Source organism: Calliphora vicina, unplaced genomic scaffold (assembly GCF_958450345.1).
Source record: "Calliphora vicina unplaced genomic scaffold, idCalVici1.1 scaffold_48, whole genome shotgun sequence".
NCBI lineage: Eukaryota > Metazoa > Arthropoda > Insecta > Diptera > Calliphoridae > Calliphora > Calliphora vicina.
Window position 1 is genome coordinate 64349 of NW_027052634.1, and position 144179 is coordinate 208527.

Here is a 144179-nt window from a genome sequence, read left to right on the forward strand (position 1 = left end):
ATTCATGCTGGTGGTAATAGGAGTCCAGAAAAATTAGTAAGAAAAAAAATAATTTTGTATGTAAAGCGGTTAAAAAAGGATATATAATGCAACAACAAAATGTGACAACAACAGCCAAATACCATAAATAACAGGATCATTCATTTTATGAATAAAATCTATCATAATAAAGTGTTGTACATTCAAATGTTTCCTTTCGTAAAATTTGTAACAGGAGAACAAACAAAAAAATAAGCAGCATAGAAAATAATTGTGGAAGAACAATTTTATGTGTAAGATATAATGCAAAAAAGGCACAGGTATAATTACAACAGTAGCAAAAGGAAATTAACTGCAACAACATCAACTTATACACACAAGTAGGTAATTATGATATAAAATTGCTGTATGTGTGTACATACAACAACAATTTATGCAAAAATCATACACAGAAAGAAAAAAGCACTTCTAAATTTAAGTTTATTTTACTCAAATTTAGCCAGAATTGTACTTAAAAATTTAAGTACGATTCATACTCATTTGTACTTAGAATAAGTATAAACGGGATTGATTACAAAAATCAAACGGAAATTTTCTTAAAACAAGAACGAAATTCTTGAATTATGCAAGAAAATCTTGTTTTAAGTACAAGTGAGAAGTTAGATCAAGTAGTTAATTCTTAAACTTCAAATTAAGAGTAAGATAACTTGAAATAAGAAAAAAATTCTTATATTGATCCATAATAGAAAAAGAGCGGTATAAACTTTACTCTCTGAGCTATTCTCAAAGTAATTTTCTACTCGCGCTGTCGGTTAGTTACATGAATAAAGAAGCAATTTCATCAGTCTGTGTTGTGCGTTCCGTGTTCCATGTTGTTCTGTATTGTTTTCGGTCTTTTGTGTTTTTTTGTTTTGTGTGAAAAAAATATGAGTGAGGCAGAAGGAAGACACCCTCCTGCTCCAGCTTCTCCAGGAGTTTCATCAGCCCAGTGTTTATGGGTATTTAAAAGGTAAGTCTATAATTTATTTATTATTGTGATTTATTTTTAAATAATACAGTTATTCTATTTATAAAACATAATACAGCAAGTCAATCGAAAACTTTGGATATGATTCTTTTTACATGTTTTCTTTTGGCTTACTATATTATGTTTTATAAATAGACTGTTGAATTTGCAACAAATTCTTTAAAAACAAAATAACGGTACAACGTGGTATGTACGTACAAATTTTTTCAATAAGAAATATTTTTTCATTTGTACTAACACACACATACATACATATGTAGTTGCGCATATCGTTTAGAAACAGGTTTTTAAAGACGCAAACAACAAAATTTGCACTTGTAAACAAATAATACAAGTATTTTGTTCTTAGTTTAAGAATTCTCGTGCTTGATGTTTGTGTGTCTATAATATAGACTCTATATTATAGACACACAAACACCTATATATGTATTGACATGTGCACAATTTGTTGTTTGCGTCGTTGTGTGTATTAGTATAAATAACTGCGTTTTGTCCATGAACTGATGGTATTTTTGTACCACAAATGAAAAATATGTTTCTTATTGCAAAAATACAAGTACAGTCACTTAGAAAAAATATAAAAATAACTGTACGATATTAATGATTTATCCTCATATTAATAAATAATTTTTAAATTTATCAAAGTTTTATAAAACGAATTTTGTGTGGAATTATTGTTTTATAAACATTTGAAAATTGTTTATGAATATGGGGGTAAATCTTTAATATCGTATAGGTAGTTAATATTATAAATGAATTTATAAATAATTTTCTTATTATAGCATTTGTTTGTACATTTTTAGCTTCTCAGGTAACATACAACAGCTTGCAATGGTGAAAACATTAAGGAAGCAGTACCTCCTCTTGGTCTTCGAATCGAATTTAGGAAGAAGCTTTTAAGTGGACAAAATTAAGGTAAGAATTTAACAATACAGATTTTTCCAAATATAATTTAACAAATCTTAATCTTATTCTATAGTTTGGCGTTGATGACGACACAATTTCTGTTGAATCCAAAGTTGACAACTGGCTAATTGAAGAAGATGACTTCCGTGGCAAACGAGTTTTAAGCAAGGTAATAATTGTTAAATTGTATTAAATTTAAATTAAAAAAAAACAAAATAAAATTTATTAAAAATAAAAAATAATGTTTTTCTTAAATCAATCTTAGTTTGGCTTACATCAAGTACGAATTCGGGCTTAAAACAATCCTATTTTTGGATTATATCAAGTACGAATTCGTGCTTAAATCTAGTTCAGAATTCTTGAAACAAGCTTATTTTGCGATTAATTCAATCTCGGACATTCTTAAATCAATCCGATTTTTGGATTATATCAAGTACGAATTCGTGCTTAAATCTAGTTTAGAATTCTTGAAACAAGCTCATTTTGGGATTAATTCAATCTCGGACATTCTTAAATCAATCCGATTTTTGGATTATATCAAGTATGAATTCGTGCTTAAAACAAGTTTAGAATTCTTGAATCAAGCTCATTTTAAGATTAATTCAATCTCGGTCGTACTTAGGGAGAGCTAAAATTAAGATTTTTGGGATTGATGAATCCGTACTTGAATCAAGTATTATGTACTCGGTTTAAGAAAATCCGTACTTACCCTACTATTGACACCGCTCCGGATTGATTTAAGTACGGATTACTCAATTTTTTTTATGAGTGTAAACAAATACATAAATAGGTTCAGTCGTGATCGTGAGTGATTTTGTAGCAGGAGAAAAAAAGGATAAAGAGGAATGATAGAAAATGTAAGTATCAACAAAAGAAAGGCAAAGAGTTAAAAAGGGATAGAAAATGCAACAACCAGATTATGGAAGGACACATGCATGAAAGCAAGAATAATTTATCACTACAAATGAATACAAAGAGGTTATAAATAACAGGAGATACGAAATTTAAGAAAGTTCCTGAAAATATAATTCTGCAATCAATATTACAACTATTCGCGAAAAAAAATAACGGACACAACGACAAGTGTACAAATAATAAAAAACAAATACGCACAAAAATCCTTTACAAAAAACAACAACTCAGTGCACATGACAAAAATTCCTCGATCTAAAAATAAACCAAAATGTGTAATAAAAAATGATCTGTAACGGTATTGAGCAAAAAACCGGGACAACCTCTATTTTTGACCTATTTTTGTTCTATATCTGGATTACTAAGTCATTAATATAGACAATATGGATATATAATGATAGATATTTCAAAGTCCATTGCAACGATTTAGATAAGGCTATAGTAAGTTGGACCTACAATGGGTCAAAATCGGGAAAAATATTTTTTAACCCGAATTTTTTTTGTCATATTTTTTTTCCAACAGAAACAAAATTTTTAAAAAAAATTTCGAAAAAACTGTTTCTAAAAAAAAATAAAAAACAATTTCAAAAAAAAAAAAAATTTTAAAAACAATTAAAAAAAAGTAAAATTTTGTTTACCTATAAATATTTAAAAAAATTTATTTTAAAGTATAATTTGGTGAAGGTTATATAAGATTCGGCACAGCCGAATATAGCTCTCTTACTTGTTTTATATGTAGTTTGACATTGTGCCTGCACTTGACAAATAAATCAAAGCGAATTTTTGTTAAACAAAAATTGTTTATAGATTTGGATTCGTTTTGTAATTTAATTTGATGTTTTTAAAAATAAAACTAATTTCGTGTAGTATTATTATTGGTTTTAAAACATAAACGAATTTAACAGCAAAACAATGTTTGACACAAGGCGTATTTAACAAGGTGACAGCAGTGGCGAATTGAAATAAATACAGGCGAATTCACTTATTTTTTATATATAGAGTTTGACATACGGACGTACGGGCGAATATTTTTTATATATGTAGTTTGACATTTGTGCGTGCTATTTCTATAATCAGCTGTGCTGCCGATGGCACCTTATTAAATGCACCTTGGTTTGACATTTACAAAATGTAAACAAAGTTTGACATTTATTTTACACCCCGGCGAAAAATAATTAAAGTAGCAAAAAAGTATCAGCTGTTCTGATAACACTGCCTTATAATTAATATACCTTGGTAAAGCGAAGGTTAATAGCAATGTAAATTAATAAAGCTGACTATTTTTTTTATTCAGTTTGAACCAAGATGCATTTAATAAGGTGCCACCGGGAGCACAGCTGATTACAGAACTAGCACGCGATAATGTCAAACTACATATATAAAAAATATTCTCCGGAACGCCATTATGTCAAATTCTATATATAAAAAATAAGTGAATTCGCCTGTATTTATTTCAATTCGCTACCACAGAATATACAAAAGTGTCAAATTTGACGTTTAAAAAACGCCAAATCAGATGTTAGGGCAGTTCTCATAAAAAGAGATAGCAATATATTTTGTACTACAATATCAGTAATGTGTTAAAGCAAAACGCTATATACAACACGAATTTGGTAGACAAAGAAATGTGAACAAAACCAAAGTAAATTAATAAAGTAGCGACAGTACTACAACAAATACAACATTTACAAAAACCACAAGCAATTTTGTTTTTGGTTTAAGGTCTGAGCTGTCAAAGTTGCCTGTTGTTGTTTTTGCTTTTGGGCTTGTTGTATTTTTCGCCACAACAACCATAAGTGAATTGACAGATCAGACCAAAGTAAAAAAAATAGTCAGCTGTTCTACTGAGTCTACTTTATTAATTTACTTTGAAGAAAACAAACAAATAAATTTGTAAGACAATTATTTCGTAGTCTGTGACACAAAATTTTTTAAAATGGAAAATTATAAAAATGTGTGTATTGTTTACGTGTGAATTTAAATGAAACAAAATTCTTGGTTGTTTTTTACATTTGCAAAATAAAACTCCACATGTACAATGTCAATTAAGTAAAAAAAGTAAAATATTACAAAAATAAATGATTGAATTATTGCGGCAGAAAATTAAGACTAAAGCAAAATGAAAAGGGCAGTTACTAAAAATGAAACAAATATAGAACTATATTATTTTCTGTCTCGTGATGCCTCTGTATACTTTGTGTCGCTACTGCTGTCACCTTGTTAAATACGTCTTGGTTTGAACCAGGGCGAATTTATAGAAGGTGACGAACAAGGTATATTAATTATAAGGTAGTGTCAAAGTAAATTAATAAAGTAGACTCAGTAGAACAGCTGACTATTTTTTTTACTTTGGTCTGAACTGTCAATTCACTTGTGGTTGTTGTGGCGAAAAATACAACAAGCCCAAAAGCAAAAACAACAACAGGCAACTTTGACAGCTCAGACCTTAAACCAAAAACAAAATTGCTTGTGGTTTTTGTAAATGTTGTATTTGTTGTAGTACTGTCGCTACTTTATTAATTTACTTTGGGTAGTGTTATCAGACCAGCTGATCGTTTTTTGCTACTATGTTCATTTTTCGCCGTAGTGCATTATAAATGTCAAACTTTGTTTACATTTTGTAAATGTCAAACTTTGTTTTGCTGTTAAATTCGTTTATGTTTTAAAACCAATAATAATACTACACGAAATTAGTTTTATTTTTAAAAACATCAAATTAAATTACAAACAGATTCAAATTTATAAACATTTTTTGTTTAACAAAAATTCGCTTTGATTTATTTGTGAGCTGTTTTTGACATTTTTCCCTGCCAGCCAATTCGCCTTCAAATGCAGACACAATGTCAAACTAAATATAAAAAAAATATAGCCAATTCGCTAGGTATTCTGAATTCGCCGATGACACTACCTTATAATTAATATACCTTGGTGACGAAGAACTACAACATATACAATAACAACAGGTACTTTGGTTTTTCTAAAAATATAAGTGAACTGTCAAAGTTGCCTGTGGTTGTTTTTGCTTTTTTGGGTTTGTTGTATTTATCACCACAACAAACACAAGTGAATTGACAGTTGACTTGTCTAAACAACTGAATAAAAAAATAATCAGCTGTTCTTCTGTCGTCACCTTCTATAGATTCGCATTGGTTTGAACTGTCAATTTACTTGTGATGGTTGTGGCCAAAGTAAATTAATAAAGTAGCGACAGTACTACAACAAATACAACATTTACAAAAACCACAAGCAATTTTGTTTTTGGTTTAAGGTCTGAGCTGTCAAAGTTGCCTGTTGTTGTTTTTGCTTTTGGGCTTGTTGTATTTTTCGTCACAACAACCACAAGTGAATTGACAGTTCAGACTGAATAAAAAAAATAGTCAGCTGTTCTACTGAGTCTACTTTATTAATTTACTTTGGTTGTGGCGAAAAATACAACAAACCCAAAAGCAAAAACAACAACAGGTAACTTTGACAGTTCACTTACCTTTTAACAAAAACAAAGTACCCAAAGTAAATTAATAAAGTAGACTTAGTAGAACAGCTGACTATTTTTTTTATTCAGTCTGAACTGTCAATTCACTTGTGGTGTATGGTGTTTTCTCATCAATCACGGCGTGAGGTTGATGAGTGCAGCGTTGCCGCTTTGGTCCAATTGGACCAAAATTGGTAGTTTCAAGTTAACAAATTGACTTTTGGTAGTTTGGTTGGTTTGTTCCGATATTTGTCGTATTTTGGTAGGCTACGATATTTCTGAATACATAAGTATTTTTAAGAACAAAATAATTAAAATAATAACGAAAAAACTACTTATGTTATGCCAAAATAATAAAACTATATATTTGCAAAATATGAAGATAGCATTTTCTTAAATATTTAGTTTAGACAGGTAAATGCATAGTAGAAAAATAGAAGGTAGTTTCATTCTCTCTTTATTTTTTAAAATTCTACGTCTGACATGCTTAAGGATTTTGACGTTTTCGTTAAAATAGTAATACCATATTAATTAAAAATGTTCCCATATATTCTTTGAAGTTTGTGAAAAAATTAATACATAATTTTCATTAATTTGAAGAATATTAAAAAAAATATTTACTATCAAATTGGGATCAAAGGTAAGATTTTCATTTTCAAATATTTCAAAGCTAATTTGTGAACATTATTTTAAGATTTAACAAACATGAGTTGCATTTTCTCCAACTGCGAAAATACCAATTATTTTTGCAAAAATTCAAATGTAAATTTTTATAAAGTCCCTACATTACCTAACAAACGACAACAGTGGCTGGATGTATGTAAAACTTGTCAGAGGGTGGATTATACAAACCGAACACCAGTTTTTTAAGCTTTTTGGAACGTTTAAATTAAATTTTTTAAAATTTAATGAAAATTCTTTGTCAGGTAGCCCAAATTATATAGCGAATGTTAGGAATTGAATCATTAACTTCCAACACAACATACTTAATACATTTTTATTTAAATACTAAATAATAAATTACACATTTTTTGTAAAAAATTTCTCTAAAATAAAAATCATTTTTAGGAATGTGGCAACGCTTTTTATAATGCTCACAAAATAAGGAAACTTCAAAAAACCTTATTTGAAAAAAATTTTTTGATTGAAACTACCTTCTATATTTTTATCATGGGTAAATGTGTATTTATTTAGTAGTGTTGAGTTCAAAAAATGACAAAGGGCTCTCAAAACTTTTATCTATATATATAAAAATGGATGTTTGTATGTGGGTATGTATGTATGTTCCGAATGAACTCAAAAACGGCTGGACCGATTTTGATGAAATTTTCAGGGAATCTTCAGAATAGTCTAGCGGGTAACACTGTATGGTCAGATTTTTGATTTTCGGTCTGTGGGCGGAGGGGCGTGGCATTATAAAATTTTTACATTATACCGCTAATGCCATCTATATATATAAAAAACGGCTCTACCGATTTTGAGGAAATTTTCAGGGAATCTTCAGAATAGCCCAGCGGATAACACTGTATAGTCAGATTTTTGATATTCGGTCTGTGGGCGGAGGGGCGTGTACAAATCTTTTTTTTACATTATACCGATAATGCCCTATATATATAAAAATGGATGTTTGTATGTATGTTCCGAATGAACTCAAAAACGGCTGGTCCGATTTTGATGAAAATTTCAGCGAATCTTCAGCATAGCCTAGCGGGTAACTCTGTAAAGTCAGATTTTTCATTTTCGGTCTGTGGGCGGAGAGGCGTGGCAAAATCAAATTTTTTACATTTTACCGCTAATGCCCTATCTATCTATCTATCTATCTATCTATCTATCTATCTATCTTCTATATATATAAAAATGGATGTTTGTATGTGGGTATGTATGTGTGTATGTATGTTCCGAATGAAGTCAAAAACGGCACCATCGATTTTGATGAAATTTTCAGGGAATCTTCAGAATAGCCTGTCGGATAACACTGTAAAGTCAGATTTTTGATTTTCGGTTTGTGGGCGGAGGGGCGTGGCATTATCAAATGTTTACATTATACCGCTAATACCATCTATATATATAAAAAACTTCTGGACCGATTTTGATGAAATTTTCAGGGAATCTTCAGAATAACCCAGCGGGTAACACTGTAAAGTCAGATTTTAGATATTCGGTCTGTGGGCGGAGAGGTGTATACAAATCTAATTTTTACATTATACCGTTAATGCCATCTATATATATAAAAATGGATGTTTGTATGTGGGTATGTATGTGTGTATGTATGTTCCGAATGAAGTCAAAAACGGCACCATCGATTTTGATGAAATTTTCAGGGAATCTTCAGAATAGCCTGTCGGATAACACTGTAAAGTCAGATTTTTGATTTTCGGTTTGTGGGCGGAGGGGCGTGGCATTATCAAATGTTTACATTATACCGCTAATACCATCTATATATATAAAAAACTTCTGGACCGATTTTGATGAAATTTTCAGGGAATCTTCAGAATAACCCAGCGGGTAACACTGTAAAGTCAGATTTTAGATATTCGGTCTGTGGGCGGAGAGGTGTATACAAATCTAATTTTTACATTATACCGTTAATGCCATTATATATAAAAACAGATGTGTGTATGTATGTTCCATATGGACTCAACGGCTGGACCGATTTTGATAAAATTTTCACGGAGTCTTCAGAAAAGCATAGCGGGTAACACTGTAACAGATATACATACATAAATACTTTTTTTTATTTCCAACGTTCAAACAATGAAAATTTTCATTTTGTTGCTTAACATCATTCTAAAAATTAATGATTTGGTGTAAAAGAAAAAAAGGAAAACATTCCAACACATGTCCGGTACTATAGAAGTTCTTTTATATTATCAATCGATGATAAACAATTTTGTTTACTCTTGCAAATTAGGTGCATGATTAAAAAATTTCCATATGAAATCTATTAAAAAAATAATATTTTGAATAACTCTCCGCATATCACTTTTAATAAAAAATAACGGTTTTATTCAAATAAAATTTGTTTTCGAAAGGGCATATACGTCTAGAGTCGCAGAAACGGGAAGAGAACGAGATTGACGGCTTCAGCAAATGCGTCGCAGTGCATCTTCATCGAGTGCTGCAGAAACACCTCAACAGCATATAGTTGTTTGCTCCCGAATGACTCGATCAAGAGAAAGAATCGATTTAAAGTTGCCCGGATTTTATTACAATAAGTATGATGACTACAGGAATCACAAGGATGTACTAATTAGCGCAATGAACAAACATTACTTACATTGCAGCATTTTGAAGTTCCCTAAGGAATCCCCGGGAATGTGCTGTTCGAACGGTAAAGTTATTCTGCCACCAGTTATGGAGCCGTCTGAGTTGCTACTAAGTTACATTTCTGGCGCCAATCCTATTTCCAAACACTTCCTTCAAATTATCCAAAAGTACAACACATGCATTCAAATGATGTCGGCTTCATGCCCACCTTTAAAGTTCAAGGCCAAATGTACCACAGATTTGGATCATTGCTCACGCTTCCCAATGACTATACGAAAAATTCCAATTGATCCCTCCACAAATGAGATTTCATTTCCGGACTTCTGCCAAATGCAAATGAATATTCAAGACGTTGTCAACAAAGTATTCCCAAGTCTTACAACGAACTACAACAATTCGGATTGTCTGTGGGAACATGCAATTTTGGCACCAACAAATAATGATGTTAACAAGATCAATAAGCAAATACTATTGAAACTGCCTAGCAAAACAATAAAATACAAATAGATTGACACAGTAATGAACGAAGAACAAGCCGTCGATTATCCTACTGAATTTTTGAATTCATTGAATCACCGACTTTGTCCGAAACTGTATATTAAATTCGAGATGCAATATAAAAGAGATGTTTTCTAAGGGCCAGCAACGCGGACCGGGTTCAGCTAGTTTTCTAATAATATGTGTTAAACTCTGCTTCAATATTTCAGTTTCATCTAACACTTGGGGGTTACACGATCAAGTTTTGCCTTTCAAGTTTTAATACACTCACACTTTTTTACTAATACACTCACACTTTTAAGAATTGAAACGAACTTGCATTCAATTTCACATTCAAGTTGGTGTTCAATTTTTCATTCAAGAAAACAGCTGATTACATTTTTATGTCCAATTTGAACTAAAATTGTTTTCAAGTTGCGTGCTGCCTACGTCACCGCTTTCAATTTTTATAAATTTTGACAAACAGTATATGTAAAAGACTATCAAGAAAAACTTGATCGTGTGGCTGCAGTGTTAAGTATCCAATTATGGAAATTAGGACGCTTAATTTATTTCTATATGAAACTTATTTGTGTTGAATTTTTTCGGGATACCAACAATTTTAGGATTATTATGCTCGTTTAAGTAATTTTCGGAAGAGGGCCTTATATGGGAGCTATGGTCAATTATGGACTGAATTTTTAGGCGTAATTTATTTGTAAAAATGTTATTTAATATCTATATAAATTAAGCATTTATTACGGATAATGTCTTATTTCTGGAGGACATTTATATGGGGGCTATGTGAAATACATGGACAGCCAGCCAGACAGACGTACGGAAGGACATCGTTAAATCGACTCGAAAATAAAATCTCGAAAACTGAACGATTTTAACATATTTATGATTGTAGTGTTATTAAATAACTTTCTTCCTCTGGGTAATTTTATAGCAGCAATAATATAATTTTAAGTTAACTATTAATTTTGAAACGAATTCATATAGCATTTCTAAAATATTTTAAATTTGGTAGGTTTTGGTAGTTTTTAATTAGAAATTTGGTAGGAAAAATATTTTATGAGTGGCAACGCTGGATGAGTGTGTCGGATGAAGAGAATAATTTTTTATATTACATATTTCACTTATTATTTTAGTTTTTTCTTTATTCTCAACATGTTGTCGTTATAGTTGCAATTATAGTTTCATCCGATATTGACATTTTTAAATACATTTTAGTGCAAATAAAAATTAAATATAATGCCCGCTATTTGTGTTAACACCACAAAATCAAAAATAAAATGCAGATTGACGAGTCATCAATCAAGTGTACATCAAATTACACATACACGAAAGTGACATCAAGCATTTTGATAGTGTATGGTGCCCTTAATTTCTAAACAAAATTTGGTACGGAAATCCGAAACCGGCAAGACTGGCTGGGTTATTTTTGTTTATAAATAGTTGGCATCACTTTCACGAATGTCACAAAGTTGCGAATTGAAAACGTGAAAAGTTTGACGAGATTTGACAATTTTAATAAAAGTAAGTTTTTGCGAAAAAAATTGATATATAATATATACAAAAGTTTCAAAACTTAAATAAGGAGGTTATTATAGTTCTATACATTTGCATAAAGCATTTTCTGATTATAAAAGTAAAGTAGTAAACTGCGTGGCATACATATCTAATATTAATTTATGTCATGTTTAACTTTCTAGTTGCCAACATGAAGACTGCTGCTGAAGTTCGTCAATGCTACCTTGACTTTTTTAAGGAAAAAGGTCACATATATGTCCACTCATCTAGCACCATTCCTCTGGATGATCCCACATTACTTTTTGCGAATGCCGGAATGAACCAGTTCAAACCTATATTTTTGGGAACTGCAGACCCCAATAGCGACATGTCTAAGTGGAAACGTGTGGCCAATACACAGAAATGTATTCGAGCTGGTGGAAAACATAACGATTTGGATGATGTTGGTAAAGATGTATACCATCACACTTTTTTTGAAATGTTAGGAAACTGGTCCTTTGGGGATTATTTCAAGAAGGAAATTTGTACCTGGGCTTGGGAGTTTTTAACCGAACGGTTAGGACTTCCCAAAGATCGTCTATATGTTACTTATTTCGGCGGTGACCAAGTTAGTGGATTAGAGCCTGATTTGGAATGTAAGCAGTTATGGTTAGATCTAGGCCTTAAGCCAGAAAATGTCCTTCCAGGAAGTATGAAAGATAATTTTTGGGAAATGGGAGAGACTGGACCTTGTGGTCCATGTTCTGAGTTACATTTCGATCGCATTGGAGGGAGAAGTGTTCCTGAACTGGTAAATATGGATGATCCGGACGTTCTTGAAATTTGGAACTTAGTTTTTATACAATTTAATCGTGAGCAAGATGGAAGTTTAAAACCTTTACCTAAGAAACACATTGACTGTGGCATGGGATTTGAGCGACTAGTTTCGGTTATACAAGATAAACGTTCAAACTATGACACTGACATTTTTATGCCGTTATTTGAAGCAATAGAAGCTGGTACAGGCTGTCCTCCATATAAAGGTAAAATAGGTGAGCAGGATATTGGTGGAATCGACATGGCCTATCGTGTTTTGGCTGATCATGCTAGAACATTAACCATTGCGTTAGCTGATGGTGGAACTCCTGATAACACTGGACGTGGTTATGTGCTGCGTCGTATATTAAGACGCGCCGTCAGGTAATTTAAAACATTTAAATCTTTTTTAGATTATTTAATATTTATAAAATAAACTATCCAGAGATGCAAGTTGTAATGTCGAGATTGTCTACTATCGATTAGCCAAGAACATGTCACCACTGACTGTTGTTTGGCTTAATTTTAACCCATTCCCAGCCATTGTACCTGCTTGAGTACAGAAAAAAGGCAATATTCAAATACTCATAAATTTTTTAACAAGATAAATTTGACAACTTTTTTTGTGATTTTGCATTCAACACACTGTGCTTTTAAACATCACACATAAAAAATTTAAAAAAATAATACCCTTAAGGTATATTTTGTCCTGTTTTTATAATGCTATATCATTTTTTGGAATATTAGCGAGGTTTGTAACAATTGAGCTGCGGGGAGCAAACACAGTTTTACGAAAGCAAGAGTTTTTTATAATTTTGTGAAGTGGAGTGATTATGTGTACATTTTATAAAAATGTATAAGAAAAATAATTATTTGGGACAAAGTTGTGTGATTAGGAAAATCGGTGTACCCAATTGGGTACAATGGCTTGATATGTATTATTTTTTTTAAGATTTTTCTTACGCTAAAATAGAATTTCAGACCATCAAAACGTGAAGTTTTTAATGCAAAAGTTTTAAAAACTAGATTTATGGAAAAAATATGAGCACCACAATTTTGATAGCTAATATTTTATCAGATTCGGATTGTAATATGGATGAAGATGAAGGTGTTGCTGACGATATTGTTAGAGATCGGATGTACCAGGTGAAATATAAGTATTTTGTGATAACAGTGATAGCGACGATGATGTTCCACTTGAGAAGTTCTGACAGAAAATAATGCCCTCAAGATCAAGCAAAACAAATTATATTTGGATAATAAGACCATGCTATGCTCAAATGTCTCAAACTATTTTTTTGGACAATGAGTTCGATATTATTTCATACTTGAATGGGAAAAGGTTTTTAGTTTAACCATTTAGCAGACTTGCATTTATGCATCGCAAGCTAATAAGCACAATGTATCCTTCAGCGCAGAAGATTTGAATATATTTTGAGTATTTTGCTTTACAGTGAATATCGCTCTATGCCAAAAGAAGATATGTATTGGATGCTCTGCGAGGATACTCGCACTCCAAAATTTCCGAAATTATATCACGGAACAGATTCGTTTTGTTAATTTGTCTGATAACACTAACTTAGATGCTACTGACAAAGTGAGACCCATATACAAATTACACTGGTTTCTGGTGTCGCAACTACTCCTGGAAACCAATTTCCTTAAAGGATAAAAAATCCCCTACGATGGGGTGAATGTCATAACAGAATAAGATGGTTGTCTGAACAATACGATATTGCTTTGTGTTGAAAAAGTAGGAACAAATCAAGATCCGCGTAACAGTTTGTATTTTCATAATTTTTTTTCTGTTAATATTCACATTTTCTGTATTGCCGGCCTTCGGCCGGGTGAAGGGACTTTTAACACTGGGGTGTATTGAACACCGGCTTCGCTAAAATCACTTTTTCTGTATATCAAAATTTTCTGAAGTACTGTCATATAAAATCAAAAAGGAATTTTTGGTTCACAATATTAATAAACTGTACCATATTATATATCATATTAAAGGTATTGTGAAGCACTGTTCAATGATACCCATAACGCTCAGTTTGTTTTCCAAATATATGAGAAATGTACTATTATATGTATTGACTTTAAATTCATATAACTCTTAAACTAAGAGAGAGCAGGGAAAAATATTAACGTTTTTGTGCTTCTAATTATGAGAGCTATCAACACCAAAGAAATTATAAAAATACAAGCTGTTTCGCTGATCTTGATTTATACCAAAAAGTAATGTTTTAAAAATTTTCACAGATTATAAAAATAGCATACACTTTACGCCATTGTACCCATTCAGGTACAGCCCCAAAAACATGTTTCCTAAAATTTTTTTTTAATTTTTTTTAATTTTCTATGTTCTTTTACCGTATTTTAGTTTAAATAAATAAATGAATTTAAAAATTTTTCATTTTAAATGGTCTTGGTTTTTAATGGGTTAAGATGCTTAAATAGACTTATCCGAAATATTTTGACAGACATTAGAGTTGGGTTTATTAGCTCAGTGAAGTGACCGCTCTTTTCAGCTCAGCTCACTGAAATGAACTAGGTCAAATGAATGACCATTTCATTTTGAGAATTGCTTGTAGTGAATTAAATCAATTATTTCTGTTGTTAGTTGTAAAAACACACAGTCTTTTGACAATTAGAGATTTATGCGTGAAATAATTGATTAAATTTTTAAAAAATAAAATTGTATTTTATTTAAACTAATAGATATTTTTGCGGAAAAAAATGTTAATTTTTTATTATTTCTAAAAAAAGCAGAACATTCACTAACTATAAGGTATTCTTTTACCAAAAAATAATAAAATTACCAAAAAACTCAAGATATTAACTGGAATTTGAAAAAGGAAAAATATTTTGATGATCTGATAATTGTGATCCAAAATAAAAATGTGACAACAACTAAACCAAAATTTTTTGGGTGTTTTCCCATTTACATAATGTTAGTTATCAATTGGCAAAATATATATTTTTTACCTGACTTTTACAACTTATATATACACATCTGCTCAAAATAATAGATACACCTAATTGGAAAAAATTTAAATGGCGGTAACATTGAAAATTTCCTCGCAAGCGTTAAGAATACATCATATTATTAAAATTTCTATCTGGCAATGTCATGTCAGTCAAAAATCTGGCAACTATTTGTTTTCATGTTGATTTTTAAAAACGAATTTATTTGAATTACAAAAAATTATTTGCTCATAAAAATAGATACACATCAGTAATTTGTAATTTGTTTATATACAATTTTTTTTTTGTGCAATTTTTTGTTCCTATTTACGTGAAACAGTAAGTATAATTTAAATTTTAGCAACAATTTTATAAAAAATAGGACTCTTTTGAAGTAAATGGGACGAAATCATCATTGTACCGAAGATGAGAAAAAAATTGTTCAAACGATGAGAAATCAAGGAAAATCATTACGGGAAATAGCAAAGAGCATAGGAAGATCTTTACATTTTGTCCAAAATGCTTTATCTAAAAAACAAAAAAGAGAAACTCGCGGTAGACCAAAGAAAACCAGTCCAGAAACAGATAGGCGGATCGTCCTTATGGTTAAAAAAGACCCTTTCATATCATCGAAAGCTATTTCTGCGGAGCTATGTAACGAAATCAGTCCACAAACAGTTCGTCGTCGTCTTTTACAAGCTAAATTGCCGGGAAGAATTGCCAGAAAAGTGCCACTAATGCGCCAAAAAAATATCAAGACAAGATTAGAATTTGCTAAAGAGCACTTACAAAGGTCCGGGTGTGAAGGCGAAAAAAAATGGAGAAATATTTTATGGAGCGACGAAACAAAAATAAATTTGTTTGGAAACGACTGCCAAAGAAATGTACGCCGACCAAAGGAAAAGAATTCCACGTTAAATTTACAAAAAAGACGGTAAAACATGGCGGGGGAAACATAATGGTTTGGGGTTGCTTTTCATGGAATGGTGTTGGTCCGATATTCCGAATAGAAGATACCATGAATGCTAGTGGGTATAGAGACATATTGGAAAACGTAATGCTTCCATATGCATCGGAAAATATGCCATTAATATGGACATTCCAGCAGGACAACGACCCAAAACATAGTTCAAGATTAGTTAAAAACTGGTTCTTGGAGAATAACGTACCTGTTTTAAGCTGGCCCAGCCAATCCCCTGATAAAAGATAAAGATAAGGCTTTCGAAGGAAGTTTTCAAAAATAAAGACGATTTATGGGAGAAAACGCAAAAAATATGGTACGAGATTCCATTGGAGAAGTGTCAGAACTTGATATCCAGTATGCCCAGAAGAGTGGAGAAAGTTTTACAAAACAAAGGTGGATATACTGGATACTAGCTTTACTTTAATAATAAACTCATTTTTTTAAGATAAAATTTATTAGCTTTTGTTTAATAAGAATTTTTAAAAAAGTATCTATTATTATGAGCACCAAATTTTTCGAAATTTAAGAAGATTATATTCACTTGATCTGTACCTTCCATTTCGTATTAGGAGGAATGTTGCAAATGCTCTCCTAATGTCACAATTGATGTATGCCTTGGAGATATATTCAGGCACCAACAGTACATTCTTGAGGAGAATCCAACTTACATTTAATCGTATTATCAGATTTATTTACCGATTGAGAATTAGAACTCATGTCTCTCCCTATGTTATGGATTTTATTGGGTTTACATTTGAAGATTTCATTAAATTAAGAATACTGTTACTATTCCGTAAAACTATTATGATGACTTGTCCGAGGTATATTGTAGATAGTTTCCAATTTTCGCGATCTAGTAGAAACCCACAGATAGTGTGTCACCGTATAGCCTCTTCCATTTATGAAAGATCACTTCACGTGAGAGTCTTACGGGTGTGGAATCCTCTTCCCATAAAATTAAAATTTTTTTCTTTTTCGAATCAAACATTTAAGCGTAGACTGAAACAATATTTTGAACAAAGTTTGTAAATTTGCTTCTTTGCTTCTATTTTTTTTTTATTTTTCTCCCCTTTGCATATTACCTAATACTGCTATGGTATAATGTATATAATTATTATACTTTATATTACAATTTTTTTTTTTATTGATTATTATATTTTTTTAAAAAAATTTTTGTATTTAATTTCTATTCTTACTATGTATAAATTTTTTAATTTTATGTAATTAATTTTTTCTGAGTGGAATATGAATCATATTTGGCCCTAAGGGCTTGATTCTAAATAAATGAAAATAAATAAATAAAAAAAAAAAAAAAAAAAAAAAAAATTTAATTTACTTTATAATATTTATTATTAATTATGAAATATTTTGTTTTTGTTTTTTACTCTCCTTTTAACTATAAATAAAAATCGACTGAATTTTTTTTATAATTTTACAATATACCATTATTTTTTTTCGTTTTTAAAAAATAAATTTTGGTGTATCTATTATTTTGAGCAGATGTGTATATGATCAACAAAATTTCCACTAAAAATACAAAAGATAAATAGTTTTGTGATACAATTTGTATATTTTCAACATTAACTTAATTATTTTATGATATAACAATATATAAATAGAATTTCTGAATTTAAGGAATAATATGTTATAAATCTTATTCCTTAAATTCAGAAATTCTAAACTGTCATTCCAAAAAACAGCGAAAACCCCACGATAGGTCGCTCATGGCAGCAGACAAATGTTCTGTTGATGTAACAGTATAGTAAAAAAGTGCATAATATATATATTTGCTAAAAAAAGTGATTGAAATAATATTGCTAATTTAATTAAGAATATCAGTACTTTGTATTTTTCTAATTATGTGTTTTGTTAGATATAATCCCACTAATGTATTTTTGAAATAGTATTTTTTACTAATTACATACTTTCAATTACAATTATTATTTTAACAATAACAATTATGTATTTCCCTTTTTCATTATTTTTTTATGAAATTTACTTACAAACTGTAGCAATACTCTTTCTTTATTTCATTCTACATCACCATACCATAAATAAATTCACATTCAATGGCACACATATAAACATTCCTTCATGAAAACAAAAACAATTTGAATAACTCTAATAATTCTTGAAACAAAAATATATACGCGGCAGCATACGATCATATACATACATAACAAACCTACATTCGAATGATCGTTTTATTTTTGTAGGACACAATACTCACACACTTTTCAATGTCAGTGAGCGAAAGAATGTTACAGAATTGACGAGTAAAGTGAAACATGTGAAACATTGAAGATGACAAATGAATGTGCTTGTGCAGCTCTTTCATGAGTACTGAAAGAAACATGAGCATAAAACAAAACCGCTCAGTTGAATACGCTCAGTGCTGAGCTGAAAACGCTCAGTATGATGAATGATTCACTTCGCTCAGTTGAGTGAATAGCTCAATTGAACTAGGTCATTCATGAGCTACACAACTCTAACAGACATATCCACGATTTTTATCAAATTAATATTAATTAATTTAAAAATAATTCACCCTTAATTGAATGCATTAAAATGATGGTATAAATCAAGATAATCAAAACAGCTTGCATTTGAATAATTTTTATGAGCTATCAATCTCAATTTTAGAACGTTAAAATGTTTGCCCGCTCTCTCTTAGTTTAAGAATTATAGCCAGGGTTCAGAAGAATGCATTTGCGAAAATAAATTTTTTTTAAATTTTATTCATGATAAATTGTCATGAATGAAATTTAAATTTTTTTTTATGTTCACATTCGAAAATGAGAAGCTAAGAATTTTTGGAATTTTAAGCAGACATAAATGAATACACTGATTTTTTTCTTTAAAGTACATATACGTATGTGAATAGTGAGAAATAAAAAATGTCCAATGCTCATTGCGCTCATTAATGTTCATACACATTAATGTTGTTGGTTTTTTTTTATCATATAAAGAAGTGGTCACTTAAAATCCGTACGCACTATAGTAATCATAACCCCCTGTTATCAAAATGGAAAAAGATTTACATACTTTTTTAACAACAAATCTACCATTATTATACAATGAATTGCAAGTCATTGTAGCGGTTTTCACTCATAATTGTATATTTAACACACTTTTATATTTACTACTTATTTTGACGGCAAAGTGTGAGCAGCTTTTTTATGCCTATTGTAAATTAATTTAAACAGCTGTTTTTTGTTATTCCGCCAAATTGAAATAAAAAAATTAAATTTAAAAAATGCCTAAAAAATCTGAAAATGATAAATTATAAACTTTTTGGTGAAAAATGCTATTGATAAAATGGATTTTACAGACATATTTATGTGACGATGGTGGGTTTATAGCGACAGATTCATCAATTATGGTAACATCTGTGTTTACAGCTAATGGTTGAGGACATGAAGATGATGGTTGTATGTTAGGTTAGGTTCCATGGGCAGCTGCTCCTCAAAGCAGCTCACTTGGGTCTATTCAAATCTGATCCCATTGTAATACCCAAGGGGTAGACAGCAGGGTATTACAATACTTCCGTTGACTCCAAATGAAACCAACCAGATTCCCGGATGAAGGAGTACATTCGTCTGAGATTCATCCTTGATAGCTCGTCCAAGAATGATAGGAATGGAAGTCCGAGGATGCGTTCCCTCATGTTTGTCAGAGCCGGGCATTGGCAGAAAAGGTGATACACCGTCTCTTCCTCTTATTCATTATGACAGCTTCTACAATAAGTATTGTAGAAGCGATTAAACAGTGTCCTGTAATAAAGGAGACAATTATTATTTGCTCACGACGGTAATCTATAAGTAGATTCGTCCTGCAGGCATTGAATAACTGGAGTAGAGCAGTAATCTTCAATGCCTCCAAGCCCACAAAAATTTATTTGCTCATCCAGTGTACTTTCACCAACTGGAGTGCTATTAAGACCAATATTGGTTCAAACCGCACAAAAAATTTCAAATGGGAATTCGGATGTTTTTGCCCTTTCACACTAGGCAATTTAGTTGCGCAAGTATCTTGCCCAACAACAAAACAGCATGCAACATTTTCTTCTCTAACCCTTAACCTATATTGTCTAGTGTGAAAGGGGTCATATTGTGTAACTCGTCGTAGAACCGACACATCTTTCTTAATTTATCTGAAATGGAATAATATTCTAATTAACGATATACAGTGGTGGTCAAAACATATGCAACTAGCATCAGAATTTTACAAAAGTTGTTTAAACTAGTTTTAAAGGTAAACAAAAATATTCATTTGCTTATAATATTTTTTTATTAATGCTTTAAAAATGAGAATATGAAATTTAATTCAGAATTTTTTTGCATTGAAAAGAAAAAAAAATTAAAAAATCTACGTATGGGTTGATATTTCAATGGCCAAAACATATGCAACTAATTGCTTCTAAAACATTTATGTCTATAAAACTTAATATTTGGTGGCTAATCCTATATTTTCAATGACGGCCTTACATCGGCAAGGCAGTGAAGCTATCATATTGGCAATAAATTTTGCAGGAATAGCGTTCCAAGCATCTACCAATCCTTGAAACATAATATCTGAATTAGTGCAATTTTCGGGGTCGATTCTTTGATTAACGATTTCCCAAAAGTTCTCAATGGGATTTATATCCGGTAATTGTGGTGGCCATTCCATTACTGAAACTCTAACCTCGATTTAACAACATGTGAAGAGTGCTTGGGGTTGTTATCGTACTGAATAACTCATGGAAGAGGCATATTATCCTCAAATTTGGAAGCATTACTCTTTCCAAGATGTCTCTATAGATAAATCCATCCATTATTTCATTAATTCTGAGCGATGGGCCAACTCCAGCAGCTGAAAAACAACTCCCATACCATTACGTTGCATCCTGCATGCTTCATTGACGTTTTCCCTACGCGCAAAAAACCGTTTATATCAAAACGTAATCAAAAGAAACGTTTGAAGTTTGGTATGGAGCATTTAAATTGGTCAGAAAACAAATGGACGACTGTCCTATTTAGCGACGAATCCGAATTTAATATCATCGGAAGTGATTTCATGTGTTACGTAAGACGACCAGTTAACACGACTAACTACATTAAACGTATTATACTATTTTTTAACAACGTTAGAATATATTGTTGCTTCCTTTTTTATGCAACTTTGCTGGAAGTATTTCACTAGATTCTAGCGAGTAAACCGATAACGGGTCCTTTAATATTGTTTGCCACCAAATTATGCTTGTTATTTTAGCGGTGCCGTGAAATAAGGCCATATGGCCTTATTGCACATTGCGTTGAGAAATAAGACCATATGGCTTTATTACCACCGAGGTAGTGAAATAAAGCCATTATGGCATTATTGCATCATAGAAAATTTTTTGTTTGCATAAATTATTTATTTTATTTGACAAAAAAAAAGAAAGTTCAATTAACAAACGGAAATGTTTCAAAGTTTTTTAAAAAAAAATAAGTTCAATTCAGTTAACAAATCGAAATGTTTATACAACTTTCCAACAAAAAATTAAGTTTAGTTAAGAAATGTTTAATTAACAATATATAAATGTGCCATCCTTGATAATGGCACGACAAATTGGGCACAATTTTTGTGATCCTTTTTCCTCAGCCTTTTCTTCTATTCGTTGGTAACATGGTTGACATATTTTGAAATGTTTGCATGGATTTTATATTTTCGAAATTAAAGTTATATTTTATTAATTCAATAAATTCATTTTTATTAGGTTATAAGCGTGTATAAAAAGAAGTAATTCAAAGTAAAGTTAAAATAAAAAAAAAGTATTGACAGCAAATGTCGATAAGGAGTTGCCATATGTTTAGTAATAGTATAATACTGACGGGTTATATCATACGCATACACAACATTTCTTCCCCTGCCTAAGGAGAGAACAATACCCTTGGTTTTCTTTGTCTGGCCGAACGTCTTGGTGCTGCTATTGGGTCATTGGTTGTGTCGTTTGATTCACTGCTGCTTGTAGTTGAGAAGTTTGCTGCTGGAGGTACCATGTGTTTGGGTTCCTGTGGTTCAATATCCTCCGCCTCCACGACTTCAGCCTCTATCACAGTCGCACCCTCAGATGACCTTGTTCGCAGCATAGTTGACGGTTCTCTACTGTTTGGGGTACTTGTAGCAAATTCGATGTTCATGAAAGCGTCATTATCACCATTCGTTGATTGAGGGTTTGATAGCGCAGAGTCACCGTGCGTTGCCAACATAGTGGTTGGTTTATTTCCACATTCATCACCCCTCTTTCGCTTTTTGTCACCACTTGAGCCTCGAATTTGATCAACGTGTCTTTTAAAGAGTTTGTTCCTGAATTCTATTTGGTAGTGGAGATCGCCTATGCGGGTTCTAATAACACCCGGCAGCCATTTTTCCATTCTGGGTTACCGGACAAAAAATATACTGGTTGGTTAGGTTCGAATGTTCGAAAGTTTGGGTTGAAATCGATATATTGTTTTTCATTCATTTTGCTGGTAGTGCTATCTGGTCGAACCAAGTTTAACCGTGAGCGCAGTAGTCGTCCCAAAAACAGTATTGATGGTGGTTGGCCAGTTGCAGCATGCGGTGCATTTCTGTACTGCCGTAAAAACTTATTAATGTTGCTTTGGATAGAAGACTTCGTCGAGCCCATAGCTTTAAGGGCATTTTTTATGGTTTGGACGCTTCTTTCTGCCTTCCGTTAGTCGCCGGGTGGTACGGTGCCGTTTGCTTATGATATACCACCCCACTTACTTTCAAAAAGTTACAAAATTCAGCGGATGAAAAGTTGGTCCCATTGTCGGACACTACAGGACAGACCCTTCATTTTCACAATGCCAAGGTGTGCCGCATGCAAGTCATTTAAGATTTTCTCACGCAGTTTACTCGGTATTACGATTCTATGTTCGAAGACTAAACATCCAGCAGAGAGTGTGTAGTTTTCTTCAGGTGACTTATATCCAGCGTTTTTAAGACTTCGACCTGCTTCTAAGGTTTGAACGATCTTGCCCAAAGTAATATCTTTTCTAGTTTCCCGGGCAATAGCTTCCGCTCTAATTGGTAGTTGGTTCACCTGGCCAATAATAAAATTGTCAAATGCGTCGAATTCTTCTTCGTTAGGATTTATACTAGATATGTTATGTACTCTTTGAGGTATTCTTGAACAAAAATCAGCATTGGTATTTGCCTTGGTTGGCTTATACATGACGTCATAGTTAAAGTTGCTTAAGAAATCTGAGTAGTTTGCCATTCGACTTACGCACAACGCAGACAAACCTTTTTCGGGGTGCAAAATTTGTGATAACGGTTTATGATCCGTTATTAATGTAAAGTGTCTAGCATTAAACACATTCAAGACAGCAGGCTACCAACTTCAATCTGTCAAAAATAAAATGCACACGTTTATATGGAGACGATTATTTTAACGACAGCACAGCTACACGGCCACACGACTACTCATGCCGATGTAGCCGAATTAGGCTAATTTCTATTTTTGTCAGCTACAAAACAGAAATAGTGTTGCTAATATAATAAACAAATGTAAATCAAATTAGTGCTTAAAAAAAATATATTTTTTTACTTAATTAAGAGAAGTTTCTGATAACCTTATTGAAATAAATTAATAACAGGTACATAATTAATTATAACCATATATATATTTTTACTCAAAATAATTGTTTCAATCTTAATTACTTTGGAATTTTGTACGATTATTTTTTATTAAAGTGGCACCACTGAATTATAAATCAGCTGTTTACTTTGTAGCTGTCGTCTTTAAAATAATTCAGTAGCTGCCACACGACTACAACTGTAACCAGCAGAATTTGTGTTCGTGTAGTCGTGTAGCCTGCTGTCTTGAATGTGTTTAATGCATCTGGCATATACATACTTGAAAAACTTTTTTACAGCCCACACGATCGCCAACGCCTCTTTATCAATTTGTGGGTATCTTGTCTCTGTTTCAGTCATAGTGCGGCTTGCGTAGGCAATTGGTCTCTCCAGGCCATTTTCAAGTTTATGCGACAATACCGCCCCAAGTCCGTATTTGCTTGCGTCGGTGGCCAATATTAGAGGAAGGGTAGGGTCGTATGGGATTAAAACCTGTGGTGATATAAGTATGTCTTTAATTTTAGTATACGCCTCATCCGCATTTATATTCCATATGAATTCTTTTTGAAGTAACATATCTCTTAGTGGCCTTGATGTTGTAGCTAAGTTAGGTATAAACGCATTATAATAGGTAGCTTTGCCTAAGAACAGTTGAAGCTCTTCAGGTGTTGTAGGCTTTGGCGAATTTTGAATGGCTTCAATATGTTTGTTGGATTTATGGATGCCATACCGGTCAATTTTATGGCCCAAAAATTCTACCGTTGGGGTAGCAAACACACACTTTTCTCGATTTAAACGAAGCCCCTCTTCCTTCATTTTGTCCAGTATTGATCGAAGACTTAAAATCATATGTTGGAAGTTATCCGCATACACGAGAATATCATCAAAAAACATAGGACGTTTGGTATGTCCTTTAACAAATTTTCCATGCGCCTCTGCAAGATTGCAGGAATGTTAGCAGCGCCGTAAACTGCCCTAGTTGGCCGGATTAGTCCATGAGTTGGTGTATTTAGCGTGAGTACATGTGCGAATTCGTCGTCTATTGTCAAGTGTGAGTACGCGTCCGGCACATCAAGATGGCAAAAAATCGTTGAACCTCGTATTCTGTTCAGTAGATCCTCTATTTTTGGAATTGGGTGTTCATCAATGATTATACGTGGATTCACTGTCGGCTTATAATTACCTGTTATGCGAATGCCTCCACCTTTTTTTGTCACAACATGCGTTGTTGAAGCCCATTCGGAGTACTCAACTCTTTTGTATAGGCCAGCTGTTATTTTCTTATCAATTTCTTTTATATAAGCTTCTCTGAGTGCCAACGGAACCTCACGTGCCCTTGCAAAAATCGGGGTGGCATCTGGCTTAAGGTGTATGTTTGATGGTGGTCCTCTTAGTTTACCTGCAACTTTGCTAAATATATTTTTAAATTCATCAAGTAACCGATTCAGTTGCTCTTGCTGTTGTGAGGTCATTTCCGGAGATGTTGTTGTAATGCTGTTCACCTGGTTGGATGTTGTAAATATTTTAACAAAGTCGATTTCTTTTGCAAAATTTGTTATCCACTCTCTGCCCATTAGGGTGTCGAACTTGCCGTCTACGATGTATAAGTTAAGCCTGCAGAGGGTGTTTCCAATACATACATTGACAGGAAGGCGACCCATACAATTTACTTTGTGGCCAGAATAGCTTGTAAATTGTCTGTCTGTTGCTTGCAGTTTACAAAAAGGCTTAATTTTTCGTATCGAATTTATACTCATTATAGAACAGGGAGAGCCAGTGTCCAGTTCCATCTTCACAGCATAACCATCTACAAGTGGCTCGAGTTATCCCAATTCTAAAACCGGAAAAATCAGCTACCCTAGGAGAATCATACCGCCCCATCTCCTTATTGTCACCAATAGCAAAGATTTTAGAATCCCTACTATTACCCACCCTGAAAGAGCATTTCCCGCTCGCCACACATCAACATGGATTCAGGGAAGCGCATAGCACAACAACGGATCTAACTCAGATAACCTCCCAGATCGCCAATGGCCTCAATCAGCAACGACCGTGTCAACGTACCATCGTCGCCGCACTGGATTTATCCAAGGCATTCGATACGGTCGATCACTCGATACTGATTAATGACATCATGAACTCCACACTCCCAAATGATGTCAAACGCTGGATAGCCAACTATCTATGTGGAAGACATGCGTTTGTCGAGTTCAGAGGCCAGAAATCAAAATACCGTAAGATAAAGATGGGCGTGCCACAATGTCTCTATGGTGTCGTATGCAGATGATTGCACTATAATTTCATCAGGTGTCAACATCGACGACATAAGTGCCAAAATCACCCGATACCTGGCCACCATAACAGACTTTTTTCAGGAACGCAAACTCAGGTTATCTGCTCCGAAATCCTCGGTGTCCCTTTTCACCTCTTGGACTAAAGAAGTAAGGACGGCGCTCAACATTTCAGTCGAAGGTCGAACTATCCCCACGGTTCAAAACCCGAAAATTTTAGGGGTAGTCTTCGACAGCCTCCTTCACTTTTCAAGGCACGCAACCTACATCAACCAAAAGGTTAAAAATAGGAACAAGGTCCTTAAAGCTCTAGCTGGCACCTCTTGGGGCATGAACAAAGAGACGATTGTAGCGACATACAAGGCAATTGGTCGCTCTCTTCTCAACTATGCTGCCCCAGTATGGACCTCTTTCCTCAGTGACACCCAATGGCGAGGTTTACAAACGGCCCAAAATAATGCTCTCCGGATCGCAACCGGTTGTGTCAAGATGACGAATGTGGATCATCTACATGAGGAGACCAGGTTACTGTCGGTCAGACAACATAATGTGTTGTTGACTAGACAGTTCCTGTTGGCATGCCATCTGCCGAGTCACCCCAACCATCAGATTCTGATGCAGGATCCTATTCCCCGACACATCCGGATGGACTTTCGACACTTTCGCAGCGACATCCAAGACGTCATACCATCGGACGTCGACAGATTGTCTATTGCAAGTGCTCGGAAATTGTTGCATCAAACGGCGGTTACTGAAGCCATTAATGGCTACGCATGCAACAGAGTCCTAAATGAACACCCCCCTGCGATATCGGATTGTGAGAGACAATTACCAAGGCATACAAGAACTATATTAGCACAATTAAGAGCCGGTTGGTGCAGTTTCCTCAACTGCTACTGAGAACGTATCGTTCCTGGCACTTTAAACCGTTGCCCCGCCTGTCATCAAAGTCCTCACGATACAATACATTTATTTAATTGTCCCACCAGGTCTACAAATTTGCGCCCCATAGACCTGTGGTTAAGACCAACTGAGGTGGCGCAGTTTCTCCAGCTCCCACTTCCACCTACTGACATCAACACAAATAATTAAAATATTCACTCTTATAATTTCAGGAAAGAACAATCAGGTACAGTCGAACTGTTACAACAACAACAACAAGTGTGGTTATTAACTTTCTTTCATTTAATCCTATCAAGTTAACAATCTCAATTTTATTGAGTTTTTGCACCCTGTCGGTTGGATATTCTCCCTCTGATTCTGATATGCGATGTGTTTTACTTCGACACATTTTTGAAATATGTCCTACCTTTCCACACCGATAACACTTGGCTTGTCTAAATTTACAATCATTCCTTGGATGTCTACCACCACATCCCGAGCACTGTGCAAAGTGCGAAGTGGTCTTACCTTTAGCAGAATTTCGTTTATAATCCACCAGTGAGGGATGCAGTCTATGTATCTCCTCTTCATGAGACTGTTCTGATGTAGATGGGTTGATTTCTGTCGTCGTGGTGTGTGTAAGTTCAATATTGTGCGCAATTTCGTACGCTGCTGCAAACGTTTCAGGTTTCTTACTGATGATTTCATCACATACGTCGCGTGATCTCATACCACACAGGAGCTGCTCTGTTAACATTCGGTCGAGGAAATTATCATACTCGCAGTGAGCAGCATTTTGTTTTAGGCGCAAAGCAAAGTTTGCAATAGGTTCATCTTTGTCCTGTATTACTTTGCGAAATTTAATACTCTCCGCATATTTATTTTTCTTGTTATCAAAATGATTAGTTAGTGTATTTTTAATTTCGTCGAATGTTAATGATTCTGGGCTCTTCGGGCTAATTAGTATTTTCAATGCGTTGTTAAGTTCTGTCCCCATGTGTACACGTGTGTAATTGTAGTATTCAGCCACAGATATTTTGGACAGTTGCAATGCCCATTCAAAACGTTGAAAATAGTCGGCTACCGATGCACCATCATCTCTTTTAAATTCCGGCATAGAAAAAGCAGGTGACTTTACAGAAGTCGGCATCGAAGGATTCATGTCCGCAACAGCCGCTTGTGTTGCATCTATAACTGCTCTGCGTATAGCTTCAGCTAAAGAGTCCGTTAAATTCTTCAGCTCCATATTCTCCATTGATTAGCTTCCTTTAATCCCACTTCTGACACCAATTTTATATTTTCGAAATTAAAGTTATATTTTATTAATTCAATAAATTCATTTTTATTAGGTTATAAGCGCGTGTATAAAAAGAAGTAATTCAAAGTAAAGTTAAAATAAAAAAAAAGTATTGACAGCAAATGTCGATAAGGAGTTGCCATATGTTTAGTAATAGTATAATACTGACGGGTTATATCATACGCATACACAACAATGGATCAAACAGTATTTGTCTTTCTCTTTCACAACAAATAACACATTGCAGATAATGACGTTCTTGCATTTCATTGTCAGTGTTTTCTTCTCCACTACTATTTGCATCTGAGTCATCGTCATTACTGTCTATTGTATTAATAAAGCTTTCCTCAATCATACAGTTCTTCATTTTAGAGAACTGTGCGAGTAAAGTGTTCAGTGATATTTTCTTCTCCTTTAGTAGCTGGTACCGCTTTTGTATAAATCTATTTACCATTTCAAAATAGCACTTTTTCTCAGTGTATAAAGATGTACATCCGGAAATAGATTTAAGAAAATCACTTGACTTAACTGCATCAATATCGCATATGTAATCCACAAATCTATAAAAGTTGCCGTGTTTTGGAAGCTGTATTTTAAGCTGAGCATGGAAGCCTTCTGCGGTGTTGCTTGTCCGTATCGGCTCTTTATACACAGAGAAATTTGTTACTTTTTCCTAAAAAGAAAAGTATTATTATTTAAAAGAAATTAAAGTGGACAATTTGTCATATACTTTATCCAACCAGTAAGATTCAAAATATTTGATGAAAGGTTTGAAAAAGCTTTCTGAAGTATTTTTCTTGACATATTTTGTACCCATTGCATCTGCTTTCAAAATTTTGTATGCTGCTGTTATGTCGTTTGGTTTTAACAATGGCAAATATAAGAATTTGTTGAAGAAAACTTTAGCAGGATAATTCCTATTCAATTGATTTATGAATTCAGGAATTTTCAAAGCCTTTCGCCGTAATGCGTTTGTGTAATGGAACCAACAACCAACCATTTTTACTGTTGGGTATACCTTTTTTATTGCATTACGCAAAGCATGTTCATAATCTGTTATCACTTTTTTTGGTTGCAAGTCAAATATATTAGATTTTATATATTGCAACATATGTGTATATGCGTCCTCAGTTTTTTTTGATAATAACGCATAAATAAATGGAAACGCCTGAAACCAAAAATAAAAAAAAATTATTTTAATAATCATTTTTTTATACATATTGATATAATTAACATCAGTTTTCACTTACATGTGTGTCGTAAACAAAATGAATAATGACCAGTTGCTTAAATTCTTTCGATATTGGAACTACATTAAAATTCCATCCATTACGTAATTACGTGTCTCAGAGATGCTCATTGATTGTATTGTTTTTGTAATTGTTGGCGAAACGAACAGAGTGTATGAGAAATTGTCAGTTATTATTGTGTCAGAATAAAATTTTTCTTCACATTCATATCTGGACATTCCAAATTGTTTTACAACTTCTTCATTTCTAAAAATGTCAATGATGTCACTGAAAGTCGTAGGAGATTTAGGAAATGTTTGTTGTTTTAAATTGAACAGTTGTCTACGCATGGTACCATACTCTAGCGTTTTGGAAGCTTCTTTAAATTTTTTGCATTCTTGGTCAAAAATGTCACGAACATTTGTTCTTTTTAGTGGCACTTTTTTAACTTGATATTTGATTTCATTAATAACATTAAATTTTTGGAAAAAGTTCACTTTGTGATCCGTGGTTATGAACTTGAATTTTTCCACTTCTTCGGCAATATATTGTGTTGTCAAAGTCCACCGCAACACCAACCTTACAATTTTTTTCATAGCAATAATAATATTTTATATTTTTTGCACTATATTTATATTTAAATATTTGTTCTTCCTCTTTTATCTACAATAGTTTGCTGGATGCCCTAAATCCAGATATTAATTCATATTGAAATATTCGTTCCTGTTCCATTATTGTTTTTTTTTCTAATATTTGATTTTAACACGCGGATAATATATTGAATTGACAATGAAATGTAATACAAGAGGGGCTTTATTTAGCGAAGCCGCCTGCCGCGTTCTATGGAGGAGAAAGCCCCTATGAGCGGCCGCAGGCCGCCAAGAAGAAAAACCTTTTTTTGCGAAGACATGTAGCGTGATGAGCAACTATTCGGTATCGCAGAAAAAGGTTTTTCTTCTTGGAGGCCTGCGGCCGCTCTTAGGGGTTTTCTCCTCCATAGAACGCGGCAGGCGGCTTCGCTAAATGAAGCCTTTCTTGCAAATGATTATAAAATATTTTTTTTATTGCTGCACTGCCTGTCACGCTGAAATAACTATACATATTTATGTAATTGTAACAGGCAATTTTACACTGATATGGCTTTATTTCCACTTCGACCAATAATTGAATATGGCTTTATTTCACTACCTCGGTGGTAATAAAGCCATATGGTCTTATTTCTCAACGCAATGTGTAATAAGGCCATATGGTCTTATTGCCTATGGCATTATTTCACTGCACCTATTTTAGCATTAAATAAAAAACACTTGTCAAATTGTCTTCGACATAAGCACTACGTGCATTTTACTAAGAAAACGCAATATATTCCTTCTACGAGGTAATATTTATTAACAATAAAAAGAGATCTTCGTCTCTAATTTAAACTTGAAATTTGTTTGTTTTATTTTTATAACAATTTTGGAAAACTTGGATTGATGCCAAACACCCACCTTGTATTGATGTGACGCCTTCGTCGGCATCAAGCAAGCCAGCACTTGTAGACTTTCTCCAATTCTCAGCTTTGTTATATTTGCTTTAAGATTTTTTAATTTCCAACGGACAATATCCCTAGATGCATCTAATGCTGTTGTTTCCAAAAACTTTCTGTAAAAAATTTGAGCTGTAGGTTTCTAAAATATTTTCAGATATTTAAAATTCCAATAAAAATACAAATTATTTACAACTTACTTCAAAATCTTGTTGATCCTGTTGGTATTCCAATATCTGCTTAATTTCGGCATCAGTCCATCTTTTGTTTTGCTACGTTTTCTTTTGATTTTAGTATTTTTATTTTCACTCATTTTCATTTTTTTTAATATTTAGCACACAATTTAAAAAAAATTAAATATAAATTATTTTGGCGGTAAGGCAGTGCAGGTACAGTAAATAACCAGATTTTGATGAGAACAAAGTGGAATAAATATGCTGGAATAACGGTAGAAGTGGGAAGAAAAGTTGTGCAACTATTAACCCATTTTCGACCAGCAACTTTGTAAATGAATATCTAAGAAAGGAAGTTTTATATCTTTTTAACATCACTACCATATTTATTTTTTTTTTCTTTAAGTAAAACCAAAATTTTAGCTTGAAGGAATAAAAAATGCAATTTTCATTCACTTTTCCAAAATGTTAAAAATGTCTGGTTGATACAGGCAAACATTTTTTATTGTAAATTTTTTGAAACACCCTAAATTTTAAGCTATTTTTTGATAAAATAATATTTTTACTGCAATTTTTTTGTATTACTCTTTTAAATACATTGGCCCATAATCATAGTCAAACACTAAAGTCGGTTCTTTTTAGAAACAACTTTAAAATAAAAACCTGCTTTTAATTATTTTGCAACTATAGTCAAAATTAAAGTATGTTTTAAATTGAACCGACTTTAACTGGGTGCCACCGCAATTGTAGAAAATGTTTTCATACAATATACAACAAAATACAGGCAAGTGGCAACGCTGAACAGCTGACATACAAAATTAAAAAAAAACAAAAAAGGTAAACAATAAAAGTAACCGGGACAACTAAAGAAAAAAAGTTGTTTGTTGTGGAAAAATGAAATATATAAGATGAATATCATAATTAGAATATTTTGGTACTAATTTTATTGATAACTGTTTAATAATTGCAAAATCTCTACCAATATCTTGTAACTTAAACATTTTTTACTTTCTGCAGAACTTTTTTACTTGGTGAAGAACAGCTGATGCTGTTGTTAAACGAGTTAATAACAGCTTCAGCTAGTTTTATATTTAAAGTCGACTTCAACGTCAGAAGTATATTTTAACTTGTCTATGATAGACCTAAAGTCCACTCTTGAGTAAAGTCGAGTTTAATTCTCTTAAAGTATTCTTTATTTCTGACTATGATTATGGGCCATTGCATTTAATATTGTTTTTATGTTTTCGAAATAAAAAGTGAATAGATTATTTTATTGATATCAATTTGATACATTGCGACTAGTCTCGATTGAAAATGATTGCGACTAACGGATGGTTAATTATTTTCTTTTCTTATTATATTAAAATGCTTCAAAATCGTAACATATGTTCTATTTTTACCCTTGGGTAATTTTTGTGAGATAAATGCATATCATTTTGTATTGTGGGACCTAAATCGCATTTGGATATTCCTGCACCATTGAAATGTATATACATCTTGCCGATAATACTAATTTGGATATATCAGATCGTTTTGCTGCCCTTAATAAAAAATTTATTCAGTTTGAAGTTTTCAGTAATCTTCTTTCTATAGATGAATGAGCGGCACTCATGTAAGATGTTTATAAAATCGATTTGGCTTTAAGCCATGGTGCTTGTTTTCAGAAAAGAGCTACTTATTTTATAGTAATTTACAGAGTTGAGTTGGAGTTTTATAGTAATTTACAGTAGTGCACTATATTTACAGTTTCCACTAAAACTTAGTGATAGTGCAAATTTTTTTACTATCACTAATAGCTACTTAGTGGTGAGTTGAAAAATAACAGCCTCACTAAGAAATAGTGGTAGTGGTACAAGAAAGTTTTTCACTAAAATTAATTTAGTGATAGTGAAAAACTTTTTTTTTACAGCTTAGTGCAAATTTTTTTTCTCCACTAACAGGATAGTGGAAAAATATAATCATTCACTAATGTTAATGGAACTCAAATAAATATTATATTGAATTATTATTATTTATTAAATTAATTAATACTAATATTAAAGTAGTAACAAAATTAAAAAAACAAAAGGAAATAGTAATACAAAAATATAAGGAAGTTTCATCAATATATTAATATAAGAAATCAAATTAAATTAAATACATATTGGTACCTTAGCAATTATTTGCCTTCAACAAAACTAAGTTTTCAAAATTAGAGTCACTTAATTTATTTCTGCGAGGAGCGTCTACCATCCACTATAAGAAAAGAGTCGCTCTATTTTTTTATACAATAAAAAATAATAAAATGGAAATATTTTGACTATATTTTCCATTTGTTTGGAATATTTCTATAAACACTATTTTTTGAGATTTTAGTGCATATAATATAATTAAAGCATTCATGTAGTGACTGTTAAAAATTTGCACTATTTTATTGTAGTGCAAAATTTTCACTACCACTAATATTTAGTGGTAGTGGAAAAATTTTCACTACCACTATTTTTTTTAGTGGTAGTTAAAATATGTTTCACTACCACTAATTTTTTTAGTGGTAGTTAAATAAAAGGGGCCACACACTGGCCCACCTTACCCCTAGGAAAATCAACTCGAAAATACCTCAGCTCGTAACAATGTATACACTAGTTTGCGAGATACCGAATTATTTCCAAAACAAAAATTACACGCATTTTTATTATCTTCATGTATGAAGTGAAAATAAACAAAATTTGTTCATTTGTTTGCTTTTCATTTTTGAACATTTGTACAAAATAAAACTTGATGCTCTTCATTTGTGAACAATTTACAAAAATGCTACTTCTCAAAAATGCTCATGTGTTGAAAAAAAGTTCCTATTATTTTCTCATTTTTGAGTGAAAATAAAAAAAACAATACAAATCCTATCATACATGAATGAATAAAGCAAAAAATTTGTTGTCTCTTCATACATGACAAAAATTCAATTTTTGTTTCTGAACATGGTTGAAAAATTAATGAATATTTCGTACCCAGGTTATAGCGATTTAAAATCAATACATATAAATTGCTCAGATATTTGGAAAGTAATCTGATCATTACATTATTGGATAAAGTATAGCTTTAAAATTTGTAGTTTTTAGCAGGGACCCGAAATAACTGTTATTTTTTTAAATAAGCAGTTGGTTATAGAAAAAATAAGTTAAAAAAATAGGCCCCATAATAAAAATTATAAATAACTCAAAAAAATTTTAGTCTTTCTTAACCATTATGGAAATTTTTAATTTTTTTCGGTCCATTATGAAAGATTTTTATTTTTTTTTTATCTTCAATAACCATTATAAAAGATTTTTTTTGGGCTTTGATAAGCATTATGAAATACTTTTTATTTTTTTTTGGTCTTTGATAACCATTATAAAATATTTTTATTTTTTTTGGTATTCTATAGATTACAGCCATTACAAATATTTATACCCTACACCAATATTGTGATGTAGCGTATAGTGCCCCAAGGACGAAGCCTATTGAATTTGGTTAGAATCGGTCCAATATTTCTCCTAGCCCCCATACAATTGTCCTATCTGAAAATAGATTAGATCTCATAAATATCTTAGTTATATAGATATCTAAACCAAATTCAGCACAAATAAGTTTTATATAAGTCGAACTCTCACTAATTTTGTGACGATTGGATCATAATTAGTCGTAGCTCCCATATAAGGCCCACTTCCGAAAATCACTTTAACTAGCAAAAATCTCTTAAAAAAGTTGGCATTCAAAAAAATTTAACACAAATATGTTATATATATACAAAAGTCATGTCACCAAATTTTATAACAATCGGTACATAATTAGTCTATAACCACAATAACCAATATTATTTTGGTCTTTGATAACCATTATAAAAGATTTTTATTTTTTTAGGTCTTCAATAACCATTATAAAATATTTTTATTTTTTAGTCTTATAAGTAACCAACAAGTTTTTTGGTCGCATGGATCTGGTTTTCTTGTATTTTAAAATAAACGCAGAAAGATAAATCTGTTCAGAATTTCATAAGAATCAATAATATTTATGATTATTTTAAAATGTGCAATATGTGGGAGCTATGACTAATTAAAAAAAAAGTGGAAGTGGACCTCCCATACAAGGTCCACTTCCGAAAACCATTTTAACGCGTATAGATTTCTTAAAAATGTTGGTATTCAAATAAAATTTAACACAAATAAGTTTCATATATAAAGAAGACATGTCACCTAATTTTATTCCGATTGGTCCATAATTAGTCATAGCTCCCACATATTGCACATTTTAAAATAATCATAAATATTATTGATTCTTATGAAATTCTGAACAGATTTATCTTTCTGCGTTTATTTTAAAATACAAGAAAACCAGATCCATGCGACCAAAAAACTTGTTGGTTACTTATAAGACCAAAAAATAAAAATATTTTATAATGGTTATTGAAGACCTAAAAAAATAAAAATCTTTTATAATGGTTATCAAAGACCAAAATAATATTGGTTATTTTTAAATGTTATTTAGAGACCTTTTTTAAAAAATTCTTGATAAACAATTATTTCAGGATTTTTTCCAATATTGGTTATAACAGTTATGTCCCTGTTTAGAAGTCATGAATGATTATATTTAATAACTATAAATATTCCAAGTCCATTTTATTTTGTAAAAATTTCAAAATTATCTTAGTCAAATGTAATTGAGTAAAAATATGTTACTAAATATAATACTTGTTTTAAAAAATGTTTTTAATATCTGAGAGAATTCTTATTGTCAGAGTTATATTGTGGAATTTTATGGGGAAGATCTTAACCCCTATCTCCTCTATTTAGGGATCAATTTGACCCCTTTCAAAAAAGACATTTAAGGATTCAAATAATCTACGAAAAATTTAGCTGGAAAATTTCAGTGGGGGTCACTAAAGATACCAAAGTTGTAAATAAAGCCCTTTACGCTCAATTAGCAAAATTACACGCCATATCGGGTCTCACATTTTTTAAAAATATCTCCATAAATCCAAGTATGATCCGAATGAGCTGGATTTTAAAACATAAATAGTCCTTAGGATATCTACAAAATATATGCATACATATGGGCAATTCCATATCATCGTACGTGACATTTGTACGCCTATAGAGTGGAATATATTTTGCAAAAATAAGTGCCTACGGAGGTTCGATTTTCTTTTAAATATCACATGTATTTGCAATAAAATTTCGAATACAATAAAACTAACAGTTACCTCATCCCTATAAAAAGTTACACGCATCCAAAGTTGGAACATGAAAAAATGGTCGTATTTTTTACGTTTTTTCACAAAAAAGTCCCTATATTTTTTCTTCTGTAGAACAAAATTTTCTTCGGAACTATGTAAAATTTGTATATGACCAGAAAAGAGAACCTAATGCAAAAGCGTTTAAAGTAAAACTTGGCTCACTTAAGTGGACCTAGTCTAGTCACCTGCAACTTATCCAAACTTTTACATTTTAAAAAAAAATTTGGTTTCGGTAAAAAATTATAAAAATGCAAAGCACCGATCCTCGAAAAGACATCATTCTTGTATAGTCCTATATCTTATTTAAATACATACAAAGTTATTTTGCTATCACACGGTAAATAACGTCGCAGTAGGGTATTTTCTAAAAAAATCAGTTTTTCGAGCAAATTTTCCCCATTTTAGGAATTTTAGTATTTTAAAATAAAAAACAAAAATTGTAATTCCATTGATTTAAGGACATTTGGATCTACACTATTTCCAATTTTTGATGTATTATCTATAACCGTTGAAATTTTAAATTAATTCAAACTTTATATTTTTGTTCATGAAAAATCCCTATATTATAATTTTTTAGTTTCTAAGGTAAATGACGTCCGAAAAATTCATAAAATTATTTCACTAAACTATTAAGCTTCAAGTCCTAAAGTTTTCAACAATACCAACTACTTATACAAAAAGCTTATATTTATTCACCAGGAATTCCACAAACATTGCACCCTTTTGAAAAATTTTAAAATTTTATTCTCATACCGGTATACAAGATTTTTCCAAGCCATATCAAAGCCTTCATTCGTTATCGGACAAATAATACATCTTCTGAATATTCCCTACATGTGGGTTATTCTTATACAAGGCCGAAAACATATCTCTAAATGTAGGCCAAGACGAATAGTTGCCAGAAAATATTTCGGTATCACAAGGGGGATGATGTCTTTTATTTTGTCAACAAGATCTTCGATATATGATATAAATTAGAAATTTGTTGTATATCCTGACATATATTTCGCTTTTACATCTTTTGCAGATGTTTTTGTGTCTTCAAGATTTTCTAACAAATCTTCATGACAATCATGAAATATTTCTAACAGACGAGTCAATTGTTGACGATGAGTATTCAGGGAGTGAACAGTATGTTCAATTTGTGGGATATCTTAAATAAAACTTTCAAAATCTACCAAACGATTTTGATTTTTCAACAAATTGTTTAATGTTACCAGGGTTTAAAATTAGTTAAACGTTTTTTACATTTGACTACCGACTGCGCAATAAATATGAATCGTTTTCATATTAATGTGCACAAATACTGAAAATATGCAAACTATAAACCAATGCCATATACGCTTCATGGTAGAAATATTTGTCGCAGTTTTTCCAAAAATATTTTGCCTTACAAAATATGTTACGTTGCAGCTAGAAGACAAAATGAAAATTTTTAATTTTTAAAACATTTGCTGACTAAATATATGTATATTTTTGGTTAGCAAAAACAAATGAAATTGCTTGTGTATAATATACAAACAATTTACTACAAAAACATCATACATGCAAACAAATTGCAGCGTGAAAACCATAAACCATAAAATTCAAACAATGAAAATATGGAAGATGCTTAAAGTAGACTGCCAAACCATACGAAGTTGAAAAATGTAAAATACGAAATTGAGCAAAGTTAAAAATTTTTAAAGCGAAAATGTTTATTTTTAAAATATTTCCGCCACATATATGGTTTTGTTTTGCCGCATATAGTCATTGAGTAGAAAAATGTGAAAAAAAACTATGAAGTTCATTTGGGTGTACAAAATAAAAATTTTATTGAAATGTGTGTTAATAAACATTTTGTTGTTGCATTATATATCCTTTTTTAACCGCTTTACATACAAAATTATTTTTTTTTCTTACTAATTTTTCTGGACTCCTATTACCACTAGCATGAATACATTTGAATTCGAATTAAAAAAACCAACAATCAATCAAAAAATTCAATAATAATAACCTCCGCTAGGTATCCTTTGTCCAGAATCTTATTTAATTTAATTTTCACTGCATTGCTATCTTTCACAATACATACAATTACTTACCTCAAAAAATAAAACTTCTATTTTATTGCACTAAAATTCTTTATTAACACACATTTCAATACAATTTTTTATTTTGTACACCCAAATCAACTTCATAGTCTTTTTCACATTTTTCTACTCAGTGACTATATGCGGCGAAATATTTCCATATATGTGGCGGAAATATTTTATAAATAAACATTTTCGCTTTAAACATTTTTAACTTTGCACAATTTCGTATTTTACATTTTTCAACTACTTTAAGCATTTGAATTTTGAATTTTTCACTGCGCATATCGTTTGCAGTTTATGGTTTTCACGCTGCAATTTGTTTGCATGTATGATGTTTTTGTAGTAAATTGTTTGTATATTATACACAAGCAATTTCATTTGTTTTTGCTAACCAAAAATATACATATATTTAGGCAGCAAATGTTTTAAAAATTAAAAATTTTCATTTTGTCTTCTAGCTGCAACGTAAAATATTGTGTAAGACAAAATATTGTTGGAAAAACTTCGACAAATATTTCTACCATGAAGGTTGTGCATTAGAGTGCTCCAAGATTGTATGGACGAAAAAAACGTTCTAGGTACAGGCCGTCCCCCCCTCTGGAATTGTTCTATGTATTGTAGAAACACGTTGTGTAAAATATTAGGATGATAGGATAACGTTAACTGATGGCGCAACGACGCTGAAGTTTTGTGGTGCATTTACAAGGGGAAAATATGCAATTTTTTCATTTTTTGTAAAAATTTTGCCATTAAATAATGTCTTTTACAATTTAATTTAAAAGAATCGAAATGTGTACGTAATTGTCGTTATAATAAGATATAAAAGACAAAAATTGGTGAAAAAATGTTAAAGTTATTAAAAAATCGCCAGGCCATTAACGTGTCTCAGGCCACTAGAACAAGAAATTTATGAACAAAATTAACATATTTTGAGAAATATTAAAATAAAAGCTTATTTTTACTTAAAATATATCCATATTTACTTGTATATGAGTTTTTGCTCTCGTAGGATACCGTTAACCTATTCGCAGGTATGACCAAAAAAATTAAATTTTTTAACGGCAGTTTCAAAACTCCAATTTCAAATTTTTAAAAATTTTGTTAAACAAATTTCAGAATTTTTTGATCATCACATGGGGATTTATTGACAACATAATAGGGAATAAAAATGTGAAAAAAGTATGTCAATACCTCCTATAGTTTTTCCGTACCTGCGATATAAATTTTGCGATTTTCGAGAAAAACTAATTTTTTGGCCATATTTTGGGGAATGACCAAAATTTCCTTACTGTAATGATTTTTAAGTAAAAGCTATTCAGAATAATATAGTCCAGGTAATTTTAAATATAGTCTGAAAGTTTTACTAAAATCGGAAAACTTTAACCCTTAAATCGTGAAGGTCAGAGGTCAATTTTTTCAATATTTGGAATATCTCATGGAAAGATAGCGAAATATTATATATTTTTGGGCCGATTTTGATGAAACTTAAGAAAAATATAAAATGAAGTCTAGTATTCACAATAACAGTACAAAAATGGAAATTAACCCTTAAGAGTACTTGGGGTCAAAATGAATGTGTTTTTCGTGATTTTAAAAGTTGAGGGTCATTTGGACCCCAAGTGCTATTAAGGGTTAATTTCCATTTTTGTACTGTTATTGTGAATACTAGACTTCATTTGTCAATAAATCCCCATGTGATGATCAAAAAATTCTGAAATTTGTTTAACAAAATTTTTAAAAATTTGAAATTGGAGTTTTGAAACTGCCGTTAAAAAAATTTAATTTTTTTGGTCATACCTGCGAATAGGTTAACGGTATCCTACGAGGGCAATAATTCTCAAAATATGTTAATTTTGTTCATAAATTTCTTGTTCTAGTGGCCTGAGACACGTTAATGGCCTGGCGATTTTTTAATAACTTTAACATTTTTTCACCAATTTTTGTCGTTTATATCTTATTATAACGACAATTACGTACACATTTCGATTCTTTTAAATTAAATTGTAAAAGTCATTATTTAATGGCAAAATTTTTACAAAAACTGAAAAAATTGCATATTTTCCCCTTGTAAATGCACCTCAAAACTTCAGCGTCGTTGCGCCACCAGTTAACGTTATCCTATCATCCTAATATTTTACACAATGTGTTTCTACAATACATAGAACAATTCTAGTGGGGGGGGGACGGTCAAAATTCGCAATTTTATTTTTTTGGAGCACTCTATTGTGCATATATGGAATTCGTAAATAGTAGTTATATTTTTAGTATGTATGCAATGAAATATTATCTTGTTAAATATTTGTTGCAGTTTTCATGTAAAATTATGAATTTTTTTGAAATTTTTTGACTAAAATAGTAATAGTAATTTTAAACTCTGAATGTTACCATCTTTCATTCCTTAATATCGGGTTTAATTGGGAGATTTTCAAAAAAGTTTAAACGATAGGGTTAAATTTTCAAAATAATTGATTAAAAAACGGGTTAAAATATAGAGTTATAATAACCAAAAACGAATTTCTTAACAAATGCTTTAATTACAAAATTAGTAGCAGAAATATTCACAAAAATTTTCAAAACAATCTTTGTGTTTAATTGCAAGGGTAATTTTGGGTATTAAGAGTTAAACAAATTTTCAATTTAAAAAAAAGTGAATAAAAATACCTAAAATGTATTATTTATATTAAAATAAATCAAAATAAAACTTATTACATACAAATTAACAAGTACTAAAATACCAAACTTGCTTAATTTGAATGAAAGTTAATGTATCAGTCTTGCACTATCACTATCATATTATTCTTGTTACTTTTGATCTACAGACAAAAGTGTACGGTATTTTTTTTTCTACTCCCCCGTGTTTTGTTTATCACTTCAAATAAATAAAAAATAAAAACAAAATTAAGCGCAGAAACGTTGAAGATGTTAATGTTGCCTCACATGGGCACAACATGAGTAAGAGACAAGCAATTATAAATAGCTCTCAGAGAACTACAAACCATAATTTTTATATACCACTACAAACTCTCGATGATGACGATAATGACGAAGTTGTTATCGAACCAGCTGTTAATTTTAAAATGTCAAATGGAGCAAGTACATGAAATATGTAGAATATTAAATGTAAAAGACTGGGACTGGACAAAACTGACCCATCAGTTGTGAAGACTCGATTGCTACAATTGGGTCTTAAATGTACTAATGTCAAAATTGTTACTAAGTCTATGGACAATAGCAGAGAACATATTATTTTCATAGTATATTTTGAAAGAAAAACAATCACTCTAAAGGAACTGAGGCAAAAATATTCCGTAATTAATTATATAAAGGTGAGGTGGGAATACCAAAAACCAAACAAATCAAAACTGACGCAATGTTACAACTGCCAAATGTATGGACATGGTTCCAGTAGGTGCAAGGTGAAATCGTTTTGTGCAAATTGTGCTGGAAATCATAAAACGGAAGAATGTTCTACAACGGTCATTAAGTGTGCCAATTGTAAATGTCCCCATAAGGCTATGTCTCCTGATTGTCCCAGTAGGGAAGTGTACAAACAAATCAGACAACGCGCTCAACCAAAGAGCAATATACAAACCAATCAAGGCTATAATAGCAGGTCTAATTATAATAATAATTTCCCAAACTCTCTAAATCAGAGCGGAAGTCTTCCAAATTCGCCACCAATGAGTCATCCATTCACTCAATCTTGCAATGCTACTAATAATAATGCTAACAGCAACAACAATCTGTTCTCGTTTGAAGAACTAACAAATCTTACTTTTGAATTAATAGCTAATCTTAAAAGTTGCAAATCTCGAGAAGAGCAATTTCAGGTTGTTACCAACCTAGCATTTAAATTTTTGTATCAATGAACAACAATATTAAGCTGTCATCATGGAACGCACGTAGTATTCGTACAAAAAAAGAAGAACTATTTAATTTCTTGGATAAATATAATGTTGATATATGCCTAATTTGTGAAACCTGGTTGAATATCAAATTATCAATTAGACATAATAGTTACTAGTGTTATAGATATGATCGACAAACTGGTACTGGAGGAGGAGTACCAGTTTGTCAATCAATTGTTACCACCAAAAACAACTGAAATTATAGAAAATATCGGAGTTAGAGTTAATTGTGGGAGCGAATTTATTCGTGTTATTTTCCAGGAGGCACAGTTGGATCTGACATTTCCAAGAAACTCAAATTTAAATCTGACCTTCGTAAATTAACAGATACGAATAATAAATACATTTTAGGTGGAGATCTAAACTGCAGACACAACTATTGGGGATGTTTAAGAAATAACACATGGGGTAACATTCTATATGAAAACATACAACTAAACAAATTCCAAATTGCTTTTCCCCATGAAAATACATATATTCCAGCAGATCCAAACAAACAACCATCTACATTAGATCTCATTTTAACCAATATGTTAACAAACATGTCAGCAGTTAAAGTAATTAACGACATAAGTTCGGACCATTTACCTATTATGTGTAATATAAATTTAATCTACAAGTCGACAGACAATTTAGTCTATGCGTTCAATAAGACTAATTGGCCACGTTTTTCCAAATTCATAAGTAGAAATCTCCCTACGGTAGAAGATCACAGAACAGTAACCGATACCAATGAAATTGACATTATGATTAATGTTTTAAGCAATGTTGTAAAAACTGCAATAGATAAATCGGTTCCAAAACAACATATATCACCAAGAAACTGGAAAAGATTTAGAGACAGAAGTGACCACGAAGCAATGTCACGTTTAAACAAAAATATTAAAGATGAAATAACAAAATTCAGAAACCATTCTTGGAATTCCACCTTGTCAAAACTGGATAAGGCCTCTCCCCCTTTTTGGAAAGTATCTAAACTTTTAAGGAAGAAATCTACTAATATACCAATTTTAAAATTTAACAACAATGTTTATTACACCCAGTTAGAAAAAGCTGAAATTTTGGCTGAAACTTTTAATTTGAATCATTGCTCTTCAGCACATCTAAGCGACAACACAACTGCTTCTGAGGTTAATGATGCCGCAAACCAAGTCAGAAATACAGATGTTACTCCACCTAATTCACACTTCACTTCTCGCGAAAAAGTGGTTGCCATCATAAAAAAATTAAAAAACAATAAATCACCTGGTGCAGATGGGATAAACAACAAATGTTTAAAAAAATTACCAAATAAAGGTCTAAATTATCTTACAACAATATTAAATGTGTAATAAACTATTTTGTTCGACTGGTGTCACAAGGTTCTGTTTCCTAGATATACTTAAATAGAACGAGGTTCTACGGAATAGAAAAATGTTCAAAAGGATCATAATTGGAACTTCACGCACGTCTTGCAGACTAGCCTGTTCGGGAGTTATGGGCGAGGTTCTTTGTTCCGCATATGGACCGAATTACAAAAAAAAATTACGTGCGTTTGTTTGCCCTTGAATAAACACAAGAAATAAAATACCTAATCTTCTTTACCAAACATTACATTTTTGCCTTTTTCAAGCAGCTAGATGACAATACTGCTGCCCCTTATCCCTCCCAACCATAGTTTTTCTTGGGCTAAAATATATAGGAAAAACCCCTAACACACTTACTCTTACCTACGACCCTGAAGAATCACATTAAAAGATTTATTACTTCATTATTTCAATTTCAATATATTCAAGAGAAAGCAAATTTAAAGATAATTATCATTTACAAAAAAAATATATATATATAATTATACGATAGTATACAGAAATTAGATGAACAACTTAATAAAGAAATTATAAGCTTAAGAATTCATTTTTCGTTACTCTTTTATACTGTGATCAATTCATTCTCTTCTTTAAACAAATGAGTAACTTACTATATAATTTCTTTCTTATTGTTGTTATAATAAAAAAAAAACAATAGATAGAGATTATTGAATTGCAATGTAAGAGCAATTATTGAAATCACATTACATATAAATATATCAATATCAATAACAAAAGAGAATAATTAAATCTTACAGACTTTTGTTGATTCCATCGATGCTGAAGGCCTTCTGCAGTTGTTGGAATTGATGTTGACAAAATGTATGCAATTTAACACTATAATGTTAATGATCTACATTTATGTATATATTTATACGTAAGGGATAATGTTAAGATTTATGTTTATGAATTTTTAGCATAGATTATAATAAAAATTAATAAGGTTTAAAACTTAGCTTTTGTTTTATACATTAGTTGTAAATAAGGGGTTATATTTTGTTTAGTGTTTAGAACTGGGTTATAATAGGAAGTAGGACATTTTCTTTTTAAATTGTTGTTGTTTTAAGTTATAAATTTAGATTAATAATACTTATTGAATAGGAAGTAAAAATATTAAGGGCAAATTTAGATATTTAGGATATTGAATACTGAGATGGTGTTAATTTTTTGTTAGATTGTATAGGTGTATATATATTTAAAGGAATTTGATAATGAATTTAAGGCATTTTTGTGATATTAGTTGTAAGAAATTTTGTGATATTAGATATAAGAAATTTTGTGATATTAGATATAAGAAAAATGATGATACTAGAAATAGAATATTATATATAATAACTGATTTCACTGGATTTAGACATTGTTGGAAGTTGTTTAGTTTGATATATTGGATGTTAGATTTAGTAACTTAATATTTTAAACTATTTTCTGTTGATTGCTGGTATATTTCCACTGTTTGATTAGAAGGCTATTTAGGATTTTGGTATTTTCAATCACTATGCAAACTCGTCTCAAAACCATGTGCGAAATCGTTATGTAATACAGCTTATTGAGCTGTGTGATGCATAGTACTATGATGGTTATCAAAAAAATTTTGGAGTATTTCCACAGGTTATAACTCTCGTTATATCTCTCGAGGGTTGTGGAATGTACATGTGGTTTGACCACTGGTATTCCGGGAAGCCTCCTCGAGAGTGTTTGAAATCCTAAGTACAGAATACTCTAATTAGATTTCAATTTGATGTTTTATTTCACTTAATATTTACCTTGGTATAGAAAGCAAAGTGTTTAATATGTGAATTGTGGAAAAATTGTAAATTGTAAATTTGTCACATAAATCAATTACACTATTGAAATTTTTGCTGAATTGAAGCTGGATTTTTAAAGTTATAGTAGAAAATTAAGTATAAACGTGGTACGATTCGTACACTTCAGTTTTACCACACTTTTTAATTCTTTATTAGATTTTACTTTTCTCTATTCAAGTTGACGGTTTAAAGTCTATATGCAAAAGACTTGCTATGGTGATCAGCATTCTTTCATTAGCCTCCTTTTTGCGTATTAATTATAGATCATTTTTACTCATAACAAAAAAACTCAAAAGCTTTAAAAAGAGTAAATGTAATAAAAGGGTATGTTCAGTTACCCATCTTTACATCATGTATGTCTATCATGTAGATTAACTTACATGATATCTGAACAATTCATGATCTCAATAAACAAAAAGAAATAAGTGATAATAACATAAGATCATATATGAATGTGAGAACATTCAACAGTGTTGGGTAAATAAAATTTTTAAATAAAAGTACCAACAATAAAACGTACTAATTGAAAGAATGTGATAACTTTTGTTAATGAATACAAAAAAAAATGTATTTAATGAAAACCAAAATATTTGAGATATTACAAAACAGGTTGTGTTGAACTGAATTCAGTGAAACAAAAGCTGAAGACTATTGTTTTTTCTGATATTCATTAAAAGTTCTAAAACTAGTAAAAAAAAATTTATTACCAACTATGAATGAAAACTACAATCGGATGTCTTTAGCATGAAATTTGCCGATATTTTTGCCTGTCATATCCTGTAATTGATAATAACTTGAACCATGTTTAGCTATTATTTTAGCCTTTTCAAATTGGTTTGCCAATTTACTATTAAAATGGTCTATGGCTTTGGATTGAGCGAAATTTCTTCTAAAAACTATTTGTCCAATTTCATAATCTACGGGACGAGACCTTAGATTGTATGTTTTAACATTCCGTTCATATGCTTTTCGGATATTTTTCCTAGCTTTTTCCCTTATCAATTCTACTTTTTCATCCGCCTTTAAATTTAAACTGGGGTCTTCTAACAATTTTGCGTTTCGTAACAGGGCATAGGATTTCCCGTTGGTCATCATATTTTGTCCAAATAGGAGATAATATGGTGAGAATCCCGTACTTACGTGGACTGCACTTCTTAGAGCACAACAAATGGCTGACAATTTGTCATCCCAGTCTTTTTGAGACGGCTTAATATAGGCTCTAACTGCCGCTAAAACAGAACGATTGACACGCTCACTTGCGTTCGCCTGAGGTGAATAGATTGCTGTCAAATTGTGAAAAATACCATAAGTTTCTAAAAATTCCTTAAACATATTGGACTTAAATTGAACTCCATTATCTGTTGTCACCGATTCCGGCACACCGAATATGTGAAATATACGTTTTTCTAAGAATTCTACTATCACGTTAGCTGTAAATTTTCTTATGGGTTCTAAAAAACAGAATTTAGACATATGGTCAAGCACGATAATGATTCCTATGTTTCCCGCAGAAGATCTGGGATATGGACCTAATAAATCCATGTACAATCTTTGGAAAACGCGTTCTGATGTGGCTTGTTGTCCCATCGGAGGTCGTAAACATTAATTAGGAGCCTTTGTCTGTTTACAAATTTCGCAAGACTTGACATAAACAGCAACTTGTTTCGCCATTTTTGGCCAATAGAAAGACTGTTTCAGTCTATTTAAAGTTTTACTTAGGCCACCATGGGCAGATAAGGGATGATCGTGGGCTCTCTGTACAAGTTCATGTCTAAGTGCAGATGGAATCCACAGTTTCCATGATAATTGCTCTTGTAACTCTTGCCCTGAAGCGTGTTCACATCTCCGATATACGAAACCATCTACTATTCTAATATCGGGAAAACGGTCTAAATGTATTTTAAGTCTATCTATTAAGGATAAATATTCGTCCGATTTAAATTCGTTAGATTCCAAATCTATTTCCAGGGTGCTATCTATTTCCTCTGCACTTAAGTCATCAAATGTTGGCATTTTTAATTCTTCATTATTTTCGGAATACATCCTTGACAAGGAATCGGGCACAACATTTTGGCTTCCTTTACGGTGACAAATTTTGAAATTAAAACCTTGAAGTTTTAAAGCCCACCGCGCCAGTCGTCCGTGTAAGTCGGTCTGCTTCATGAGCAATTTTAATGATGCGTGGTCAGTTATGATCTCGAATTCTTGCCCTTCTACGTACGCGCGAAACTTTTTTACTGCCATTACGGCGGCAAGACATTCTTGTTCTGATACTGAATAATTGGCCTGAGCAGTGTTTAGTTTATGGCTCATGAACGCAATTGGTACTTCTTCCGGGTCATCTGTCCGCTGTGCGAGTACCGCCCCAACCCCATATTTACTTGCATCGCACTGAATAGAAAATGGACGAGAAAAATCCGGATTGTGCAACACCGGAGCTGACGTAAGTGCACTTTTTAGTTCATTGAATGAATTTTTAGAGTCTTCGGACCAAATAAATTGTCGAGATTTTTTTAACATGTCGGTAAGTGGAGCTGTTAACGAAGCAAAATTACGGACAAAACGTCTATACCAACCACAAATCCCTAGAAATCTTCGCAATTGACGGACGGACGTTGGTAAAGGAAAGTTTTGAATTGATTGTATTTTGTCCGGGTCGGTTGTTATTATTCCGTGGCCGATTATGTGTCCTAAATATCTAACGGATTTGAGTAAAAATTTACTTTTCTCAATGTTTATTGTAAGGTTAGCTTTTCTTATATGAAGAGCAACTTCATGTAAAAGTAGAATGTGTTCATCAAATGTTTCCGTCATTAATAGAAGGTCGTCTAAATATACGAATACTTTTGTACGTAAATTCGCAGGTATGACTTTATCCATGAGTCTGGACATCGTCTGTGGCGCGTTACACAAGCCAAAGGGCATGGTTACGAACTGGTATAAAGGACGACCAGGCACAGTAAAAGCTGTCTTTTCCTTTGACCGTTCATCCAATGGAATCTGCCAGAAGGCATCCTTAAGGTCAAGACTCGTAATGAACCTGGCCTTAGGGAGCCTACTGAGTATCCCATCGATCAACGGCAAAGGATAAGCATCTTTTACCGTGACACTGTTCACCTTACGAGCATCCAAACACAGTCGCACCTTCCCTGGCTTTTGTACTAGAGCCACAGGCGATGACCAAGGACTCTGGGATTCCTCTATGACTCCTAGTTTTAGCATACGATCAATTTCAGCGGATAGCAACTTCTCAATAGCGGGAGAAACTGAAAAATATCGCTGTTTGATTGGCTTATTTTCAGCCGTGTCTATAACATGAGTTACAAGAGTTGTTCGTCCGAGGCCCTCTTTATAATATGAAGGAAACGCATTTATTGCAGCATTAAGTCTTGCTTTTTGTTCAGGGTTCACACTATGTACATTATCATTTAAATCAGTATCGTCTATTTCCGAGTTCTCGCCAATGGTTGTATCTAAAAATAAATCTTTTGCCAGTCCAAATAATCTAACGAAATCTACGCCTAAGTACAAATTTTGCCTTAAATGTGGAATAATTAAGAAAGTTAACGTTTTTGATACGCCTCTGAAAGTGACATTTGTAGTAATACTACCTAAGGTAGGGTGTTGAGTACCGTCAGCAGTTCTCAAACATTTAAATTTTTTGAATGGATGTTCATTTTTCCTTAAAAATTCAGTGGCGTAGTCTGATGCAAATACTGAGACCGTTGCACCGGTATCAATCATGCCTACAACGTCATCATCAAAAATACGTACCGTGGTAAAAGGTCTTATATCACAACTGTGGTTTTGAGATATAATTGCAGAGCATATATTTTTACGATTCTTAATTACCTTCTTCCAAAAATCACGCAATCTTTTTGTGTTTCTTTTAATTTTCTTGGCAATATTTTCAATGCTAAATTCTTCATTAAAAATTCTGTATCTAACTTTTTGGTACTCTTGCAATCTTATATGATATGGTTTGAAATGTCTGGAAATATTATTTGATTCTAATGAATCAGAATTATAAAAAATGGGTTTGAAATTTGTTTGACATGAAGTCGATTTTACATCTGAGTTGATTTGTTTTGGTATTGTTTGGGTTTGTGTTGAGCTTGATAGTTTTTTGGAAACTTATTACATTTCATACAATTTTGTTTAAAAATATTTGGAGCTCCACATCCATAACAAAAAATCCTTCTGTCTCCTAAACAGTCTTCGAAACGATGTCCTTTCTCCGAACAATTCCAACAGATAATTCCATTAATTTCTTCAATATTAATCGGTGTATTTTCACCTACACACTCATCAATTTCAGATACAATTTTCCGAGAAATGAAATTCCTATTTGGTCTGCGACCATCTAACTCTTCTTCTAATATTTCGTGCTTTCGGACATATTCTCTTAATTGAGATATAGAAACAATGTCGAAATGTAAAAGTTCTTTCCTAACATCGGGATTTAGATTTCGTTTTAAAATTTCCACCAATTCAAAATCTGAAATAGGTGTTTGTAACCTATCCGTAATTTGCAAAATTGAATCATAAAATTAATCGAATTTTTCCCCTATTCTCTGTTTTCTACGTCTGACTTGCTCCTTTAAATCAAAATCCGTACGTCTATCACGAAACTGGTTTCTTAATTCGGTACACAAAATGTCCCAATCAAATCTTTCAGCATTCCGGTGGAAACGCCAGAACCAGTCCATAGCTTTGCCTGAGAAAAGTAAGTGTATGTGTCTACATAAGACGTCGAAATCTCCGCGCAAGCTTTGAATTGTGAGGGACTGTACCCTGTATATAAAATTATCAACTGATAATCCTTCCTCCTCTTGTCCACTAAACTTAATATGCCAACCTGACATTATGTTCGATATCTTTTCTGTAGAATTCTCAAAGTTTTGGTAGAGGTTTTGTCTGCTAAAATTTTGACGATTAGAATTATTACGGTATGGAATGTTTTTGCTATGATTAGACCTATTGTCTTCATTCGGAAAGTCGCGATTAGGATTAACTGGGTTGATATTACCATAACTTGGCCTGAAATTTGTATTTGAACTTAAATTAATATGAGCTACTTGTGTTCTAACGGCTTCATTTATAAGATTTTGTAATATGTTATCACTAATGTTTTGATTACTAACATTAAATTGTGCATTTTGGTTACCTAAATTACTTTGGGAAATATTTAATAAATTATCAACTGATATTCTCCGATTAGGATTGTTGTCTACTCTAGGAGTATGTTGATTGAAATTTAAATTACGTTTGGGATTAAACCCTTTAGATTGAGATTGATTAACAACTTTTGGTATAGCACCACGACTATCATTATTATCGTTAGTTGGTAAACTTTGACTTTCAGCACCTGATAAAATGTTGTAAGATTTAAGCTTTGTCTGTCTACAGGCTTTGCCACAAATACTACAAGCTTGAGTTTCTTTAAGGACATTGACTATACAGTCTTTATGGAAAATGTGTTCGCAAGGAGTTGATACAATGATATCGTCAATCTCGTAATCTTTTCTACAAATGGAACATGTTTGTGTCTTATTCCCTTCCATTAACGATGGTAAATTTTCATTGCTATGAACTAGCGACATTTTGAAATAATACTTAAAGTTTTTCTAAACAAAATATTATTATTTGTGAATCTTCATTGGGTTTTCAGTAATATAGTGTGTATTAAAAAAAATGAATGACAAAAAAAATAAGGTAAAGTAGAAGTTTTGACTTTGATAATCGCATATAAAATTAACTGATAACTTTTGAATTTTAAAAGTGGACGGTTTTAGTTATAGATTCTTAACTTCAAACACGTAATTCCGAACATTTAGCTTCCAAAATAATCATATAATCCCATAATAGATTAATCTACACCAGAAGTATATTTCAACAAATTATCTCACTAACATTAAGGAATGAATACACTTAAAATTCATAGTGGATTGTACAAGAATACTATTCATTCTATATACAATTATTCCATCATGCATAAAAAGTTCTTACATTCTCGGCTAAACCAAATGAGACAATACACTAAGTGAAATAATTCTATAAAATAACTCCTTAAATATGATATATTAAATTTCCTGGTTTACAATTATTGATATAATAAGATGTTTTTGAAGATATGAGTCCCAAAATCATTGATATGACAAAACTAAGGTGTTATTGTTCTGAACTATTTGCCTAATACAAATTAGAATTTAAAATGACCTTGGGCCCCACGTTGGGCGCCATTCTTTGTAATAAACTATTTTGTTCGACTGGTGTCACAAGGTTCTGTTTCCTAGATATACTTAAATAGAACGAGGTTCTACGGAATAGAAAAATGTTCAAAAGGATCATAATTGGAACTTCACGCACGTCTTGCAGACTAGCCTGTTCGGGAGTTATGGGCGAGGTTCTTTGTTCCGCATATGGACCGAATTACAAAAAAAAATTACGTGCGTTTGTTTGCCCTTGAATAAACACAAGAAATAAAATACCTAATCTTCTTTACCAAACATTACATTTTTGCCTTTTTCAAGCAGCTAGATGACAATACTGCTGCCCCTTATCCCTCCCAAACATAGTTTTTCTTGGGCTAAAATATATAGGAAAAACCCCTAACACACTTACTCTTACCTACGACCCTGAAGAATCACATTAAAAGATTTATTACTTCATTATTTCAATTTCAATATATTCAAGAGAAAGCAAATTTAAAGATAATTATCATTTACAAAAAAAATATATATATATAATTATACGATAGTATACAGAAATTAGATGAACAACTTAATAAAGAAATTATAAGCTTAAGAATTCATTTTTCGTTACTCTTTTATACTGTGATCAATTCATTCTCTTCTTTAAACAAATGAGTAACTTACTATATAATTTCTTTCTTATTGTTGTTATAATAAAAAAAAACAATAGATAGAGATTATTGAATTGCAATGTAAGAGCAATTATTGAAATCACATTACATATAAATATATCAATATCAATAACAAAAGAGAATAATTAAAACTTACAGACTTTTGTTGATTCCATCGATGCTGAAGGCCTTCTGCAGTTGTTGGAATTGATGTTGACAAAATGTATGCAATTTAACACTATAATGTTAATGATCTACATTTATGTATATATTTATACGTAAGGGATAATGTTAAGATTTATGTTTATGAATTTTTAGCATAGATTATAATAAAAATTAATAAGGTTTAAAACTTAGCTTTTGTTTTATACATTAGTTGTAAATAAGGGGTTATATTTTGTTTAGTGTTTAGAACTGGGTTATAATAGGAAGTAGGACATTTTCTTTTTAAATTGTTGTTGTTTTAAGTTATAAATTTAGATTAATAATACTTATTGAATAGGAAGTAAAAATATTAAGGGCAAATTTAGATATTTAGGATATTGAATACTGAGATGGTGTTAATTTTTTGTTAGATTGTATAGGTGTATATATATTTAAAGGAATTTGATAATGAATTTAAGGCATTTTTGTGATATTAGTTGTAAGAAATTTTGTGATATTAGATATAAGAAATTTTGTGATATTAGATATAAGAAAAATGATGATACTAGAAATAGAATATTATATATAATAACTGATTTCACTGGATTTAGACATTGTTGGAAGTTGTTTAGTTTGATATATTGGATGTTAGATTTAGTAACTTAATATTTTAAACTATTTTCTGTTGATTGCTGGTATATTTCCACTGTTTGATTAGAAGGCTATTTAGGATTTTGGTATTTTCAATCACTATGCAAACTCGTCTCAAAACCATGTGCGAAATCGTTATGTAATACAGCTTATTGAGCTGTGTGATGCATAGTACTATGATGGTTATCAAAAAAATTTTGGAGTATTTCCACAGGTTATAACTCTCGTTATATCTCTCGAGGGTTGTGGAATGTACATGTGGTTTGACCACTGGTATTCCGGGAAGCCTCCTCGAGAGTGTTTGAAATCCTAAGTACAGAATACTCTAATTAGATTTCAATTTGATGTTTTATTTCACTTAATATTTACCTTGGTATAGAAAGCAAAGTGTTTAATATGTGAATTGTGGAAAAATTGTAAATTGTAAATTTGTCACATAAATCAATTACACTATTGAAATTTTTGCTGAATTGAAGCTGGATTTTTAAAGTTATAGTAGAAAATTAAGTATAAACGTGGTACGATTCGTACACTTCAGTTTTACCACACTTTTTAATTCTTTATTAGATTTTACTTTTCTCTATTCAAGTTGACGGTTTAAAGTCTATATGCAAAAGACTTGCTATGGTGATCAGCATTCTTTCATTAGCCTCCTTTTTGCGTATTAATTATAGATCATTTTTACTCATAACAAAAAAACTCAAAAGCTTTAAAAAGAGTAAATGTAATAAAAGGGTATGTTCAGTTACCCATCTTTACATCATGTATGTCTATCATGTAGATTAACTTACATGATATCTGAACAATTCATGATCTCAATAAACAAAAAGAAATAAGTGATAATAACATAAGATCATATATGAATGTGAGAACATTCAACAGTGTTGGGTAAATAAAATTTTTAAATAAAAGTACCAACAATAAAACGTACTAATTGAAAGAATGTGATAACTTTTGTTAATGAATACAAAAAAAAATGTATTTAATGAAAACCAAAATATTTGAGATATTACAAATGCTTGCCTAAATTTATGTTATTTTCCTTCTGATTGGAAAATCTCTAAAACTATTCCAATTCTTAAACCAAACAAGTCTCCTGACTCTCCTCTTTCATATAGACCTATAAGCTTACTCTCATCATTAAGTAAAATTTTGGAAAGAATTTTAAAGGAAAAGATTATTGTATATATCGATGCAAATAATATTCTACCCCCTCAACAATTTGGATTCAGAAGTGAACATAATACAGAAACCATTACTAAAAATCAGGAAAATGGTCAAAAGTAATTTCAATATTGGTAAATCAACTGGTATGGTTCTACTAGATATAAAAGCTGCTTTTGATTCAGTCTGGCACAATGGCTTAATCTTCAAATTGAAAAATTTAATTTTCCTATCGAAATTATTAAAATTTTACAAAATTTCCTTGAAAACAGATTCTTCAATGTTTTCTTGGGGAATACTTCGTCACATAGGATCAATATTAACGCTGGCTGTCCTCAAGGGTCATGTCTGTCACCAATCCTTTACAACATTTTTACAGCTGATGTTCCTGAACTTTCAAATTGCACAATGTCAATATTTGCTGACGATACATCAATTCTCTGCTCCGACATTCATTCAGTGGGTATAATTCATAATTTGCAGTTTGCTCTAAATAGCTTGAATAATTATTTAAAAAAATGGAAAATTATGATAAATCCCGAAAAAACAAAAGCTATTTATTTTACGAGAAAGCGGAAAGCATGTTTTATTCCCCAAAGTTCGTTGCGATTTTTAAACTTCGACATACCTTGGGACAACGATGTCAAATATTTGGGTGTTATACTTGATACCAAAGTTAACTTCAATAACCATATACCATATATAGTTAATAAAATCAACAAATTAATAAGAGTATTGTACCCTCTAATAAATAGAAAATCTCAACTAAATATTGACAACAAGAAACTAATAATTAAATCCATATTTCATCCCGTTATGTTCTACTGTGCACCAGTATGGTTCTCGTCCGCTAAATGTCATAAAGAAGCTTCAAGTAGCACAAAATAAACTACTCAAGATGGTATTCAATCTACCATGACATTATTCCACTCGTCGTCTACATGATCTTGCTGGCTTCGAACTTGTTCAAGATAGACTAGTCAGATTGACCACAAACTTCAACAGCAGATGTTCAACTTCTCAGTACCCACATATTAATGAACTTTATTCAACGTAATTTTACCAGTAGTATAGTTTTTTTTTTATCTTAATTTGTTTCAAATAGGTTTTTGAAAATTTTTTTCCTTCAATTCAAATAATAAATCATCTGTATATATGTATATATTATAATTCATAGCTTATTATTAAGTAGAAAAGGAGCATAAGCCCTAAACTCTTTACCTTCTAAGACAAATGTATATAAATTTAATATTATCGAAATAAATAAAAAAATAAAAATAAAATAAGTTAATGTAGGGGTTTGATAACTTCACACAATAATTTTTTTTTATTTCGTATTTTATTTATTGTATCTTCACAAAATAATGTGAACTATCAATAATTTGTTCAAATCTTAAATCTAAATATTATTTTTTATTTACGTCCCAACACAGTTGGATGAAAAATTATGTTTAATTTATAGATCCTATCATTAGCGCAGGTCTGTTGGATTCCTTCTTCTTAGTCGGATGTAGCCATTACTTCTCATTAATGTTCGTGCAAGTGAACGAACTTCTAACTTTTTCAAATATGACTCCGCTTGTTTTTTTATTTCATTTTTCAGGTCCTTATGAATGTTAATATTTCTCACATACCAAGGCGCTGCTGTTATCATTCGTAATATTTTATTTTGGAATCTTTGAATTTTTTCAATATTAGAAGCTGAGGCCGTGTCCCATAATTGAATTCCATAGCACCATATGGGTTTTATTATTGAGCTGTACAGCAAAAGTTTGCAATCTAAACTCAATCTCGAGTTTTTACCAATTAGCCAGTAAATTTGTAGTAATTTTAACTTCATTTGAGTCAATTTCGTAACTATATGCTTTTTCCAGGTAAGACGTCGGTCTAGATGCAGACCTAGATATTTAACTTCAGTTTGTTGAGGTATTATATGATCCTAATAAATAGGATTGGAGGGCACGATTCTCTACGTAATGTGAATGTAAGATGTATACATTTTTGCTCGTTTACTTTTATTCTCCATTGTTTTAACCACCTTTCTATGTCGAGTGTATGGTCTTGTAACAGTACAGATGCTTCTTGGGGGTTTTCATGAATGGCTAGTATAGCTGTGTCATCAGCAAAAGTAGATATGTGGGTTCGACTGTTTGTAGGCATATCACAAGTATATACCCCAGTATACTTCCTTGGGGTACGCCTGCTTCAATAGGCTGTGGTGAACTTATGAAGTCTCCCTCTTTAAGAACGAACTTTCGATGACTTAAATAACTTTCTAGAAGCTTGTGTGTGTTCACTGGTAAATATTGTTTTATTTTTATCGATAATCCTTCATGCCATACTTTGTCGAAGGCTTGCGAAACGTCGATGAAGAATGCAGAACAATATTTTTTTTCATCAAATGTCTTGGATATGATTTCTTCCAACCTGTGAGTTTGTTCTATGGTGTTATGTTTTTCTCGAAATCCGAATTGATGAGTTGGAATACAATCAAAATTATTCACTATCTGCTTTAACTTGTGCATTAGCAGTTTTTCGAATAGCTTTGATATATTTGACAATAGGCTAATGGGTCTATATGATTCTACTTTACTGTGATCTTTTCCCGGCATAGGTATCATTGTAAAGAAACTTTCCATTCTGGTGGATAATATCCAAGGCGTAATATAGCATTAAAAATAAATAGGATTATTCTTAATGCAATTTGGGGTAGCTCGAGGAGCATCTTGTTACTGATTTTATCAATACCAGGTGATTTTTTGGAGTTTAAATCAGCAATAGCCTTGACAATCTCTGAAATCTCAAAACGAAGTAGTTCAGCTGCAGTAATATGGGGTAAAGTAGGTGGTAACTCTATTATGTCGTTTGACTCGTTTGGGGAAAATACATTCTATAGATGACTACCAAACAGGTTTCCTTTTTCAGTATCGTTTCTCGCCCAGCCTCCACTAGAATTACGTAGAGGAGGTCTGCTCATAACAGGTCTTTTTAATTTTTTTGTAGCTCGCCATTGAGAGTAATTTAAGTACTGGGTGGCATCTAAGTTCTCCAGATATTTATTAATTGAGTCAGTTTTGCGTTTGTGAAGAAGCATACTGCGGCGTTTGCGACATTTTCTAAGCTCCGTTTTAAGTTGAAGGGATCTGTAGAGTTGCCACTCTCGACGAACTCTTCTTTTTTCAGCTAATAACTGTTCAATGTCTGCAGAATAGAGTCTATTGTATCTTATTTGTTGGGTTATTTGAGCGTGTTCAACAGCAAGTTTTAAGTTTTGTTCAAAATTTTTGAGTGAGATATCGATATCTTCTGGTGTTCTTAGCGATATATTTTCTGTACTGTGTGTGCTAATATATTTTCTATATTTCAACCTATTTATTTTCGTGCTTGATATTGCAGAGTGATCAGTCGGGGATACTATTTCTAGGGGGTTCAATAGAGTAACGAAGGTGGGTGAGTGATCCGAGGATAATTCTAATGTAGATTTAACCTGCATTAGTTCCATTGGTAAATTTTTTGTAACTGAAAAATCAATGACATCGGGTATTTTGCTTGGGTCAGTAGGCCAGTATGTTGGTTCTCCACTCGACAGCACATTCAAATTCAATTTAGAAATTGTATTAAACAAAGCGCGACCTTTCGGGGTTACAAGTCTTGATCCCCAGTGAGTATGCTTAGCATTATAATCGCCAGCTGCCAGGAATCGGGGTCCTAGTGATTCGTAAAAATGTTCATATTTGTTTTCAGTAATCGAAAACCTTGGATGTGAATATATCGACGAAATTAATAGGTTTCTGTAGCAATCATCCAAACAGATTGTCGTAGCTTGAAGATAATCTTCACAAATATTACACATTGAATGGTGTTTGATACGGGTTTTAATTAAAATTCCAGAGCCTCCACATGCTCTATCTCTTGGATCATTTGTGCCATAAAAAACATATCCATTTATCTTAAATAAACTTCTAGACGTCAAATGGGTTTCCGAAACTAACATTATATCAACTTCATGACTTTTTATTCACACAATAAATGAACAAAAGAAAGCAAGCAATAATCAACAATTAAAAAGAATAATGCACATTAGCGGCCGTATTCATAAAAATTTTAAACAGCATTTTAAGGAATTTTTAAGCTAAGAACCCTTTCACACTAAGCAATTTAGTTGCGCAAGTCTCTTGTGTTTGTAGATGCCAGAGGTAATGTCGGGTTAAGGAGAAGAAAATTTTACATGTTGTTTTGTTGTTGGGCAAGAGACTTGCGCAGCTAAATTGCCTAGTGTGAAAGGGGTCTAAATTCCTTGAAGTTGTATTCATAAACGTATTTTAGCTTAAAATACCTATTTCAAGTGTTGTTTTAAATAAACGAATTTTAAAATTGCTTCGAGCCTATTTAAACCTATTTTAAAGTGTTATTTTTACATTTTATCTTACAAAAAGGAATTTTAAAGATAAATGTTTATAAATTTGCCATAATAGATGATAATATTGCAATTGCTAAGCATCATTTTAACTCCGCTGGTTAATAATTTAGTTAGATATTCATCCGGCAGTGAGCTACATGAGGTTGACAAGTTAGTTTTATAGAAATTTTTGTCATTTACTGTTGACCTGTAACGACATGTAGTAATTAAATGTGTAAACATCGTGATAGAAGGTCCACATAATCTAATATACTCCCTCCGGCATTAAAATAAAGAGTTTTCTCATTGAATAACTTTTATGTGCCACTTCAATCATAGTGCAGCAAAACAATGAATATTCACCCTTATCGTAGTTGGCGTAAACGTCATACGCCTACGACAATTTCGTACTAGATTAAAGATAAAATGCAAACTGTTTCTTTAATCTAGTACGAAATTGTCGTAGGCGTATGACGTTTACGCCAACCACGATAAGGGTGAATATTCATTGTTTTGCTGCACTATGATTGAAGTGGCACATAAAAGTTATAGTCATAGAGAATAATACATAGAGACGATACACTTCCTATTGTCAAACAGAAATACAACAAATCATATGTCTGATACAACAACAAAATACATTGACTAGCATGTATTTTGTTGTTGCATGAGTTAGGTTTTTGACAACATACTTAAGTTTTTGACAATTACGTCTCGTCTCTATGTTACCCTATGGTTATAGTTAGGGTATTCAATCGATTAACCGTTAATCGGTTAACCGATTAATTTTGGACGGTTAACTGTTCGAATAAATTCAAATTGCCGATTTTCAAATAACAAATAAACCGATTAATTTGTTTCGATTAACCGAAATTCCTTTTTTTTTTGTAATTATTTTTCCAAATCAATTACAAATTTCAAATTAAAATTATATATTTTTTCGAACATCCAAGAAAAATGTTTAGTGAAATAACAACTGACATATTTAATTTACATGTATTTAAAATTTTGTTTTCATTTACATGTACAGAACTTAACGAAACTAAACGAAACTAGCAAAACTATTTAATCTAAAACAATCCAAAAAGGACACCAATGATATGCTTAGAAAAAACTGAGATATTGAATATTCTTCATCATTCTTTCGATTTCTCCAACTTCTACATTCAGCGAGAGAGTTTGGAATAAACTCTCTCAAGTTTTATTAAATCTAAAGAAAAAAATCGTTTAAAAGGAAAAAAATTAAATTATATTATTTTTATAAAAGATTATTTCAGAAGATCTCACTAAAATAATAAAAAAACTCAAATGTGTATACAAAAAGGATCTCAAATACCATATTTGGTATTATTTTTTTGTTGAATTGTTATGTTTCGTTTTTTTTTATGTTTTTGTACACAAAATTCGTGGTTGTATTTTCAATTTAAAATTAAAATAGATATTATTCGGTTAATCGAATAATTTTAAATTAACCGATTATTAACCGAATAAATCTAAACCCCGATTAATTATTTGCTCGGTTAACCGATTAAACCAGAAACCCGATTAATTAAATACCCTAGTTATAGTGTTACCATCACAGAATATAAAAAATCATTAAAATACTGTTTACTTAAAATGCTGATTATGAATACGAATTTATAACAAAGCTATTTTAGGCCTAAAATGTGTTTTAACTAAATTGTATTTTAAACCTTAAACCTTTATGGATATGGGGGTAGGTGGTAGGTATATAACTAATTTTGGCAAAATTTTTGGTATACCACCACGTGATGGCCAATGTTGTATAAATAATGAAAATCATTTTTTTTAGGTCATTTGGAATCAAACACATCACTCACCAACACCAATTTCTAAAATAAATTTTTCATATTTTTTTTTTTTGAAAAAAATTATCTTTTGAAGTATGTCCGCAGTTATTATTAACATAAAATATATTTGGTAAATTCACAAGGTCACTTATCATGTCATGGTTAGGTTAGGTTACATTTTAGAAATGTAAATCCCGGGATCCCGGGATTTTTCGGGACCCCGGGATTTCGGGATTTTAGTTAAACGTCAAAAACATCAAATTCAACAATAAAAACTATTGATTTCATTAATATATTTAAGTAAAAATATAACAAATCAAAAACTAAAAAATAAATTTTGCACAAAATAAGTTGTAAGTACTCTGAAATTATACTGTAAAGTACTGCGGAAATCGGACTACATTTGCCCCTTCAGAAAATAACTTGAACATAAATTTCGTAAAAGTGTAAATTGTGTAAAAGCCTGTCAATGGAAGGGAGATGTGCTGCTTCCTGATTCAAAAGAAAAAATCTGACTGCGTTTGGATTTGAAGCGAGATTATTATAAATATGCTGAAATTTAGCTTTTTGGGTGCTTCAAAAATCTTCCTAAAATATCAAAAATCTCATAATATTTCGGAATTTGTTAATCCCGAAAAATCCCGGGATTCTTTTTCACAAATCCCGGGATTCGGGAAATCCCGATCCCGAAAAATCCCGGGATTTTCGGGATCGGGATTTAGGGATTGGCATCCCTAATACTGAGTAATATTATTTTAGGACATTTCTAGCTTGAAAGGCAATAACAGCATTTTTAAACCATTGTGAAATATTAGGACATTATGAGAATATGACATGATAGGAGATCTTGTGAATTGACCAATTGTATTTCAAAATAATTGAAAATATTTAATGAAAAACTTTATTGCGTTTGGTGCGTGAACTTTTTTAACAACGAAACGATCGTTTTCAAAACTGAAATCAATTTCAAAAACGATTTAGGTGTGATGAATTTCGATTGATTTGATATTCAATTTTTGTTTCATTCCGTATCATTATTATAACAAAAAACAACAAAATAAGCAACTCTCCATTTGTTTACCTCGATTAAAGTGAAAATTTAATTTTGATAAATTACCTTTTAAACAAATTCGAATTTGAAACTAATATGACAAAACGATTCAAATAAACACATCACACCTTTTGTCGTTTTCAAATCGTTTTTGTATCTAAATCGTTTTTCATCACATACCTGAATACCGTGGTTTTTCATATTTTTGAATGCTCTATTCGACTATGCCAATTAGCATTATAGTTATATCCCTAATGCACATGTATTTATAAGTATAAATGTATGTGTGTTGTTTATGTTAGATATTTTTTGTTTAATTTGATTTGCACTTTTTTATTTTCTCAAGCACTTCATAAAATATTTATGTACGTACCTTGGAATAAAGGGATAGGGTTTATATAAAAATAAAAAGGTGTAATTTGTTGATGTTGATCAGCAATATGGTTGTTCTGCAAAAAAAACTCAATTTCAATACTTTGTTTGCATGGGTTAATCCTGTTCGAAGGACCAAAATGTTGGGGGTGAGTGGGTAAAATAAACAAAATATTATTGTTGAGTTTAAAAGAAAACAAAAGGGGTATTAGTTCAAAAATAATTAATTTATTTGAAGGTTTTACAAAAAAACGTACCTTCGGGTTTGGGGGTTGTTTGAGATAATGAGTCTTCTTTTCGTTTTATTTCATTTACAAAATTTAACAATTCACAATAATTGAATAGTTGAAGAGTTGTTGTTGTAACAGTTCCGCTGTTGTTGGAAGTTCTTCCCTGAAAATAGATTCAATTTTAATATTAATTATTAGTGGTGTCATGAGGCTGGAGAAATTGTGCCACCGCAGTCGGCCTTAACCATAGGTCAATTGGATTCAAATTTGTGGGGACAATTAAACAGATGCACTGTGTCATGAGGGCTTTGGAGTCAGGCAGGGCATCGGTTAAGAGTGCCTGGAACAATTCGTTCCTGGTAGCAGTTGAGAATACTGCTCCAACCAGCTCTTAACTGTGCAAGTGTGGAACGAGTTTGCCTGGGTAGCTGCCTCTCACTGTCCGAAATCGCGGGAGGGTGTTCATTTAAGACTTTGTTGCACCTGTAGCCATTAATGGCTTCTGCGAACGCCATTTGGTGCAATGGGATGACGTCCTGGATGTCTCTAATATAACGCCGAAAGTCTGGCCGGAAGTTGAAGAGTTGTAATATACACTTAAAAACTAAAAATTCATGTTTCTTAAAATTAGGGTGACCAGCGTAGACTGCAGTTTTACGTTATTTTTTATTTTGTAAAACAATAAAATCTTATTCCTAAAATTTAGAAATTTCTTGTATATATTGTTAGATCATAAAATAATTAGGTTAGGTTTCCAGGCAGCCAAGAAATGAAGGAAAAGAATAGCAGCTCACGTGGGTCCAAGCAATGGTCCCTTTGTGTTACTTCAAAGTAGAAAAAACAGAAAAAGAGGGACAGATAGAAGTGAAAAGAGAGAAGGAGAAAAAGTTAAGAAGAAGATGTCAGAGGAAAGAGAGAGGGAGGAGATTTTAAAAAAAAATGTTTCGTGACAACAGCGTTGCCACAAAGAAAATATTTTTCCTACCAACATACACTCTGAAACCTACGAAATTCTGTCCTATCCTACCAAAAATTTAATTTTAAATAAATATAAGCATTTGATTACACAGGGCAACAAAATCATTTTGTTGCTATTACATGTGGGTTTGTCATAATGCAATTAGTGTTTATAAAAAACCGACTTTTTAGAAAACCGGTTTGTCGGTTAACCGAAAATTGGCCTTTTTTAAAAAACCGGGTTTTCGGTTAACCGACATCGAAAAAACAGGTTAAACCGGTTAACCGTCATATATATGTAGAAAACATAAAATGTCCAATAAAGTATATACAGTTTTAAAATGTGTAGTTTTTAGTAGTCAGGAATGGTTAATATTAAAAAAGTATGAATATACAAAAGTGCTAAGTCCATTTTATTTTGTAAAAATTTCTAAATTATCAAATGGAATTGAGTATAAATATGTTACTAACTATATAATACTTGTTTTAGTAAATAGTTTATTCATTAAATTTCAACCAAAAAATGTAAATCCATTTTTAATTAAATATTTGATAATTTTGAAATTTATTATCACCACGACTTTCTGATATGAAACATAGACCAAAAAAGGACCTATAAGATACAAACGCACTTCTTCTCAGCTGTGCTCATTTGTCATTATAAATCGTACCAAATATGTAAGTAATAAAAATCCATTATCAGATTTCATATTTAAAATTATGGATTTTAAACGTTTTTTGTCTCTTCTAATACTTCTGAAAAGGACTTTGTACACTAAATGATTAATAAAATAAAATTTTAAGAACAAAACACACTAATGAATTCAAATTGATTGAAAGAAGGTATGCACATCAAATTCAACTTAACGTTTGGTAAAATCATCACTATTATTACATCATTATTAAGATTTGGCTTAACTTCTAGAATTATGCGGAATTTAATTTTTAATAGTTTCATTATGTGCAATTTATTCTGAAAAAGTTTTCAAGTAAACTCATCGTCCTCTACTATTTAGAATCATTGTAATTCTTAAAAATATCAATCTAAATAGGTTTGTATTGTAAATCAGCAATTTAGGTTTCAAATCAGACCAATAATGTGTATACAATGAATATTAAAAATGCACAAAAACGTGATATTTATCAATTTTAGTCCCAAATTTTAAAAACCGGTTAACCGAGTGATAAAAGCCGGATAAACCGGTTAACCGAAAATCAACATTTTAAATTAACCGGTTCGCTAAAAACCGAGATTTTGAAGAAAAACCGGTTTTTCGGTTAACCGGTTTATAAACACTAAATGCAATAAATCTGAACAATTTCTGCCGATTTCGATTTTTCATGATTTTTATAAAACAAAAAAATTGGATATTTTTACATAAAAAATATATTTTTTGCTTCAATTTGTTATTAAAACTCCGAAATTACTGAGCCGATTGAAACGCAATATGTGTGTGAAAATTTGTACATAGCATGGGGAAAATGTTTTCAAAATTCAGTCAATCGAAAGAAGAACAATTAACTACTCAATTTTATGTATATCAAACAAAAAAGTAAAATTTTGTGAAAATGAGCGAATTCACTTAATTGTGAATAAATTCGAAAATAATTAATCGATTTTTATATATCTCGTTAAGTTGCTATTATATTAGGGTTTGCAATAAATTGTGTTTTCGTTCTGCAGCAGCATAACTATTTGGAAGTGAAAGTATATTAAAATAAAATTACATAAGTCACTAAACAGAGTTCATTGAATCCATCTTTAAGTGTGCTTACATTTTCCCAAACACATTTATGCGAGCATTAATATCTAAAGATATGTATATCACTTAGCCGAAGCAAATTCCATTATTTATGTGGGTGCAGTGATTTAAGATTGTTTTGAAACATACGATGCAAAAACAGCTTCCATCTTTCTCCTGCAACCAATCAAAAAGTTTAATCCACTCACTCCTAAATTTGCGCTTCGTTTTGCAAGTTTATTCACTACAAAAAAGGAAAATTATAGATATTTTATTCATATTTATTTTCTATCATTGCCGGTTGATGTTTGGTTTTCTCCATCAGCATAACTTTTTTGCGGCCTTTTGTTTAAGAAATACAAGTGTTTGTTTACATTTAATTTGCACTGACGCTATTATTTTGATGTTATACATTTAACGGCGTTAAGTCAATAATCAGGGTTTCCAACTATTTTATTTCACACATGTTTTTATTTGTTATTTTTAAATTTAAAAACTATAAATATTAATTGTATTTCCTACCAAAAAATTAAAAAAAATTGAACAAACCAACGAAACTACCAATCGTTGTACTTATAAATAAAATCTACCACTCTTGGTCCAATTGGACCAAAGCGGCAACGCTGCGTGCCAATGAGTCGGCGGTTAATTGTGTTACTCTAAAGAGATCCCCATGTCTGGTCTTTTTAACCAATTAATTCTCCTTATAAAGGTATTAATGCCCTCAAGCCTCATATTCGAGAGCGCAGAAAGAAATCCAAGAAGATATGTTTAATTAAGTTAATGTTGAAAATATTTTTATACAAATTGTATCACAAAACTATTTTTTTTTTCTTGGAGCAGCACTCAGGGGATGACCCCTACTCATGCAAAGCATTGTGTTGGAACTAGGAAAATAGGTTATGGGAGGGAGGATAGAGGGAGTAGTGTTTGTGGACATTAGATTTGAATTTTCCTATATTGAAAGTGACAGGAATGACTTCAGGAGGAAAATTATTCCACATACGGACAGTACGGCTAAAGAACGAATTTTCTCTGTAATGTGTTGTGCGATCCACTGTCCAGTCGACAACGAATTGGTGAGCCCTTGCCGAAGAACGTGTGTTGCGTAAAAAACTACGGGTTTCGGGAACAAGTTCCCTACTTTCTGCAGAGCAAATACCATTGTAGTATCGGTAGAACAGTGAAACACAACCCACATTGCGACGATGTTCCAGTGAGTCAATAGAGCTGGATATCCTACTGTCACCGATAAGCACCTTCGCCCTCTCCTGTACGCGGTCGAGTAACTCCAAAATAGACTTCGAAGCACCGGCCCACACATGAGAGTTGTATTCCATTTTAGGTCGGATATAAGTGGTGTAAATAGTAAGGAGATCAGATGGAGTGAAGTAATTCTTACACCGTTTAAGGAAACCAATGCACTTGAATGCTTCTTTCGACACTCGAAAAATGTGTTTTGTCCAGCGGACATCGCACTGAATACTCATGCCTAGAACATCAAGAGCTTCTGATTCCTTAATATTTACACCACCCATGAAAACACATGGAGCAACATGATCTGTTGTGCGTTTGTGTGTTAACATACAACATTGTGTCTTGCGTGCGTTGAAATCGGCTCTATTCGCACAACCCCATTCAGAAATTGTCACAAGATCTTGGTTAAGCGTATCATTCATGTTTTGCCTCATTGCCCCAATCTCCGACAGGCTTGGTCTATAATTGAATGCATATAAATGGCAAATGTTGCTGTCATCTGCAAAAGAGTAGATAGGGTTGGAAGTTTGACGTAGAAGGTCGTTTATAAAGATAAGAAATAGAGTAGGAGAAAGAACGGAGCCTTGCGGTACCCCTGAATTGATCTTGAACTCGTTTGATGAGATTCCATCTATAACAACTCGTATAGTGCGATTTCTGAGAAAACTCGATATAAATCGAGAGAAGCTATTACCGACACCAAAAGCAATAAGTTTTGCTAAAAGCGCACCATGCCATACTCTATCAAACGCTTTAGAAATATCCAGAGTCACCACTTTACTTTCGCCAAAACGGTGTATGGAACGACACCATTTTTCCGATAGGAAGGCTAGCAGGTCTCCCGTAGAACGTCCTCTACGAAATCCATACTGCCGGTCGCTGAGTAAATTGTTGGACTCTAAATATTTCACAAGATGGTAGTTAACCATACTCTCCATGACTTTGGAAAGTGCAGAACAAATTGCTATTGGGCGATAATTTTCAGGGTTGTTAGCTTCTCCCTTTTTAGGAATTGGCGTTACATTAGCAACCTTCCAACATACTGGAAATTTGCCGGCACGGTATAAAGTGCTGAAAAGGTTAGCTGATGGACGAACTAGTGTCGAAGAGCACTGCTTCAAGACCAGTGCTGGTATACCATCAGGCCCAGGAGACTTATTTATGTTGAGATCCGCTAAAACCCTTTTAACTGCGCGAGCGCGAAAGAATATATTCGGCATAGTAACAGATACTCTTTCGAGCTCGGGCAGTGGTTGATTGCTTTCCGGTAAGTTCGAATTATTTGCAAATAATTCAGCCAAAAGGTTAGCTTTATCAACCGGGTCAGTGAATGATTGGTCATCCCTTAAAGGGTAGGAATTGATGAACTAGCATTATCCTTAATTCTTTTAACGAATGACCAAAAGTTTTTACTGCCCCGGGGAGCAGTAAGAACTTTGGCACGGAGGCGCTGCTCGTGTAGAGATTTTTCACGCCTCAGCACTTTGGCACACGAAGCCTTTTTGCGTAGCGAATCAGTTTCTGCATTTTTGTTATAACGTCAGATTCTGAATGCTTCCTCTCTAGATCTGATTGCAATTTTGCACTTCTGATTAAACCAGGATTTTTCCATAGTTCTAATCGAAATTTTTTTTGATGGAATGAATGTTTTCATCCCCATCATAATTATTTTTTCGACCATTTTCGCCATGGCATTGACACTATTGTCTAAGAAACAAAGTTTCCAATTAAAATGCCTAAAGAACTCGTTGAGCTTAGCCCAACGAGCCTTTTCGTAAATAAACGTTTCGTAGCTGGTCGTGAAACGTTACGAAGTTCAGAGAGCGAAAAGGAGGCGGAAATGGTATCTGAATTACCAAGAGGTGCAAAAACATCTACTTCATACTTGTCAGGGTGTGAAGTTAGAAAAAGGTCGAGGATGTTATTTTGGTGCCCATCAACGCATGAAATATGCGTTGGTTCATTCACTAATTGCGCAAGGTGATTGTGCGCCGCGAATAGTTCAACATATTGGCCTTCTGTAGTTGTATGACTTGAATGGTGAAGCCAAGAGGAATTGTGAACATTAAAATCACCAGCAACAACAATTTCACTGTTCGGACAACTCTCAAGAATCTTCGATATGGAATCGGAAAGGGCATCGAAGCTGGATATAGTAATATCCCTTCCCGCGTTTGGACTTCTATAGAGAAACCCGAAGTACAAACAGTGTGCCCTGATTTTGAACTTAACCCAGAGACAGTTAAATTCTACATCATGCGTACCTAATGATTGCTGGTACTGGTACACAACTTCATTGCGTATGTACATTGCAATGCCCCGATGAAAGTTAAAAAGCGATAGAAAGTGATACCCAGGAATCTGAAAATCCTGTGGATCAGCATTCTCGGATACCTGCGTTTCACGTAAGGCGAAAACATCCGGCCGATGGAGACAAACATGAGCATAGACGGAGAAAAAATTCGCTCTTAGCCCCCGTATATTGCAAAAGTCTACCCTGAAGCTACCTGTCATTGCAATATACTGAAAATTCAAATAAATTGTCTATTTTTATGATATACTAGCTGAACCCGGTCCGCGTTGCTGGCCCTTAGAAAACATCTCTTTGATATTGCATCTCGAATTTAATATACAGTTTCGGACAAAGTCGGTGATTCAATGAATTCAAAAATTCAGTAGGATAATAGACGGCTTGTTCTTCGTTCATTACTGTGTCAATCTATTTGTATTTTATTGTTTTGCTAGGTAGTTTCAATTGTATTTGCTTATTGATCTTGTTAACATCATTATTTGTTGGTGCCAAAATTGCATGTTCCCACAGACAATCCGAATTGTTGTAGTTCGTTGTAAGACTTGGGAATACTTTGTTGACAACGTCTTGAATATTCATTTGCATTTGGCAGAAGTCCGGAAATGAAATCTCATTTGTGGAGGGATCAATTGGAATTTTTCGTATCGTCAATGGGAAGCGTGAGCAATGATCCAAATCTGTGGTACATTTGGCCTTGAACTTTAAAGGTGGGCATGAATCCGACATCATTTGAATGCATGTGTTGTACTTTTGGATAATTTGAAGGAAGTGTTTGGAAATAGGATTGGCGCCAGAAATGTAACTTAGTAGCAACTCAGACGGCTCCATAACTGGTGGCAGAATAACTTTACCGTTCGAACAGCACATTCCCGGGGATTCCTTAGGGAACTTCAAAATGCAGCAATGTAAGTAATGTTTGTTCATTGCGCTAATTAGTACATCCTTGTGATTCCTGTAGTCATCATACTTATTGTAATAAAATCCGGGCAACTTTAAATCGATTCTTTCTCTTGATCGAGTCATTCGGGAGCAAACAACTACACATCTGCTCAAAATAATAGATACACCTAATTGGAAAAAATTTAAATGGCGGTAACATTGAAAATTTCCTCGCAAGCGTTAAGAATACATCATATTATTAAAATTTCTATCTGGCAATGTCATGTCAGTCAAAAATCTGGCAACTATTTGCTTTCATGTTGATTTTTAAAAACGAATTTATTTGAATTACAAAAAATTATTTGCTCATAAAAATAGATACACATCAGTAATTTGTAATTTGTTTATATACAATTTTTTTTTTGTGCAATTTTTTGTTCCTATTTACGTGAAACAGTAAGTATAATTTAAATTTTAGCAACAATTTTATAAAAAATAGGACTCTTTTGAAGAAAATGGGACGAAATCATCATTGTACAGAAGATGAGAAAAAAATTGTTCAAACGATGAGAAATCAAGGAAAATCATTACGGGAAATAGCAAAGAGCATAGGAAGATCTTTACATTTTGTCCAAAATGCTTTATCTAAAAAACAAAAAAGAGAAACTCGCGGTAGACCAAAGAAAACCAGTCCAGAAACAGATAGGCGGATCGTCCTTATGGTTAAAAAAGACCCTTTCATATCATCGAAAGCTATTTCTGCGGAGCTATGTAACGAAATCAGTCCACAAACAGTTCGTCGTCGTCTTTTACAAGCTAAATTGCCGGGAAGAATTGCCAGAAAAGTGCCACTAATGCGCCAAAAAAATATCAAGACAAGATTAGAATTTGCTAAAGAGCACTTACAATGGTCCGGGTGTGAAGGCGAAAAAAAATGGAGAAATATTTTATGAAGCGACGAAACAAAAATAAATTTGTTTGGAAACGACTGCCAAAGAAATGTACGCCGACCAAAAGGAAAAGAATTCCACGTTAAATTTACAAAAAAGACGGTAAAACATGGCGGGGGAAACATAATGGTTTGGGGTTGCTTTTCATGGAATGGTGTTGGTCCGATATTCCGAATAGAAGATACCATGAATGCTAGTGGGTATAGAGACATATTGGAAAACGTAATGCTTCCATATGCATCGGAAAATATGCCATTAATATGGACATTCCAGCAGGACAACGACCCAAAACATAGTTCAAGATTAGTTAAAAACTGGTTCTTGGAGAATAACGTACCTGTTTTAAGCTGGCCCAGACAATCCCCCGATTTAAACCCAATAGAAAACTTGTGGAGTGAATTAAAGATAAGGCTTTCGAAGGAAGTTTTCAAAAATAAAGACGATTTATGGGAGAAAACGCAAAAAATATGGTACGAGATTCCATTGGAGAAGTGTCAGAACTTGATATCCAGTATGCCCAGAAGAGTGGAGAAAGTTTTACAAAACAAAGGTGGATATACTGGATACTAGCTTTACTTTAATAATAAACTAATTTTTTTAAGATAAAATTTATTAGCTTTTGTTTAATAAGAATTTTTAAAAATGTATCTATTATTATGAGCACCAAATTTTTCGAAATTTAAGAAATTTAATTTACTTTATAATATTTATTATTAATTATGAAATATTTTGTTTTTGTTTTTTACTCTCCTTTTAACTATAAATAAAAATCGACTGAATTTTTTTTATAATTTTACAATATACCATTATTTTTTTTCGTTTTTAAAAAATAAATTTTGGTGTATCTATTATTTTGAGCAGATGTGTATATGCTGTTGAGGTGTTTATCAAAATCGGTCCAGCCGTTGAGTCCATATGGAACATACATACACACATCTGTTTTTATATATAATGGCATTAACGGTATAATGTAAAAATTAGATTTGTACACACCTCTCCGCCCACAGACCGAATATCAAAAATCTGATAACCCGCTGGGTTATTCTGAAGATTCCCTGAAAATTTCATCAAAATCGGTCCAGAAGTTTTTTATATATATAGATGGTAGCAGCCGTATAATGTAAAAATTTGATAATGCCACGCCCCTCCGCCCACAGACCGAAAATAAAAAATCTGACTTTACAGTGTTACCCGACAGGCTATTCTGAAGATTCCCTGAAAATTTCATCAAAATCGGTGGAGCCGTTTTTGAGTTCATTCGGAACATACATACACACATACATACCCACATACAAACATCCATTTTTATATATATAGAAGTTACAATAAGATTAATTGCTGTTTATAAGACTCGTTTAGTGACCAGTGTTATACCTTCGTCACCAAACAGTCAAACAACAATTAATACAATTGTACCAATATCATAAAAAATTAAAGAAAGTAATGGAAAGCGGACAAATTAGGACGGGGAAACAGTAACACAATGACGAGTGGCCATAAAAGCCCTGATCTGGTCATTGCGACAGAGAAACGGCCCGTAGTGCCAACACTATTGATGTTGTGTTGACTCTGTTCTCTGAGAGGATGTTTTAGTTGCTTGTTTGTTGTTTTGCTGTGGTTGTTGTTAGTGGATTTTTGCGGTTTATTTTCTTAGGTTTATTTTTATGTTGGTTTGTCTTATTGTTTTTGTTGATTATTGTTATATTTATTTTGTTATTGTTGTATAATTGTTTTATTTTTCTTTTAAGTATTTAATTTATGTTGTATTGTTTTGTATTTTTAATTGTAATACCTATGTTGATTTATTTGTAATTTTAATTAAACGACGCGTACACAAAGACATAAGTACATATTTTTTATACTAGACGGATCACGACACTTATTTGCGGACAAAATTAAAATGCATGTGGATGCGACGGACGACAGAACACTACTCGATTTTTTGAGTTTTTTGGTAATTTAATTATTCCTGGAATTTATTTTGTTGTAAAAGTATACGTGTTATACATTTTCCAATTAGAATTAGTAATAATTTAGTCCTTATAGTTCGTGAATGTTCTGTTTAACAAATATTGTCTAAACATTTGGTTAGCATCAGAAATTAGAAATAAAAAAAAATTAAATCTTTTTTCCGCAAAAATGTTAGTTTAAATAAAATAATATTTTTTAAAATTTTAATTCATTATTTCACGCATAAGTCTCTAATTGTGACTGTGTGTTTTTAAAACTAACAACAGAAATAATTGATTTAATTCACTACAAGCAATTCTCAAAATGAAATGGTCATTATACAACATACTGAGCTAAAAGAGCGAGCTAGTTCATTTCAGTGAGCTGAGCTGAAAAGAGCGGTCACTTCACTGAGCTAATAAACCCAACTCTAGACAGCACTTTTTAAATTTTGTGTTTAGAATGCAACAATTATATAAAAAATATGTATGCAATAATTATGAAAGCTGTCAAATTCGTATATGCATCTGCAACTCACCACATAAAGTTATCAATCGTATGAAGTTGACAACTGTTCATAAAGCAGAGATGTATACATACATATATATAATATTTTGGCTTTGATTTCGTTCCTGGGTGGTTTTGTTTAACCTGTTCTAAGTTTCCTCTCAATTATTAGGACCTTCTAAACCTTTCTGATCCATCTGAAAATATATTCCATATAACTGGTGCATATTATTATACCCTTCGCCATAGAATAAACACATAGAACGGAAGGAGAGAGTAATATATATTGAAAAATTACTCTCTTTTCACACATACGGGTGATACAATAACAAAATACATGCAATACATTCTCATGAATTAGGTTTTTGACAACAGACTTAGGTTTTTGGCTCTCAGTTACCTATCTAGTTAATGTCTATGCCCTTCGCCATGAGTGGCAATGGTATATATAAGTTTGTCATTCCGTTTGTAATTTCTACATTTTTCATTTGCGACCCCACAAAGTATACATATATATTCTGGATCGTTATAGATAGCGAAGTCGATATAGCCGTCTGTATGTTGAAATCAACTTTCCGTAGCCCCCAAATAACTGAAATACATGATTCATATATCAATATATCGGGAATTCTTCCGGCTGAGATATAAGGACAACCTCGATTTTTGCCCTATTTTTGATCTATATCTGGATTACTAAGTTATTAATATAGACAATATGGATATCTAATGATAGATATTTCAAAGACCATTGCAACGATGTATATAAGCCTATAGTAAGTTGGACCTACAATGGGACAAAATCGGAAAAAATATTTTCTAACCCGAATTTTTTTTTCATAAATTCTTTTTCCAAAAAATTTTTTTTTTTAAAAATTAAAAAGAAATTGGAAACTACTTTTTTTAATAAAATTAAAAAAACAATTTTTTTCATAAAAATTTAAAAACTATTTAAAGAATATTCGGCACAGCCGAATATAGCTCTCTTACATGTTTTGTTTACATTTGTAAAAAAGTCCATGTACGATCTATATGTATAATATTAATATTGCCAATATCTTTTTGTAGGTACGCCACGGAGAAACTTAATGCTAAGCCTGGATTTTTCGCAACTCTCGTACATATTGTAGTGAAGCTTTTGGGCGATGCTTTTCCTGAAGTAACAAAAGATCCTCAGCATATAATCGATATCATAAATGAAGAAGAACAACAGTTTTTAAAGACTTTGACTAGAGGACGCAACTTGCTGAATCGCACTATTGCTAAATTAGGAGATAACAATATTATTCCTGGAGATGTGACATGGCGTTTGTATGATACGTATGGATTCCCAGTCGATTTAACTCAGCTAATGGCTGAAGAAAAAGGTCTACAGATCGACATGGATGGATACGAAAAGGCGAAACAATGTTCATATATTCTTTCTCAAGGAAAGTGTGCAAACAAAATAGATGAGATTAACCTTGACGTACATGCGATTTCTGACCTCAAGGAAAAACAAATTCCGGCCACAGACGATACGGTCAAATACAAATACGAAAGTGTTTCCAACGATAGGGAATCTGAATACTTATTTGAGCCGTGTACAGGCAAAATTGTTGCCATACGATATGAAAATGAATTTGTTGATTGTATTGCCTCAGGTCAAAAAGCAGGTCTGGTTTTAGATAGAACTAATTTTTATGCGGAAAGTGGTGGTCAAATTTTTGATCAAGGCGTTCTTGTTAAAGTCGATGATGAGGCTAATGAATTTCTTATAGATCGTGTTTACAATAGAGGTGGATATATTCTACATATAGGTATTGTCGAGGGTAATCTATCTGTTGGAGATGAAGTAAATCTACAGATTGATACTGTACGTCGCTCGTTAACTATGAAGAACCATTCGGCAACTCATGCACTTAATCACTGCTTATTACAAGTCTTAGGAAAAGATACTGATCAGAAAGGATCTCTTGTAGTTCCCGAAAAGCTTCGTTTCGATTTTAATTGCAAATCTGCAATGACTATAGAGCAAATAGCTAAAACTGAACAACTCGTAAAGGATATTGTATACAAAAACGTTCCTATATATGCAAAGGAATCTAAACTCTCAGTTGCTAAAAGCATTCGAGGACTTCGTTCAGTTTTTGATGAAGTTTATCCAGATCCTGTACGAGTAATATCATTTGGTGTACCCGTTGAAAAGTTAGAACAAAACCCTGATTCTGAAGCCGGAGAAAAAACATCTGTTGAATTTTGCGGTGGCACCCATCTCAGGCGTTCGGGTCACATAGTCGACATTGTTATATGTAGTGAAGAAGGTATAGCCAAAGGAATACGTCGCATCGTGGCTCTAACTGGACCCGAGGCTTTAAAAGCTATAAAGAAAGAAGAATTGTTTGAAAAGGAAATACTAAAACTTAGCGAAGCAATAACGAATGATTCTAAAAATTCTAAGAGCTATATCAAGCAAATTGTTGACTTAAGTGAAGAGATTGCTCATGCCAATATTTCACATGTAAAAAAAGACGAAATGAGAAATTGCCTTAAAAATTTGAAAAAAAAATTGGATGATAAGGAACGAGCTTTAAAAAATGCTGTATCTATAACAGTGGTAGAAAAGGCAAAAGAACTATGCACTGCCAATCCAAATAAACCTATTATTGTAGAACAACTTGAAGCATATAATAATACCAAGGCACTAGACGCCGCTCTTAAGCAAGTTCGTTCTTTAAATCCTGACACTTCGACAATGTTTGTTTCAGTCGACGCAGACTCAAAAAAAATTTTCTGTTTAACTTCTGTCCCAAAAAGTGCTATTGCAAAAGGTTTAAAAGCTAATGAGTGGGTTCAACATATCTCGGTTCTTATTAATGGCAAAGGTGGTGGTAAACCAGAATCAGCTCAAGCATCTGGCCCCAACTACGAAAATGTTAACGAAGTACTCAAAATGGCCAATGAATTTGCCAATTTGAAGTTAAATAATTAAGCAAAATTAAAAAGACTCACATTTTCTATTTAATTATACGTACATATAATTGTATGTGTATAACTCATTTAGCATTTGGTTTTGTTTTTGTATTTATTGATATACTACGTTAATGTATTGCTATTTTTTTACTTAGTTATATACACACATACATTGTTTTGCATTTATTTCTTGATCTGATAATAAAGAAGCTAAGTAAAATTTCGTTTGTCGATTTTATTTCAATTTATTTAAGTTAAGTTTTACTCAGTGTTTAAAAAGCTACGATAACTAAAAATTGTTAACTATTGCTAAAACCAGGGACCGTAACAATTATGACATTTATAATAAAAATCACAACATAATTGTTATTTTCTGAGTTTTATTTTTTTTGTCAGAAATAATTGTTATTTTCTGATTTTTATTTTTTTTGTCAGAAATAATTGTTATTTTTGATTTTTATTTTTTTTTGTCAGGAATATTTGTCAGACTTTGAGTTTTATTTTTTTTTGTCAGGAATATTTGTCAAACTTTGAGTTTTATTTTTTTTGTCAGGAATATTTGTCAGACTTTGATTTTTATTTTTTTTTGTCAGAAATAATTGTTATTTTTTGATTTTTATTTTTTTTATCAGATATATTTGTCAGACTTTGATTTTTATTTTTATACCCTTCACCACGAGTGGCAAGGGTATATATAAGTTTGTCATTCCGTTTATAATTTCTACATTTTTCATTTGCGACCCCACAAAGTATATATATTCTGGATCGTTATAGATAGCGAAGTCGATATCGCCATGTCCGTCTATTGAAATCAACTGTATGTTGAAATCAACTTTCCGTAGCCCCCAAATAAATTTTTGATCTATATCTGGATAACTAAGTCATTAATATAGGCATTTTTTTTACCAAAAAATTTTTTTGTAAAAAAAATTTATGACAAAAAATTTTTTTGGAAACAAAAAAATTTTTTTGGAAACAAAAAAATTTTTTTTGATTTTTATTTTTTTTATCAGATATATTTGTCAGACTTTGATTTTTATTTTTATACCCTTCACCACGAGTGGCAAGGGTATATATAAGTTTGTCATTCCGTTTATAATTTCTACATTTTTCATTTGCGACCCCACAAAGTATATATATTCTGGATCGTTATAGATAGCGAAGTCGATATCGCCATGTCCGTCTATTGAAATCAACTGTATGTTGAAATCAACTTTCCGTAGCCCCCAAATAAATTTTTGATCTATATCTGGATAACTAAGTCATTAATATAGGCATTTTTTTTACCAAAAAATTTTTTTGTAAAAAAAATTTATGACAAAAAATTTTTTTGGTAAAAAAAAATTTATGACAAAAAAAATTTGTTAAAAAAAAAAAATTTATGACAAAAAAAATTTTTGTTAAAAAAAAAATTCGGGTTAAAAAATATTTTTCCCTATTTTGACCCATTGTAGGTCAAAGCCTTATATACATACATCGTTGCAATGGACTTTGAAATATCTATCATTAGATATCCATAATGACTTAGTTATCCAGATATAGATCAAAAATAGGCCAAAAATCGAGGTTGTCCCGTTATCTCAGCCATTTGTGGGTCGATTTTAAGTGACAACCGAGCCGGAAGAATTCCCGATATATTGATGTATCAATCATGTTTGTAAGTTATTTGGGGGCTACGGAAAGTTGATTTCAACATACAGCCGAATAGACGGACAGACGGACATGGCGATATCGACTTCGCTATCTATAACGATCCAGAATATATATACTTTGTGGGGTCGCAAATGAAAAATGTAGAAATTACAAACGGAATGACAAACTTATACCCATGCCACTCACAGTGAAGGGTATAAAAATAAAAATCAAAGTCTGACAAATATATCTGACAAAAAAAATAAAAATTATTTCTGACAAAAAAAAATAAAAATCAAAGTCTGACAAATATTCCTGACAAAAAAAATAAAACTCAAAGTTCGACAAATATTCCTGACAAAAAAAATAAAACTCAAAGTCCGACAAATATTCCTGACAAAAAAAAATAAAAATCAAAAATAACAATTATTTCTGACAAAAAAAATAAAAATCAGAAAATAACAATTATTTCTGACAAAAAAAATAAAAATCAAGAATTTAAAAAGCATGTTATTTTATGAAATTATAGTTGAAAACAATCAAAATGGTATGCTTGACTTGACTCTCCGATATTATCCTGTGATGGCTTTTTTCCTTAGAAATTTCAAGAATAATTATTATTTTCGGTCCCTGGCTAAAACTACTACTTATTTATTTTCGTTTTATTTATTTTCATTTATTTAGAATCAAGCCCTTAGGGCCAAATATGATTCATATTCCACTCAGAAAAAATTAATTACATAAAATTAAAAAATTTATACATAGTAAGAATAGAAATTAAATACTAAAATTTTTTTTTTTTTTTTAAAAAAATATAATCCATAAAAAAAAAAAAAAATTGTAATATAAAGTATAATAATTATATACATTATACGATAACAGTATTAGGTAATATGCAAATGGGAGAATAATAAAAAAAAATAGAAGCAAATTTACAAACTTTGTTCAAAATATTGTTTCAGTCTACGCTTAAATGTTTGATTCGAAAAAGAAAAAAATTTTAATTTTATGGGAAGAGGATTCCACACCCGTAAGACTCTCACGTGAAGTGATCTTTCATAAATGGAAGAGGCTATACGGTGACACACTATCTGTGGGTTTCTACTAGATCGCGAAAATTGGAAACTATCTACAATATACCTCGGACAATTCATCATAATAGTTTTACGGAATAGTAACAGCATTCTTAATTTTATGAAATCTTCAAATGTAAACCCAATAAAATCCATAACATAGGGAGAGACATGAGTTCTCTTGTTTTTTCTAAAACAACTGCTACAAAAAATAAAACTCTAAACAGAGCAGTATTAGAAAAACATGGAGTAGTAGCATTAAAATACAAATCATTGCTACTACTCTACATAGAGTTTTGATTTATATTATTTAGAAGTAGCAGTAGGTATCAATACGGTAGCAGTTGACGTAGTAGAAGAAGTAGCAGTTAACCCTCCGTTAGTCGCATTCATTTTCAATCGAGACTAGTCGCAATGTATCAAATTGATATCAATAAAAGAAAGGGGCGTTTGAAAATAATCTCTTCACTTTTTATTTCGAAAACATAAAAACAATATTAAATTCAAAGGCCCATAATCATAGTCAAAAATAAAGCATATTTTAAGAGAAATAAAGTCGTCTTTACCTAAGAGTGGTCTTTAGGTCTACCATAGACCAGCTGAAGTTGTTTTTAACTCATTTAACAACAGCACACAGTGGTGCAGAATCAAAATTTTTTGGAAATAAATCTGGCATTTCCAAACGACAGGTCCGATCGGGATAATATTTGAAGGAGGCGTAGTATTGGAGTTCAAGATATTAAAATGGGCCATACAAATAATCCAGGGCGACGCTATGGCGGATCAAAGTAGGTTACCTTCGAAATATACATTTTTTTCTCCATTACCCCATTTGGGGGCATTTGGCTTCCACAAAGCATCTCCATCTTATACGAATTGTTGAAGTTTGTTTTTCGCGTATTTCCCATGTAGATTGCACTTTCCTTCCCAATTATTGGAGTATCGTGCGTCTCCATGTACGATGTTGCCATTAAATACATTGTTATGTTTTGTATCAGTTTAAACGGTTGTTGTTCCAGCTAAGTAGATGATTGGTCTTCTGTAGCGGGTCTTCGATTGTTATTGGGGAACCTTGCTGCTGATCTTTGATTCCTACATTTTTCTCCCAGGGGGTGACGGGCTGCCTGACCTTTTCCATGATGTTATCCTCTCTTCCAGGTGGAACAGTGGTCAGGGGGCTTCTTGGATGGATTGTTTAGAGGGAGGTTAATTTTAAAAACAAGAAAAAAAAATTTTAAACACTTGCATTTTTTTTGTTTCCTATTCGATTTCAAAGATTTTTATATTTTTGGAAAGCGCTCGGCTAGGCTTTGAAAAAACATGCTTGTGCTATTTATCTCTTATAATTTCCGAGTTATAGGCATTTCAAAATTGAAATTTTAAAATTTTGTCATACCTTGATCCGCTTTTTTAAAGTTAGACAACTAAATTGCGAATAACATACTGTAGAAAAACACTTTGATGTTTTTTATTTATATAGAATATAAAATTCAGTATTTATTTAAAGAACTTATCTTTTACAAAGTTAAAACCGGAAGAAGGAAGTTTTAAAAGGAATGCAAGATTACATGAGGTAAAATGTCAAGCTAAATAAATAAATCAAAAACATATGTTGTATAGTATAACAATTTGGAATGTCAAATATGTGCATATGTAAATATATGTAAATATTTCAATACCCCTTCTCATTCTAAATTGTCTAAAATCTTCAATTTTGCTCTGATGTCCTTTACTCTATGCGCTGGAAGCGGTTTTGTCAGCAAATCAGCCTGCATCTCGGTTGTGGGACAATATTGGCATTTGATAACATTTTTTGCAACATAATCTTTGACAAAATGGTATTTTATGTCGATGTGCTTGGTCCTGTTGTTTAATTTAAATTGTTCGACAATTTTGATGCAACTCTGGTTGTCTTTATTTATGACAATAGGTTCGTTGATCTGCTCTCCAAAATCTGCCAACAGCTCTTTTAACCATAATGCTTCCTTTGATGATTCAGCAAGTGCAATAAATTCCGCTTCAGTAGAAGATAGAGCCACACATGTTTGTTTGCGACAAGCCCATGATACAACACCGCCGTAAATTTTAAATAAGTACCCACTATTCGATTTTCTGTTGAATTTGTCTTCACCCCAATTAGCATCAGAATAACCTAGTAGAGTTTGATCGGTGTCTGATAATATGTAAAGTTTCATACTAGTTGTGCCTTTTAAGTATCTCGCTACCCGTTTTAGCTCTGTCCAGTCTTCTTCATTGGGGTTGCTAGTTTTTTGACTAAGGATGTTAACAGCTGCAGTGATATCTGGCCTGGAGTTTAATGAAATATACAATAAGCATCCTATTAGTTTCTGATAGCTCTTATTATTATTTAAAACGTTAGGTTCTATACCAGATTTGCCATAAGAGACTTCTATGGGAATGGACGATGGTTTCGAATCTTGAAGTCCATTATCTTTCAATACCTTTTCAATATATTTCGATTGAGAAATTGAATAAAATCCGTCTTTTGACAGGTATATTTGTAGACCAAGATAAAGTTTATTTGGTCCTAAATCACAAATTTTAAATTCATTTTGAAAAATATTTTTTACTTTATTAATCTTCATTTCCTCTCTTGAGCAAATAAGAATATCATCGACGTAGATCAACACGAATGTCAATTCTACCCCTTCTGAATGTATATACAGACATGGATCCAAATTACTTTGTTGAAAATTTGACCTTATCAAAACATTATAAACAGTTTGGTTCCATGATCTAGCGGACTGTTTAAGTCCATATACAGATTTTTTAAGTAGACATACCTTATTGCCAACACAGTCCACTGTAAATCCCTTTGGTTGCTCCATAAAAATTTCTTCATACAAGTCACTGTTAAGAAAAGCTGTTTTGCAATCTATATGATGTATTTGGAGATTTCGTTTGCCGCCGATTGCGAAAAGTGTTCTTAATGTTGTGTGCGAAACGACTGGAGCGAAAATTTCGTCATAATCTATGCCATACTGTTGCGAGAACCCTCTTGCTACTAGCCTTGCTTTATACTGCATACCTCTATCGCCCTGCTTTTTCTTGAAAATCCATCTACATCCAATAATGTTACGGTCTTTTGGTTTAGGTACAAGTTCCCAGGTGTTATTAACTTTCATAGAATCAATTTCGTCTTTCATAGCTGCGATCCAATGTTCACGTTCATCACATGTAACTGCTTCTTCATACGTTATAGGGACGTCGCACTTAATATTGTTTAAAAATCGTTCTGGAACTTTACCTTTTGTTGAGCGTTGTGACCTTCTTAAGTCTGAAATAATTTGTTGATTATCTTCAATGTCATTACTGGATTCACCTGAACTTGATGTGTCATTAGAATTTAGAGTGTCGTGGAACTTATCATCGCTGTTATTAATTTCCTTTAAAGGGCTCTGTCTGTTGGTGATTATTGTAATTTCATTATACCAATCTGGATTATTTTTATAATTCGCAAGACCATCTACTTTACCGGTAAATTTCACATCTCTTGATACTTGCACTTTAAAATCCTCATCCATCATACGATATGCTTTAGAATTTTGATCATATCCAACAAAAATAATTTTTTTAGATTTTTCACATAATTTATGTCTTTACTTTAGGAATATGAACAAAACCAGTTTCACCAAAAATCCTTAAATGCTTTAAATCCGGAATTTTACTATAAACTCTTTCATATGGTGTAACCCCTGTTGTTCTAGTCACAATTCTATTTTGCAGGTAATTAGCGGTAGACACAGCTTCACCCCATAGTTCTTTTGGTAACTTAGCTTCAACGAGCATGCATCTAACCATTTCAAAAAGTGAACGATTTTTGCGTTCTGCGACGCCGTTTTGTTCGGGACTGTAACCAGCAGTGTACTGTATTTGAATGCCTTCGTGTTCTAAAAACATTATTATTTCTTTATTTACGTATTCTTTACCACGATCTGACCGGATTGTTTTAGGTTTCTTTCAAAAATTGTTTATTATTAATGCAATATAATTTTTTAATTTCTCAGCCACTTCCGATTTGTTTTTAATTAGGTAAATATTGCAAAACCTACTGTAGTCGTCTATAAACGTTAGTATATATCGGTTACCACTGGGTGTACACGTTTCAATGGGTCCACATAAATCTGTGTGAATTAATTCGAATGTACCTTTTGAACTTACCCCAGTTTTGTTGGGAAATGGTGTTCGAGAAGATTTTCCAGCTGGGCAAACTTCACAACAGTCAATATTACCACATGGCTTTATATTAAAACCTGTCGCCATTTGCTTTGAGTTCATAATTCTTATGGCTTCTGTATGTCTATGGCCCAAAACTTTATGCCAATAGTGAATACAGTTATTTGTACACACATTCAGGATATTCAACCGCTCTTCAATTTTACACATATGGGGCATTTCATGTCAAGTGAACCAACTTTTGAAATCGATGTCTTCCGATCGGGATGAAATTTGCACCAAGGTTAGCTCTATTGGATAGTAACTCAGACACAATTTTTCAACAACATCGGTCGAGAACTCTCTGAGTTATAGGGGGTAAAATTTTGACAATTTGGTCAAACAGGGGTTTTTTCTTATCCATGTAACTTATTACCTATTGTTCTTAGCAAAATGTGTCCCAAATAGTATAGATAGCTATTTCTTCGATCTTTCGAAAAAAAATATTTAAAAAAAAAAATAAAAAATTTTTAATATTTTTTTTCCGAAATCAAAAACTTTTTTGACTTTTTTTTAAAACACGTCCTTTTTTTTTTTTTTTTTTTTTTTCTTAAAATAAAGTTTAGATATTTTCCTTGAACACCTACTTGGTCGTTTAGTGGGATGCGAGTGGGATATCTATCAAAATAAATATTTTGTAACTCAAAACATAAAATTTTTGACTTTTTTTGCAAAATCAAAAACTTTGTTGACTTTTTTTTTTTTTCAAAATGGACCCTTTTTTAATTTTTTTTTTTAGGTCAAACAAAAGCTTAGATATTATCCTTGAAGACCCTTTTGGTCGCTTAGTGGGATGCGAGTGGGATATCTATCAAAATAAATATTTTTTAACTCAAGACTTACAATTTTTGACTTTTTTTTTTGCAAATACGATTTTTTTTCCAAATGGGCCCTTTTTTTAAAATTTTTTTTGTAGTCAAAAGAAAGCTTAGGTCCATTCCTTTAAGATATTTTTAGTCCCTTAGTGGGATGCGAGTGGGATATCTATCAAAATAAATATTTTGTAACGCAAGACATACAATTTTTGAATTTTTTTTGGCAAAATCAAAATTTTTTTCCAATATGGGCCCTTTTTTAATTTTTTTTTTTGCTCAAAAGAAAGCCTAGGTCCATTCCTTTAAGATATTTTTAGTCCCTTAGTGGGATGCGAGTGGGATATCTATCAAAATAAATGTTTTAACACAAAAATTGTATGTCTTGAGTTACAAAACATTTATTTTGATATATATCCCACTCGCATCCAACTAAGCGATCAAAACCATCTTAAAGGAATAGGCCTAAGCCTTCTTTATAGCAAAAAAAAAAAATACAAAAAGGGCCCATTTTAAAAAAAAGTCAAAAAAGTTTTTGATTTTGACAAAAAATCAAAAATTGTATATCTTGAGTTACAAAATATTTATTTTGATAGATATCCCACTCGTATCCCACTAAGGGACCTAAAATATCTTAAAGGAATGGACCTAAGCTTTCTTTTGACTAAAAAAAAATATTTAAAAAAGGGCCCATTTTGAAAAAAAATTCGAATTTGCAAAAAAAAAGTCAATAATTGAATGTCTTGAGTTACAACATTTTTATTTTAATAGATATCCTACTCACATCTTCCTAAGTGACAAAATAGGTCTTAAAGGAAAAGACCTAAGCTTTCTTTTGAGCAAAAAAAAATTTTAAAAAAAAAGTCCCATATTGGAAAAAAATTTCGATTTTGCAAAAAAAAATTAAAAAATTGTTACAAAATATTTATTTTGATAGATATCCCACTCGCATCCCACTAAGGGACTAAAAATATCTTAAAGGAATGGACCTAGGCTTTCTTTTGAGCAAAAAAAAAAATTAAAAAAGGGCCCATATTGGAAAAAAATTTTGATTTTGCAAAAAAAATTAAAAAATTGTATGTCTTGCGTTACAAAATATTTATTTTGATAGATATCCCACTCGCATCCCACTAAGGGACTAAAAATATCTTAAAGGAATGGACCTAAGCTTTCTTTTGACTACAAAAAAAATTTGATTTTGCAAAAAAAAAAGTCAAAAATTGTAAGTCTTGAGTTAAAAAATATTTATTTTGATAGATATCCCACTCGCATCCCACTAAGCGACCAAAAGGGTCTTCAAGGATAATATCTAAGCTTTTGTTTGACCTAAAAAAAAAAAATTAAAAAAGGGTCCATTTTGAAAAAAAAAAGTCAACAAAGTTTTTGATTTTGCAAAAAAAGTCAAAAATTTTATGTTTTGAGTTACAAAATATTTATTTTGATAGATATCCCACTCGCATCCCACTAAGCGACCAAGTAGGTGTTCAAGGAAAATATCTAAACTTTATTTTAAGAAAAAAAAAAAAAAAAAAAAAAAGGACGTGTTTTAAAAAAAAGTCAAAAAAGTTTTTGATTTCGGAAAAAAAATATTAAAAATTTTTTATTTTTTTTTTTAAATATTTTTTTTCGAAAGATCGAAGAAATAGCTATCTATACTATTTGGGACACATTTTGCTAAGAACAATAGGTAATAAGTTACATGGATAAGAAAAAACCCCTGTTTGACCAAATTGTCAAAATTTTACCCCCTATAACTCAGAGAGTTCTCGACCGATGTTGTTGAAAAATTGTGTCTGAGTTACTATCCAATAGAGCTAACCTTGGTGCAAATTTCATCCCGATCGGAAGACATCGATAAATCAAAAACATATGTTGTATAGTATAACAATTTGGAATGTCAAATATGTGCATATGTAAATATATGTAAATATTTCAATACATACAAAAGATTTCAGAGCAATATCAATTATGGATCCAAAAATAAACGATTTTCAATTTAAGTATTCAAAAAATAGTTGATTTTTGCTGTTTTTGGGCGAAAAGGTGACTTAACTCTTTTTTAATTAAAAAAAACTTTCTTTAAGAACATATAACAATTTTAAGTTTATCTGAAAGATATCTTTACGGAGAACATTTTGACATCGAATATGTCGCCCCTACGCCTTTCGGAATTTGACATATATTTTATCAAAAATTCAACTTTGGGCCACATGTTCTAAAATCCCAAAGCTGGGATCAGAAAACAAAAAGCAGCTTTGGAAACCTTGATGAGTTCCCTATTTATTGCCAAGGTATTTCCCCATCCCCGAAGGAAATGTATTTTCCAGTGAATTCGTGTATAGTATTTTCCATTGAATTCGTGTACAGAAAGTGTGTCTGTATTTCTGCGAATTTATAAACGTGTATTAAAAAAAAAACACTGAGTGACTATTTAATTATGTTGTACATTTTTAAATAAAAAAATAAAGAGTTGTTACTATTTTTAAACTACTAACCGGCTTTTATTTGCAATCAAAAGTATCCGGTTTATTTAAAGGATATAAACCAACGTTTTGAAAAGGTTAAAACGTAACGTAAAACGTAAACGTATCTTACGAATTCGAGTGTTCGTGCAACAACAAGCAGCATGGATTTAAGCACAATGTTCGCGGCTATGATGGAAAAAATGGAAACAGCCAACGAGAAACTTCTTGCTGATGTTAAAGAAAGTTCTTAGGTCAACAACGAGAAACTTCTAGTTGAAGTTCAAGAAACTTCTAGAGTCAACAACGATAAACTTCTTGCCGACAATGAGAAACTTCGTTCTGTGGTTAAAGCTGAATTCAAAGAAACTATTAAGCACTTAGCGGAAATGGAAGAGAAACTTCAAGAATCTTCTAGAGCCACAGATGAGAAAATTCAGGAAATGTCTGAGGTTATTAACTGCAGAATGGATGTCATTGATAAAAAGGTTTCGGACTTAGAAACAAAAGTGAATAATGTTCAATGTCAAGAAGGAGCAGTTATTACAACAGAATGGACGACATGGTGACATGGCGTTTGTATGATACGTATGGATTCCCAGTCGATTTAACTCAGCTAATGGCTGAAGAAAAAGGTCTATAGATCGACATGGATGGATACGAAAAGGCGAAACATGGTTCATATATTCTTTCTCAAGGAAAGTGTGCACACAAAATAGATGAGATTAACCTTGACGTACATGCTATTTCTGACCTCAAGGAAAAACAAATTCCGGCCACAGACGATACGGTCAAATACAAATACGAAAGTGTTTACAACGATAGGGAATCTGAATACTTATTTGAGTCGTGTACAGGAAAAATTGTTGCCATGCGATATGAAAATGCATTTGTTGATTCTATTGCCTCAGGTCAAATAGCTGGTCTGGTTTTAGATAGAACTAATTTTTATGCGTGGTGGTAAAATTTTTGATCAAGGCGTTCTTGTTAAAGTCGATGACGAGGCTAATGAATTTCTTGTAGATCGTGTTTACAATATCTGTTGGAGATGAAGTAAATCTACAGATTGATACTGTACGTCGCTCGTTAACTTTGAAGAACCATTCGGCAACTCATGCACTTAATCACTGCTTATTACAAGTCATAGGAAAAGATACTGATCAGAAAGGATCTCTTGTAGTTCCCGAAGAGCTTCGTTTCGATTTTAATTGCACATCTGCAATGACTGTACAACTCGTAAAGGATATTGTATACAAAAACGTCCCTATATATGCAAAGGAATCTAAACTCTCAGTTGCTAAAAGCATTCGAGGACTTTGTTCAGTTTTTGATGAAGTTTATCCAGATCCTGTACAAGTAATATCATTTGGTGTACCCGTTGAAAAGTTAGAATAAAACCCTCATTCTGAAGCCGGAGAAAAAACATCTGTTGAATTTTGCGGTGGCACCCATCTCAGGCGTTCGGGTCAGGCGAAGGTATAGCCAAAGGAATACGTCGCATCGTGGCTCTAACTGGACCCGAGGCTTTAAAAGCTATAAAGAAAGAAGAATTGTTTGAAAAGGAAATACTAAAACTTAGCGAAGCAATAACGAATGATTCTAAAAATTCTAAGAGCTATGTCAAGCAAATTGTTGACTTAAGTGAAGAGATTGCTCATGCCAATATTTCACATGTAAAAAAAGACGAAATGAGAAATTGCCTTAAAAATTTGAAGAAAAAAAATTGGATGATAAGGAACGAGCTTTAAAAAATGCTGTATCTATAACAGTGGTATTATTGTAGAACAACTTGAAGCATATAATAATACCAAGGCACTAGACGCCGCTCTTAAGCAAGTTCGTTCTTTAAATCCTGACACTTCGACAATGTTTGTTTCAGTCGATGCAGACTCAAAAAAAATTTTCTGTTTAACTTCTGTCCCAAAAAGTGCTATTGCAAAAGGTTTAAAAGCTAATGAGTGGGTTCAACATATATCGGTTCTTATTAATGGCAAAGGTGGTGGTAAACCAGAATCAGCTCAAGCATCTGGCCCCAATTACGAAAATGTTAACGAAGTACTCAAAATGGCCAATGAATTTGCCAATTTGATGTTAAATAATTAAGCAAAATTAAAAAGACTCACATTTTCTATTTAATTATACGTACATAAGTAGTATAAATATGGGGTTTCTGGCTTGATTTAGAGGAAATTTTTTCCTCTATGCTGGCAGTGAAGAGGAATATTGAAAATTTTTATGAGGAATATTAAAGAGCATTTTCTGAAATTAAGGCAGCGACAATTTGATGACGAGGAATTGTTGGCAGAGAAAAAGTCAGCTACAATTTGATGACGATGAATTTTTGGCAGTGAAAAAGGCAGCGACAATTTGTAAATTTTTGTTTTCTTGCTTCAGGTAATTTGAGTAATGTATAAAAATGCTTTGTGTGTGTGTTGTATAGTGTTGAATTGATTTTGTTTTTTTATTTCATAAGTTTTGTTGTACTATTGTACAATGCAGTTTTAATAGGAGGTTTTAATGCAGTTTTAATAGGAGTGTTTATTTTCTTTTAATTAATCTACATTAGGGTATACAATTTTAATTATAGGGAAGATTAATTTTCGTGTGACTTGTAAGTTTGCAAGATGATTTTTTTCAAGAATTTGTGAGAGAAAATTTAGTTTTGAGTTTCATATTTTTTTGTAAATTATGTGGTTTGGTTTGTTTTCCTCTCTTTGAGTGTGAGTTGTTGTAATGTATTAATGTAAAACACCTCCTTGAGTGTTTTTTTAAATAATAAAAAATAATAAATATACAGTTCAAATATATAAATGTAATATGGTCGTGAATATTGTAATAATAAATTAATGGAAGTATTTTTTTATTCACATTAAACCATATTTACATATGGAACCTAAATTAAGATTTTCGCAATATGAAATATTAAAGAAAAATTTGTACAATATTTGAATAAATTTACGCATTTTTGTTGAAAGTTTATTCACCAGAAACCTCAATGAAACAATAGAGGAAACACTAATTCAAAAAGATTTCTACCAATTATTATTTCATACATTTTAGGTGGAGTTATTGTTAATTTATCCAAATTAATAGTTGTTTACAATCTACAAATCTATTATTTTCTGTATTGTTTTGCTAAGTGTAAATCCTAGTGGTTTACTACTTTAGTTTACATCATTGTTGGAAAACTATTTTCAACGAGTAAACAGTTAACTGTATTTAAACTTTGTTTGTCACCAACTACTTAGAAATAAGTTTATGCTTCATTCGTCTTTTGGAAGCTTTTTATTGCACTTCGTGCTTTATATATTGAAAAAAGGTAAAATTTGATTTTTAATAAAGGAAAGAGATTCTGCTCTTTTATTTTGAATTTTTAACCATTTAATAATTCTTGTGTTTTTATTTATATTGATTTGGAACGGATATACGCCGAAACATTGGTCCTTCTCTCACGGATAAAACACAAAAGAATTTCATCCTCCAACCCAAAAAAGGAAGTCTCCTTGCCAAGGAATTTTTGTGCCCTTTATTTGGATTTTATTTGGAATTTATAGAACCAGCTTTTGAAAAATAAAGGTTAGTAAATTGATATAAATAAAGTGATAGTGTTCAAAATAAAGAAACAATATAAGCATACATAAATTTGTGTGTGTGTGTTTGCCAAAAAGAATATAAAGAAAAACAACAAGTTATTGTCAAAATAAAAAAAGGAAATTTATTACATTGTGAATTAATACATTACTGTGCATTGATTTTATCAAAAAGTGTATTAATTTATACAGTACCTTTTGACATTTTGATTGGTACCAATTTAATCAAGGCTGAGTTTGTTTACTTAGACGGACAGCCATAATTAATAATTAATATTTTCGTGCTTTTACAAATTAAATAAAGTAACACAACTTCCCTTAATTTGAAGTGGATAAATATATTGTGCATATTTTGTTTTGTGTGCTATTACGGCAAGTGGTTATATGCACATAATTTAAATTATTGTGATATTTATTGCAAAATCCATACATATCTATCTTTATTTCATTAATTTAAAATTTATTATTCCTTTAGAGCATATTAGTTTGTTGCACTTTACGGTGATTTTGTTGAATTTTATTAATATTATTTTGTGTGTCGGTAATTGCTTTGTGAGATTCATATCTTCTTCTTCCTTCTTTTGCTTATGCATCAATAGTCACTATCGGTCGATTTGACTATTACGATTTTATTATAAAATTAATATAAATTTGCATTTTTTTGTAAATTTTAAACTTCGCTTCATCGTTTGTGGGTTTGTTCACTCTTTTACTGAAATTAGATTTTGAGAATTTAAAAATGACATTGACACCTCTTGAACATTTTATACGCGCATCAGACGCTGTTATTAAATTTGAGGCAAATTTTAGTACAATTCGCGAAGAGGAACATCACGTCTACTATATAGAAGTTTTATATAGTGAATTGAAATTACTATGGGAAAAAGTGAAGATTACTTTCGAAAAGTGTTTGGATGATCTTGAATCATCTGATGCCGCAGAGCCATAGGATATTCAAGCGGCTGAAAGTAAATATCAGAGTACCCTTAATATTTTTGCGCGGTGTTCAGAGACAATGAAGATCAAAATTGATGAGTTAGAGGCTAAATCGAAACCTAAAGATTCGTCTGCCGAAAATAGTGAATTAAAATTCGATAACGTCTGTCATAATTTACCGCTTCCGCCGTATGATACGGACATCTTCAGTGGTGATTATCTTTCATGGCCTACATTTAGGGATCTTTTTACTGCTTTGTATATTAACAACAGCCGCCTCAGTAATATTGAGAGATTATGTTATTTGGTAAAAAGAACTGATGATGAGGCAAGAGAGATTGTATCTAAATGTCCGTTGACTAATGCAAGTTTCGATATCGCATGGAGAAATTTAAGGGAGGTGTACGAAAATCCACGAATGTTAGTTAATAATCAATTGAAGTGTTTGTTTGGTTTGGATATGATAACTACAGAAATTAGTTCATCACTCAAAAAGTTACAGCGCGGAATAAATGGCTTCTTAACTGCTATGTCAGTTTATGAGATTTCCACTCAAAATTGGGATCCGATAATAGTTTTTATTTGTATACAGCGACTACCTTCTCAGACAGTTACACTTTGGGAACAAAGTATTAAGGATAAGACTGTCATATCTTTATGGAAAGATTTGGACATGTTTTTAACCGAAAGAATTCAAACTTTAGATTGCATTCGCGATCAGACATGTTCCGAAACTGACAGGAAAGGCAATGAACGGAAGGTAAAGGCTCATGTTTCAAATATAAGTACATCGAATCCTTGTATTTTATGTAATATCCAGGGTCATTTATTACGTTTTTGTCGTCAGTTTAAAATAATGTCTGTTTCTGAGAGATTTGCTACAGTCAAAAAGTTTCACTGTTGCGTTAATTGTCTCGCGAGGACACACGAAGTTAAGGATTGTAGGAGTGAACATAGTTGTTTTATTTGTAATAGGAGACACCATTCCCTACTTCATCGTGAAACGGTAGATGATAATTCTTCACCATCGTCCCCAGCTAATAATTCTGCACCATCGTTCCCAGCTAATAATACTACATCGATACCAGTTATTCGATCGACTGAATTGACATCACAGGGGTCAACTACTTCTGCCGCCGCTCTATCTAATGTGAATCGCCAAGTCTTTCATATATCACAGAATTCGTCTGTGTTATTGGGAACTGCTATGGTCTTCATTATTTGCAATGATACCACGTATCCGCCAAGGGCCTTAATCGACCCAGCTTCAGAAGCATCTTTCATTTCGGAACATTTGCGAAATCAACTGCGACTTCCGTCACATTCTACGAATGTAACGATTTCCGGTGTTCATGAGGAAGCTTCTACAACTTCGAGAAAAATTTGTACTATTCGTGTTGGTTCTCCTTTAGATAAAGGTATAGATTTGGAGACTTCTGTTATCGTTTTACCTTCAATATCTAGTAATTTGCCTTCTTTTAATTGTCCTTCGGATATAAGAAGTGAATTACCTAATTTGCAATTACCAGATAGTAAATTTTATCAAAGCAGGGCAGTTGATATTCTACTAGGAGCTGATTTATACCCGCATCTAATACTTGGTGAAGTTCAGAAAAATATAATTGGAAATTTAATGGCTCAGAAGACTGTATTTGGTTGGGTTCTGACGGGACCTATTGATGTTTCGCAAAAAAAAGTCTGTTAATGTTTTTTCAACAACGGTCACCCTTTCCGAGGAAGATAATTTGAACAGAAATCGTTATCGTAAACATAAGGCATTCATTCATCAATTTTGTAAAAGATTGAAAGAAGAATATTTAGTGAATTTGTATAAAGGATATAAGGGCAAGATCCACAAAAAGATATTGCTATAAATGATCTAGTCGTAATCAGAAATGAGCACTTACCGGCAGCTGCGAGGAAGTTAGGTATTGTTGTGAATGTTTATACTGGTACTGGTCGCGTTCGCGCCGCGGATGTTCGCACATCAAATAGTGTCGTTTATCTACCTATAACTAAACTTGTTGTTTTGAATGCTTAATTCACTTATCACTTTTATATCAATTTACTTTTACTAACCTTTTCCTTTTACTAGAAAATGCACGCTGCTACCACAACTATGGATGTTGCTACCGATTGGTTTGATGATGGTCTTTTGGACTACGATGATGCGATGGATGTCGCCAATACCGCATCGGTTCCTAACATCGATTCGATAAAAGTAGCAACTCTAGATAATATAACGCCTTTGCCAGCTCCGTCCATTTCGGATACAACCGTCGCACCTGTTATTGTTAGCAATACGCCAACTATAACAGTAGAAATGGAACCATCCATAGTTCCACCGCCAACCCATCCTACTATTGAACAGGTGGAATCTTCGGGCTCGAATTCGACCGGTCAGGGTTCTTTGCATAATCGTACGAGTCGTAAATGTCCCGTTTGTAATAAGAACCATCCTCTTCGATTTTGCTACAAATTCAGGGATATGAGTATGGAACGCAAGCTACGCACTGTAGCGTTGCATAGACTTTGCTCTCGCTGTTTGTCAAGCGGACATACAAGTCAAAATTTGCAAGAGTATTGCCTGCTGCAAATATTGCAAAAAAATCATAATTCTTTACTCCATACTCATACCACCTCGAAGACTCAAAAGCGACCGATTTCCAATTTAAATCAGGTCCCAATACATCAGGCAGTTTCATTTTCGCCGACTTTGCAAGTCAAGCTATGTTTGGAAAAATCTAAAGTTGTATTACGTTCTGTTTTGGACTTATGTTGTCAAAACAGTTACATATGTGCTGAAATGATAGCCAAACTTCACTTGCCCGTGATTAAAATTGATAAGAACGAGTACTGTAGGGTTGAAATCGAGTCACTTCATGACTCATCTCAAAGCCTCTATATAACGGCTAAAGTTCAGAAAATGAACCGCATCAAGACTCCTTCAGTATCAGTGCCGGATTCGATATTGGAACCGTTTCAAGGGTTTCAATTAGCGGATCCTTCATCGGGCAATGTATCCTACTCGGGCAATGTAGCGTTGGTTTTGGGACCTGAAGTTGCTCCGATTATTTTAAAAGGGAAAATACATACGAGCCCTGGGCTTCCACTTGCTCAATACACCATTTTTGGATGGATTATTTCAGGATTATCCCCATATTAATTTAAGTAATGATCTCTTGGATCGCAACAGGAGTCCTTAATGGCTCAAAATTTAATAAAACAACAGGAGCCCTTAATGACTCACATTTATTTGAAAAAAATTATATATTCATTTATTACAGTCCACAGGAGTCCTTAATGGCTCAATCGTCGAATTTATTTCAACAGGAGTCCTTAATGGCTCAAATTAGTTATTATTTAATTACAACACTCTTATGTGTTGCAAGGTGGCCGGCAATGTTTAAGTACAAATCTATTATTTTCGGTATTGTTTTGTTAAGTGTAAATCCTAGTGGTTTACTACTTTAGTTTACATCATTGTTGGAAAACTATTTTCAACGAGTAAACCGTTAACGGTATTTAAACTTTGTTTGTCACCAACTACTTAGAAATAAGTTTATATTTCATTCGTCTTTTGGAAGCCTATTTATATATTGAAAAAAGGTAAAATTTGATTTTTAATAAAGGAAAGAGATTCTGCTCTTTTATTTTTATTGATTTGGAACGGATATACACCGAAACAATAGTTCTTAGTGTATACAATTTTATTCAAAGGGAAGATTCATTTTTTTGTCGAGTATGGTCATGAATAATTTTGAATATTGTAATAATAAATTAATGGGAGTATTTTTTATTCACATTAAACTTTTTCATATCTAGAATACTTTTAAAATTAGTATATGGCTCAATATTTACATAACGAACGTAAATTAAGATTTTTCTCAATTTGAAATTACAAAATTAAAATAGAATTTTAAAGCATACGCCACTTACAATTTCTTAATAGATATACATCAAATTAAAAAATTGTACATCATAATAGCAAATACAACCACAAAATTAAAAGTTTCCTCAGTATAACATAAAATCAAATCAATTTTCATAGTAGTAAATATAACCACGAAAAATAAAAAATATCTTTATTCAAATAAAAATTTAAATAACTATAACAGGTCCCATTCAGTCTTTAATTCAAAAGTCTCCACTAAATATAACTTTAAAACGAAAATAAAATGTTAATAAAAGTCTTTACTTTGACCAAATTTTAAGAAAAACAAGTAAGAGTGCTATATTCGGCTGTGCCGAATCTTATATACCCTTCACCAAATTATACTTCAAAATTTTAAATATTTTTAGGTAAACAAAATTCATTTTTTTTTTAGTTGTTTTTTTTCATTTTTTGAAAAAAAATTTATTTAAAATTTTTTTTTTTTAAATTTAAAATTTTTTTTTTTAAATTTTAAAATTTTTTTTTGGTTTTTTAAATTTTTTTTTTTGAAAAAAAAAATTCGGGTTAAAAATTTTTTTTCCCGATTTTGACCCATTGTAGGTCCAACTTGATATGGTCTTATATACGTCGTTGCAAATGTCTTTGAAATATCTATCATTAGATATCCATATTGTCTATATTAATGTCTTAGTAATCCAGATATAGGTCAAAAATTGGTCAAAAATCGAGGTTGTCTTGGTTTTTTCCTCATATCTCAGCCTCGAAAGCATGTCTGACAGAATTATTGAAGATTTGGATCCCGAAGATATCTGGGGTCTTCAGAAAACTGATTTCAACAGACAGACGGACGGACAGACAGACAGACAGACAGACAGATAGACAGACAGACAGACAGACAGACAGACAGACAGACAGACAGACAGACAGACAGACAGACAGACAGACAGACAGACAGACAGACAGACAGACAGACAGACAGACAGACAGACAGACAGACAGACAGACAGACAGATAGACAGACAGACAGACAGACAGACAGACAGACAGACAGACAGACAGACAGACAGACAGACAGACAGACAGACAGACAGACAGACAGACAGATAGACAGACAGACAGACAGACAGACGGACATGGCTTAATCGACTCCGCTATCTATATGGATCCAGAATATATATACTTTATAGGGTCGGAAATGAAAAATGTAGAAATTACAAACGGAATGACAAACTTATATATACCCTTCCCACGAAGCTGAAGGGTATAAAAATATGAATTACCTACTAAAAACAATATAAAATAAATCCATACACTATTCCAGTGTTACAAATTTCAACAATTTTAATCTCATAACAAGGTCTCAAGATATAAAAATAAATTCACAAGTCTTCACTAAATATATAAAAAGGAAAATAAATATTTTAATCCAAATTTCATCCAAAATTTAAGAAACAAATACCAATTATTTAACTGCTACAAATCAATAATAAATTATATTCAAACTTAGTTTTCAGTCTTTATTTGGGAATTGAACTTTCAACCTCCTAATTGATAGATTAGCTCATTACCAAATAGCCTGTCGAGTCATCTCAACTATATAATAACTTAATAAAATTCTGGTTTTTAAACCCTTTTCAAACCCTAAAAAACAATATTAGATGTATAACAAGGTCTCAGTAAAAATAATTACAAGTCTCCACTTATTATAACTCCACTAAAACATAATTTTAACAATCAATTTATCATTTAAATCTCACATTTCTAATACAATATTTTAGATTCAAAAAGCTAATTAAGCAGATAATAACATTTATCATTTTTAAAACATAAAATTAAATCAACAACAACTCTAACCACAACTTCAAAAATCCAATATCAGAGTCTCAAAAATTTAAAATATTTGCATCAGAGTCTAAATCAAATAATATTTTCTTCAACTATTTCAAACTATAAACATAAACAATTGCTACAATAAAATATTGATTTTAATTATATTTCTTTTTGCGAGCTCTTCATCCACATTTTTCTGACATACAAACAGCTCAAGCCCAACTTCTCCAAGTCTCCAGAATTTCCAACGTTGACATCAAAGTCTACATCAAATAATATGGTCTAAATACAAAATATTACAAACTATAAATATTAAAAATTGCTACAATTGTATAACAATTAGTGAATACAATAATATGTATATTCAATTCAAGTTACAAATCTTTATGATTTTTAAATTATATTTCTTTCTTTATTTCTTGAATTTATTCGAATAATTTTAATTAGAAACTTTCCGCTATAAAAAGCTTAAAATACATATATCCAACCATAATGAACTAAAATTAATCAGCATGACTACAAAAGCCTTAAAGTCGATTTTAAGTCCATAAAAATTACTATTATTTTCAATTTCGTACCATAAAACAAATTTTAAATGTTGTTTTATTATTTCAAAAAAAGCTTTTTGTTTTGAACTTTTGTGTACATTTTGTTTCTTATTTTTTTTTGAAATTTCGTTTTTATATTTACATTCATTGAAAAATATTTTCATTTATTTGAATGTAGATGTTGGAAAAAGTTTTGAAGCTTTTTTCAAATAAAAGCAAAAGTTCTATTTTAAAATAAAGTGGACTTCAACAAAAATTTACCTAAAAATTTCTTTCATATTTAGATTTAATAATTATAATATTTTCAAATAATTTAAATAATTGAAGTTTAAGAAATTATTAATTTTTTTTCTTTGAAGACAAATTAAATAAATTTTCAAAAAATGATTAAATAAATTATATAAATTTACCGATGACATTTATACTATGAAAAATTGAGACGGATACAACAGTACAAAATTTAGTTCTACTTCTGCCTCATCAGTAGCTAAACAACTTAAACATTTTTCAAATAATGGAACACAAAAAATAAGAATATTGTTAAAGGATGAAAAACTTTTAAAATTTTAAGCAATCAACTTTATTTTTATACTTTTACACTTTTTTCTTTCCAACTTTTTTTACTTTTATAATTTTTTACTTTTCTACTTTTTTTTTACTTTTCTACTTTTATAATTTTTTACTTTTCACTTTTATAATTTTTCCTTTTCTACTTTTTTAAAATAAGCTTTTTGTTTTGAAACTTTATGTACTTTTTGTTTATTATTTACATTCATTGAAAAATATTTTCAATTATTTGAATTTGTGTTAAAAAAGTTAAGAAAGGTCGTTGAAGTTGTAATTCACATACAGAACACATTAATCATAGTGAAATAATCTAGACACTTCGGTTACGTGAAAAATTAGGTTTTACATATAAATTTACAGCCTGTTTTTATAAAATTGTCCAATTTCTGAACAAACGATTTGTCAACAGATCATTTTTTATAAATCACATTTTTTTTCATATGTTTTTACGTCAAACTTTAAAATGTCGAAAGCAATTTGTTTGAAAATTATTAAATTCATTTAATAAAGAAGAAAATAATATTTCATTCGTTACTGTGACGAATTGAATGAGCTAAAAGTATTATAAAAACATGGGATTTTTATATTACAAATTGCTTAACAATTTCTATATTATGTATTTGAATTGAAATAATTTTATTTAGGAAACTTATTAGGAAAACATATTAGTAAACTTAATAAAATAGTAAAATAAAACTATCTCTAATCTCTTTGAAACTCAATATAAAACAAGTAAGAAAGTATGGTCGGTCGGTCAAGCCCGACCATATAATTCCCTACACAAAGTATATGACCAAAAAAATTAGGTTACATGACTTCCGTATATATGAAACTTATTTGGAGAGAAATTTGTGTAGATACCTATAAAAATTAAACATTTATGATCAAGAAAGTCCAATTTCTGGAGGACATTTGTATGGGGTCTAGGTAAAATAATGGACCGATTTCAGCCAGGTTCAATTGGCTTCGTCCTTGGGTCGAAAAATAATATGTACCAAATTTGATCAAATATCTTCAAAATTGCGACCTGTACTCTGCGCACAAGGTTTACATGTACAGCCAGCCAACCAGACGGACGGACGGGCATCGTTTAATCGACTCAGAAAGTGATTCTAAGTCGATCGGTATACTTTAAGGTGGGTGTTAGACTAATATTTTTGAGCGTTACAAACATCTGCACAAACGCATAATACCCTCCCCACTATGGTGGTGTAGGGTATAATAATGAAAAAGGGAAATACATAATTGTTATTGGTAAAATAATAATTGTAATTGAAAGTATGTAATTAGTAAAAAAATACTATTTCAAAAATACATTAGTGGGATTAAATCTAACAAAACACATAATTAAAAAAATACGAAGTACTGATATTCTTAATTAAATTAGCAATATTATTTCAATCACTTTTTTTAGAAAACATATATCTTATGCACTTTTTTACTATACTGCTACATCATCAGAACATTTGTCAGCTGCCATGAGCGACCTATCGTGGGTTTTTCGCTGTTTTTTGGAATGGCAGTTTAGAATTTCTGAATTTAATGAATAAGATTTATAAAATCTTATTCCTTAAATTCAGAAATTCTATTTATATATTGTTATATCATAATTAAGTTAATGTTGAAAATATACAAATTGTATCACAAAACTATTTTTCTTTCGTATTTTTAGTAGACATTTTGTTGATCATATATATATAAGTTGTAAAAGTCAGGTAAAAATAATTGCAACAATATTCATTTTGGTTTAATTATTGTCACATTTTTAATTTTGGATCACAATTATCAGATCATCAAAATATTTTTCATTTTTCAAATTCTAGTTAATATCTTGAGTTTATTGGTAATTTTATTATTTTGTGGTAAAAGAATACATTATAGTTAGTGAATGTTCTGCTTAACAAATATTGTCTAAACATTTGGTTAGCATCGGAAATTATAAATAATAAAAAAATTAACTCTTTTTTCCGCAAAAATATTAGTTTAAATAAAATACAATTTTATTTTTTAAAATTTTAATCAATTATTTCACGCATACATCTCTAATTGTCAAAAGACTGTGTGTTTTTACAACTAACAACAGAAATAATTGATTTAATTCACTACAAGCAATTCTCAAAATGAGCTAATGAGCTAAAAGAGATCATTAGCTCATTCTTTTATATTATCAATCATCGATTGATAATATAAAAGAACTTCTATAGTACCGGACATGTGTTGGAATGTTTTCCTTTTTTTCTTTTACACCAAATCATTCATTTTTAGAATGATGTTAAGCAACAAAATGAAAATTGTCATTGTTTGAACGTTGGAAATAAAAAGTATTTATGTATATGGGGCATTTCACGTCAAGTGAACCAACTTTTGAAATCGATGTCTTCCGATCGCGATGAAATTTACACCAATGTTAGTTCTATTGGATAGTAATTCGGACACCATTTTTCAACAAGATCGGTCAAGAACTCTCTGAGTTATAGGAGGTCAAACTTTGACATTTTGGCCAAACGTGTTTTTTTTTATCCATATAACTTATTACCTATTGTTCTTAGCAAAATGTGTCCCAAATAGTTTAGATAGCTATTTATGCAATCTTTCGAAAAAAAAAATTAAAAAAATTTAATAAAATATTTTTGATTTTTTTTTTTAAATCAAAAATATTTTTGACTTTTTTTTTCAAAATGGGCCCTTTTTATTTTTTATTTTTTTTAAGAAAGCTTAGGTCTTTTCCTAAGCGACCTATATGGTCGCTTAGTGGGATGCGAGTGGGATATCTATCAAAAAAATATTTTGTAACTCAAGATTTAAAATTTTTGAATTTTTTTGCAAAATCAAAAACTTTGTTGACTTTTTTTTAAAAAAATGGACCCATTTTTTAATTTTTTTTTTGCTCAGAAGAAAGCCTATGTGTTTTCCTTTAACACCCTTTTTGTCGCTTAGTGGGATGCCAGTGGGATATCTATAAAAAAAATGTTTTGTAACTCAAGACATACAATTTTTTACTTTTTTTTGAAAAATCAAAAACCTTTTTGACTTTTTTTTTCCAAAATGGACTCTTTTTTTTATTAATTTTTTTTTCTCAAAAGAAAGCTTAGGTCTTTTCCTTTAAAACCTTTTTGGTCGCTTAGTGGGATGCGAGTGGAATATCTATCAAAATAAATGTTTTGTAACTCAAGACAAAGGTTTTTACGCAGAGAAACTAGACACATTAGCCTTTCCGATGGTATGTAACATACCCAACTAAAATTTCATAGCCTCGATACTGTAATACCCATAATATGTTAACCTCAGGAATAAAAATCACTTTTTTTTCTATGGAAATGTTGAATAATTTAATTTTGTTATTTATTTGTAATAATAATTAATTTAATATATAATAATAAAAATATGAATAATTTAGTAAAATTTAATCTTAATCACAATAGATCAATTTATATAATAACTATTTTCACGGTGTCATGTTTTAAATCGTCGGATATGATTGCCATACTTTTGTGTTCCAGGTTTTCTTCTTTCATGTAGTAAATAACTACTGTGAATATAGTTGTTTGGTCGTTATTGAAGTGGAATGCTTGTATGGAATCCTGAAGAACATATTTATAGTTCTCTGCGAAATCAAATGAAATAATGAATTCACCAGACTTCAAATGTGTTTTCAAGTCCTTGAAGAATGACCACTGCTCTTTGACTAAAAAGTCATGGGTTCTCAAATTTAGCAATCCTCTACACAGTTCTTCCACAAAATCATCCACATTTAAAATTATGGTTTTCAGTGTGCATCTTTCAGTCTGAAGCCAAGATTCAAATTTTAACTCCTCAATACATTCTCGATCAAAAGAGTTGATTAAATTTTCTTTGATGGATGTGGTTTCCGGGCAATTCGAACATTCACCTAAGTGGCAAGAAGTTGTAGCATTAGGGCACATAGTCAATTTAAGGCAATCGCGGTAATGGTGTAAATCTTCTGATGAATCATCTTTTAAGTAATTTAAGTTGATTTCCTTCAACATCAATTTAACATTTTCATGGTAAATACAAACACATACTGTGTGAGTTCCGCTGCTTCCTGCCAAAACGCAATGTTTTGGCCTCAGTTGTGTAAATTTTGTGAATCCAATTTTGACATCCTCGTATTCAGATTGAAATGTTGCGAATAATTCATTCAGGTTACAGAGAACCATTCTCTTCTGCATTTGAACTTTCTTGCCATCGATTCGTACAGACATCCAGTCTTTCATCCCTGGCATCAGGCGACTCATATCATCTCGCTGATAAAACTGAGTTATTAGAGATTTAGTATCGCACTCCAAAGTTTTTCCCTTCTTTTTGTTTGGGAGTGTGAGAATCCCATGCTCAGCAACCAATTGTTTAGCAATTCTTGCTTTTCGTTGAGACGTTCCAAACTCAGTCATTGTTTTTGCAGAACTCCATGTTCTTGGAGCAAGCGTGAGAAGTTGAATTCTTTCAGCTTCACTCTGTGACGTTTTGTATTTCTCTTTTATTTGTTCAAGAACTTCTACTGCATCCTTATGGTATTGGTTTCGACACTCATTCGTTGAATTTGAAAAGTTAGAATAACCATCATCATCAACAGTTCTGTCTTCATTCTCGGAATTACTTTTGTCTTCATCTGGAATAACTTCAACGCAAGGCTCATTACTATTCAAATTCGGTAATTCGTTCAACTTTCCGAGTTCTTTCCTGCATGATCCACAAATTTTCAATCGTTTTGACAGCGTAGGGAATTTTTTTAATATGCCGTCGGAAATATTTCGCATATCTGATGATCTGTGCTTCATTTTGTTAAAGGGATTAAAACAAAAAGACGAATAAATTTCATTTTCAACCTTAGCCTTTTTAGAAGTCGTAGACATTTTGAATTTTGTAAGTATTTATGTAAATAACACACGTCTTAACTTTAACGCTGTTTCTAAAAAACTGATTTCCGTATGTCTTCAGAATGACAATAAATAGTTTTTTAAGATCATATAGGTAGTACGTTTTAATGAATGAGTCTAAAATCTTTTATTAGGGTCAAGAAGGGCTTACATACTAAAGTACCTAGTTTAACCAAATGTTACAAATAATAATAAAAGTAAACCACCATATAAATAATCTACCTGTCAACTTCTACCTCTCCACCCACTTCTTAAAGTCAAATGTCATAAAATAATAAATAAACTGGTACTTCGGAGAAGGGCCATAAAATATTTCCACTTGATTCCAAAAATTTGTTTCTGGGGCACCTGATATTTTAACAATGAAAATCACGTGCGCTGAAAACTACCTCTAGGATTGACTAAAAAAGCCGCAAGATACAAAACTCAGACAAATTTTGGGGGTGGAAAATTAATAGCGGTCGGCCTCATATTGCACCCCTCCAGTGGCTATTATCGGTCAGTTGTTGTGGTTTTTATTTTTAAGGTTTTAGAAACACTTACACACAAATATGAAAAAAATCAATTTAAAAACATTTGTCTTGAGTTACAAAACATTTATTTTGATAGATATCCCACTCGCATCCCACTAAGCGACCAAAAAGGTTTTAAAGCTTTCTTTTGAGAAAAAAAAATTAATAAAAAAAGAGTCCATTTTGGAAAAAAAAAGTAAAAAATTGTATGTCTTGAGTTACAAAACATTTTTTTTATAGATATCCCACTCGCATCCCACTAAGCGACAAAAAGGGTGTTAAAGGAAAACACATAAGCTTTTTTCTGAGCAAAAAAAAAATTAAAAAATGGGTCCATTTTTTTAAAAAAAGTCAACAAAGTTTTTGATTTTGCAAAAAAATTCAAAAATTTTAAATCTTGAGTTACAAAATATTTTTTTGATAGATATCCCACTCGCATCCCACTAAGCGACCATATAGGTCGCTTAGGAAAAGACCTAAGCTTTCTTAAAAAAAATAAAAAAAAAAATAAAAAGGGCCCATTTTTAAAAAAAAAGTCAAAAATATTTTTGATTTAAAAAAAAAAAAAATCAAAAATATTTTATTAAATTTTTTTAATTTTTTTTTCGAAAGATTGCATAAATAGCTATCTAAACTATTTGGGACACATTTTGCTAAGAACAATAGGTAATAAGTTATATGGATAAAAAAAAACACCTGTTTGGCCAAAATGTCAAATTTTGACCTCCTATAACTCAGAGAGTTCTTGACCGATCTTGTTGAAAAATGGTGTCCGAATTACTATCCAATAGAACTAACATTGGTGCAAATTTCATCGCGATCGGAAGACATCGATTTCAAAAGTTGGTTCACTTGACGTGAAATGCCCCATATGTGTTACAGTGTTACCCGCTATGCTTTTCTGAAGATTCCGTGAAAATTTTATCAAAATCGGTCCAGCCGTTGAGTCCATATGGAACATACATACATACACACAAGGGAACAAAACTTAAGTGATTTTTGTTAATTTTTGTAAAGAAATATTTTTTTAATTCACAATTTAAGTTTTAAAGTATGTATTACAGATAGGAATACAATTTAAATCGAATTTGTCTCTTTTTAGAAACATATCGAATGTGTTTTGATACTTTTTTTTTTTAAATCCGGGGAAGCAATACAAATTAGACCGATTTTTTCTAATTTTCTAAAACAACTAAAACATTTTTTTTAATAATATAAATATTGTGTAAAACAGAACATAGATTTTAGATTTCGATCGACCCATTTCAGCGAAAATTTATTTTCAATGTTTTTTCGCGCTTTTGTTGAATTTTATAACACAATTCTGTGTTAAAACAGTCCTCATGCATACATTTTTGTGGAAATATTTTAAAAAATAATTGACAATCACATGGAATTTAGCAAACAATTTTTTTCTTAATTACCTCGCAACCACTGTATATGCAATTTTAATAACTTTTCTAAAATCTAAATCATTGACAGCAACCAGAATTCTTTGTTACAGAAGAAAATATTCAGGATTGTCTTACTAAATAATGTATAAACTAAAACTTTAGTATAAAGTGATATGTTAGAAGGATACATTTATCCCTATATCCATAAACATTTTTATAATTTATAAGAGGTTTATAAAGTACGATCGTGCGAGATTATTTTCCATTTTTTTAATTTATAAAAACTATCAAATTAAGGGATATATTGTATAGGACTTTAAATTGAAATAAAACAGAGAAATGTGTTTTGAATATCTATCCAATTGGCTTTATAAATTAGACAATTTTATGGCATTATTGTTTAAATATTGTTACGAAATTGTACTTGAATTCAAATATAACGATTTTAAGGGCTGATTTAAAAGTAGCATAATGCTTTCAAATAACTGCTGTAATAGCAAACTGTAACATATCTGTGGGCATTATTAAATAAAAGCTTTCAGTTGATTTGATCGTAAGTTGGCAACGCTGTATTCGAATATTCAGTTAAAGAACATTGTAGAAAGTACACCACAGATGGCGTATGTATTAGTAAGATCTAGAATATTCGAATTTTGACAGTTAAAGAGCAATCTAGAATGCAGATGGCAATGTTATAAATAGTGGCAGAGGTTGCAGTCGTGAGTGAGTTTATCAGAGACGCTATTTGAATAAACATCAACTGAGTGCCTTAAAGTGTGCTGTATTTTTCAAGTGAATTCGTGTACATTATTTCTGCGAATTTATAAAGTGTAAAAAAACACTAAGTGACAATTTAATTCTGTTGTAAATTTTAAATAAATAAAGAGTTGTTTGCGTTTTGAAAAGGTTAAAACGTAACAATTGGTGTCAGAAGTGGGATTGCAAATTAATAAGCATGAAGTTTGAGGAACTGAAAGTGGAACAACTCAAGATGGAATTGAGTAAGTTCGAGCTACAAACACCAGGTAACAAGGCAGAATTGCAAAAGAGGCTGATAGACGAATTCAAACGGCGTGATATTGAATGGAAGTTTCCACACGTTCAACAACAAGCAGCATGTTCGCGGCTATGATGGAAAAAATGGAAACAACCACAAGAACCTGGAAGCGAAATTGAACGAAACTAACACTGAACTTCTAGCTGAAGTCAAAGAAGAATTTCAAGAAACTTCTAGAGTCAACAACGAGAAACTTCTTGAAGTCAAAGAAACTATCAAACACTTAGCTGAAATGGAAGCGAAACTTCAAGAATCCTCTCGAGCTACAGATGAGAAAATTCAGGAAATGTCTGAGGTTATTAACAGCAGAGTGGATGTCATTGACAAAAAGGTGTCCGAATTAGAGAGCGGCCTAGAAAAACAATCCCAAGATGTTGATAATAAATTTCTCGATCTGGAAATAAAAATTAATAATCTTCAATGCCAAGACGGACCGGTGCGAATTATTTCAGAAACATCGAGTAGAATAAAGGCTCCTAGTTTTGATGGCAGCACACCATTTAATGTTTTCAAGTTCCAGTTTGATAGAGTTGCCACGAGAAATGTATGGAGTAATGAAGAAAGAGCTATATAATTGATTTTGGCATTGAAAGGGAACGCAGCAATAGTTCTTGAAAGCGTACCAGTAAGTAACAGAAATAGCTATGATGACATAATGTATGGTGGAGAACACATGAAAGAAATATACCGAATGGAATTGCGCGGTAGAGTACAAAAACCTAATGTAGAAAGTAGCGGCAGAAATCGAACGTTTGATGCAGCTTACATATCCAGACGAAAACCATCCGTTATTGGATCATTTCAAGATTGAGGCATTTGTGAATGGGCTTCGTGACTAGGGTTACCAGATAACAAAAGTCAAATAACTGGACCATAAGAAAAATTTAACTGGATTTTTAAAAAATAACTGGACAATTTAAAAATGCGCTTATAGTTCAAAAAAGTTAAATGTTAGTTAAGTTTTTTTTACAAAAATAAAGAAACGTTAAATTCAGTCCTACATACATATCGTCACCTAAAATGCAAAACAACGTATCGTCAAAAAGTTCGAAGTTGATTTTATTATTGATTACGATTTACTACATCATATTACATATGTGTAAAAAAATTTAAACTTTAACTTTCTAAAATAACCAAATTATAACCAAAATTCAAACAACGTAACATGATTTTCTTAAACAAAATAACGTTAATGCTTTGAATAATTAATTAATAAATAGTATTTTACCCTATATTAGGTGGTTTCCTTATATTGTTTAATAAATCTGTTGCAATTTATGAAAATTTAATAAGTACATTTTTTTATTTAAATATCTTTAAAAACTCCTTTTGTATTTTAGATTTTATTTTTTCATACAAATTTATATTGATGATACGTTATTTAAGTTTTAGAAAACATTAATTCAAAATAACGTAAGACGCATATCATAAAAGAAAAGTGTACTTTTTTATAGAATATATTTCTAGTTTTATTGTAATCCAAATTTTAAAATTTTGTTTCCATATCACAATTGAGAGAATCCATATCAAAACGGACAGAAAACTGCTATTTTTGGATTTGACATCTTCGATTTTAATCAAAATTACCACACATATTACGGTTCCAAAGGACTCCTCAAATCAATCATCGGAAACCCTTTGAAAATTTAAAAATTTGTTAAAATTATATCCAACATAATGTTTGATTCCATTTTAAATGCAAATATATTGCCCTTAACACATTCGCGGACAAGACGGCATATGCCGTCAAATTTAGTTAAAAATAATGGGACAGGACGGCAAATACCGTCACCATTTCTTTTTATCATTGGGACAAGTCGGTAGCTCCCGCAGTAAAGTTAATGTTAAATTATGATTTGGTAAAATGAGTGTCCCAATAAATTCTCTTTTGTGTGCCATAGAACACAAAATAATGCCCATAAAAACGTCCAAACACATGTTGTGATAAAGCTCACATCAGCAGAAGCAAGACGGGAAATACCGTTAGTTTTCAGTTAATATTTTTATTTGTGTCCTGTTGCATTTCTTTTGTTTCAATAACTGCAAGCTAATAATTTTGCGGATAAAGGTGTGTAAAGTTTGTTATGATAAAACAAATCAGGACACTATTTAAATTAATTTATATGTTCATACATACATAAATAAAGGAATTATCTAATTGTGTAGTGAATGATTACAGGAAAAATTTATCAATACCGCAAAGAGAGAGGTAGAGTTTTGAAGCTGTTTGAAGAAATAGATTCTGGCGAAGAATCTGTAAGTGATCCATTCAGTGATGGCGGAGTTCCAAATTATTAGCCAGATGAAGAATTGCAACGAAGTCCTAGATAAAGAAGGATAACCTACTCAGTCTCAATACTCAGAAATGATAAAGAAAGATATAGTGGAAATTTAATCGATTGTAGTGACTGTGATAATATTTAAGATAAGATTCAGAAGAAAATGAGGAGTCTCGTAATGAGATAGAGTTCGAATAGGATTGGTTGGAAAACACAACAGAAGTATCTCAATTCAATTTTAATTCAACAAGCTGCGGAAGAAAAATTTATGTTGATAAAAATTGTACTCCAAGAAGTATATTTGATCCGATTTTAACGGCAAATATAATTATGAAATTAGTAAGTTAAACTCGAAATGCACATTTGCTACTGTTAGGCATAGATGTAGTTTACAGTTTCTGGGCCTTTGCCTGCTCCAAGGTCAAATCAAATCACGCAAAATTCGAGATATGTTTTCAAGTGATCCGCTCTATTTCGAAATACAAAGACTGGTCGTAGATTTGAACAGCTACTACGCTGTTTGAGATGCATCCCTGAAAGAAACGATGAAACAAAATCAAGCCATTAGTCCCGGTTCACACTGTGAAACATTTGCTGCAAAACATTTGAGTTTGTTGATGAAAGGGGAAAGAGGAATGAAAAAGGGAACTTTGTTTCATGTACATGAAGTTTTTGTTGAGTATGTCATCCATATTTATTCGTTCGTATTCGTACTGAACAGAAATGTCAAAAACTGAAAAGCAAAAACTTCACTGTTTGGACACGAATGCAGTTTCAAAAGAGAATTTAAAAATGTTTTGCAGCAAATGTTTCACAGTGTGGACCGGGACTTACTGGACCATTTTTGGACAACTTTTATAATAGCATTGAACTCACTAAGTCTATGCTATCCTACAACACACACGATATAGGCACACTACGAGCACACCGTAGAGGAAACCCGAAAGCTGTTACAGGTACTAAACCATAGGGAAACATAGAGACTAGACGTAATTGTCAATGAACGAGTCCAGTTCATGGAGGAAACACATAAGTACTAACACGATAAACTCTCATTACATCGAGAAAATACTACCGGTCACTCATAACAGAAAGAGGAATACAATATATCTAAGGTTTAACCAGCGCACAAAAGCGAAGATCCGTAAGGAAACATCATATAGGTGCAAACATTGTCCTAACAAACGTGCTAGAAATTGCTTCGACGATTACCATTTATGAAAATAGCGGTTTTTATTTTAAAGTTAATTTTAGAAGATTTTGGTTTTCCCTATTTCCCTATTTCCGTCTTAACTTTTTACTCTAAATAAATGAATTATTTTGGTTGTTTTTGTATCATAACTTTTATTTTAAATTTATTTAAATTATTTGTATCACTTTTTATCTAAAAACTATTAATCATCTTGAATTTTTGTAAAAAAAAAGTTTGTAATCTACATTTACATCGCTTTTAAGTAATAACGGCATATCCCGCTCTGTCACATTAGACACATTTAGAATAACTGGCCCTGACAAGACGGTAAATACCGTCAAAACGGGTCTTCCCGTCGCGTCCTGTGATACCAACCTGATATTATGGCTGGGACAAGACAGTATTAACCGTTAAATAAAATTATTAGAAAATGTGACTAAATATTACTTCATTCTTCATTCTAATGATTTCGCTCCAATCCCGGATTGAATATCTTCAGTTAATCAAAAGATATAGACTATGCCACACAATGAGACAATGGAAAATTTAACTGTCCGCGAATGTATTAAAATTGTGTAAATAAAACTGTTTACTTTCAAAAGGTTAAAGATTAATTTTCGTAGTAATGTAAAAAATATCAAAGATCGCAGAGTTAAAAATTCAAAAAAAAACATTATCTTGCGGCAAAAGCAACATGTCGTCAATTATATTTGATATTTCTAAAACTTTGGAAGCTTTGATAAGTTATCCCACGATAAAAGGGATTGTTTTAAATTTAAAAATTAAATTTAGTTGTAAAGCGATTCGTCTCCGAAATCATATCATTGCTCTAAGTACGCAGTATAATTTTTTAAAAATTGATTTGCTTCTAATTGTAAACGTTTTGTTCCGAAAGATGAAATCTTTTTTAAAATAGTTACAACTTTGCTTCCATATTTTAACCGATTTTTAAGGCAATTCAAAAGATTACTCACTGTACAGTTCTATAATAGTAAAGGAATCACTTTCTAATACAAATACAACTGACTATACATTTGCAATCACAATTGTATAAATTTTCAAATATTTCTGTACGAAATATTAATTAATAAAAAATGTTATTAATAAATAAATATTTTGCAAAATGAAAGAAATTATTTTTTAACTGGACAAATTGTGTTTTAGCTGGAAACTGGACAAGACACAAAAAACTGGACAATCCAGGTCATTCCAAGCCGTCTGGCAACCCTATTCGTGACCCTGATGTGAAACATGCGGTTTATGTCACACGGAAGTCAACATTTGCGGAAACCAATTCATTCGCGTTGGCACAAGAAACAGCAAAATTAATGTCTATGCCGCAAATGTGCAAGGTACGGAATATCGAGGTTTTAGCTGAAAATGAGACAAATAAAAGAGGCAGTTTTAGAGGCTTTAAATGAGAAGCAAGGTAAAGCTAAAATCAAATGCTATAACTGCGGAAAAACTGGTCATATTCAGCGAAACTGCAAATCATCGAGAAAACGAGCCAGATCTGTTTCGCCACCAAGAAACGATCAGCAGGCGAATCGTGGTTCATCATCAAGAGTCACCTTTAAACTAAAACGAGCTAGCGCTATGGGGCAAGAACTAGCTCCCACATCTGAGAGCCCCACAATCTCCATATCCGTAATTCAGCAGAAAAATAGCAACCTTACTGCTTGTGGGTACATAAACGGTCAGAAGCACGTTTTTACTATACACACTAGGGCATCACAGTTTATCGTCAAGCCCGATTTAGTCAAAAACACAATTGGTTATGGTTATTACGTGGGGTAAGTCTGCGCACAACTACTGGGGAGCCAGCCACTGTCTATGGTAAAGTAAATGTGAAAGTAACCATGCCCAATGTTAGCGTCAATCATGTATTTATTGTTGCCGATATTGTGGACGAAGTAATCATTGGTGCTGATTTCATGATTACTCACGGCATTACTTTGGATATGGGACAAAAAGTTATGATTTGGCGAAATTTGGAAATACCCCTTGACGTCGGATATGACAATAGGACTCAAGGAAGAAAGCTTGTCAAATTTTGGGCTACAATTTGTTTTGTATTTTGTTTACGTTTTTCACAACTTTGCACATGGTACTTTGTGCTAATCAAAGTAAAAAACATTCTGAAATTTGCCACTGGCCGATGATGAGGAATACAAAAAAACATTTAGATCCATTTTTATTAAAAGTTTTATGCATTTTTTTCACAATTTAACAATTTATCACAAATTTATTTATTTTGTTTTCCTTCAGCAATGTAAAAAATAGTAGTATGTAATATAAATTACGATCGACTACCGTGATCCAAAACATTGCAGCCATCGAAATTTTTCTCTACACGAACGTGCACTCGATATCGAATGCCGTGATTTGCCCCCAGCTCTGAAAAAGTCGTTAAGCCAAAATCCGAAACAGGTCGATGCACTTCAGCAGAGGCAGTAATCAATTGCGAGAAAAACCCGGAACATGCCAATAAATCCACCAAGGAACACGAGCTACTAGCGGAATATGTGGGGAAATGGGTAGGAGGATTAGCGCCGCCCGATAGAAATAAGGCCAAACAGCTTCTGAAGAAACATACCTCGGTCTTCGCCTTAAAAAGTCAAAGCCAAGGTAGAACGGCAATTGTAAAGCATCAAATAAATACTGGCGAAGCGAGGCCCATAAAACAGGCGCCCAGAAGTATTCCTCTAGCAAAACGAAGTGAGGTGAAGGAGCTGGTTAACGAAATGGAGCGGGATGGAGTAATCGAACCATCTTCAAGTCCTTGGAGCTCGCCTGTTCTGTTAGTTAAAAAGAAAGACGGCAGCACTAGATTTTGCGTCGATTAAGGAATATCGAGGTTTTAGCTGAAAATGAGACAAATAAAAGAGGCAGTTTTAGAGGCTTTAAATGAGAAGCAAGGTAAAGCTAAAATCAAATGCTATAACTGCGGAAAAACTGGTCATATTCAGCGAAACTGCAAATCATCGAGAAAACGAGCCAGATCTGTTTCGCCACCAAGAAACGATCAGCAGGCGAATCGTGGTTCATCATCAAGAGTCACCTTTAAACTAAAACGAGCTAGCGCTATGGGGCAAGAACTAGCTCCCACATCTGAGAGCCCCACAATCTCCATATCCGTAATTCAGCAGAAAAATAGCAGCCTTACTGCTTGTGGGTACATAAACGGTCAGAAGCACGTTTTTACTATACACACTAGGGCATCACAGTTTATCGTCAAGCCCGATTTAGTCAAAAACACAATTGGTTATGGTTATTACGTGGGGTAAGTCTGCGCACAACTACTGGGGAGCCAGCCACTGTCTATGGTAAAGTAAATGTGAAAGTAACCATGCCCAATGTTAGCGTCAATCATGTATTTATTGTTGCCGATATTGTGGACGAAGTAATCATTGGTGCTGATTTCATGATTACTCACGGCATTACTTTGGATATGGGACAAAAAGTTATGATTTGGCGAAATTTGGAAATACCCCTTGACGTCGGATATGACAATAGGACTCAAGTAAGAAAGCTTGTCAAATTTTGGGCTACAATTTGTTTTGTATTTTGTTTACGTTTTTCACAACTTTGCACATGGTACTTTGTGCTAATCAAAGTAAAAAACATTCTGAAATTTGCCACTGGCCGATGATGAGGAATACAAAAAAACATTTAGATCCATTTTTATTAAAAGTTTTATGCATTTTTTTCACAATTTAACAATTTATCACAAATTTATTTATTTTGTTTTCCTTTTTAGTTTTGTTTTTCGTATTGTCATATGCTTCAGCAATGTAAAAAATAGTAGTATGTAATATAAATTACGATCGACTACCGTGATCCAAAACATTGCAGCCATCGAAATTTTTCTCTACACGAACGTGCACTCGATATCGAATGCCGTGATTTGCCCCCAGCTCTGAAAAAGTCGTTAAGCCAAAATCCGAAACAGGTCGATGCACTTCAGCAGAGGCAGTAATCAATTGCGAGAAAAACCCGGAACATGCCAATAAATCCACCAAGGAACACGAGCTACTAGCGGAATATGTGGGGAAATGGGTAGGAGGATTAGCGCCGCCCGATAGAAATAAGGCCAAACAGCTTCTGAAGAAACATACCTCGGTCTTCGCCTTAAAAAGTCAAAGCCAAGGTAGAACGGCAATTGTAAAGCATCAAATAAATACTGGCGAAGCGAGGCCCATAAAACAGGCGCCCAGAAGTATTCCTCTAGCAAAACGAAGTGAGGTGAAGGAGCTGGTTAACGAAATGGAGCGGGATGGAGTAATCGAACCATCTTCAAGTCCTTGGAGCTCGCCTGTTCTGTTAGTTAAAAAGAAAGACGGCAGCACTAGATTTTGCGTCGATTATAGAAAGCTGAACGACGTTACCAAGAAAGACAGCTACCCGCTACCAAGAATTGACGACACCCTGGACACATTAGCTGAAATGGAATGGAAATTAAATTTATTCTTAAAAAACTTGCCATTCATTTCAACTATTAAGATACCTAGATGGGTAGATAAAATTCAGATACATGGCTTCTGTGACGCCTCAGAGAAGGCATATTGTGGTTCGGACTACCGTTCCGAAACTTGAATTATGCGGAGCTTTATTGCTTGCTGAGCTATCCGTAGTTTAATCTCGAACTGCCTGTTCTCCTATGAACTGTTTTTGTGGACAGACTCATCTATTGTGCTGGGTTGGTTGCAAAAACCTCCTTATACTTTAAAAACGTTTGTCGCAAATCGTGTTACGCAAATCATTAGCATCGCCAGCTCTCAGCACTGGAAACATGTCAAAACTGAAGAAAACCCTGCAGATATGGGCACGCGTGGCTGCTCCCCGCAGGAATTAGCAGTCAGTCATCTCTGGTTACATCTTCCCACTTCGTTACGGCCAATTCCTCGGACTTTTGATCCAGTCGACTTGGAGACGAAGAAGTCTATCATAAACTTTCATCTTGAAGTCAATTGCGCAGATGTACTACAAGAATTTTTATCTTTTCCAAGGGCGTTACGAGTTATTTGTTATCGACTTAGATTTATCAACAGAGTCCTAAAGAAACCATTTTCAACCGAAAAGTTTATTACGTCTCAGGAAATCAGCTCAGTGAAAACTCGACTGATCTCTATCGCTCAAAAGATGTATTTTTACCGCGAATATAGGAAAATAAACCATTAAGCCGTAAAAGCAGATTACTCAACTTAAATTCTTTTATTGATAAGGACGACCTTCTACGAGTTGGCGGCAGGCTTAGTAACTCAGGTTTACGCTACGAGGAACGTCATCCAGTCATTGTTCCAGAAAGCTCAGATCTCGCGAAACTTCTAGTTAGTTTCATGCATCGCATTCTGCTCCACTCTGAGCACCATATAATGCTACGTGCAATTCGTCAAGGATTTTACATCACAAGATTGAAAAATCTTGTTCGAAAATGCATACGAGAGTGCAAGGCGTGCACGGTCTATAAGCATAAGTTCCAGCACCAAATCATGGCCGCACTCCCTCCAGAACGTGTAAACTTTTCCCTGTCATTCACATATACCGGAGTCGATTTCGCAGGTCTATTTAGCATTAAATCCTCTACGCTGAGAAATGCAAAGATCTTAAAAGGTTATGCTGCGGTGTCCGTGTGTTTCTTAACTGATGAAGAGGTCTTCCTAAGACAATGTTCTCCGGTCGAAACTTCCTCGGTGCAAGCTACGCTCTACTAAAAATCCACAACGATTTTCTAAAATCAAGTGAAAAGGCTTTAATCGAAAAGTACACTACGTTGGGCTTTACTTGATCTTTTATACCGCCATATGAACCTCATATGGGTGGCCTCTGGGAGGCAGCAGTAAAGAGCATGAAGTCTCATCTGCTGAAAGTTACCAGCAACTTGTCCTTCACCTTCGAAGAATTCAGTACAATTCTAGTTCGTATCGAAGCTGTTTTAAATTCGCGACCTCTTTCACCTCTAACCGAAAATCCGAATGAGATTTTACCTCTCACCCCAGGACATTTACTTCGAGGAGCTCCGATTACAGCACTACCAGAAGCACCTGCTGAACCTCCTGAAAGGGAACGCGACAACTTGAAACCAAACGACATTGTGATAGTCAAAGAAGACTTTCTACCACCTACTGAGTGGCTACTTGGTCGCGTTACCAGCGTCATCTATGGTTCTAGACAGCAAAATAAGAGTTGCTGAAGTACTCACAAAGAATGGTACAATTTTACGTCCAGTTGTAAAATTATGCTTGTTACCAACTAACAATACTGTAAAGTAAACTCCCACCACATCCTACTAAATAATTTACCAAATTCCCCAAGAAAATTAGAAAACTCAATCGCACTAGGTATTTTTTAACACTGTATATATTTCTTTCTTTTCTTTAGATGGAGAAGCGACAACGTTGTCACTTTTGTCATCTCAACCATCCTTTGCGGTTCTGCAAGACGTTTAAAGATTTCAGTGTTGGATTACGCTTGAAGACTGCACGAGTTAAGGGATTCTGCTTGAATTGCCTCGCTTACGATCACTTCCGAGATAAGTGTATTTCTACAAAACGATGTGCAGCGATTGTTAACGGACAGCCTTGCAATGGTTTTCACCACACTTTGTTGCACCCAGAAGAAACAAAAAGAGACGTCACCGCTAAACCTCTTCGCGATAAACCAGTAGCTGATCAAGCTTCTGCAGTTACGTCACCAACAAAATCAGTGGCCGATCAAGTTTCTGTTGTCACTTCACCAACAAAACCAGTGGCAACCCCATAAGCCGCGATCCCTCAACTAGAGGACACCAAATTGGCAGCCATGGCCGATGAACTTCATCTTGAAGAAACCTCCAATGCCACCAAACATGCAGCAAAAGGGATAGTAAAAAAGGTATTCGCCAATTTGAATATCCAGACCCCTACTCGTTCAAAAAGGATTCTAGTCAGCCAGACTACCCAGACCCCTACTCGTCCAAAAGGGATTCTAGTCAGCCAGGCTACACAAACTCCACCTAGAGCATGAATGTTCCTGTACCGGACCCAATTCTGGATCCTTCACTGCTTCAGCATTTTCGACAATACAAGCCACTGGCTCATCCATTTTTTGATACCTGGCGTCAGATTGACGGAGTATTGGGTCGTGATGTTGCTCAAATAATTTTGAAACCTGATATTGCGCAGCCGTACCTTGACGTACCAATAGCACAAGCATCTACCTTTGGCTGGATCGTGTCTGGAAGGGGTGCTCTTGCCACTCTTAGGGGGGAGCATGTTGAAGCGACTTCAACCATTATTTTGATTTTTTATAATTATTTTGTTTTTTTATAATTATTTTGTTTTTTATAATTACTTTATTTTATATTTTTCTCAGTGTAGATAGAGTATACTCTAATTTTCATTACTTTTTTTGTTCTTTGTATATATTTTTAACAAGAACAATGAAGTTCGTTTGAGTCATTTTGTTTGTAAATATTTACTAATGTAATTTGAGTCCTTTTTGCTCATGATAAACCTACTGGTTATTTTGTTTATAAGTATAGATTTGAATTCTTAAGAAGCAAGAAGCTTTAATAATAAAACTTTATTTTCTACAAGAATAATCAAAATAAATTACTATCAATCTGAAAAAATACAAAAAAAAGTACGCTAACAACAATTTATACAAATAAGTTGTATTTTATTATAAATCAATTCAAAACGTTAGTTTTATGTTATTTTACATCTTTTCTTTGCAAACTTGTAAATTGTATTAATTTTCCACTTTTTAGTTTTGTTTATATTTGCAACCATATGTTTTAAACATATTTTTTATGTTGATATTTTTTCTCTATCTACGATCTCTGTCACTTTTAACACTCTCTTGCTCTCTCGTTACAAGTTTTTAAAAGTAAACGAACGGAATCACGTAACTTCCAGTGATAATTTGTACAAATTATTACAAATTATCAAGTACCCGAACACAACTAATAACTTTAGAAACAAGCTTGTAGAATATTTGTACCATAATGATCATGAAATTGAAGATAACTAAATTTATAAATATTCCTATTTTGAACGTAATTTATATCATATCCTATTTAATTTATTATTATTTTTAATTTTCATGTTTAATTTAATATCTAGTTTAGTGTTTAATGTCTAAATTATTTTAAGCGATTGCAAATTTATGTAGAAGCATGGAATTCCATATGTATCGATACATATCCCAATACACAAGCAATACATGCTGTCTGACCCCCCTATTAGAAATCTGTAAATGTTAGTTTCAAGTAATGTGTTGTGTTTCTTTTGCTTATTTTTAATGTTGTTCAATGTTTGTTATGATTGACAGGGTGATTGTAATATTAAATAAATTACTACGAAATTAGGGTTAATATAATTTTCCGACCCTATAAAGTATATATATTCTGGATCCTTATAGATAGCGGAGTCGATTAAGCCATGTCCGTCTGTCTGTTTTTTTTTTGTGTTTTGTTTGGGGTTGTTGTTGTTTTTATACAACAAAACGTATACATAGTATTTGGATGTGTGTTGGTTTTAATGCATTGCGTTTTTAAAAGTGTTCGTGATATATTTGGGATTCTATAAGCCAAGATGTATTAACAAGGTGGCAGCGTAACTACAACAATTACAGCAATACAAGAACAATAGTCATTTTTGTTTGTGTAAAACCGTGTAAAGTCTCATAAAAAAAATCACAAAAACGCACTTTTCTAAATGAAATAATTTTTTCTAACACTTTTAAACTTTTATACACATAAAGTGGTGACAAATACTCACTTTTTTAAATATAAAATAATCTTTTTAATCTTATAACAAATTTAAAAATATTTGTAAACAAGCTTTTGACATTTCACAAGGCAAAACACGAGTAGAGCAAAAAATAGTCAGCTGGCGTTACGCTGTCACCCGGTTAGGTTAGGTTACGTGGGTTGCTCGCAATTTAGCGAGTTCACTCGGAGGCCTTGTGGCCCATTGTGATACCCTTAGAAATACTATTCCCTTATGCTGAAAATTCGTACATAAAGTGAGAATAGTTTCCCTCCCTAATTTCGTTGACTATGTGATTCCTGTGGTCCCCGTGGGAACCAACCGGTACTTCTAATAAATCTGATCATATTTACTAGTGACACATCTCTGAGGCAGTCCAGATCATGGAAAAGAGCTCTACCAAGATGTAGTAGTCTATGCTCTTGTAAGGCTGGGCATTCACATAGAAGGTGCTGTACCGATTCCTCCTCCTCTTCATCTAAACAACTTCTACAGTAGCTATAACGTGGGTAACCCATACGTTCCGACATATGTCCAATCATACAGTGCCCAGTAATTATACCCGTAAGAAGCCTGATCGAATTCCTGCTAAGATACAAAAGAGTCCTAGTTCTATCCTCTGTCAGATTGGGCCAGAGCATTCTGGATATTCTACAAGTGATGATATTTGACCACCTGAGTTCCGTCTCACTCAAAGCCCATTCATCTATCAATCTCGATACTGTCACCAGGGGAGTGTGAATATCCCTTTGCGCTAGATATACGTCCAGGGACGACCCGTTGGTTGCGCACTCATCAGATACTTCATTTCCCCGGATGCCCTCGTGTCCCGGAACCCATATCAACTCGACGTGATGTTGTGCCAGTGATTTGATACAATTGAGAAGACATTTCGACCTGATCACGTTGGAGTTAAGAGCCTTGATTGATGCAAGGCTGTCCAAGTAAATATGTATAGTCGAATTTTCGAGATTCAGTTCCCGGATTCTTCTCGCGGCTGTATCGATGGCATAAATCTCTGCCTGGAAAACCGTGCAGGTGTCGGGTAATCGAATAGACATCAGAAGGTCTAGTTCATCTGAAAAGATTCCCGAGCCCGTGCCTTTTTCTGTCTTTGAACTATCAGTGTAGATTGAGATCACGTCATCCCTTAGGACAGAGTTCGCGGCCCAATCATCCCTTGTCGGTATTCTAGTCTTAAAAGTTCTGTCAAAATTCGGTGTAGGTATTATGTAATCCGTTTCCCGCCCTATGATTGGCCTGCCTATCTTTTGTAGGATGGTGCCATGACCAATACGATCATGCTTTAGTCCGCTCGACAGTTTAAGTCGTAGAGCAGACTTAGCAGAAATGCATTTGATATATATATCAAGGGGAGTTATATTTAGCATCGTCTCTAGACTGGCCTGAGGGGTAGAATTCATAGAGCCAGTAATTGCAAGACATGCTAATCTTTGCACCTTGTTTAGAATAGAAAGGTGAGTCTTAGTGTCTGCCAATCTCCACCAAACAAGAGCCCCATAGGTCAAAATAGGTCTTATGACCGCGGTGTACATCCAGTGTACAATGTATGGTTTAAGACCCCATCTCTTCCCAAAGGTTTTCTTACATATATAGAAGGCACATAAAGCCTTCTTCATTCGACTCTCAGCATTACGTTTCCACGAGAGCTTAGAGTCCAAAATTACGCCAAGATATTTGGCTTCGCTTGAAAACTTCAGAAAAGTACCATCCAGTCGTGGAGGTCTGAATTCTGGAGTTTTATATCTTCTGGTGAAGAGAACCAGTTCGGTCTTGGCAGGATTAACACCTAGACCGTTTTCCTTGGCCAATGATAGCAGAACGCTGAGAGCTGATTCCATGAGTTCACTTATTGTGGGAAGAAACTTACCCTGAATAAGAAGCACAACGTCGTCAGCATATGCGACTACTTTGGTACCTATCCAGATGAGCCTGAAAAGGATTTTATTTACGACAAGATTCCACAGAAGTGGAGAGATGACACCACCTTGTGGTGTGCCTCTTGTCACAACTTTCCTTGTCCTACCAATGCCCATATTAGAGTTAATGGCCCTGCTCCTAAGCATATTTTCTGTCCAATTTCTTATCCGCTGATCAACACCTAGGTCACCCAATGCATCAACTATTGCGGATATGTTCACATTATTAAACGCACCCTCTATATCCAAGAAAGATGCCATAACATACTCCTTTTTGTCAAGTGTCCCCTCTATAGTTCCGATAATGTCGTGCAAGGCAGTCTCCACCGACCTCCATTTAAGGTATGCGTGCTGTGCCCTACAGAAATTATCAGGGGAGAGGATGTTCCTGACATGGATATCGACAAATCTTTCCAGTGTTTTCAATAAAAACGATGACAGACTGATCGGTCTATAGTCCTTGGCGGTACTGTGGTTTACCTTTCCCGCTTTGGGGATAAATATCACTGTAACCTCTCTCCATTCTTTAGGAATGTATCCTGTTTCCAGGCTGTACCTAAATATCATTATAATGGATGGTTAAAATCGATTTTTGGAGTAACGCTGGGAATATGCCATCTGGCCCTGGAGATTTATAGGGCTTAAAAGATGACACCGCCCACGAAATTTTCTCCACGCTTCTCAAATCCACTTATGTGGATTTGAGAAGCTGCAAGGTGCTTCGATGCGGAGCCCTCATTTTCATCATCCCTGCAACCCGGAAAGTGTGTCTCCATAAGTAGTTCCAAAGTTTCGGTACTGCTTTCTGTAAAGTTACCATCTGGTTTCATCAGGAATCCAGGCGTACCAGGATCTTTGGATAGTACCTTTCGTAGACGCGATGCCTCCGTGGTATTCTCCAGTTCCTCACAGAAACGTTCCCAAGATTCCTTCTTTGCCCGTCTGGTTTCCCTTTTGAAAGTGTTGAAGCTTTGACGATAATCGTCCCAGCTTAACAAGTCTTGATCCCTCTTCGCCTTATTAAAAAGTTTTCTACATTCCTTCCTTAGCTGCATTAGTCTAGGATTCCACCATGGTTGCCGGTATTTCCTAGGTCCCTGCCGCTCCCTACACGAAGCATAGTAGGCTTCCCTTAATGACCTGGATAGAAACTCTACTGAGTCGTCCAAGTCCCGTGTACCATTTAGTCCATCCATTGCTGGAGGTGGTATGGTGTCACTAAGATTACTGAATTTGACCCAGTCGGTTTTCCTAGGGTTTTTCCCTATCCAGTGTAAGCTGTATCGTAAAAACTATCCTGTGGTGATCGGAGAATGAGCACTCGAGTGAAACTCTCCAATCAAGAATTCTAACTGAGTCAGTGTTCCCTACCAAAGTAATACCCGGTTAAATATGCCTTGCTATAAGCTGAAAGTGGGCAATATACATATGTATAAAGGGTTTTTCCCTATCCAGTGTAAGCTGTATCGTAAAAACTATCCTGTGGTGATCGGAGAATGAGCACTCGAGTGAAACTCTCCAATCAAGAATTCTAACTGAGTCAGTGTTCCCTACCAAAGTAATACCCGGTTAAATATGCCTTGCTATAAGCTGAAAGTGGGCAATATACATATGTACATTAGAGTGACAATCAGTTGTATGGAAAAAAATTTTTGTTAAAATTTTGAAGAGTGCCTGGTGGAATATTGTGACACTAGGCCTAAAAGTTATGTGCTGAAAATTTAGGCCAAATCGGACAACGATTTCTGGACGCGCATCGAGGTCAAAGTTCAGATATATGCTAAATTTTACTATTTATATGGAATAAATAGGTGTAACTCGTTAACTTTCTGCATTGTTTTCTAGAAATATGTAGATTTTTTTATATTAATGAATATTACATTAAAAAAAAATTTTTGGAAATTTTTGGAATAAAGCACTCTTGTTTTTTAATAGTATTTGTTGGTGCAGATTTTAGTTACATATCTTGTGTGGTTTTTAAGGAAAAGTAAAGATAATTGAATTAAATTAACGCACAGTTAACAAGTAGTTGCTATTGGTACTACATTAAATAAGGGAAAATAATAATAAATTTATAAATAATATCATAGTGTGCAGTTTTTTTTCATATTTTATTTATTGTATCTTCACAAAATAATGTGAACTATTAATAATTTGTTCAAATCTTAAATCTAAATATTAATTATACCCTACCATAATTAGTCATAGATCCCATATAGACCCGCTTCCGAAAATCACTTTAACGTGCATAAATCGCTTAAAAATGCTGGTATACACACACGATTCAACATAGTTACCTTTAATCTAGACATAAATCACACGACCTAATTTCATGGTGATCGGTCCATAATTGGTCATAGCTCCCATATAAGCCCCACTTCCGAAAATCATTCAAAAATATAAATTATTGAAATTTTAAAAGAAAAACGTTTTTGCTCTTTTACTTAGTGTAGGGTATTATATGGTCGGGCTTGACCGATCATACTTTCTTACTTGTTTTTATTTACGTCCCACCACAGTTGGACGAAAAATTATGTTTAATTTATAGATCTGTGGTGGCGATCATTCAGCCAACTACCGCGGGTGCCCAGTTTATAAGGAGTTATTGAACAGATTAAGAGAGAGGCAAAAGCTAATAAGAGGGAAAACATCTGAAATACCAGCCTACAAATTTGAAAACACCTATCCACCAGTCAAACAAGCAGCCTCAACACAATTAAATTCACAATCCACTCAAATTGATCAGCCTAAGAATGTAGCAGGTTCTTATGTCAATGTTTTGAGAACGGGTTGCCAGCAACCTGATGTTCTCCAAAATACGGGAGAGTTGGAAGCACTTATGCACGCGCTTACCCAGAATATTACCTCTCTTAATCAAAATATGACAATCTTTATGTCATCCATGCAAAACACAATACAAGAGCTTTTAAGAGCGCAGAACCAAATGATACAAATCCTCTTAACAAAAAAATTAGTTATTCGAGACTATGTTTCTGGAATGCAAACGGTTTAAACCAACACAAATCAGATGTATCCCACTTCATGCAGAATAGAAACATCGACGTGCTATTGGTTTCGGAAACTCATCTTACCAATAGGTATAACTTTTATATTTCGGGTTATACATTCTACTGTACAAATCATCCTGATGGTAAGGCACATGGTGGCACTGGTATTTTAATTAGAAATCGTTTAAAACATTATCCCCTAGATGAATTCTCAAAAGACTATATGCAGGCAACATCCATTCATCTGGAAAGCTTTGCTGGAGATTTAAATATAAGCGCGATCTATTGCCCACCACGCTTTTCAATGACCAAGGAGAAGTTTGAAGAATTCTTTAGCACGCTAGGTCGCTTTCTGGCATGTGGCGACTATAATGCCAAACACACTTACTGGGGCTCTCGACTAATGAATCCCAGAGGTAGACAGCTTTATAAAGCATTAGTTGATCGAAAAATGGCCTGGATATTGTGTCCCCTGGACAACCAACATACTGTCCTAAAAAAATTCCTGATCTCATAGACTTTGCCATAACAAAAAATATTAATCGAAATTCAATATCTACAGAAATGTCATATGATTTATCTTCTGATCATTCCCCAATTATAGTATCTTATTACGGGAGGACTAACATTTCAAAATTTCATACTGAAACATATTACTTTAAAACAAATTGGCTTAAATATAAAAAAATATATAAGCAGTCATATCCACACAGATCTTTATATTCAGTGTGAGGAAGATGTAGATAAAAGTGTAAATGACTTTACGTCATTAATTGTATTGATAAATACGTAGCTGTCATAGTGGATAGACGTGTTTTAAATCGCTCTCACAAGGAAATAACATTGTGAATAGAAATACCAAAAAATATATATATACAAAGATATGTAACAGCGAATGGACGCTAATCAAATACTTAGTAATATATTTAAAATTAATTTTTACATCCAAAAATAAATTGTCGTTTTGTTAATGCAAATATTAACAATCACAAAAAAAAACCCAAAGCAAAAAGTATTACAAAAAAAAACAAGTAAGAAAGTATGGTCGGTCAAGCCCGACCATATAATACCCTACACCAAGTAAATGAGTAAAAATATTTTTCTTTTAAAATTTCAATAATTTATATTTTTGAGTGATTTTCGGAAGTGGGCCTTATATGGGAGCTATGACCAATTATGGACCGATCACCATAAAATTAGGTCGTGTGATTTATGTCTATATTAAAGTTAACTATATTGAATTTTGTGTGTATACCAACATTTTTAAGCGATTTATGCACGTTAAAGTGATTTTCGGAAGCGGGTCTATATGGGAGCTATGACTAATTATGGACCGATCGTAACAAAATTTGGTGACATGAATTTTGTATATATAAAACTTATTTGGAGCGAAATTTGTGTAGATACATAGATAAATTAAACATTTATGACCGATAAAGTCCAATTTCGAGGGGACATTTGTATGGGGGATAGGTGAAATAATGGACCGATTTCAGCCAGTTTCAATAGGCTTGGTCCTTGGGCCGAAAAAGTAATATGTACCAAATTTGATCGAAATATCTTCAAAATTGCGACCTGTACTCTGCGCACAAGGTTTACATGGACAGCCAGCCAGCCAGCCAGCCAGCCAACCAGACGGACGGACGGACGGACGGACATCGTTTAATCGACTCAGAAAGTGATTTTAAGTCGATCGGTATACTTTAAGGTGGGTGTTAGACTAATATTTTTGGGCGTTACAAACATCTGCACAAACGCATAATACCCTCCCCACTATGGTGGTGTAGGGTATAACAACAACATAAATAAAATCTTAAATAAAGAGTGTAGTGTTTGTGTTATAGTGTATGAGTTTCTCTTACTCTCCATCAAGTGAAAGGAGGCTCAGCAGCAATGGGAAAAATGCATACATTGTTGTGAGCTCTCCATACAACAATAAAAATACATATGATCCAAAAGATCACAAGAACTATTTAAGTGTAAGAACAACAACAAACGAGAGATCTCCACTCTCTAGTGCGCCAAAACAAAACAATTGTGCAGAAACCAACATTAAAGAAAATATAGAAAAACAAACAGCAACTCAAATGGTTGATGAAAATAGTAATGCTACTGTGATCAATGTCACAAATAGTAGTATTGATAATATTAACTCTATAAGAACCGGTGATGAAAACCAATTAAGTTCAATGCTGAAAAATACTGGCGCCATACCAAAAAAAAAAAATGGTGCCATACCAAAAGATAATCAAAGAATAGTGAATAACACGGGAAAAATCCTAACAGGTATGGACCGTTACATCACTATAACTAAACGCAAGTCCAGTCCTAGGACATCAAAATTGGAACCAAATCCAAAACAGGCGAAGAAAAATCCGGTAAGTCAAAATCGTTTTGCAATTCTTGCCAATCAACAAAGTGAAAAAACACTCGCAAAGCCTTTAACAGACTATAAGCCACCTCCCCTATATTTGCGCGAACCCTATACAAATATTTTGGTGAACAAATTGTCCCAACTTGTAGGTAAGGAGAATTTCCACGTGGTCTCTCTGCGTAAAGGAAATATACAAGAGACAAAGATACAAACCTACTCGGAAAAAAATTTCAGAATAGTAGTAGATAATTTGGATTCCGAGAAAAGAAACTACTATACATATCAACTAAAAAGTGCTAAAGGTTTGACAGTAGTCACCAAAGGCATAGATAGTTCTGTGCCTACTGATGATATAAAAAAGGCGTTAGAGTCTGAAGGCTTTGAAGTGAAGTCCATTCACAATATAATAAATAAGAACAAAATTCCTCAACCTATTTTTAGAGTTGAAATTACATTCAACTCTTCTCAATTAAAGAAAAAGGGTGACACTCATCCCATATATGGTTTAAGATGTCTTCTTAATCGTAAAATAATTGTAGAAGAACCAATTAAGCGCAAAGGTCCACCTCAGTGCCTTAATTGCCAAGAGTTCGGTCACACCTAGGGTTGCCAGCCTGGCTGGACTTGGCTGGATTGTCCAGCTTTTTTGATGCCTGTCCAGTTTCAAGCTAAAATATCATTTATCCAGCTAAATAGAAATTTTCGACAATAATATCTACATTATTTATTACTTCATATTTACTTACTACTAATTAGTACACAGTAATAAGTTATGCAAAAAAGTGTATGTATTTTTTTTGAAGAAAGAAAAAAATAAATGCCAAAAAGATTTATGGGAATACGTGTCATATGGAATTTCTGATAATGATGTCAATTAAGAAGAATGTAAAAGTTAAGGATTATCAGAATTATATTTTATGCAAAACATAATGCAGGAAGTTCATACAACTATTTTAGCTGTTCAGAATGACTCTTGTACAGTTTTAGAGTTGCTCGATATAATGACCGTACTACCTCAAAAGTAGAATAAATGAAAAATTTGTTGGCACCAAGTTAACATCATTTTAAAAAAATTCGCCTAATGAATTTTTAAGACTGAAGTAGAAGACTTTTTAAAAACTGCGGTCAGCTATGTAGAAAACGTTTTTTTTTTTAAATAGTATTTTTAAATTTTAAAAAAAAACATTTTCTTGAGAAGATTTACAAAAGCTTCCGCAAAACCTTCAAATATCTCAAGAAATATATAACGATAAACTATACATATATCAATTACTGCAGTATTCGTGAAGTTTATAAACAAATACCAAGAGATTTGTCAAATGCTATGGTGAAATCCAAAGGTGAAGGGAATGAATTCGAGAATTTAAGAAAAGTTGTATGTTTCGTATTTTCAATACCAGTAAGCAATGCTTTTTGTGAAAGAGTTTTTACTATTTTAAACAATCTTTATACTAAAGAAAGAAACCGAAAGTCATTCCACCTGATTAGAGCTAAATATTAATACGAACAAATTTAGAGGAAGTTTGTAAAGATTTTCAAAATTGTTGACAAACCACTAGGTTTAGAATTGGCCAAAATGCGATTTTGAAACACCCTAAAAATTTTGAATTATTTTGAAAAAACTGTAGTACTTTAATAAAACATTTTTAGACCAGCAAATTTTATACAGTTATAGAAAAGCAAAGAATTAAGCTTTCATCAAATGTATGCATAAAATGTATTTTCTATGAAAACATATTTTATTTTGTACAATGGTTTAATGAAAATTGTATATAGAAAAAAACGAGACATTACTCGTTAAAATCGGTTTAAATTTGCAAAAGTTTAAAAACATTTTCGAAAAAGTTCGAAAAAATTAAAACTTAAATTAAAAACTCTACAAATATTTTATTAAAAAAAGTATTAATGAAAAGTTGAATAAAACCATGTTTTGTTAGGAACTAAATTTTACTATTTTCATAGTAAAATAAGCAATGAAAAGCTACTTAAAATAAAAAAGTTGATGAATCTAGTTTTTTTATGTATTCTTAACAAAAACAATACAATTTGGGAGTGTTCTGAAATTTTTTGACACGATTTTTAATGTACTCAACAAGACCTATAAACCACGCTTTGTCGTTTTCCAAGTTTTTTTCTCACTCTAGCACTGTGTAATACATATATATACAGTGAGCCTCAAAAGTGAGTATACACCTAAAAATATTTGATTTTTTTAAGATAATAAAAATCCTAAAATTTATTCATCGATTAAAATTTTAATGTTTAATGAGTTGAATAATAGATTCGGTTGTGAAAAAAAAGATTTTAGTCGGACTATAATGATTTTCATGATCCTAAAAACATCAAAAAATTCGGGGTTGTTTACTCACTTTTGAGACTGTGTGTATGTTGATTACAATGGATAAAATTGTATTTTAATAAAAATTATTTACACAAAACCAAAATTAACATTTTCTCTGTAATTTTTTTAATGTCCAGTTTTTTTGATTTGTCCAGCTTTTTAGACCCCAATGTCCAGCTTTTTGCAAATCTGAATCTGGCAACCCTAGACACACCCAAACATTCTGCAAATTACCTTCTGTATGTGTAAGAGATATTCATAAAAGTGAAGAATGTCCCCACTCAAAAACAGATAATATAAGAAAATGTAGTAACTGTGGTCTAAATCACACCGCAAACTACCGGGGATGCCCAGTATTCCTACGCATACAGGAATCAACGAAGGCAAGAAGACCTTTATATGCTCAATATAAGGCTTCTAACTTTTCCAAGCCAAGTATCATAAAAAACAATAATCAAAATAAATCGTATGCCCATACGACAAAAGAGGGTTCAGTTACCCAAGTGAAAGAAGCAATGGAAATAATGCCCCATTATTTTCATATGCACATGCATTAAAAGATGGTAGTAAATAGGGAATAAGAGTTCTGCCTCAGCAAGACGAAAAAGCAATAAAAAAAGCAATTAAATATTCAATTTTATGAGAATTTGTATGAAAGTGGTAATTAAATTTTTTAAAAAAACCATTAAGGCCGGCAACTTGAGTTAATGGCTTTTGTTCCATCAAATATGATTGGAAACTAAGAAATCGAGTGGGGGAAATGAAGTAATTTATGTGACATTTATTATTGTATGCTGGAAATCATGTGCTGCAATGTTCATAGATTTAGAATGGAATGTTGATAAGGTTTCTGTAGAATAATTAGGGTACAATAGTTTTGGAACTTTATATTGATAAGGATTTTGGTGAGCTGCATTTGTATCTTGTTGTGGTTTGAGTTTAGTTTGTTGTAATGATTGTGTGTATTTGAAAATGCATGTTGATAAGATGAGTTGCATGTAATGTATGTTGTTGTGTTTGTGTGTATTTTATAGTTTGGTTAATGATCATGTACTTAGAAAGTGTTTGGGGGGAATTGGTTTAGAATTTTTTGATGAGCTGCATGTAATGTATGTTGTTGTTGTGATTTTGTGTTTTTTTTTGTTATTTTGGTAATGATCATGTACTTAGAAAGTGTTTGGGGGGGGGGGAATTTGTTTATTTTGTAGAAATAAAGGCAAATGGACAGACAGAGTGTCAGATAGGCTGATCTATAGACAGACCGACAAACAGAAAGATGGTGAGATAGACAGAGAGTCAGAGGAAAAAATTTTAAATTGTGAAGGTCGTTGAAATGTGTGTCATATAAAATAGAAATTTGTTTGGTGGTTTGCATAACTCAAGGGCATGTTGAACATATAAAATTTCGTTGTTGTTGTTAGGGTTTAGTTTTAATTTGATGTAATTATATATAAAAATTTTTAACATCTGTGGACAAGGTTTCTTAGAATACTCAATATACAATAGTATTGAAGCTTTATATTGATAAGCATTTTGGTGAGCTGAATTTGTATCTTCTTGTTGTTAAGTGTTTTAGTTTGGTGCACTGATCGTGTGTACTAGGAAATTTATGTTGATAAGTAATTTTTTGATGAACATGTAAAGTTGTTGTTGTGGATTAATGTTGTTTTTTTTAGTTCTATGCAATGATCGTGTGTATTTCGAAATTCATGTTGTTATTTTATACTTAGAAAGTGTCAAGGTCACCCATTGGAATTTGTTTATTTTCAAATTCTATAATTCTAGTGTTGGAGTGTATGATGTAGAAAGAAAGGCAGACAGAGTGGCATGTAGACTGACGTACATTGAGACCGCCATTCAGGTAGATGGTCAGATTTTCTAATTTCTATAAATTGTGAATTATTCAAGATGTTTGCTTAGATATAAGAAACTTTAAGTTTTCCTGATTCTTAAAGTAATTTTTAAGATTTGCTTCGAAAGTTTTGTTATTTTCATTAAAATTAAATTTCGCCTTAATAAATAAACTAAACAGCTTCTAGAAACAGCTAAACAGCTTCTTAAAACAGCTAAACAGCTTCTTAAAACAGCTAAACAGCCTCTTAATATAGCAATCAGCTTTTCTAAAGGTGAAATAAGGTCTCAAAACACTTATATGTATTTACGGTTCAATAAGTATGTGAATAGTTGAATATTTACAACTAAACTTGGATAAATATATCAAAGCCTTTTCTATAACGTTCATCATGTATTTCATCATCCTTGCTTATTATTAGAAATCCATATTTTTCCTTCCAACATTCTCTACATATTTTACAAAACATATCGAGAATCATATCATTTCCAACATGATCATTGTAAATATGCTTCAAATTCAAATCATCTTGTTTAAACATTATTATCATGTTTGCATTATCACGCACTAAATGTTTAGGAATGTGAGTATACGTTTGACATAAATAAAATGAATCTATATTATCATGTCTTCCCATACAAAAGTATGATCTAATATTATTTTGTTTCTCACATGCAACATCGTCAAATATCATTATTGAATTTGATTTGGCTTCTTTAGGTGATATCACAGCTTCATTTTCTGAATATGTAAAAAGACCCATTCCCTTTACAGATGAAATTAATTTTCTTAGATATTGATACAAAACTAGTGTACACTAATTATTCAAAATACACTTCAGCACTTGATTTATTAAAATTAGAAAATAAACAAATTCCCCCAAACACTTTCTAAGTATGTACATGATCATTAACCAAACTAAAAAAACACAACAACAACATACATTACATGCAACTCACCAAAAAATTCTTATCAACATGCATTTTCAAGTACACACAATCATTACAATAAACTAACAAAAAAAAAAACACAAAATCACAACAACAACATACATTAAATGCTGCTCATCAAAAAATTCTAAACAAATTCCCCCCAAACACTTTCTAAGTACATGATCATTTTCAAACTAACAAAAAAAAAACACAAAATCACAACAACAACATACATTACATGCTGCTCATCAAAAAATTCTAAACAAATTCCCCCAAACACTTTCTAAGTACATGATCACTTTCAACTAACAAAAAAAAAACACAAAATCACAACAACAACATACATTACATGCTGCTCATCAAAAAATTCTAAACAAATTCTCCACAAACACTTGCAACTCACCAAAAAATTCTTATCAACATAAAGTTCAAATACTATTGTACACTAATTATTCTACAGAAACCTTATCAACATGCTATTCTAAATCTATGAACATTGCAGCACATGATTTCTAGCATACTATAATAAATGTTACATTAATTGAATCTCAGACCACCCTCCACCCCACTTCAATCTTAATATAATACTTTTTAATTTAAGTATACTACAATAATAATTTGGATTTATCTATAAATATGCTTTTTACTTTCACAGTTGGCTATATGTTCTATTCGTTTTGTAATTTTCTTTTTATAGAACATCAAAATATAAATTTGTTTGATTTTTGAAAAGCAATAATTTCAAAAATCGATATTTTTACAACTAAATTTGCATGCTTTTGTTTATATATACACATAGTAATATCTTCATATATCTATTCACTCACATAATTACATTATTTTGTAATTAATTTACACTTCCTTATGTTTATATTAATTTTAAAACAGTTTTTGACTGAAATTGTATACAAATTTTATTTTTTATACATTTGAAAAATATTGAAATTTTCATCAAAACTGTTGACAGTAGTTTTTGATTTGTATGGAAGAACAAAAGAAATTGTAGTTTTTCAATAAAAAACTTAATAAAGACAAAACCATAGGGTAGAACTTTATGGCGACACAACATCAGAATATATTGATTTACAAGTATTTTGCTGTTGCAAGAATTAGGTTTTTGACAACAGACTTATGGTTTTTGTCTCTCAGTAACGCTTCCATGTAAATTTTATTCTATGGTCAAAACTAGTATTTTTATTGTTGCTTTTATTTCGATTAATATATTTATTCTAAATATTTTTAACAAACTGCATAATGTATATCCAGATTATGGAACGAAACTTAAGTGATATATTATATAGTATAAATATAGTCTGGTGCATGATTATAGTATGAATAGTATTTTTATTATATGAATTGAATATTATTATAGTGTAAATAGACTGCTAAGTTAATATATAAAAAGTTGCTATGAAAACTAATATGAAGTATTAATATTTTTAACGGTATACAATAGATATATAGAGATGAAGTTCTCAAACAATAATAAATATTTCAAAAAAAAAACATGAATTGTTTTTGGATATAGCTAATTTTCCAACAATATATTCTTAGTCTTAGGTGTTGAAGCCACATTCTTACGATTTTGTGGGTTGAATTTCATATATTTTGGATAATCTATGGGTCCAGGTATATATGAGTGGAGTGTAATTGTTATATAAGTAGACTAGAATGTGGAAAAGTAGTTGAAGTTCAGATTGAGTGTAATATGATTAGAATAAGTGGAATATTTATGTTTATAATTTGTAAACATAATTTAAATAATGTAAAAAACAATATGAATATTAGTATTGCATGAATATATTACAACCAATGTTTATGTTTAACTAAAGTATATTATTGAGAAAAGAATTAATTAGTAATACATGAGTATAATATTAATAGATTAGCTATGAGTTTATGATGAGAGTATGAGAAAATTTAAAAATTATATTAGAAAATCTATGTAATCAATAAGAAATTTTAATCAAACAATTTACAGCTAACTTAAAATAATTATTGTAACTCGTATTAAATAAAATGCTTTAAATAAACTATTATAAAACATAAAAATTAAATAAACACATAAACAAGGAATGACTAACCATTAAAAGATCAAGCATTATTATTTGGGTTATTAAAAAATATTAAAAGTATCATAACTAGAGATGTTAAATTAATGTTGAATAAATTTCACAATTTATAGAAATTAGAAAATCTGACCATCTACCTGAATGGCGGTATCAATGTACGTCAGTCTACATGCCACTCTGTCTGCCTTTCTTTCTACATCATAGACTCCAACACTAGAATTATAGAATTTGAAAATAAACTAATTCCAATGGGTGACCTTGATACTTTCTAAGTATAAAATAACAACATGAATTTCGAAATACACACGATCATTGCATAGAACTAAAAAAAACAACATTAATCCACAACAACAACATACTTTACATGTTCATCAAAAAATTACTTATCAACATAAATTTCCTAGTACACACGATCAGTGCACCAAACTAAAACACTTAACAACAACAAGATATAAATTCAGCTCACCAAAATGCTTATCAATATAAAGCTTCAATACTATTGTAGATTGAGTTTTCTAAGAAACCTTATCCACAGATGTTAAAAATTGTTATATATAATTACATCAAATTAAAACTAAACCCTAACAACAACAACGAAATTGTATACGTTCAACATGCCCTTGAGTTATGCAAACCACCAAACAAATTTATATTTTTATATGACACACATTTCAACGACCTTCACAATTTAAAATTTTTTCCTCTGACTCTCTGTCTATCTCACCATCTTTCTGTTTGTCGGTCTGTCTATAGATCAGCCTATATGACACTCTGTCTGTCCATTTGCCTTTATTTCTACAAAATAAACAAATTCCCCCCCCAAAACACTTTCTAAGTACATGATCATTACCAAACTAACAAAAACACAAAATCACAACAACAACATACATTACATGCAGCTCATCAAAAAATTCTAAACCAATTCCCCCCAAACACTTTCTAAGTACATGATCATTAACCAAACTATAAAATACACATAAACACAACAACATACATTACATGCAACTCATCAAAAAATTCTTATCAACATGCATTTTCAAATACACACAATCATTACAACAAACTAAACTCAAACCACAACAAGATACAAATGCAGCTCACCAAAATCCTTATCAATATAAAGTTCCAAAACTATTGTACCCTAATTATTCTACAGAAACCTTATCAACATTCCATTCTAAATCTATGAACATTGCAGCACATGATTTCCAGCATACAATAATAATAAATGTCACATAACTTACTTCATTCCCCCCACTCGATTTCTTAGTTTCCAATCATATTTGATGGAACAAAAGCCATTAACTCAAGTTGCCGGCCTTAATGGTTTTTTTAAAAAATTTAATTACCACTTTCATACAAATTCTCTTAAAATTGAATATTTAATTGCTTATTTTATTGCTTTTTCGTCTTGCTGAGGCAGAACTCTTATTCCCTATTTACTGAGGGTGTACCAGTACCCGACACTAACTCTCAAAGCTTTATTGAGAATTTAATTCAAAACATGAACAGTTTCATGGCGAATATTTCTACAATTGATGCAGAATCAAAGCATGCTCATGCAGATCCTGCTAAATAAAAAATGAATTCTCTAAGAATTTGTTTTTGGAATGCTAACGGCCTTAGCCAAAATAAGAATGAAGTACAACAATTTGTCCACCTTCAGGAAATTGATGTACTACTCGTTTCTGAAACACACTTTACCATAAAGAACTGTTTCAGAATTAACGGATACTATACTTATGATCAGGGCAACCAAAAATATCCTCTAAAAAAAGTGTTTTATGTGCATAAAATATGCACTTATAAACGAAAAATATGCTCTTAAAATATAAAAAATATGCACTTAAAAATAGTTGGTTACTTTTTGACTTCAACGTTTTATTAAAAAATATATACGAAGTAAATAAAATATTGAGCTGATTAATTAAAATTGTTTATTATAGGATTAATATTCGATTGTCCTGTCTTTTGCACTACATGAAAGTTTGATTCAATTCGTTTTATTATATTTAGCAATAAATTACTATATGTTTTCTTAAGTTTTAAATGTTCAAACTAAATCTTTTTTTAGGTTTCCGTAGAGTTGATTTGTCTCATCTTTTAAACTGCCTTATACTTCATACTATGTTTTTGTAAGTAGTGGCATATTTTACTTGCTCAATCCATGCCCCATGTTCCGGATGTTTCGGATAAATTTCTCGAAATATTTGAATATGCTTCAAAAACTCTATGGAGAACGTGTGTAAGTTGTTGGTAAAAATCGCAATCGATTTTTTTTAATTCGGCTTCTAAAATTTAAATAGAATTTTAAAAAAGCCTTACAATAGTGAAATGATTTGTTCTAGTTAAAACTGTGACAATTAAAGAAATATTTTTGTTGGAATTTTATGATTGGGACTCAAAATACCATGATATTTCCTACTTTTCTTCCTTTCTCATCCATTGTTTCGTCTATCGATATCCATGTATATTTTTCTTTTTTTTTGATTTCTTAATATCTTTGTTACAATTTGTCTAAATCTATCAAGGTGCTATGAACGCAAGATTTTCGGTATATCTTAATATTCTGAAGTTTTGTCATTTAAGTCAACGAAAATTCATTTAAGATAAGTCGATTATGGATACTCTAATTTTTTCTTTAAGTTGTCATTGTACCTTAACAACATAGTAAAATATAAAAATAAAAAATTACAATACAAACAATAAAATTGTATTAAGAAAACAAACTAATAAAAAAATAAGAAAATATGCAACAAAAATATGCAGTTATGAGTCAAATATGCAAAAATATGCTATAAAACGCAAAATATGCTAAAATATGCAGTAAAGAGTAAAATATGCAAAAATATGCACTAACAAATCGATGCCAAAATTCTTAAAATTGTCTGAAACTGATAAATAATTAACTCATATGCTTATACAACGCACATCAAAAAATATGATATTGCACATTTTTGGTTGCCCTGCTTATGATACAAAACATCCAAGTGGTAGAGCTTGTGGTGGAACAGCTATATTAGTGAGAAAGGATATTAGACATTTCCCAATGCCAGAATATAAAACGGACCACATCCAGGCCACATATATAAATATACCTGATGGTAGAGTTACAATATATTCAATATATTGTCCTCCTAGGTATAATATTAATCGAGAGCAGTTTCTCGAATATTTAAGGACTCTAGGTCCAAGATTTATAGCAGCTGGTGATTACAATGCAAAACATACATTTTGGGGTTCTCGCCTTATTACTCCTAGAGGGAGGCAACTGTTAGAAGCAATATCGTCTAACAGACTAGATGCCATATCTAGTGGTAAACCTACTTATTGGCCTACAGACCTCAATAAGATTCCCTATCTAATTGACTTCGCTGTAATCAAGAATATAAAACGAGAATTTATTTCAGTGATCCCTTCGCTGGACCTCTCGTCAGACCACTCGCCTACAGTTTTAACGTTATTAGAAGTTCCAAGTAAATTGGAAAACTCTTACTCTTGTTTCCCTAACAAGAAAACGAACTGGTTAATGTTAGCTCACACTTGCCACAGAACATCTCATTGAAAAATTAATATGAAATACAATCTGCTGTCGATATATTTACAGACATTTTAACAAACGCCGTTAAAGTGTCCACGCCGCCAGTCACCCTGGGGAATTACAGACATTCAAAATGTCCTAAAAACATTGAGTCTCTTATCAAAGAAAAGAGAACACTCAGACGTCTATGGCAGCAATCGCGATCTCCGAACGTAAAGGCCAAACTTAATCAGTGCCAAAGAAAACTTCACGTCGCCCTAAAGATTAATAAATAATCTAACCTGAGAAATTATCTTAAAAACTTAGACCCTACTAAGAAAACAGAATATAGTCTCTGGAAAGCTGTGAAAAATATGCAATGTCCTATTGTATATGAGTCGCCCATACGCCTTCATAACGGAGAATGGGCAAAAAATACTTCAGAAAAAATCGAAGCATTTGCCAATCACTTGGAGAATGTATTTACCCTAAATGATACAAATTCATATATTAGAGATAAGTCATAAATAATGTGCTGCCAGCCCCACTAAAATTCCAGTTCTCTGCCGTGAGGACGACGGTCAAAGGTCTTAAGGCTGGAAAATCACCTGGTATAGATAAAATTACTACCACGATGATAAGTAATCTGCCCAACTCAGCACTGAGAATTATTTTGTTCATATTTAACTCAATACTACGTGTTGGATATTTCCCATCCTCATGGAAAATATCTGATATAGTTATGATACCAAAACCGGGAAAAGATGTCACTCAAGTGACATCATAGCGTCCCATTAGCCTATTGTCAATATTATCAAAACTTTTTGAAAAGTTGTTACTTGAGAGACTTATTGTGCACCTTGACGAAAATTGCATAATTCCTAACCATCAATTTGGTTTCAGAAGGAAACATAGTACTATCGAACAGGTACATCGGATAAGTACACTTATTCGGAAAACCTTCGAGAGCAAGCAGTATTGCTCCGCATTATTTATTGACATATCTCAAGCCTTCGATAAAGTCTGGCACGATGGACTAATACACAAAATTACTAGATTACTACCTGCGAACGTACATAAACTGCTTAAAAATTACATACAAGAAAAATCTTTCCAAATCAGATCAAAGGATGTGATCTCAACACGTCGAAAAATATCCTATTCTAGGGCCGTTCCTATATATTTTATATACTGCAGATATGCCTACGAGCGCACTGACTCACACATCTACATTTGCGGATGATACCGCTTTTTTAAGTACACATGAAAACCCCGCAATAGCTTCTGAACAACTCCAGTCTCACATCGACGATTTGGAAAAATGGCTGAACATATGGAAAATTAAGGTCAATGCAACAAAATGTATTCACGTTACATTTACTTTAAGACGAGAAAGTTGCCCTTCCATACAGATAAATAATATCAAAATCCCCGAACAGAGGCATGTGAGATATCTCGGTATCCATATTCATCGCCGTTTAACATGGTCCCACCATATTGAATCCGAGGTTACTCAAATAAAATTAAAGTCAGTTCAGTTGTATTGTAATTGGCCCACGGTCTGCTCTAGACTTGGAATACAAAGTGCTTTTGTACAAAACAATTATAAAACCGATATGGCTATGGGGAACAGCCTCCTCATCTAACGTTGAAAAATTGTAAAGAAAGCAGTCAGCACTGTTAAGGACAATAACAGGTACCCCATGGTACATTCGCAATAGTAATATCCATAGGGATCTCAATGTCCCCATAATACGCGAGGAGATCAAACTCTCCAGTCTAAAATACATTTCAAAACTAATGGATCATCCAAACCCCCTCGCCAGGTAGTTGCTGTCATTTGAGGGTCATAGACGACTGAGGCGATTGGAAACACTGGATCTGGCAAGATAATCATTTAACGAGCACTTATGTTGGACATTGCAGCGGCAATAACAACTTTAGTTTTAGTTTAGGTTAAGATTTGAATACTTATTGTAAATTTCTAAAAAGAAAGATTCAATAAAGAAAACAAGATATAAAAAAAATACTATTATGGAAGCTTTATTTCAAATTTATAACTACAAATTTTAAAAATATAAACGTTATAAGATTTTACTGAAAAAGTATTTACTGGGAAGGAAAATGATCAGAGCTATAATTTTTAAACAAATAGTAAAAAATTGTATCTTTAAAACTGAAAACAAAACTGATTTCAAAGCAATTAATATAAATTAGGAATAAATTCAAATTCGGAAGCAAACAGTGTGCTATTTTTTAAATATTGTAAAATTTTTAATAGAAATGTAACAATTTCCAATGGAACAATCTCCGAATGAACATTGATTAATATTTGTTAAAAGCGTATTTGGGATTGACATATTTGACTGATCTCAAGATTTCATTAAATTAGAAATGTTCACTAAAAAAATATTGCTGACCTTTCTTTAATACCCCTCATATATCCAATTCCTGGATAAATTAAAATTACCGCTAGTGAAAATTGTCCATTGACAATAAAGTGATCGTATTTGGTCCAGACATCCCAGAGTCCACTGTGACAAACCTTTTATATTCATGACAATTTTAGACAATTTCTCCTATTGAAATCATGAAAATTTAATTACATGTGTAATTTGTTCTCGTATGTGTAATTTAGGTATGAGGCATGTGTAGTTTATAATTTTCTTGGTGGCAACACTGTATTAAAGACAACGATGAAGTTATCAAAAACTTCGTTTATTATACTCGTTGTAAAAATGTGTTTAAACATTTTTTTTATAAACTGCCCAACGATTTGAAGAAAAAGTGTAGGCCATTTATTAATGCTTTTAATTAACTACAATTCATAACATTTATAAATATGTAGTATGATTTTTTTTATTTTTTTTTGTTCTCAAATTAAATCTAGGCGGCTTGAAAAAAATTATTTAAATTTTCATCTGTTATTCAAAAATGTTTAAAATTTTTCTTGGAAAATATTTATGTATGTTTTTTATGATTTTCAGCTAGACATTGAGAAAAGATGGGCGAAATTTACTGCATTTTTTGAAGAAGATAAAATGCTCTAATGTTATTGGATTAATTGTATTCTTTACGTTTCAGACTTTTCGATACATTTAGAAATATTGGCCAATATTGGGATATTATACAAAAATATTTGAACTACATAAATCATTGGGTAATGCAATTTATTATTAAATAGCAAACAATTTGTGTAAAAATTTCCTTCATGTACAATTTTATAATATTTATGAAAAAAAAATTCATGTTCGATTAATAATATTTAATAAAAAGATCATTCCAATTATGAATTTCTTTTTTCTGTGTTACACTTTATTATTTATATATTTTTTAAAAATCCTTATATTATGTTGAGATTGATTCGATGTTCGGGGATTTGTTGTATGGTAGTGTCAGAAGGGTGGTCTTTGTATCGCATTTGGTTTGTTTATTTATTATTGCTCATTTTGATGATTATTTTATTGCTTTTGTATATTTTTTGTTGTTAGTTGTGGTTTGTCTTGGTTATATGTATTTAGTCAAGGCGAATTCATACAAGGTGGTGTCAGTTCTACAAAAACAACGATTGGTCTTAACAAATGTCAAAAAACCAAAATGAAAAATTAAACAAATAAGTATTTAAACTTAATATAGTGTAGATAATTCAATAGTAGAGGGCTTTACTTATTTATGTAAACAAAAAACATTTTGTTAATTAGCTTAGAATATGTAGATATTTAAATATAAAAACAAGCTTTGACAGTTGTTAGAACCAAAAAGCGAAAACAAAATTATCAGCTGTTTGACTGACTCCACCTTGTATAAATTCGCCTTGTATTTAGTTGTCAAAATAGAAACGTCAAAATGTGGATCGTGGGATAATGCAGTGTTGTATTTGATGACAGTATGGTTTAAAACGACAACAACGAAAACAGGGTTTCCAGGATTAAAGAGAAAATGAATTGAAAATTCTTGAACATTTTCTCTTTAGAATTCACGAAAGTTTTTCTTATATGTGTCTGATAGGAAAGTACGTTGAACCTAAACGTTAATGTAGCAATTTCGGTGTATTGTATGTACATTTCTTTGTTTTTTTTTTAAATAGTTTTTAAACAAGTTTTTTTGTACAGCTTTTGTTTGTTTAACTTGCAGTTAGAGTAACGATATTTTTTTTGAAATAAGTTTTGTTAGTAGAGTTATTCAGTTAGGTTTTGTATTAAAAAGAAGTTTGGATTTTGGAAAGAAAAGAAAGAAAAAGATGAGTCAGTTTGGATTTGGCAGTTGACGATAAAAGAAGATAAAACTTAAAGATAATGGAAAGTAAATATAAAGTTAAAAATTTAATAAGAAAAGACAACAAAGATATTACACAAGAAAGTTGAGCCTAGTGAAGTGAACGGGAACTGTGGCCAAGACGTTCCAAAAGGACATCAGAAGAAGCCCAAAGGACATCAGAAGAAGCCCGAAGGGATTTAGTATTCATTTGAGACGAATTGGAAGAATTTTATTTTTGAAAAACTGATAACGAAAAACCAGGTAACGCAGAGAAATTTGTCCAAGAAAATTAAGAATCAGGGACATCTATCTTTCAAAAAGAAGAAAATTTGATAAATTTAGAAAGCATTCATAAGGCCATCTATGTGTGAAGATTTGAAACTATTATTGTTAAAATAATAATTATAATAATAAATTATCGTAACCAATTTTCGAACCTATAGAAAAGAAAAGACAATAATTATATCAAGATTATATTATAGCAAAAGTGGCATTAGGGTAGTGTTAAATTATTTAGGATACATTTGTTTAATAAAATAATTGTTTAGTTGAATGTTATAGTGTATTTAAAAAAAAACATCCTTTAGAGAGCTCTGTCATGGATTATATCAGGAAAATTTTATCTTTGATTTGAAGTCGGAGCAGATTTAGGGCTCCAAACCTTAATATATTACTTTGTCCTTAATAAATTTGTCATTTTTGTGTGTTATTTTATTTTATGTTAGTAGATAAGTTTTATCATAGGATTAGTTTTAATATACAAAAGAGAGATTTTATAAAGAATAAAAAAGATTGATTTAGAAAATTATTTAAAACCTAGAATATATGAAAATAGGTTTGCAGAAAACCACTCGAAAGGAAATTAAGATAATTCAAAAGAGAAAATAGAAGAAAAGTTTATGGCAACTTAATTGTTTGCTTTCGCATAATTAAGTTTGTAAATTTAAAAAAAAAGAAACTGAAGTAAATTAAACTTCAGAGGAAGGAAATATAAATTATACTATATTTGTAAGAAAACTTGGGAGGGTGACGTAATGGGAATGACATCTTTACCCATGTTTATTACGGCGTTATATTCAATGTTTTCGTATTGTTTGTTTAGGTTGTGTTTAGGATCTTGAATTTTGTTGATGCGAACCAGTGTGTGTGTATGCGGGTTGGCAATTCACGCCTTAAATGAGCTAGTCGAGGTGACAACACACCCAAGATTTTTTTTTTTTTCAATTTTAATTTTTTATTTATTGTATCTTCATTCATGAACTAACAACAAGTACTTCAAATCTTATATCTAATAATTATAATTTAATTAGTCCAGCCAGTGGTTTTATGATCATGTTGTAAAGTAGAAGTTTACAATCTAAACTAAGCGTAGAGTTTCTACCAATAAGCCAATTAATTTGAATTGATTTCAATTTCATTTGAATCAACTTCGCATCTATATGACTTTTCCATGTAAGGCGACGATCGAGATGTATTCCGAGGTATTTCACTTCCGATTGTTGAATTATTGTTTGGTTATTGATATGAATAGGGGGCATGATTCTCTACGCAATGTAAATGTTATTATGGTACATTCGCAATAGTAATATCCATAGGGATCTCAATGTCCCCATAATACGCGAGGAGATCAAACTCTCCAGTCTAAAATACATTTCAAAACTAATGGATCATCCAAACCCCCTCGCCGGTAGTTGCTGTCATTTGAGGGTCATAGACGACTGAGGCGATTGGAAACACTGGATCTGGCAAGATAATCATTTAACGAGCACTTATGTTGGACATTGCAGCGGCAATAACAACTTTAGTTTTAGTTTAGGTTAAGATTTGAATACTTATTGTAAATTTCTAAAAAGAAAGATTCAATAAAGAAAACAAGATATAAAAAAAATACTATTATGGAAGCTTTATTTCAAATTTATAACTACAAATTTTAAAAATATAAACGTTATAAGATTTTACTGAAAAAGTATTTACTGGGAAGGAAAATGATCAGAGCTATAATTTTTAAACAAATAGTAAAAAATTGTATCTTTAAAACTGAAAACAAAACTGATTTCAAAGCAATTAATATAAAATAGGAATAAATTCAAATTCGGAAGCAAACAGTGTGCTATTTTTTAAATATTGTAAAATTTTTAATAGAAATGTAACAATTTCCAATGGAACAATCTCCGAATGAACATTGATTAATATTTGTTAAAAGCGTATTTGGGATTGACATATTTGACTGATCTCAAGAATTCATTAAATTAGAAATGTTCACTAAAAAAATATTGCTGACCTTTCTTTAATACCCCTCATATATCCAATTCCTGGATAAATTAAAATTACCGCTAGTGAAAATTGTCCATTGACAATAAAGTGATCGTATTTGGTCCAGACATCCCAGAGTCCACTGTGACAAACCTTTTATATTCATGACAATTTTAGACAATTTCTCCTATTGAAATCATGAAAATTTATTTACATGTGTAATTTGTTCTCGTATGTGTAATTTAGGTATGAGGCATGTGTAGTTTATAATTTTCTTGGTGGCAACACTGTATTAAAGACAACGATGAAGTTATCAAAAACTTCGTTTATTATACTCGTTGTAAAAATGTGTTTAAACATTTTTTTTATAAACTGCCCAACGATTTGAAGAAAAAGTGTAGGCCATTTATTAATGCTTTTAATTAACTACAATTCATAACATTTATAAATATGTAGTATGATTTTTTTTATTTTTTTTTGTTCTCAAATTAAATCTAGGCGGCTTGAAAAAAATTATTTAAATTTTCATCTGTTATTCAAAAATGTTTAAAATTTTTCTTGGAAAATATTTATGTATGTTTTTTATGATTTTCAGCTAGACATTGAGAAAAGATGGGCGAAATTTACTGCATTTTTTGAAGAAGATAAAATGCTCTAATGTTATTGGATTAATTGTATTCTTTACGTTTCAGACTTTTCGATACATTTAGAAATATTGGCCAATATTGGGATATTATACAAAAATATTTGAACTACATAAATCATTGGGTAATGCAATTTATTATTAAATAGCAAACAATTTGTGTAAAAATTTCCTTCATGTACAATTTTATAATATTTATGAAAAAAAAATTCATGTTCGATTAATAATATTTAATAAAAAGATCATTCCAATTATGAATTTCTTTTTTCTGTGTTACACTTTATTATTTATATATTTTTTAAAAATCCTTATATTATGTTGAGATTGATTCGATGTTCGGGGATTTGTTGTATGGTAGTGTCAGAAGGGTGGTCTTTGTATCGCATTTGGTTTGTTTATTTATTATTGCTCATTTTGATGATTATTTTATTGCTTTTGTATATTTTTTGTTGTTAGTTGTGGTTTGTCTTGGTTATATGTATTTAGTCAAGGCGAATTCATACAAGGTGGTGTCAGTTCTACAAAAACAACGATTGGTCTTAACAAATGTCAAAAAACCAAAATGAAAAATTAAACAAATAAGTATTTAAACTTAATATAGTGTAGATAATTCAATAGTAGAGGGCTTTACTTATTTATGTAAACAAAAAACATTTTGTTAATAAGCTTAGAATATGTAGATATTTAAATATAAAAACAAGCTTTGACAGTTGTTAGAACCAAAAAGCGAAAAAAAATTATCAGCTGTTTGACTGACTCCACCTTGTATAAATTCGCCTTGTATTTAGTTGTCAAAATAGAAACGTCAAAATGTGGATCGTGGGATAATGCAGTGTTGTATTTGATGACAGTATGGTTTAAAACGACAACAACGAAAACAGGGTTTCCAGGATTAAAGAGAAAATGAATTGAAAATTCTTGAACATTTTCTCTTTAGAATTCACGAAAGTTTTTCTTAGGAAAGTACGTTGAACCTAAACGTTAATGTAGCAATTTCGGTGTATTGTATGTACATTTCTTTGTTTTTTTTTTTAAATAGTTTTTAAACAAGTTTTTTTGTACAGCTTTTGTTTGTTTAACTTGCAGTTAGAGTAACGATATTTTTTTTGAAATAAGTTTTGTTAGTAGAGTTATTCAGTTAGGTTTTGTATTAAAAAGAAGTTTGGATTTTGGAAAGAAAAGAAAGAAAAAGATGAGTCAGTTTGGATTTGGCAGTTGACGATAAAAGAAGATAAAACTTAAAGATAATGGAAAGTAAATATAAAGTTAAAAATTTAATAAGAAAAGACAACAAAGATATTACACAAGAAAGTTGAGCCTAGTGAAGTGAACGGGAACTGTGGCCAAGACGTTCCAAAAGGACATCAGAAGAAGCCCAAAGGACATCAGAAGAAGCCCGAAATTCTTCCGAATTGGAAGAATTTTATTTTTGAAAAACTGATAACGAAAAAC

The 144179-nt window shown here is 32.0% G+C and overlaps 1 protein-coding gene and 2 pseudogenes across 1 annotated transcript; 2 read left to right on the plus strand and 1 right to left on the minus strand.

The window, feature by feature from the left end:
- The first annotated feature begins 11450 nt into the window (after positions 1 to 11450).
- On the plus strand, positions 11451 to 76092 carry LOC135963120 (alanine--tRNA ligase, cytoplasmic-like). The gene is made up of 3 exons (XM_065514890.1): positions 11451 to 11582; positions 11759 to 12755; positions 73989 to 76092. Exons 2-3 carry the CDS (start codon positions 11767 to 11769, stop codon positions 75889 to 75891), a joined length of 2892 nt encoding a protein of 963 aa, XP_065370962.1. The 5' UTR covers positions 11451 to 11582; positions 11759 to 11766; the 3' UTR covers positions 75892 to 76092.
- LOC135963118 (uncharacterized) lies at positions 28547 to 29953 on the minus strand (annotated as a pseudogene).
- Positions 76093 to 86691: 10599 nt separating the features above from the next.
- Positions 86692 to 88230, plus strand: LOC135963119 (alanine--tRNA ligase, cytoplasmic-like; annotated as a pseudogene).
- Positions 88231 to 144179: the final 55949 nt, after the last annotated feature.

Excerpts from the sequence above, each read along its gene's own strand:
- LOC135963120 (XM_065514890.1), top strand. The coding sequence starts at position 11,767 with ATGAAGACTGCTGCTGAAGTTCGTCAATGCTACCTTGACTTTTTTAAG. Across the intron at positions 12,756-73,988 it reads ATATTAAGACGCGCCGTCAG|GTACGCCACGGAGAAACTTA; the intron begins GTAATTTAAAAC and ends ATCTTTTTGTAG.